The sequence below is a fragment of the Peromyscus maniculatus genome, chromosome 23 (assembly GCF_049852395.1).
Source record: "Peromyscus maniculatus bairdii isolate BWxNUB_F1_BW_parent chromosome 23, HU_Pman_BW_mat_3.1, whole genome shotgun sequence".
Taxonomy (NCBI): Eukaryota; Metazoa; Chordata; class Mammalia; order Rodentia; family Cricetidae; genus Peromyscus; species Peromyscus maniculatus.
In genome coordinates, this window is record NC_134874.1 from 21,012,242 (window position 1) to 21,134,362 (window position 122,121).

General features: G+C 50.0%; 2 protein-coding genes across 10 annotated transcripts; both read left to right on the forward strand.

Moving 5' to 3' along the window:
* Positions 1-6,934: 6,934 nt before the first annotated feature.
* On the forward strand, positions 6,935-85,700 carry Sfswap (splicing factor SWAP). Of its 9 annotated transcripts, none has more exons than XM_006971370.4 (19): positions 6,935-7,303; positions 9,686-9,855; positions 10,444-10,575; positions 15,983-16,068; positions 23,043-23,268; positions 25,163-25,275; positions 26,515-26,650; positions 51,964-52,204; positions 53,732-53,860; positions 54,425-54,521; positions 55,453-55,618; positions 61,936-62,166; positions 63,250-63,440; positions 68,978-69,243; positions 74,446-74,598; positions 75,572-75,697; positions 83,488-83,661; positions 84,717-84,789; positions 85,325-85,700. In XM_006971370.4, exons 1-19 carry the CDS (start codon positions 7,086-7,088, stop codon positions 85,388-85,390), a joined length of 2,994 nt encoding a protein of 997 aa, XP_006971432.1. In that variant the 5' UTR covers positions 6,935-7,085; the 3' UTR covers positions 85,391-85,700. The 9 variants fall into 9 exon arrangements, with proteins under 9 accessions (XP_006971432.1, XP_015858241.1, XP_006971433.1 ...); XM_016002755.3 differs by having other exon boundaries at positions 55,453-55,534; XM_076560200.1 differs by having other exon boundaries at positions 6,962-7,303; positions 9,686-9,808.
* Positions 85,701-98,016: 12,316 nt separating this feature from the next.
* Positions 98,017-118,954, forward strand: Mmp17 (matrix metallopeptidase 17). Its single transcript, XM_006971369.4, has 10 exons — positions 98,017-98,261; positions 107,834-107,966; positions 108,263-108,392; positions 108,743-109,026; positions 109,809-109,985; positions 111,700-111,799; positions 113,342-113,424; positions 113,517-113,669; positions 116,245-116,502; positions 117,057-118,954. The coding sequence occupies exons 1-10, from the start codon at positions 98,106-98,108 to the stop codon at positions 117,344-117,346; spliced, it is 1,764 nt and encodes a 587-aa protein (XP_006971431.2). The 5' UTR covers positions 98,017-98,105; the 3' UTR covers positions 117,347-118,954.
* Positions 118,955-122,121: the final 3,167 nt, after the last annotated feature.

The following is a 122,121-nucleotide window of genomic DNA, read 5'->3' on the forward strand; positions in this document are numbered from 1 at the left end:
TTCTTTTATGATCTGACATGAATTTAATTCTCTCTATGCTTCCACAGCACAAGCTAGATCCAGCTCTGGTACTGCAGCTAAGTTGGAAGGGGACCAAGGGACTCGTATAATCCCATCTGCAAAAACAGAAGATGCAGCCTTGTGCACAAATAGAGGAGCTCATCAGACAACTTGCTTCAGGTGAAAATGAGGTTTCTGGCTTTGCCCTATAAAAGGATTTCTAGTATGAAACAGGGCTGGAATTTATTAAGAAAAGGCTTTAGACTGGGCAGCAGTGGTGCATGCCTTTAATCCCAGCACTGGGCTACACACAGAAATCCTGTCTTGGAAAAAAAAAATTAAGCAGTCCTGGTCAAGGGGTTATCTTGACTATCACTGACCCTTCATTGTGTTGGCTTTGGTCTGTCCTGCAAGGCAGTTGTCAGGTAAAAGTTACTGGAACCGTGTGGAATCTCGGCTTAAATTTCCTTTCTCATCTGTAAACCTGTAATTCCTTTTTGAGAATTTCAGGGACAAGATAAGGAAGCTCTTTCACAATCAAAACACACCAGCTCCCTTTCAACCTATATAGAAAGAGGTGCCTTGACTGTTTTGATCTGTTTTTATCCTGTCAGCCAGCAATCCTGTCCAGTGGTCCTCAGAGACCACTCTATAGTCTCATTTATGGAAACAATAACAATCTCTTCAACAATTCTTTTTGTTTGTTTGGTTGGTTGGTTTTTTGTTTTTTGAGACAGGGTTTCTCTGTGTAGCTTTGCACCTTTCCTGGAACTCACTTGGTAGCCCAGGCTGGCCTCGACCTCACAGAGATCCACCTGGCTCTGCCTCCCGAGTGCTGGGATTAAAGGCGTGCACCACCACCGCCCAGCTCAACAATTCTTTGAACAATGAAACTTTAGAAGTCACTAAACCCATATACACAGCTATTGTGTAGACCATCAAGGGTACCTCTCTCGTGACAGATCCACATGATGATTTAGTTGTGTACTGTCTCTTTCGAATATATTCTAAAACATTTTTTCCTCACATCTGTGTGTGTGTGTGTGTGTGTGTGTGTGTGTGTGTGTGTGTGTTATGTATTTTAAGACAAGGTTTCTCTATGTAATAGCCTAGCTATCCTGAAACTCACTTTGTAGACCAGGCTGGCCTTGAACTCACAGAAATCCACCTGCCTCTGCCTCCCGAGTGCTGGGATTAAAGGCATGTGCTGCTACCACCCAGCTAGGACTGCTTAATTATGCATACCTCGCCCCTTCTACTTAAACCTAAACTTCACATCAGTGACCCAAAGATGGAGTGGGGTGGGGTGATAAGTATATCGATTGACAGCTTAATATTGTTGGACAGGCTCTAGAACCGCCTAGAAGACAAGCCTGGGAGAGACTATCTAGATTAGGCTAATGTAGGTGAGAAACCCCAGCTTAGCTGCAGGCAGCACCATCCCATGGGCCAGGGTCCCAGACTTCATAAAAAGGAGAAAGTGAGCTGAGTGTAGGTTTACATTTCTACCGGCTCCTGCCTCTCAGCTGCTTCTGAACCTGGAGAATAGCACTGGTGGTGAGGGGAAGGAGGACATGTAAGGCAGTTGTTAGGACCCGGAATTTTTGTTGTTGTTATTCTTCTTTCCTGGAGACTTAGAGCTCTCAGAAATAACAAAAAGGAGAAGGGAGGGGAGGGGGGAGAGGGAGAAGAAATCATTGTGAAGATTTGAGATACGCTCCTGTCTCTACCTCAGAAACCAAATCCCCCAGCCAGTGTGCTGCCACTGCATCTGGCACAATTCCATTCCATTCATCTCCAGACTAAGCTGTTAAAATGCCAAGCTAAGGAAGAGAAGCCTGGGGCACATTTCAACCAAGGCACTTTTGTTTTAAGGACAGGATGATGGATGTGTGCGGTGGCACAGACCTCTGATTCTAACACTCAGGAGGCTGAGGCGAGATCAAGGCCATTCTGGGCTACCTTGTAAGACCCTTGTCTCAACAAAACAGCAAAACAGGAAGTTAAGACTCAGCTGGCTCTGTTACAGCCCCAAGAACATATACCACAATGTTTCTCAACCTGTGGGTTACGACCCCCTTGGTAGGGGTATCAAATGACCCTTTCACAGGATCACCTAAGACCCTTGGAAAACACAGACATTTACATTACAATTCATAGCAGTAGCAAAGTTACAATTATGAAGTAGCAATGATTTTATGGTTGGGGTCACCCAAACATGAAGAACCGAGGAACCATATTAAAGGGTCACAGCATTAGGAAGGTTGAGAACCACTGACATAAAGCCAGGCATGACTCATGCTTGTAACTCAGCACTTGAGAGGAAGAGGCAGGAGGATCAGAAGTTCAAGGCCATCCTCCAACACGGGGAGAGTTCAAAGCAGGCCAGGGAAACACAAGACCATATAGTTGTAAAATGTGGCAACACCCGTCTTTTAGTCTGTTTCCCCAGCTTGACTCTAAGCCTTGTGAAAACAGACACAATGAGCTCAGGTTTCTGTGCTGAGCATGACCCACGGAGCTTTCTCAGCCGCACCAGGAGGACACAGGACCCAAACCATACCCTTATGCATAATCAAACTTCCTGGTTTTCTATAGGCCACATATTCTAAAAGCAGCAGCCTTAGCAAACTCCAGGGGTGTGGTTTAATCCAGGTGCCTCTAAAGTTGGTGTTAAACATAAATGAGGGGTTAGGGATACAGTTCGGTTTGCCAAGTACTTGTCTTATATGTATGATGCTCTGGGTTCCATCTCCAGGACCATATAAACCAGGTGTGGTGGTGGGCCTCCATAAACCCAACATTCAGGAGGTAGAGGCAGGAAGATCAGAAGTTCAAGGTAAGTAATCCTCGGCTACATAATGAGTTTGAAACCAACCTGGGCTACATAACAAGTTTGAAACCAACCTGGGCTACATAATGTTACTTCTCAACAGCCGAGGAGCCTTTTAACATATCAAAGCTGATGCTGGCTGCCAGGTTCTCCCAGTATCCCTCAGTCCGTACCTGTTCCAAAGTCCTCTTGGCTGGCATAGTGTAGGTAGAAGTTCCTGTCCCACAAACCACTCCCAAGTAACCCCACAGAAGCTTAATATTAGTTATAAATGCTCGGCCAGTAGCTCAGGCTTGTTACTAGCTAACTCTTACATTTAAATTAACCCACATTTTTATCTATGTTTTGCCACATGGCTTGGTACCTTTTCTCAGTGCAGCATGTCCATACTGCTTCTCTCTGAAACTGCTTGCTACGCCTCTGACTCCATCCTTCTTCCCAGCATTCTATTTGGCTCTCCTCCTAACCTTATCCTATCCAGCTATTGGCCAGTCTGCTTCCTTATTAAACCAATCACAGCAACATTTATCACACAGTGTAAAGGAATAAAGGAATATACCACAGCATATCCTGCCCCCTTGCCCTAAACTTCTCCAGCCCTTTTTTGGCCTTTTGGTCTCCTGGCTCTCCCTTCTCCTCAGTCTTCCAGTCATGTCTCCACTCTGGAGTCTCCCAGATGCCTCTGTCTCTGCCTGTGCTCTCGTTTATATATATATATATATCTCAACCCCTTAGGAGCAGCCATGTCCTCTTTTTATTTCTTTTTTTCATTCACATGAGACTCTGTCTCCAAAAGTTAAAAACAACAAGCAATGCTGGAGAGTTTGCCCACTGCCCCTGTAGTTCCTATGTGCATGTCCAAGTTTATGTACCACTGGACTGTTCCGTACAGAGACATTCTAACCTCCTTGGATCAAGACCAACCTATGATTCCCTACCTTCTTGGTAATTTTAGATACCAGAGGTCTCCTGTTGAATCCAGTCAGGTTCCCACAGGATGAAAACCAGGACAGTTTCGATTAAGACTTCTGTACCAGTTTGTACCCCCACCCCAGAAATTGTTCAAATAAACCCCACAAATTGTGGGACTTGGCCCAAAGGACTTGCCAGTGGTGGCCTCCAAAGCACAGAAAGACACAGAGGCCATAAGAGCTCAAGGTGAGGCACATTCACTGTGCACTGGCTATCAGTGTGACTGATCCCATTGAGGCAGAAAACACTCGTGCAACAAGTTACTTGAAAGCAATTTATTACTCACAAATAAGGCCAGAGGGACAGCAGAAGCCTAGATCTGTGAGTCAGTCAGCCAATGCTCAGATGGCAAGCTGCATGGGGCAAGAAGTAGCATCAACTACACCAACGTGTGGTCCCAAAAGGCAGCCTTCATGGTGTCACATACTTATAGGAATACATGATTATGGTGGTTTGAAAGAAAATGGCCCCCAAAGGGAGTGGCACGAGTAGGTGTGGCCTTGTTGGAGTAGGTGTGGTCTTGTAAGAGGAAGTGTGTCACTGTGGGGACGGGCTTTGAGTTCTCCTTATGCTCAAGCTACTCCCAGTATTACAGTTGACTCCCTGTTGTCTGCAAGATGTAGGACTCTCAGCTACTCCTCCAGCACCGTGTCTGCCTGCACACGGCCATGTCCCACCTTGATAATGGACTGAACCTCATAACTGTGATGGAGTCCACAATTAAATATCCTTTTTAGGAGTTCAGTGGTCATTGTGTCTCTTCACAGCAACAGAGACTCTAATTAAGACAGTGACCCATAGGGGGCTCAGGTCTCTGACTTACAGTGTTAAAGGGCATCTGGCTCCCAGGGAAGGCTTAGTTGGAGCTCAAATGGCACATTTATATGCATATGTGGTCCAAAGAACATCGGATGTTATTCTCAAGTGTCATCTACTTTTTTATAGGGCCTTTCACTGGCCTAGAACTTACCAGTTAACCAGGTTAGCTGGCTATGGAACCCAACAGACCAATCTATCTCTATAACCCTAGAGCCCCAGGATTATAAGCACCCACCCCTACACCCACCACTTTTTGCATGGGTTCTGGAAACCAAACTCAGGTGCTCGTGTCGTAAGGTAAGCACTTGCCAACTGAGGCGTCTTCCTACCCCAACCATTTCTGATACTGTGGCTCAGTTTCCCAAATGAGGCCGTGTAAGCTGCAGCCTTGGATGTTGTGTTCTGAGCACACAACATACCAACTGCACTTGGAGCAGGATCAAACTTTACAGCTCAGAACTGAGATTACTATACGGTAAAAATAGCATTTTTATACTATGTAAAAAGTTTTCAGGCTGGGCAGTGGTCTTGCACACCGTTAATCTCGCTACTTGGGAGTGAGAGACAGGCCAATCTCTGAGTTCAAGGCCAACCTGGTCTACAGAGCAAATTCCAGGATAGCCAGGGCCAACACAGAGAAACTCTGTTGGGGGGGAGGGAGTGGGTTATTAACTTTTTCATTAAAAAAATCATGAAACCAATTTTGGCTTGAGATTAAGACAAAATTTCCAATGGTCACTGAGACAGATACAAACATATGTCTGCCCTGTGTGCTCTGTATTTATGCAAGGCAACTTCCCATCACTGACGACTATCTCATTAATATGTTTTCTGGTGTCTGTACATGGCCGTGTGTATGTGTGTGTGTGTGTGTGTGCGCGCGCGCGCGCGCGCACGCTTGCTTATGCAAATAGACACGCATGCGGAGGTCAGAGGTCAACATCAAGTGTTTTCCTCAATCACTGTGCAGTTATTTATGTGTGTGGGTGGGTGGGTGGGGGTGCTCAGGAATGCTTCTCTCCTTCCATCATGTCGGTCCAAGGATCTAATTCATGCGGCCCATACACATACACACAAAATAAATAAATAAAAATGTAATAAAAAATTTTTTTTTTGAGACAGGGTTTCCCTGTGTAGTTTTGGTGCCTTTCCTGGAGCTCACTTGGTAGCCCAGGCTGGCCTCGAATTCACAGAGATCCGCTTGGCTCTGCCTCCCGAGTGCTGGGGTTAAAGGCGTGCGCCACCACTGTCCGGCATAATAACAATTTTTTAAATGTCAACCTGCGGAACTAAGCAAGACCCTATATCTCAAAAGGGAAAAGAAAAGGCAGGGGATATTGCTCAGTAATAAAGAGTGTTTTGCCTAGCAAGTGCTGAGGGCCTGGGTGCATGTTCAGAACTGAAAAGGGAACAAATGAAAATAGAAATACGGAGACCTCTTTCCTAAACAAGACCACTGGTGTTCCATCCCACCCAACTCTGATCTAGTAATCTAGGCCAGATATCAAAAAAACTAGAGCCCAGCAGAGCTCACTTCAGTAATACCAGCAACTTAGCTGTGCCAGGATTGCCAGAGTTCGAGACCACCCTGGGTCAGAGTGAGACCCTGTCGTTAAAAACAAACAGCCTGGGTGGCGGTGGCGCACGCCTTTAATCCCAGCACTCGGGAGGCAGAGCCAGGCGGATCTCTGTGAGTTCAAGGCCAGCCTGGTTTACCAAGTGAGCTCCAGGACAGGCTCCAAAACTACACAGAGAAACCCTGTCTCGAAAAACGAAAACCAAAAACCAAACAAACGAACCAACTCTGCTTCCCAGAAGGAAACGACCAGCCGCCCTGTCTCCGAGCTGGGGTTCCCTTCACCCACTGCAGCCCCCAAGCTCTGAAAACACGCCACCTCGAACATTTACGGCTCACAAGTCTTAGAAACCTTCTGAGTCAGACGGCCAGGACCTAGGCTTCCTAGTGATCTAAAGAACGGGGTGTCGGAAGTGAGCAAAACCCCGCTGGCCTCCACTAAGACAGCGGGGACGCGATCCCGACAAGCTTCCACTTAGCCCCCACACCTCACAGCCTCTCCAGCCGCAGCGGAAGTCGGCGCGCGGCCACAAACCGCACTTTCCCCACAACCTAGGTGGCCACCAAACAAAAAACAAGAAAGAAAACGTTTTGTAAAAACACAAATTTCCAACGCAATATACATTTGGACAACGGAAACTAAGGCCTGCCTTTTTGTTAGAGGTTCAGGTGGCCCGTAGCCGTGGCGAATCTACCGCGGTTGCCACCGGAAGCGCGGCCCTCCTGCCGGAAGTTGCGTCTCCTCCATTTTGTGGCCCGCTATGGCGGCTGTGTTGAAGTTGCGACGGGGATGCGGCGCCTTTGACTGAGGGGCTAGGCCAGGCGAGGCTTCTGGGACGTTGTGCGGCACAGCAGCAGACCGGCCCGGACGTCGGGGACGCTGTCATGTACGGTGCCGGCGGGGGCCGCGCCAAGCCAGAGAGGAAAGGAGGAGCGAAGGAGGAGGCCGGGCCCGGCGGCGCCGGCACTGGCAGCAACCGGGTGGAGCTTCTGGTTTTCGGCTATGCCTGCAAGTTGTTCCGCGACGATGAGCGGGCTTTGGCCCAGGAGCAGGGACAGCACCTCATCCCCTGGATGGGGGACCCCAAGATCCTCATCGACAGGTCGGTTCCTCCCCCCACCCGTCGACCCTCCCCTCCCTCGCCCGCTTGATTTCGCCTGATGTTGACTTGATGGCCAGGACCGAAAAGGGGGTTTTGCGGAGCCCGGGGACCCGGGGGGCCTCCCTGCCCCACGTTCCCCGGCGTCCGGGGGGAGGGGACGGTGAAACCGGTCCTAAGGCTCCGGCCGGAGCTGGCGCCGCGCCGTCGCCGGAGGGATCGACTCTGCTCCCGCAGCCCCTCGAGCCCCGGGCTGCCGCTAGCGACTCAGCGCGGTGGAAGCTGCCCGGGCCTCCCGCCCGCGCCGTGGGGCGGGTGCCGCTGTCCCTCCGCTCGCTGTCCCGCGGGAGGGAGCCCGGGAGTGCGCTTTTGTTCCTCCGAAACGCCGCACGCCGAGGCCGTGGGTAGAAGCTTCTTTTGGACCCCGTGAGTTAGCCTGAACCGTCTCTGGCCGGCTTGACTTTGGGCGTCCGACCATTTGACCTACCACGGTGGTTGGTGAAGTTGCCGTCTGTTGGAGGCCGGTCGACCCCGTGCGGACCTTGCTCTTAGGGGGGTAGCGTTCTTAGAGCTGGTTTCACTGTTTTCCTCAAGCTGAAGGGTGGAGCTGGGTTACCTTCGTGTTGTTTCTTTTCAAATCACACCCACTTGAGGGTGCCCTGAGTTGAGGGTCAAGGGGCGGGGACTGTGGATTTCTAACGGTGTTTGATTTGAAAAGGATGGCATTACATGATGTGGGTGGTTTGCTCCCCACCTCTCTTCTCATTTTCTTTTCGGTCCCCTTTTCCTTCCCTACCATCCTGGGTTTGGGTATTTGTCCTTCCATTGGGCAATATTGCTTCCGGGGCCAGGACTGAAAGGCTAACTGTGACCAACCATTAAGCTGTGGAGTGGTTTTCTCCAAGTGAAGGAAACCCATCGTTTGAGACAAGTAAAAACTGGATTCTGCAAGGACTTGGAACATGCATGACTGTAGGGATGACCTCTGAGCTGGCCAGAGCGGACACATTAATGACCAGTAGGCCCTTCCATTCCTTTACCTCTGTGTTTGGAGACAGATGTAGGAAAAAAGGACTCATGAAGGGAGTGTTGCAGATCAGCTGGGCTCTGGATCTGATGGTCCACTCTGCTGGAATGTGCTATGCCTGTGAACCTCGGTTGCTAGCGAGTGAAGTGGCCTGACCTGTCAGGCTTGCTTCCCGGGCACTCCTTGTGTCAAAGTTGGGCAAACGCTGAAGCCTCTGCTCCATATGCAGTTTCCATATCATTCTGTGCATGATTTGAGTTAGACCTCCCAAAACTGGTGGGGAGCAAACACCACACATGTATATGTGTAATATTTGAAAATAATACATCTGTAAGTTAAGGAGGTTTACATCAAAGTAAAACAAGTTTTGAAAATTAATAAAATGTAACCATCGGGGTTCCCAGGAATTTTTGGCCTTTTCCTGTGGTGCACTTTTTCCGTCCTCAATTTGGTCTCCATTACGAAAGTCACCGTTAATAAATGATGCAAACTTTGGTTTGTCACTCCACATTCACTTTTGCAACCTAAATTTGAGTCTTGAAACTCCGCTAACTCATGTATTGTCTGGCAGTTGTACATTGACAGCATCTCCATGGACTCTTATGTTCAAACCTAGCAGAAAGCACTCTTCTTAGTCTTTATTTGGTAAAGTACCCATGGGTCTTCAATGCTGTGGCTTGGTTCTGGGATTGAAAGGTTAAGGGACATCCTGACGCTGCGCCTTTTGGTGGTTTGGCCGTGTTTGCAGTGAACCTCCTTAAACTGCATGTATATGTCACTGTTCCTTTGTATGTGTGTCTCTCTACCACATAACCCAGCACTTCTTTCCTCAGCCAAGTGGCTAGGGGCGAGCCTAGCCAAGATTTTACCTCCAATGGACGCAAGTTTCTTTGGTGAAGATCTCTCCTGAGAGTTCGGGACTAGCAGGAAGAAGCGAGGAAATTTCGCCCGTTTGGTTCTGTCGGATAGGTATTTATGGACTCGGTCTGTGTGAATGTAAGCTGTAATATTTAACTGCTGAGAACAGATACTTTTTTGCAAGTGGCATTGAATGGTTGACCAAAGCATACATGGTAAGAACTGCTAGCAAGGGGGATTCGTTTTCTGCCCTAAAGCATTGTCTGCCTTTAGCTCTAAGTTCTGTTGTACTTGTAGAGAGGAGCTTAGACTTTGTTACAATTACTTCAGCTTAAAAGTAGGTGAGATATGACTAGTCACGTTAAATATAAATCTGAAGCTTTGCATTTGATTTAATATTTTTATTTCATTATTTTAATTGGTAAGTATGTGCATAGAGTGTCACACCAACCAGCATGGGTGTAGACTTCCATCCATTGACCAGTGTGTTCACATTACAGATACGACGGGCGTGGTCACCTGCATGACCTCTCTGCGTACGATGCTGAGTACGCCACATGGAACCGAGACTACCAGCTGTCTGAAGAGGAGGCACGGGTAGAGGCGCTGTGTGATGAAGAGAGGTATTTAGCCTTGCATACGGACTTGCTTGAGGAGGAGGCAAGGCAAGGTACTGCTCAAGAAAGACTTACTTCAGCCACACCCTTTTAAAATTTTAAGTATTTAAAAAGTTACTCCCATTCATTTTTTTATACTCACTCTTTCTGATATTATCTTGACAGTACCCAGTGGATTGGAAAAACAGGAGTCTTTGCGTTCTGAGAGGACCTCAGGATAGTTTATATGTAGAACCACAGAGAATTTTCCCAGCTTTTGAGGGCAGACTGGGATTTGAAAAAAACAAAAACAAAAAACAAAACTCTTTTAACTGTTCTTCTTTAACAGTATCGTATGAATTAAAATCGATGTTCTTGTCTTTGCCTTAATTATTTTTAATACAGTTCTTAATCCCAAAATTTCCTCAGCAGGAAGAAATTTTCCATAAAAGACGTGTATTCTGCTGTCTGTGGGTAAACACGTACTGGCAAAAGTACATAATAATAGATACCAAGTGTGCATTTGCAGAAAAATTTTCTCCTCAAAAAGAGATTGAAAAAAGTGTCTTGTATGCTTTACTGATAGCTGCACTCTAGAAGTGTCTGAAGTTTTGCTCAGTAAACGTCCATTTTTGTTAATAAAAGTCTCGTTTTTATTCAAGAGGAAGAATACAAAAGATTGAGCGAAGCGCTGGCTGAGGATGGGAACTACAGTGCCGTAGGCTTCACCTACGGCAGTGACTATTATGACCCATCGGAGCCCACGGAAGAGGAGGAACCTTCGAAACAGAGAGGTGAGGGGAAGGGAAGCCTGTCCTTGTGGGCACTGACCACAGTACTGCAGGGGCACTAATGAGGTGCCTCCTGCTGGAACAGAGCTGGAACCTAGCAGATGGATTGTGAGTGGCAGTGGAAAGACAGTGGTGACTTTGACTAGCTGCCTGCATTAGTTCCTCTTAGGGTGGGTCTCACTGAGTTCTTCATCCTGGGGTCCATGCTTCTGCAAGGAACACACACTCTTCCTGTGTCAGTCATTGTTCTATTGCTGTGAAGAGACACCATGACCAAAGGAAACTCTACGAAAGAAAGCATTTAATTGGGGGCTTGCTAACAGTTTCAGAGGCTTAGTCCATGCTCATTAGGGCAGAGAGCATGCAGGCGGGCCCTGGAGCAGTAGCTGAGAACTGCATTCTGATCCATAGGCAGAAAGTGAGAGACTCTGGGCTTGGCATGGGCTTTTGAGACCTCAAAGCCCACTCCTAGTGACACACTTCCTCCAGTAAGTCACACCACCTGATCCTTTTAAACCTCTCAAATAGCGCCAGTTCCTGGTGGCTAAGCATTCAAGTATATGAGTCTGTGGGGGCCATTCTTATTCAAACCACCACACTTTCATGGCTTCAGTATCCATTCTGGGGTACTGAAACGTCAGTTTTGCCTAGCAATCATTAGTGTCCATCTCTTTCCTATGAACCTCTGCATAGCACAGAAGTGTCCAGTGGAAAGACACCCGAGGGGCTTGTTACACTAAACAGAAAGGCCAGACTGTTAATATAACATTCAAGTTGGAAGCTAGTGCCCTCCCTAGGCAACTGTGTCACCTTTGAACATAAAAAACAGTTTTATCAAAAACTGTAAGCACTTGAAGTGTAAGCAGAGTCCTTGGTCACTTCTGTGAGCCCTGAGAGCACCATTGTCACATAGGACATACTAATTAGCTTTTGTCAGTAACAGTGATGTGAACTTCAGACATTAAAGATAGCTCACTGACAGTCAGGACGTTCTGTTTGAAGAAGAGGAAAACTGTTAACGTTGGAAAGCCGTTCAGATATTTAAAATAGGAAACTGGATCACATCCTGCAGAGACTTAATGTCAGAGCTAAATCTGTTGGTGAACGTGACGTGAGATCACAGCTGACTGTTCCAACAAGGTGCTGTCCACCCTTGTCCTGCAGCTGCACTAGCTCTACCCCATCCCACCCCACCCATCCACTGGGTGGTAGAGCAGAAGAGCAGGCAAACAGACGTGCCTACAGGCTTCCCTTCCTGATCCTTAGGGGCAAAACATTACCTGCACAGCTGCTATGTGGACTTGCTGAGACTTTGCAAGTGTAGCTGGGACCATGTTGGGAAAGGCAATTAAGGAACCACCTGCATACTGTGCTGTCTGTCCTCGAGAGTGTGTGTGTCCCACTTTTTTTTTCTTCAGGCAGGGTCTCACTGTGTGTTCCTGGCTGACCTGGTCTGCATCTCACTGTGTAGACCAGGCTGGCCTGAAAGTTGGTTTGAGTGCTTTTGCCTCCCAAGTGCTGGCTCCTACATTGGCTTTGGAACCTAACCTCCCTCAGAGGTTGTGATGTGCTGGAAACCTTACAGGTCTCAACTACAAACCCATTGACTTGTCTGGCCCACATTATTTCTGCTCAACTTTGATTCTTGGTGTTAACTGAAGAATTTTGAAATACAGAGAGGCTGTGTATTTTTCTCAAGAGCACAGCAACTGTGTTTAGAAAGCAGCACTGGATTCCTAACATCTTAGCCAGGCCCACAGGCCAGGTGCCAGGTGTTTGTAAAGGCAGTTTCATGAGAACACAGCCATGCTCCTGCCTCATCTGTCGAATGCTTGTGCTTCAGCAGAGTTGGAGTGGCAGGGGCAGAGCCTCTGGCCGCATCTGACCCCTCTGCACTGTTTGCTGATCCACTGGTCTGGGCTTGGGTCTGTTGCAGCTTAGTACTGAGCAGAGTGAAGAATTCCAGTGTGGCTTCATGGGCTTCCTCTCACCCTGCCTTCTCCTTGGTATTTCATGATGTTCTTTTCTTCATAAAATCATCTTCCTAGAACTTAACAATTTTCTTTTAGTTGTGGGGAATTGAACTGAGCAGGCACTGAACTAGTGAGCTACATCCCCAGCTCTTTTTACCCTCCACCCTTCCCATTTTGAGATGGTCTCACTAAGTTGCCCAGGCTGACCCTGAACTTGAACTTGTACTGTAATCCAGAATGACCTTGAACTCTTGATCCCCCTGCCTCAGTCTCCCTACTAGCTGGGAGTACAGGCTTTTACCACCAGGCCTAACTGATTTTTTTTTTTTTTTTAAGTAATAGAAACAGGGCTCATCTGAAACTTACAACCTGACATTTGTTTTAGCTTGTGCTAATTGGTAAACTACTATAAAGTTAGTAGGATTCTGTTTGGGACCTATACCACTGATGGCAGAATTCAGGGTCACATATTAAGATGCTTGGTTTTCTGAGCCAGAAACATGTCTGAACATTTTTTGACTTTCCAGATTAAGTCTTCTTCTTATTGCTGAGCGCTTTCAGCCTTCTAGCACAGGCATCTGAGAGCACAGATGCCTGTTTCTGCATCTGACTCCTCACCCCCTTCCACAGCACACTGGGCAGCCTGGGTTCTTCATCTTCAACTGTCACAGCTTTTCACCATTATACTGTGTTTAACATTGGGGGTGACTCTGGTTTTGTACCACAATGATTGGTCATTTTTTTGTCATTGTTTGGTTTTGTGCGGTTTGTTTGTTTGTTTCAATACAGGGTTTCTCTGTGTAGCCTTAGCTGTCCTGGATCTCGCTCTGTAGACCAGGCTGGCCTCTAACTCACAGAGATCCACCTGCCTCTGTTTCCCAAGTTCTGGGATTAAAGGCGTGTGCCACCACCACCAGCTAATGATTGGTTTTTATTTCATATTTTCAGTGTAGTTTTTCTGTAAATAAAGGCCTATAAAAGAGTAGAATCTATTTAGCCATCTGCTCCAAAAGCTCCTTTATTTAGAATGTCTGTGTTTATGGACACCTTACCACACAAAGAAGAGGCTACTCCAAATCACTTGTTTCATTTTTGGGTGATAGAGTAAAATGGTGTTTTCCCTCAAGCCCTTGGACTCATTCCAAGGAGATCTTGAGAAGCTAAGTTGCTCCTTGGTATTTGCCGTAGGAAAGCTCTACACACCAGTGTTTCTGATCCTTCCAGTCCCACTCTTGAGTGACTCCTGGAGGTGAGCACAGCAGCAGGGTTGGTGCTTCAGGAAGTCTAGGTAGCAGGATGTGTCTGCTCTCCTGCTCACCCCTGTTCTTAGTGGACAACAAGGAAGAACAGTGGGGCAGTGGTCAACATCTGCCTGGCAAGAGTGCATCGTCAGCTTGGATCTCACTGGAAGAAAACACTTGAGTGTTTGTTCTGCTGAGGAGCCGGGTTTAGAGCTGGAGCTTGCTGATGTCCAAGGGGCTGCACTGAGTGCAGTGGGGTCTCTCACCATGCAGCTCAGGCTTGGCTGGAACTTGCTGTCTAGGTAGCTCTAGTTGGCCTTAAACTTGTGACCCACCTGCGTTTTCTTCCTGTACTAGGATTACAGGTTTGTGCCACTACACACAATGAAGATGTGATGTTTGTTTCTTTCATTTCTTCTTTTCTGGACTAAAAGTCGTGTAGATGCTGAAATTCCTTAAAGTGTTGCTTTCTGAAGTTTTGTGCTGGTTTCTGTACATTTCACTATGTGCTTTAACCTGCTGAGCTACCTTACTGCCCCTTGCTGTGTACTTTCTAATTGGTAATCATGGGGCTGACAAGATGGCTCAACTAATATAAGTGCTTGCCACCAAGGCTGGCAATCTGAGCTCAAGCCCCAGACCCCATGTGGAAGAACTGACTCCCACAGGTTGTCCTCTAACCTCCATGCACATGCAATAGCATGCTCGGATGTGCACTCACACACAAAACAATGTAATTATAAAATGAATAAATTGGTAACAGTTCGGTTGGCTATTGAGGTGTGTTTGATATGTTAGAATTCAGAAAAGATGTAGTGTGTGGGACCTTGTCCAGTATATAGCAGACAAATGTTAAATGGACCACAATTAAAAAATAGAAATGGAAAAAAAATGCATCTGATTACATTTTTAAACAGGGTGGTTTGCTATGTGGAGACAGCTTGGTTGTTTTTTTTTTTTTTTTGGTTTTTCGAGACAGGGTTTCTCTGTGTAGCTTTGCGCCTTTCCTGGAGCTCACTTGGTAGCCCAGGCTGGCCTCGAACTCACAGAGATCCGCCTGGCTCTGCCTCCCGAGTGCTGGGATTAAAGGCGTGCGCCACCACCGCCCGGCCAGCTTGGTTGTTTTACAACTTGGTGATCATAACTAATTTTTCCAGACATTGATTATCTTGTGTTACTATCTGGGATCACAGAAACAGTTGGAGGATGCTTTTGAAGCCAGTTAATGCATCTGTACAAAAGGGTCTGGGAAGGGTAGATGTAGCTCAGTGGTAGAGAAAGCCCTGGGCCCCATTCCCACCCAGCATGGCAAGAAATTGCCCACTCGGCACGGGACAGACTAAGATACTAAGTCTATAGAATGTCAGGAGGGGAATAAGATTTTAAGAACATTGATCAGGGAGCTAAAGAAGTGGGCTGGTGGGTAAAAGCAGAAGTGGGCTGGTGGGTAAAAGCATTAGTTGCACATCTGAGAACCCATGTGAAAGCTGGGAAGCAATAGCAAGTATCTGTAATCCCAGCACTTCTATGGGAGGTGGAGTAGAATGAGAATCTCTGGAAGTTTGTAGGCCAGCTAGCTTGAACACTGCAAAAACAACCAAGAACCCTTATCTAATGATTGAAGGAAGAACTGATACCCAAGATTAGCCTTCAGTGTCCACATATGCAAGCTGTCAAGCCCATGCCCACATTCACACACACACACACACACACACACACACACACACACACACACACCATACATGTGTACATGTAGAGCTCCCCCCAAAAGTAAAAAAACAAAACAAAAGAACATTTATTAAGGGTCTGCTAAGCCTTAAGCTTTCTCTCTGGGGAAGGTGGCCTGTGAGTTAGCTCCCTTACACCAGGGAAGTGAGCTGTAATGCACTGAGGCAGACATGGAAAAAGATGTGAGAGAAGCCTATGCCCAGAATCCCAGGGTTCACAAGTACCCAGACTGGATTTCAGATTGCCAGTTACCCCAAAACAGGCTCCTGTTGCTGTAGCACCAGCAGCAGCACCTCTTTGGAATCCGTGAAAGGGGGTACTCGAGTGTAATGGGGAAGAGCGGGAACTGGAAGGGCTTGTGGGAGTGGTGGTGCAAAGGTGCAGAGGCGGGAAGACCGCGCTGTAGCGTTGCCTGCTGGCGGGGCGTCACCGTGCTGCAGTCCTTCATCGCCCTTTTTGTTTTCACAGAAAAAAGGGAGGCTGAGAACTTGGAAGAAAACGAAGAGCCTTTCATTGCCCCCTTAGGATTAAGTGTCCCGTCTGACGTGGAGCTGGTATGTGTGCTTCTTCACAAGCCTTCGCACTGTGGTCTGTTGCTGTTCTTGGTGGTGCGTGAGAGCACAGCAAAGCGCAGCCGCTGTTTAGGTGCTTTGTGCTGCAAGATCATTTGTGCGTTGTAGGAGAAAGAGCACAGCCCACTTACCTCTGAAGAAACATGGGTGCCTGCCGGTTGTGGTGGTGCACAACTGTCCTGGGGTTTGGGAGACTAAGGCAGCAGCATCTCAAGTTCCAAAGCAGTCTGAGCGCTCCAAACAGGGACCCTATCTCAGAAAACAGAAGGGGAAAGGGGGTGGCTGGAGAGATGGATGGCTCAGTAGTAGATTACTTTCTTTCCTTGCAGAGGACCCTGGTTCAGTTCCCAGCAAATGTGTCAGGTGGCTCACAAGCACCTGTACTCAGTTCCAGGGGATCGAATACCCTCTGCCCTCTGCAAGCTCCTACACACATGTGGTACACATAACCTCATACATATACACATATGTACATTTAAAGAACATAGACTTTAAAACAAGAAAAGAAAAGACAAGGGATGGAAAGAGTGAAGTAGAGCATCATGAAGGCTCAGTGCACCAGTGAGTTGTGTTGTCTGTGTGGAGTTCTGCGGAGATCTCTCTTCATCAGCCAAGTCAGGGCTGTGCTGACATGTTGCTGTCCGCATACAGATGTGAAAACAGTTGTGTGCAAGGCAGTCTTGCGTTCAGCAGTGCCTGGTTCTGGCTTTTTCTAGCATGAACTGTGGAGGACTTGCTCTTTGCCTGACATTCACTGGCCATTCTTGGGTCCATGTGATGTGTCCAGGCCAACCTTCCATGGATGAGGAAAACAGAGGTAGAGCTTTGTGAATACACCTGTCTGTCTCTTGAGGTGCTAGTTTGGTGTTTTGTCCAATAAGCCATCTTGTCAGGCCCTTTTAAAATTAGTTTTGAGACAAAGTCTCATGTAACTCATATTAGCTGAGATTGGCCTTGAACTTCCAATTCTTTCTACCTCCACCCCACCAAGTGCTGGGGTATCAGGCATGTGCCTCCAGCCCAGCTTCTCTTGCATGTTTGGAAAGAGTTCCCAAGGGTTTATGCTCAGGAACACTTGCTTTCTTTGACATTATTTTCACTCAGTGGCAATTGTCAGAGGTATTACGGTTCCAGGTTTTGTGCCTGGCATGTAGACACCATAACCCACCTCCAGTGACAGCACCTCTGACACCCTCTCCCCACTTGGCCACACTCAGTTCAGCATGGACTTGAGGTTCTTTCCTCTCCTGCACCACATGAGGGAATGTGGGGCCTGGCTCCTCCTTTGACATCTTTTACAAATCTGGGTAGAAATTTCTGTGTGATTACAATTATGCTTGCGTCCCTATTTCTATCTTTTGATTGCTTTGCTACAGTTAGAGATGAATATATTTACCTGAAGAGCTAATGTCCTAAGTATTACATTAATACATATTCTTATTTTTTGAAGATTCATTTTAAATTATGCATATTTGTGTGGGGGTTTGTGCACATGAATGAAGATGCCAATAAAGGCCAAAAGAAGCTGTGAGATCGTCTGGACAGTTGGCAGTTGGGAGTTGCTCAGTGTGGGCGGGTGCTAGGAACAGGTCCCTGGGAGAGCAGCAAGAGCTCTTACTGGATGAGCCATCTCTCCAGCCCCATATTCTTGTTTTGATATATACAGTTTCTGTACATTCCAAAGCAGACTATTCTGCATCAGAGGCCCATTGAAATTGAGTCTTAAAAACCATTTGCTGCATTACTTTATTTTATACTAAATACTTGAATTAAGATTAACTATGGATCCCATGCCCCACTTCCCCAATTTGGTTTTTTGTTTGTTTGTTTGTTTGGGGTTTTGTTTGTTTGGGGTTTTGTTTGTTTGTTTGTTTTTTTGTGTGTGTGTGGTTTTGGTTTTTTGAGAACATAGCCCTAGCTGTCCTGGAACTTACTGTGTAGACCAGGCTGTCCTGGAACTCACAGAAATCTGCCTGCCTCTACCTCCTGAGTGGGATAAAATGTGTATACCACCACATTTGACTGTTTAATTTTTTCATTATGTGTGTTGGGGGAGGGCTCATTGTACACATGTGTGCAGGTGCCTAGGGAGGCCAGAAGAAGATACCAGATTCCCCTGGAAATAGAATATAGGCAAGTGTGTGAGCCTGCCAGCAAAGATACTGGGATTCAAACTTGGGTCCTCTTCAAGAATGATACGTGCTCTTAACACTGAGCCATCTCTCCAGCCTTTGTACCCCATTTTTTTGAGATAGGTTCAATTTATATGTCCTAAGTTGACCTTGAATTTGTGATCTGTTTCTTCTATCTCCCAAGTGTGAGGTCTTTTGTGTGTTATGTACTCTTGCAAGTAGAGGCTGGAGGTCAGCCTTGGGTGTCATTTTTCAGGAGCCATCCACCATTTTTCTGAGACAGGGTATTTCACTGGGACCCAGGACTCACTGGGTGGGCTGTCTTCACTGGGTGAGATTGGATAGCCTCAAACCCTAGGGATTCTTCCTCCTGTCTCCCCAGCGCTGCTGTTGCAGGCACATGCCACCCTGCCCAGCTTTAGCCTGAGTGCTAGGAACTCAGGTCCTCATGCTTGTATGAGCTCTCCATCCACTCAGCCTTCTCCTCAGCCTTTTGTTTTTGACACAAAAAGGTTTTGTAGTTTTGTTTTTTTAATGTCTGTTGGGATAAAAATACAAAGGTACGTGTAATGAGGATGGCTTAGTTCCTCTTGTAAGATTTAACAGCTGTGTAGTCTCGACGTAAGCATCACTGTGCTGTTTGATAGTTACCTTGAACCCACAGACAGTTAAGGGAGCCTTGTTCTGTTGCCACAGTTCTCCAGTATCAAGGTTTGAGAGGTCCCTGAGTCCTTGGCTGAGTGTCTGGTTTGCTTCTCTCTCTCCCTCCCTCCCTCTCCCTCTCCCTCCCTCCCTCCCTCCCTCCCTCCCTCCCTCCCTCCCTCCCTCCCTCCCTCCCTCTCCCTCTCCCTCTCTCTCTCCCTCATTCCCTCCCTCATTCCCTCCCTCCCTCCCTCTCCCCCTCCCTCCCTCCCTCCCTCCCTCCCTCCCTCTCTCTCTCTCTCTCTCTCTCTCTCTCTCTCTCTCTCTCTCTCACACACACACACACACACACACACACACACACACACACTGTTAGTATCTCACTCTTCTCAGTTGTGGCTTTGGGCATTCTTGGGTAAATCATTAAACTGTCGAGTGTTGATGGCAGTGTACTGTGTAGATCATACAGCCTTTGTGGTGTTGATGGGGAAGAGAGGGGACAGTGTTGGCAGCAGCAGTTCGGTTGGTGACTAAGCAGGTGGTGGGTTGGTTACATGCGGGAGTGTTGCTGTGGCAGTTGAGGAGGGGATCCTGACCTGGGAGTTTGAGTTGGGGGTGGGGTAAGGAGGCAGGTGCTCTCAGAGCTCTTGGTTTACATTAGATGTTGGGTTCGAACCTAGTGAACACAAGGTCCCTGGGGCCACTGCCTGCTTCCTGCTGCATACCTGCCAGCCCCTGGTCCATGCCTGCTTCTAGACTCAAGCCCCTTGGATTTATGTTTTTGTTTTTTGTTTTTTCTAGTACCTTTATGGGTATGTCTCTTTGCTCCAAGGAAAGAAAAACAGAAAGACCCGTTTTTCCTCCCATTTTGTATTTATGCATCATGTGTCCCAACACTCACCTGTCCCTTTTCAAGTACCCATAACCCTTTGTCTCACCCTGAGTCCCACACATCAGCTAGCCGCCTGCTTTGGCCAGCTATGTTGCCCTGTGGAGCCCGGTAGCACGTAGGGTTTGTGCAGAGTCCTTTGTTCAGCCCATCTTCTCACCCTCTCCTCACTCCCAAGACATTAGAGATGGCAGACATGGGTGTCTGCGCTTAGCATGATGATTCCTGAGTGCGAATGTCAGCCAGGTACTCAGGGCCCCATGGGCTTGCCTGTGGCCGGCACTGCCTTTTACTGGGTTCTGCCACCCACCTCTGGGCAGGCCTAGGGGCTCAGAAGTTCTGCTGCTTAGCAGGCCTGTTAGAACGTGTTTCTGGAAGAGTACACTGGACAGTGGGAAGGAGAGGGGGCTTATTAGATGCTGTGTGCAGCATTTTAGTCTGTTATGGGACAGTAGCACTTCCTGTGGAAATGCTGTGTCAGGCCTGATCCAGGGCATCTCTGTGCTTGTTTGTGTTTCTCACTTGGAAATCCCAGGCACTGTGAAGTAGGAGAAACCCTGGGCTCTCAAGCTTGGGGCTCCTGAGTGTTGAGCAGCTTTGTTGTCCATTTATCTCTGTCCTCCACCTGAGGGGGCTGCTCTAGCACTGGGGCTTGTGTCTATGTGTGATTCTTCAGGTAAAGCCCTATGTCTCTCTTCCTTTGTGTCACACACAGGGTTCTGAAGCTTGCTTTGGGGGAGCTCTTCCCCACTCTTAATTGATGGGACAGTTTTTGCTGCACCCCCTCCCAGCTCCTCTGGGGTTTTGTTGTGTGTCTGTTGTGTGACTGTTGGTGCTTATTTGGACCTATGGGCAAAGTGAGTGTTTCTTTTCTTTCTCAGTGGTATGATTCACAAACCTCTCACTAGTTACTGCCCTCCTCCCGAACTCTTTCATGTTGCACTTGTGAATCTATCCAGAACTTCTCAGAGCTCTTTGGAAATCCATCCTTGTGGGCTTCCTGACCTGTGGCTGTCACCGTCCTACTTCTCAGTTCTCAGTCCGAGTTTAGGACCAAGATGACGGAGTTTCCAGGGAGACAGGCTCTCAACACAGGACTTAGATGTAGATGAGACTGAAGAACATTTTCCTTCTGCTGTGTAGGTTTTGTGACACGCATACTTAACATGTTTGTTAGTTTGAGGTTTTTGTTTGTTTGCAGATGGAGGGGGTGGATGTTTGTTTGTTTGGGGCTCGTGTGATTATTTAGTGCCAGAGTTCAAACTTGGCCTCGTGTGTGCTAAGCATGTGCTCTGCCATTGAGTTTTACCCCAGTCCTTATTAACTATTTTTGTTGTTGTTTTGGGTTTTTGTTTCTTGTGACAGGTTTGTTTGTTTGTTTATTTGTTTTTGAGATAAGGTTTACTATATGGTCTTGGCTAGTGTGGAATTCATAGAGACCCTGTCTCTGCTGAATGTCGCAATCAGAAGCATATACCACATGCCTAGCTTACTGAGCATATTTTAAAATAGCACTCCATGATGACCTAAAATGAAAGAGAATATAGTATCTGCATAGTAAAGATGCAGAGAATGCTGCCTTAGTTTCTGATACTGTGATAAAGTACCCTGACAGAAGCCACTTAAGTGAGAAAGGGTTTATTTTCACTCACAATCCTGACAGGCAAGTCCAGGTGGCAGGAGTTTGAAGCAGTTCATCACCATCCCTAATCAGGGACAGAGAGGGGTGAATGCATCCTGCTGCTCAGCTCCCCCTCTCCACTTACAGGGTCCAAGATCCCAGCCAAGGAATGGTGCCGCCCACAGTGGGCAGGTCTTCCCACCCCAGTAATGAAGATAATCCCTAGTAGGCATGCCCAGAGGCCCATCTCTCAGATGATACTAGATTCTGTCAAGTTGACAATTAGAATTAACCATTATAAATGGCTTTGTCCAAGAGAAAGAGTTTTTATTACCCTGGTAGCAGATCTTAAGGTATATTCATAAGATACTTCGGGGCTGTCTCAGCAGGTGAAGCATTTGCCATTGAGCCTGAGTTTTATTCCTGGGATCCATGTGGTAGAAGAGAACTGACTCCTGCAAATTGTCCTCTGACCTCCATAAGAACACACCCAAACACATACAGAAAATAAATAAAATTTATGTGACCATAGTAGTTGCTTTTAAGTCATTGAGGCCAACAAGTTGACCTCGTCCACTAAGAGCCTGAGTGGTGAAATCATGCCTGCCTTTATGGGTCATGCTGAAGTGATCCTTGATCCTTGGCATGTTTATAGAATGGACTGTTTTACAACTGAATCTTTGTGTTAAGCCAGAGCTGGTGAAACTCTGGATCAGGGCCCATGTCCCACTCAGATTTCCTTTAGCATGGAACCTGGTGTAAACATAGAACCAAACAACTTAAACTGTAAACATTGCTCTTTTTTCAATAAATGGTTTATTACAATTCACTTGTTTGTTGGGGCGTTGGGGCACCATGCACCACTGCATGTGTGTGGAGGTCAGAGGACAGCTTGCAGGAGTCAGTTCTTCCACTCTGTGGGTTCCAGGGAGTGAACTCAGGTCATCAGGCTTAGCCGCAGACACTTTTACCCACTAAGCCCACTCACTGGTTCTGACGTTTCTCCTTTTTAAAGTGAGGGGATAGTACTAATTAGAAACCAAACCTGAGAAATTAAACCACTTTCATTTTATAAAGGATGAAGTCCTGAAGTTACATAAGCATCTTGAATTGGGGGGTGGGGGGTTCGGCGGGGATTGAGACAGGGCTTCTCTGTGTAACAGTCCTGGCGGTCCTGGAACTCTAGCCTCAAACTCAAGCGATCACCTGCCTCTGCCTCCCCGAGTGCTGCGATTAAAGGTGTGGACCACCACACCAGGCTGCATCTTGAATTCTTAACCATCCATCCTTAGTGTGATAATTTCCAGTAGTTTTTCCATGTAGTTTTCTAATGTTAATCTCTTTGCTAACATTAAAGATATTGTACATTTGTTTATTTGCGAGTGTTGGTAGCACACATGTGCCACAGTACACACAAGTCAGAGGACAGCTCTCAGAAGTTAGCTCTCTCCTTCCACCGCATAGATCGGGAACTGAATTCAGGTTGTCAGGCATGGTGTCAAGCATACTCACCTTCTGAGCCACCTTCTGGCCTTACAGTGTCTCATTTCTTAAATTGGGATGGTAAAACCAGGCTGTTTCTTTTAATTAAATCATGTAACTTTTATGCTCACATGCGCACAAACACACATACACACTCACATACTCTGATCACATGACTGTTTTCCCCTAGCCACCAACAGCCAAAATGCATGCCATCATCGAACGCACAGCCAACTTCGTGTGCAAACAGGGAGCGCAGTTTGAGATAATGCTGAAGGCCAAGCAAGCACGAAACTCACAGTTCGACTTCCTGCGATTTGATCACTACCTCAACCCCTACTACAAATTCATCCAGAAAGCCATGAAGGAAGGACGGTACACGGTGCTGGCAGAAAACAAGAGTGAGGACAAGAAAAGTATGTAGATCTGGCCCGGCTTCTCGGGTGGGGAGGTGGTCCGGGAGTGCGAGGGTACCGTTCTCAGAGGAACGTGACTGAGGTCAGGCTTGAAGTCTTAGGTGCCTGTGAACTGCCGATGAGTCCTGCCGGCACACCGTTCTCAATCCTTAGTTCATGTTTTTCCAGAGGGTTCGAATACAGTTAATATCGATGCTGGCCAAGCGGTCATCTAGGCTGGAAATGTTTCCTCCCAGTTTGGAAGCTTAATGTCTGCAGAGGAGGCACTTCCACTCTCCCGTGCATGTGCTCGCATCACAGTGCATGGGGCAGGAAGTTAGCTCCCACACATTCACAAATTGAAGACACTGCCTTGGTCCTGGCTCACCTATTGGAAACTGTTTCTCCAGTGTCTCCACTCCAGATTCTTAGAAAGCCAGTCATCTCCTTTTTGAGTGACCCCCAGGGGCAAGTCTCCCTAGCCAGGTCTTCCCATCCCTCAGCCTTGCACCTCCAGGGAAGCACCCTGGCACAGAGCTGCACCTCCAGCCCCGCCCAGCTGTATAAGTCTTACCTGCTGGTTTGGGGTTTTTGTTATTTTTTATTTCTTTCCTGTTGGTGATGTTTTGCTTTCATGAATAAAGAAGGTTTTTGCCCTTTTTGAAAATAAACACCTATTACAGCACTCCAGTAAATGCCAAATGGAGGCTGTGAGGTGGATGAGGTGGCACTCTTTCCTACTTTCTTCTGAACAGCCTGTGCAACATAAGGAATATTCCCCATGGGCTTTGTGTGCTGCTAACCGAGAAGAGCCATGCAGGACTCTGCCCGTGTCTGCTCTCAAGTGTTTCTACACTCATTGTAATCATTTCCCTCTCTTTGTTCTCCTCTTCCTCTCCCCTCCCCTTCCTGTGTAGACCCCACTGCCTCAAACTCAGGTCTACCTGCCTCTAGCTCCCGTGAGCTGGGATTGAAAGCATGTGCGGCCATGTCCAGCCTGTGTCTATCTCCTTTAAAGTTCCCTTATTTATATTGTGTATATGAGCCCATTCAGGCCATGGTATGCTTTGTGGGGTTCAGAGAATGGCTTTCAGGAGTCAGTTCTCTGCTTGGACCATGTGGATTCTGGGGATCAAACTCACTGAAAAAAAAAAGAGTTTGTCTTTTTTTAACTTTAAGATTTATCTGTTTGTTTGCTTAAGATTTATTTTTTTATATGACTGGGCAGTGGTGGCACATACCTTTCATCCCAACACTTGGGAGGCAGAGGCAGGCAGATCTCTGAGTTGGTCTACAGAGTGAGTTCCAGGACAGCCAGGGCTACACAGAGAAATTCTGTCTCGGAAAACCAACAAAAAGGAAAAAGAGAGAGAGATTTTTTGTTTTATTTACATGTATGCGCTTGTGTCTTTGTGAGTCCATGCCATATCCGTTTGGGTACCTGTGGAGGCCAGTGTTTTGAGTCCACTAGAACTAATGTTACAGGCAGTTGTAAGCGCCCAGTCAGGTCCTCTGGAAGAACAGCAGATGCTCTTAACTGCTAAGCCATCTCTCTAGCCCCATGTTTAGTTTGGTTTTTGAAACTGTGTCTCAAGGAGCCCAGGCTATTCTTGAACTCTGATCCTTCTACTTCACTTCCCAAGTGCTGGGATTAATTGCAAGCATCTGTCACCATGCCCAGGAGACTCTTTAAATATGATTTTAATGAGCATATTTATAGAATATGGTGATAATTTAATGCATGTAAACAATTAAACTAAAAACCAAAACAAAAAATGTTTTGAGATACAATCTCATTATGTAGCCCAAGCTGGCCTGAGACTTGTAGCTGACCCCCTGCCTCTGCCTCTCGAGAGCTGGGATTACAGGTGTGTGCCATCATGCCTGATAGCCAACATCTTGAATTCAATTTCAGAGTTGGGGACGACCTCTGACAATGAAGACGAAGATGAGGAGGAGGATGGGAGTTACCTGCACCCGTCTCTCTTTGCTTCCAAGAAGAGCAGCCGCCTGGAAGAGCTGATGAAGGTCTCTATTTTCTCACTAGGCTGTGTGTTTACACTGTCACAAAATTGCTGCTCATTTACATTTGGAAACACGAAGCCTACCATTTCCTGTGGCACAGCTGTGTCTTGTTTTATCACTGAGGTGTCTGCATGTCTGTGTTCCATGTGGTGAAGAATCATTTGTTTTTCTATGTCCCCACATTGCAAGTCACACAAGCAAAAGATCGTTTTTTTTATAGGAATAGTGTTGGTGAAGACTTAGAAGCTGTTTTGTTGTGTAGATTGGAATTTAGGATTAGACTTTCTAGGCTTTTTAAAGGTCTGCTTGAAAAAGCCTTAGTTCCCCTCATAGACATGTCCTAACTATGTGCTTTTACCTCTGTTCACCTGGCCCTTCCCTCATCCTTATGAGGAGACCATCACTTGCACACTCTCCCTCTGCCGTTTGTGATGTAGAAGACAGAATTTATGAGGTTGAAGCGTGGTTCTCCACAGTCACAGTGTAGTTGATGTCTGGGAGGAGTGGCTCTTGATTAACGGGAGGTAAGAGCTGTTGATGAGAAATCAAGACCCAGTGAGGAAGGACAGAGTTTGAAGTTTCATGGGAGTTTGGATGTCTACACTTTGAGTAGCTGTCTGGTCTTGATGCTCCCTCGCCCTTTGCTTAGAAGTTGTATGGAGCAGAAGCCTGTTCCTCGGGTACTCTCAGCCAGCCAGCTGGAGCACCTGGCCCCAAGTGGACAAGACGTGTGTGTGTGTGTGTGTGTGTGTGTGTGTGTGTGTGTGTGTGTGTGTGTGTGTGTGTCCAGCCTAAAGAACAGTGGCTGTTGGCAAGGAAGTTGTGTTTGGGAGCGTGTGCTCATGGAAGGTGGCATGCTCAGGGGAAGGATGGAGGATGGTGGATTTCAGAGGCGCAGGGGCAGAATTATAGGAGCCATACTGGAACCAGTAGGGCAGCATTGAGCAAGCAGCTTCAGGGCAGTGAGCACACTCTTGTGCTCAGGTATGGTTCTGACGAGACTCTTGTGATCCTCGGACACATGCGTGCAGTTCTGCCTCCATGACCTCCCGGCTCTCGTGAGAGTTGTCAGGGTCTGACATGGTGGCTCTGCCTCTACAGTGGCGGCAGTCTCACTGTCTGGATGTGTGCTGGCTTTTCCTAAGGCATATCCACGAGACCGTGAGGTTGAATCTCAACAGGAAGTTTGTACACGGTTCAGAGCATAGAAAATGCTAAAGCCAGTATCTTCTCTGTCCTTAGCCCTTGAAGGTGGTGGACCCAGATCACCCCCTAGCAGCCCTTGTCCGTAAAGCACAGGCCGACAGCTCTGCTCCAGCCCCACCCACTGCAGATGGCACACCTGCACAGCCCTCCCAAGTGGAGTACACGACAGACTGTGAGTACCCAGAGTGTCCTGTTCTATATCAGCTTGCAGCCCTTCCCCACCTGCCATGCTCTCCCTCAGTGGTGTGGAGCTTTCACTCCAGACCTCCTTGTGGGCCAGGAGGGAGGTGCCTGGAGGCCATGTTTGCCTGGCCTGTGGCTCTGTATTCCTGAAAGGAAGAGCCAGGCAAGGGCAGAAAAGTAAGCACCCGCCAACCCTGCTTCCCAAAGCCACACTGACTCCTCCTTTAGCTCATGATTGGCTAGAGCGGTGGAGGCTGGGAAGTGACGCCTACAGTTCAAAACTGCTGCGCTGAACAATGCACAGACAGACCTATTAAGAATGGGAAGAACAGAGCCTGGGTAGACAGCACAGCATCGTCTGTCCTGGTGCCGTGAGAACTCCCTGGTTTCGGCATCAGATTAGGCACAGTTTTGTTGAGAAGAACCCCAAGCGGGGATGGGGAAATGTGGGGTTGCCTGTCATGATTGCTTAGCATGTACAGTTATCCCTCTGCCTCTTCAGGGGTTGGTTTACCCCCCAACAGATAGTAAAACTCCTGGCTTCTCTCATAACCTCTAGAATCCTGTCTGGAGAACTTGGAATACATTGTGAATAGTTGTTATGCTGTGTTGTTCAAGGGTCATGACAAGGAAAAATTTGTGCCTGTTCAGTACAGATGCAACTTTCCCCCTTTGTGTTCTGAATCAGCTGCTTGAACAGTGGTGTGGGACCTAAGAATATTGAGAGCTGGCTGTGATGCGCAGGGGATTGTGTTCTTCTGGACTCTTAGGACTGCTGCTCTCTTACCTTTCTAAGCACTTGAAGCTTACTAATTGAAGGGGAGCACTCTGGAGAATGATCCTGAGTGTCTGACCTTAGGTTCAGTGTCAGCTCTCGCTGCTGCTCTGAGGCTAAGCGTTGTGTGAGTGTTGTGTGAAAAGAGGAACCTTCAGCAAAGAAGGGTCAGCCTGTGCTGCGCCTGCTACCCTGCCGCAGACTCCATTCCTCGAATGGAGTGCAGTGCCTGGAGTGTGGGTCTTGCACTAAAGAGAGAGCTGCCATTTATCGAGGATGGACAGTCTTTACATGTGCCAGCTCTTCTGCACTTCTCTCCACACAGATGTGGCATTTTGATGTAATAAAGAGACAAGACTGTAAAATTCAGTTACTTGCCAGACACGTCTCCTATTTGGGAGGCAAAGGCAAGAAGATCTCAAGGTAAGCCTGGGCTACCATAGTGAGACCCTATCTTAAAAAAAAATCAATTTCTGAGTGAGCTTTGTGAGCATAACCCTAGAAAACCTAGGCTGGGACTTAGATCATTTCTTTAATGATCAGATTGAGTGACTTCAATCTTGAGTGCCCAGTCAGAGAGAGCTCATGTTACAGGGCTGCGTGTCACATCCCACAGGCAGCCATCCTGCAGCCTTCTGGAGATTTCTGCTAGCTCAGGCACACGCTTGGGAAGAGATCCATGTACATAGCCTGCCTGTTTCCCATGCCCTGTGTAACCCCAGAGAAAGCTCGTGAATGACCTAATCAGTGGCAACAGGAGGCTCTGCCAAGCAGTCTGGTTGCACTCCAGAGAGGGAACGGGGTGCTGCCAACCACACCCACCTCATCATGCCTATTTCCTGCTTTTCTGGTTTTTAAGTGTGTATGTGTGCATGCATGTTCCTGTATGTGTACCCTCGTTTGCAAGTGTATGTGGAGGATAGAGGCCTGTGTTCAGTGTCCTTGATTGCTCTCTGCTTATTTTTGTGTGTGCATAGGTGTGTGTGTGCGCGCGCGCGCGCGCTCGCATGCCCCCGAAAATGTTGGGTTGGATTTTCTCCACCTTACTTTTTTAAGACAGGATTACTCAGTGATTTAACTAGACTGGTTGGCCAGCGAGCCCCAGGGATCTGCCTGCGTTTACCTCCCAGGCACAAGCCGCAGCTCCAGCTTGTACATGGGTGCTAGGAGTCCAAAGTCAGATCGTCATGGCTGCAGAGCAAGCACTTTACTGACTGAGCCCCCATCCTGCCCATCCCCTGCATTCCTGTTCCAAGACTGTCTTGAATTTGCTTGAATCAGATGCATTGTCTATTCATGTTCCTGTATCTTTTTATAGCCTTAGAAGAGAGCAGTAGAGACTGGGGGTGAGGAAACTAATTCTGTCATCAAAGGGTGAACAGTTACACACAGAGGTCAGCAGTGGGGTACAGTGTGCGCAGACCCTGTGGGCCAGGCAGGATGGTAGAGCAAGCTGACTCATCATAGCTGCTTTGTGACTCATCATCCCCAGGCCAGTGGGAATAGTGGCCTGAGGCCAACTTTGACACTGTAGGTCGTCAAAGGACCATGCAGATTCAAGACAGGGCCCCGGGGCCTCAGTGTCCTTCTTGAGGCTCTGAGGAAATCTCAGGCTTGCTATATTCTATTTGAGGCCTAGTCCTGCTTACACTGCCCTTGACCAGAAAGGACATCAGGCCCCGATGAAGCCCCTGGACACAAGGAAGAATGGGTTGTTTATCTGAAGTTTGTAAGAACAAACAGATCTACATGGGGTTGATGGGTTTTAGATACATTTCTGTTATTAGCTATAAAGACCAGAGCCACCAACACAGCCTCCTGCCCAGGATCAAAAAGATCATTGGGCATAGCAGGTGAACTTGCAGTTTTACAGCAGAGCCAGGCCCGTGGCTAGAGCCTAGGATCTGTTTCTCAATGAAACTGCTCAGAAACCATCAGAGAAGTCCCAGCATCCTTGGCTGTGGGACTGCTGCAGTTAGGTACATCCTTGCTCTCTCCGGGGCTCCAGCTCTGCTGGGTACCTGCCTGAAACTCTCGCCTCCCCCTAAACTCTTTCCCTGTGAGTATCTGCACTAGCTTGTTGGTCTTGTCTTGTGATGCTGTAAGCTGCCAGAGTTGCTTGATTCCAAATCTCTGGTCCACTGCTGGTCATTCACAGCAGCCCTGGCTCTGCTCAATTAGGTAACACTTGGTTTGTAGCCAACCATTAGTACGGCACTTACAAATGCAGCCAAGCAGAGGAAAACCAATCACAACTGTTGGTTTTAGTCCTTTTGTGGTAAATTCATCCATATATAGCAATTAGGTTGCTTAAGTGTTAACAGGAAACTGCTGGGGTCCTGTGCAGAGTGTCACCAGCCTTTTTCCCTCTGTACTTTGCTTATTCTCAACACTTTTTCTTTTCTTTATTATTAGTGTGTGTGTATGATGGAGTGATGTGCATGTCACATACATGTGGAGTCACCTGTACCCTTCTGTGGGCTCTGGAGAGAGAACTCAGTTATCAAGATTACACAGTAAACACTTGACCACTGAGCCGCTTACTGGCCCTTATAGTATGTCTGCATCTTTCAAATGTGTTTTACTGTTAACCTTTCAAAGGTTTGATAATGATTGTAATGTTTAGAACATGGCCTACAGACAGTGGCCTGTGACCTAGCCCTGTGTGTATCAAGTCAGATCCAACAGATCTTCAGAGTTCCTTCTTTCCCACAGTAGCAGAGATGGGTGGGATGAACTTGCATATGTGTGACTGACTGCCATCATTCGTTAACCTTGCTCCTGCCCTCGGCAAGTGTCCACCAACCCTTAGAACTTAGCTGACAGGACAGGGGCAGGAGGCCCTGAGACTGTGGGGTCTTGGGCAGCAATGTCAGGACTCAGTGCAGAGTGAGTATGTCTGGTTTCTGTTGCACTTGATTCAAAGAATAAGTGATTGCTTGGTGTGATTCCTGCACAGGACCACAGGGACACGTTGAATTACTATTCTGCCCCATGGTTTAGTAAGATTGCTACCTTTGGTTCTTATAAAGAGAATGAATTTGCCTGGCTGATTAAGGATTGTTAATGAATATGAAATCGAAGTGAGAGGCAACTGTGGTCAAGGGGTGGGTGGGGATCATGACAATTGTCCAGGCTCATATGTGCTCTCCTTACTAAGCTGGTCCACTTGGTGTTTGCTGTACTGGTATTCCAGAGGATCTTGTACTGATGTGTTAACCAGCCATGGGTCTGTATGTGTAGATCCCCTTGTGGATAAAGGTCATGCCTGACCTGCTGGCACAGTGCCCTCTTGCTTTACTCCAGGGATACACAGGGCTCTCAGAAATGATTACTAGTAACTTTTAAAACGTTAAGATGGGGACTGGAGAGATGGTTCAGTGGTTAAGAACACATACTGCTCTTGCAGAGGACCTGAGTTCAGTTCCCAGCACCCATGTCAGGCAGCTTACAATGGCCTATAACTCCAACTCCAAGGAACCCAGCACCCTCCTCTGACCTCCTCAGTCACAAGCACATATAGAAACAGACAGACATACACACATAAGTAAAAGCAAGTCTTAAACCATAAACCCGATGGAATACACCATTAATCCTAGCCTCTGAGAGGCAGGCAGGTGGATCTCTGTGAATTAAAGCCTGCCTGATATACATAGGTCCAGACCAGCCAGGGCCGCAGAGTGAGACCCTGTCTGTGGGAGTTGCTCTACTTCTGCAGGCCTTGGTTTTTCCATTTGTACATTTAGAATGTTAATTTATTATGTTCCGAGTGAAACATTGAAGATAGTTATTTTCATAGCACTTCAAAATTCTACACTGTAATAATGGTCAAGTGAAACAGGGTGGTGTGTGGAGATGGTTTCTTCCTTTCTTTCTCTCCCTCTCTTTGTTACTTTTTCCTAGTAAAAAATTTCCCTAGTTATCTAAACAATAGTAAAGCCAAATATGAGGAATTTGAAAAGAAGTCTAGTATGGGGGAATATATCCTAACATAATAAACTGTTATTTTGCTTTTGGAGGCCCATGAAATAGTTGGTGCCATAAACAAAATACATAGTGAAGAGAGGTCTGAAGATGGTATGGTAGTTGTGGATCTGAAATCAGTCTCACCATCACCATGATGACCATCCCTGAGTGCTGGGCTTGGTCTTTATCCTTGTAACGTGTGTGTGTGTGTGTGTGTGTGTGTGTGTGTGTGTGTGTGTGTGTGTGTGTGTGTTGGGCATAGGCACATGCCACAGCACACATACGGCATGGCGGTGGGAGAAGCACTGTTGGTTCTCTCCTTCCACCTTCATGAGGCTTCTGGGATCAGACTCCAGTGGCCAAGCTTGCAGGGTGAGCAGGCGTCTCCCTGTCTCACTGGCCCACATTTTTATTTATTTATTTGTTTGTTTTATGTGCTCTTCTCCATCCTTGCAGCTCTGGGCCACAGCGGCTCCTTGGACTCCAGCAAAGCAGGTTGCCCCATTCCTCACTCTACCTCCATCCCTGTCCGGGTTTTTGTCCTGGGAAGCAGGGGCCAAGTGCTATGGTACCGCAGTGTAGGCTTTTATTTTGTTATTTTGAGGCCTCAGTAGTTTTTCCCTCTCCTGTAATTGCACAGGAGCTTTTGAAAGCACTTGGCTTTTTATCCAAATTTTCCAAAGCATTCAACTTGATGTTCACAGAAACAGCAATTCTCTTCTTATTCAAATTGTGTGTTGGCATAAAATTTAACCAAATACATAATTACAGTAAGTTTAACTAAAAAGAAATTGCTTAAGAGAAAAGCCAGTAAGAAGCAAAATCTCACCCTTCCAAAGAGGAGCCCACCCTGCCTGGTGTGTCAGGGCACGGGCTGCCTGGTCAGGTGGAACCGCAGCCGCTCAGGGAGCTCCTACAGTCCTGCACAGGGCGGCCAGCCCCAGCTGGCTCTGCAGAGGGACGCAGAGGAGCACCTGCGGGCCGGCACAGCCAGGAGTCCTTGAAGAGGGCCGCCGTCAAGAGCAGTGTCTGGGAAACAGAGCCAGCTAGAGTGTGCGGATGGCCAAGAGCTGACTTGTGAATTCGAGAGCCAGATGGGGGAGGTTCTTAGCTAAGGAGGGAGAGCCAGTAGTCACCACTCGATTACATCCGTGAATGGGGGTTTGAGTGTTTGTTTGTTTTGTTTTGTTTTTTATGAAACTAATGAGAAAATGGGGGAATATTTAATGTACAAGTAATTTTCACAGTTAGATGGGAAATAAGTGACATTTTGTTCGGAAATTGGTACAAATAACTCTGAGGTGAAAATGACTGTGCTTCGTTTTAGAGGTTCAGCTCAGCTGCTCCCCAGCCACTGAGTAAGGGCTTACCTAGGAAGACTCCACTGTGCATCAGGGCAAAGTTGGGTTGGAGGCCACTGAAATATTCTACTCACGGTCATGGGCACCTTAACGGAAAGGTCTGAATGAAAAAGCAGACCTCACTGAAGCAGAGAAGAGGAAACTGACTGTTCTCTCCATGGGCTTGTGGGTTGAGCAAGCAGGGTGAATGGCATTAAGTGTAAGAATCAAAGATGCACACCCCTTGGTCCAGTGTAGCCCCCTTAGTCTCCAAGGAAACCCATTCTGAGGAAGGAAGGCTTTAGTAGTGACCAAAGGCTCAGCTCATTTACCAGAGCATGACAGGAGCTGCATGGCTGTTTTGCTCCCCTGTCCGTCCCCCCGGCACTGGCTTGATGTGAGCCGAGTTGCCCGCACTGCTGTGGGGCCCAGAGTGTGTGGCTTCTGAGGAAGCAGAGATGCTGTGGAAGAAGCCCGCCTGAGGTGGAGGGGAGGATGTCTGTGTGGGTGTTGGAAGGTGCCCAGTGCCATTGGGACCTGGGAGAAGGATCCTGAGGTGGAGTGCTGGCTGCTTTACCTGCTCTTTCAGCTCGTTGTTTAAAGTGGTGTGGACCCTTGCCAGCAGACATGCAGGCTTTTGTTTTATTTTTTTGAGGCAGGGTGTCATGTAACCCAAGACTGCTTTAAATTCACTGTTATAGCCAAGGATGACCTTGAACTTCCACCTCCCTGCTTCCATCACCAGCTAGGATTGCAGGCACGCACCATCACGCTGGTTTAGGTGGTGCTGGGTCAAACCTAGGGCTCCATGCATGCTAGAAAAACCCTGTACCACTGAGCTGCATCCCCAGCCTTAGGAGTTGAGGTGTATATGGTGATTATTTAGGGTTCCACTACTGACCAGAGTGAGTTTACCACAGCTGTGACATGGGTGTACAGCCTCAACACTGCCTCCACAGCCAGCTGTGGTCTAGGCACACAGCCCGGTAGGCTCTGCTAGCAGCACTAGTGGGTGGCTCTGCTCACCTTGTGGGGTTTACCCAGCAACTCAGGAGACACCCAGGCTCCTTGAGACTCACTTTCCACCAGTTTTCCCGGATTGGGCAGCCTGTGAAAAAGAACATCTAATTTTTATTTTACACAATTTTTTCTAGAAGCTTTTTAAATGGAGGTGTATAAAATTAACAATTTCTTTTATTTCTTAGCTTGATAGTGAACCATTTTTCAAGCTCTATTCTATATTACTTTGCTACTTAGCAGTAAATCCTTATAGGAGAGTATAATAAGTAAATTATGCAGGAGGCATTAATGCTGAAATACTGTCCACTGTCAGAGCCAATAATGCTTTGTATAATGTTCTATAAAAGGTAAAGTATCCCTTGTGACTAAATTTTCTCCATGTACACACAGGATGCATCTGCCACGGCGTTCTTGTAATTGTAAGGTCAGAGGACAGTTGTGTGGAATCGCTTCATCAGGCCTTTGCACAAGCAGTTCTACCTACCAAGCTGTCTCCCTAGCCCTGTCCGAGTTTAAATTGTGTCACCACTGTAGTTTTAAACTTGTGTGTGTGCTCACATGTGCAGTGTGGCACCGACAGGAAGGTCGGAGGACAGCCTGTGGGAGTCAGTCCTGTCCATGCACCACTGTGAGTTCCAGGGATCAAATTCGCTTGTCAGACTTGGCAGCAAGCCTCTCTACCCACTCAGCCACCTCACTGGTCCCTATCCCAGTGGTTAACAGTTGGTCTGCTGCTGGCTGTGGCATTTTCTTTTTTAGGTAGTGTAATGTTAATCAAGGGAGGTAGAAAAGCAAGGAAAGCTCTGTGATTCTTGGCATTCCTGAGCATCCTTGATGAGGCTCAAGCCCAAGCAGCTACCTCAACAACAGAGGAGAGGGCTGAGCCAGCTGCACAGCAAAACCCGCAGCGTGGGTTATGGTGGGAAGGAGATTTTACTTGAGCTCAGTCGCAGACTCGGATTTCAGCTCAGTACTGAACTGTAGGTACAACTGGTCACCACTCAGGAAGCCAGCCCTGAAAGAACTCTCTAGTTCACTAGAGTAGAGAGCTAGAGCTCTCAGGATGTAGCTCAGAGCTGGAGGTGCTTGCATGGTAGGCACAGGTTCAGTCCCAACACCAGTAAGGACGGGAGGTAAGTTACATGTTTTTGTCTTAGAGGGAATGAGCCCCCATGAAATCATTTTCTTCCTGGGTTTTATAGCTCGGTGGTAAAGCACTTGCCTAGCATGCACTGAGGCCCTGGATTCATGTTCCTTTTACTCCTCCCTGATTGCTAGTTTTTGTTATAAGTATTGACTTCATGTTGTGAGATTTTATGAGTAATGTGTGTCTTCTGTCTGTAACTATAATTCCTGCTTGTTTAGCCTTAGTTCTGTGGCTGAGTGTTTCCCCTGCACACTAACTATCTCCAGTTAAATTCCATATTTGATTCATCTCTTGTTTTTTGGTTGTTGTTTTTTTTTTTTTTTTTTTTTTTTTTTTTTTAGTCTGGTAAGCTAGCTTTTTGCATGGGCTCTTCAGAAGTTCACAAATTCTTGCATAATTGAAAATCAAATGCCCACTGGTACCTGGTCATCAGCACCTGGTGGCTGCTGTCTGTACTCGGAGCACTCAGGAAGCAGAGGCAGGAAGTTCTTGTTTTTGAAGTCAGCCTGGTGTATGTAGAGAGCAAGACTGTTTTAGAAGAAAGAAAAAAGCCAGGCTTCAACCTTCATACAAAAGAAGATCATGTCTGGGTCTGGGTGTGAGGTTTTCAGATAATGGTTTCTGTCCCTCAGAACTTTGCGAACCAGAGCCCAGTGTAACCCTTACTTAATACCACAGAGAACCCTGGGCAGGCAGACGCCGGTGTTCTGGTTTTCATCTGCTGGGTCTGATGCTGTTCTCTTAAATTCTTTTATGATCGAAAGTGCTTGTTGCCTTTTAACGTACACAGCAGCAGCATAGCATCTACCGAGCCACACTCACCTACGACATAGTGGCTCAGCCCTGTTCTCAGGAGAAGGCTTCCCTACCCACTAGCTGTCTGTGTGCTGTTTCACCTGAGCTCCAGGGGAATGCCACTACCTTAATGTCAGTCTGCAGTTCCCATGTGTGCCTTCAGGGTTTGTCGACTTGGTTTGCTGGCTGGTGGTCTGGGCCTCCTTTTCCTGGGATTGACCTGTTCCCTGGCTGTGGCTCTGCCTCTGGTTGGTGTCAGGTGATTTTCTGTCTCTGTGGTCGAGTGTTGTGTGTTAGTGTCACAGTTGGTTCTGTGTTAGTGTTTCAGTTCTCCTTCTTAACTGGACAGTGGCACTGGGGCCAGAACTTCTTAGAGATCAGGAGTAAACATTTCCAGCTTCCAGGGTCCTGCATGTCTACCAAGCTGCTCACCTCTGTGACGGTCATATGAAGGTGGCCACAGGCCACAGACAAGATAACTGGGCAACAATAATATTTTTATATGAGCCAAGAGGTGGAGGTAGGAGGATCACAAGTTCTACATGAAACACTATCAAGGAAGCAATACAAAACCTCTGTGTAGCCACCAGGATTGGAGTGCCATATATTTTTCATCGTGTAAAACAACTATTTTGCTTGGTTTTTTTCCCTTTAATTGTTTAAAGATATAATTGCAATTTTGTCCTTGGGTCCTGTGGGGAAAAAAAACAGATGACAAGCCCATACTGACCTCTGTGTGACTGACAGTGTCCTGATTTTCTCTACTTACTGACTTTCTGTCAGTACGTTTTTGTTGCTGTGATAAAATATCCTGACAAAAAGCAACTTGGGAGAGAAAAGATTTGTTCAAATCACTGTTCCAGATCACAGTCCATCATAGCAAGGAAGGCATGGTGGCAGCTTAAAGCAGCTCATCACATCACATCCACAGTCCAGAACAGAGACAGACTCAGTTGTTGGCTTTCTGTCCAGGACCCCCTGCCTAGGGAATAAATCGTCTGAGAAAGCAGTTGAGGGAGATGTCAACTGAGGAAGATACCCACCTGGTGTTGACCTCTGATCTCCACATGCATGCGCTTGCTCACGCACGCACACAAATTCTAACTTAGTTCAGACAGACTTTTCTAGAGGAGAATCTAATCCTCCAAGAAAAGAAAGAACTTTTAAACATGTTGGATGCGATGGATGCATCTGATGGCTCTTCCCAGGTGTAACCTTCATGCACCACTACAGAAGTCATTCCAATTTTCCACCTTGTGTGATGTCAAAACAAGTCTTTTCTTGAAGGCACATTTTTTTTTTTTAATTTAATGTGTGTGTGCACGCCTGCATGTATGTGCATGCTCCAGAATTTGTTGTGAAGGGCAGAGGATTTTAGAAATGTATACACATCTACCTCCTTTAAGATGGAGTTGCTCATTAGCCTGGGGCTCACCAATGAGGCTAGACAGCCTGACCAGAGAGCCCCAGGGGTCCATCCTCCTATCACCACCTCCCTAGCTCTGGCCTTGTAAATATTCACCACCACATTGCATTTTTATATAGGTTCTGGGACTTGAACACGGGTCCTCATGCTTACTGTGAAAGCATTTCTCAACAGAGCCATCTCCCCAGGCATGGAGACATTTTATACGACACTGGGGTGTCTGGAAGCCTCAATGTGACAAGTAAACTAGTGTGGCATATGGTGTTCATTTTCTCAAACATATCATAATGCTTGCACCCTGTTAGCAGACCTTGGCAATCGTCTGCTGTGATGGGATGTCCTCCAGACAGTGTGGTGAGCCAGTGAAGAATTTGGTCTCTTACATACTTGCAGGGATGAGAAGGACAATGACATTTTTCCATTTAAAAACTGTGGGCAGTGCATTTTAAGGAGTTTTGAGACTGCTTGACTTTGTTTTTATCCTCTGCAATAGAAGATTTTGTATTAGAAAATGCTGACTGCTTTAGACTAGGAAGGGATCTGTTGGGAATTCCTGGCAGTCGGGTACCCAAGTTCAGAGAGAGCATTAAGCAAGGACTCTAGAGAACAGAGTTGGCTGCATGGAAAAGTGAAACTTGGGTTCTCAGCTCTGTTCTTCCCTGTTCCACCTCTGGGGACCTTGAAGGTTTTCAGTATCCACTGAGTGTGTGGACTTTCCTGACCTGAAAAGGAAGGACTGAGCAGTGACAGTGACTAGTTGGTGCCAGCATTTATGCTCAAGTCATTGTGACCTCCCCTGAGTATGCATCTTTAGTGTGAAGGAGACAGGGCCTTCTCCCAGGACCTGCTGCAGCATGCAGATAGCAACAGGCATCTGTTGATGATAGGGAGTTGCTCGTTGATGCTGAGATTACCGCGGTAATAATCATTCTGACACTGGCCTTAGAAAAACACATGCATGAGAACTGACAGTTTCTGGCAGCAAGCCAGGCTGCAGTGCTTTAGAGTGCTTCTCAACCTTCCTAGTGCTGCAGCCATTTAATACAGTTCCTCATGTTGTGGTGACACCCCACACCCATCCATAAAATTATTTCGTTGCTGCTTCATAGCTGTAATTTTGCTCCTGTTAGGAATCATAATGTAAATATCTGGTATGCAAGATATCTGATATGCGATCCCTGTGAAAGGGTCTTTGGACCCTCCAAGTGGTCACAACCCATGGATTGAGAACACTTGCTCCTTTAGAGCAAGCCTTCCCAGGCAGTCACCTGCAGGTTTGTCTGAGTTACGCTTTGGGATGGCCTCCTTATGGAACTGGCTACATTGTGGATAAAAAGGACTGAGTGTAGCTATGGTGCCGGGACTCATGTGCCATCTCACTCCTGTGAGATTGCCAGCTAGATTGTGCTGAGCAGCTGCAGGAGGTGAGTGAAGCATCCTGCTGGCTGGCTGGGAGTGTGTTTCCTGAGAAACTGCAGGACATGGTGATGTACACTGTTGACATATCTGTGGATGTGTTTCCACAGTTGAATGGATCATGAGGACTCTGATCTAACAGAAGTTAGTCATCCCCTTGATGGACTCGTAATATGACAGCATTATTGGGAGGGAATGAAAAGTAGAAGATAGAGCTTTGGAAGGCCGTGGGTTTGCCCTGGCTTTCTGTCGTCCTTTACTTCTGATTTGCTATAGTGTGGCCTGAGCATCTCTGAAACTATGAGCCAAGCTCCGTCATTCCTTCCGTACAGTCAGTATGTCTGGGACTTTGGTCACAGTGCTGCAGTGACTAATTCAGCACAGCATTGCAGAGTGGTAAGGACTAGAGCCACAAGGGTATCAGAGACACAGGATGTGTAGTGATTTGAAGATGTTTCATGACAGGGACACCAACCCCGAACCTAGTTAGAAGAGTGCCAGTCTCCTCACTAGGACATCTGGGCTGCTGGAAATAAGTTCCCTGCCAGCAGCTTCAGTTCTGTGGACACGGACATATGGAGCTGAGCGTCTCGGCACACACATGTGTCTGTATCCTAGCGGTCAAGAGACTAAGGTGGGGGGATGACAAGGTCCCAGGCAGCCTCTGCTACAGAAGGACCCTGGGTAGAAGGGGGAAATGGCCACTTGTTTTCATTTCTCACATCTACATCTTGTCTTCAGTTCTGCCTGTGGGTACACAGCCACACAACCTGTGCCTATCTTTACTACATTTTCGTTGATGTTGTGTATCTGTGTGTGCTGGCTGGTATGGGTGTGCCATAGCATGAAAATGGAAGTCCAAGGACAACTGGCAGGAATCCAGTTTCTCCTTCTACTGTGTAGGGCTTGGGGATCTAGGTTGGCAGCAGACACTTTTCCCACTAAGCCATCATTCTGACTCTCCAGTGTCTGTCTTTCTACAGAGCTTCCCTGACCCCCACTCTTGGTCTCACAGAGTGAGGTAACTTGTCTAAATACCCATGTGTCAGTTACCCACAGGAGTACGTTCTGAAGATTGCATTGTTAGGAAATTTTACTTCGTGATGATAATCTGGAATGTGCTTGCATGCGATTGCATTCTCATTTCCCCCTTGTTATATGGAGCCCTATACACTTCAGTTATTAAAACTCTGTTGTGTTAAGATCCTGCCTTTTCAGTGTACCATTCTTCTTGGGAAAACACTTGGTATTAGTTGTTTGTTCTGGCACTTGCACGAAATGTTTTATTGTTAGCTTTATGCGGAAAATGCATCAGTTTGTTTGGGGTGACAGAGGAGGTGTAACAGAAATCAATAAGAGCCACTAGCTGAGGGCAAAATAGATGGGTGGGGAGAGCCAAGTCAGGAGGGATTAGCAATCAAGCCAAGACTACTGGTGGTGCTTGCTAGCTAAAAAATTGACTAGGAATACACCGGAGGGTTGTGGGTCTGGGAAGATGAACTCTGGACACCGCTGAAATCTTGTCGTTAGCTGTTAGCAGTAGACTAGCGCACCAGCTTGCTTGCTTGCTTGCTTTTTTTTTTTTTTTTTTTTAATTTATTTATTGTGTACACAGTATTCTGCCTTCATGTGTCCCTGCAGGCCAGAAAAGGGCACCAGATCTCATTACAGGTGATTGTGAGCCACCGTGTGGTTGCTGGGAATTGAACTCAGGACCTCTGCTGCAAAAAGCAGTCGGTGCTCCTAACCATTGAGCCATCTCTCCAGCTCACCAGCTTTCTTAAACAGCAGTAGAAAACCTTCCCATTCCATTCTGCTGTTCTGTCTGTCGACAGTCATCCAGAGGCAGTCAAGTGCTGATTCAGAGGATCGCCAGAGTTGTTTCTGCTTTCAGAGTGGATTGATTTGTCCTGGGTAGAAATTCCCAAGTACAGCTGTGTTTGCCAGCCTGTTCCTCATCAATGCTGTGTCAACAGCCATTGCCCCATACATTTAATAGATGGCTTCTTTAGTTCTTCACATCTTGATAGGAGCAACAGCCTCACCACTGTTTCAAAAACCAAAGGTCCTGATCCCAAGGCTTCATCTTGAAAACTGTCCTGTTGTTCAGATGACTGACCCTGTCGGTTGCATGTACTGCTGAGTCTATGATGCCCAGCTGGGTGACACAAACCCATATTTAGCAAACCAGTGGAAGACAAAAGGTCACTGAGAGGGAACATGGAACCACATCTAGTGATACAGGCCTTATACCAGCTATTCAGGAGGCTGAGGAAATGTAAGACCAAGGCCCACCTGGGCTGCAGAGCAAATTCCAGGCCAGCCTGGGCAACTTACTGAGAATTGTTTGAAAATAATAAAGGAAGAAATGGGAGATGGACATCTCAGTGGTTAAGAGCACTTAGTCTGGCCGGGCGGTGGTGGTGCATATCTTTAATCCCAGCACTCAGGAGGCAGAGGCAGGCGGATCTCTGAGTTCAAGGCCAGGCTCCAAAGCTACACAGAAAAACCCTGTCTCGGAAACAAACAAAACAAAACAAAAAAAAGAGCACTTAGTCTGGAAGCATGAGGACCTGAGTCTAAATCCCCAGTACACACATAAAAGCCAGATGTGCCTGCATAGGCCAGTGACTACAGGATGGGGTTAGAGATTGGAGGATCCCAAGAGCTCACTGGCCTGCCAGCCTAGCCGAAATGGTAAGCTTTTAAATTTTGTAAGAGACCCTGTCTCAAAGCAATAAGGCAGAAACAACTGAGAATGATACCTACTGTCCTGCTCTGGCCTCCGATAACCACATTCTCACATGCATGCATCACACACAAACTACATGCAAAGATAGATAGATAGATAGATAGATAGATAGATAGATAGATAGATAGATAGATAGACAGACAGACAGACAGACAGAAAACAGACAGACAGACAGGTAGATAGATAGAAGATGGATGGATGGATGGATGGATGGATGGATGGATGGATGGATGGATGGATGGATGGATGGCTAGAGAAGTGGCTCGATGGCAGGGTACTTGCCTGGTACACACAAGACTCTTTGTTTAGTCACCTGTATTAGGGGAAAAGTGTCAGTAATAATGCATCCTCTTTGCTGTGAGCTCAAGAATGTGCTGAATAGGGTAGGATGTTCCTCATGTCTTTGATTATAATTAGTATATGCTCAGTTTTTGTTTTAATTGGAATAGGACATATCTATACTTTGAAAGTCAAGTGCACACTTGTTATGAAAGGTGTTTGCTCTCTGCCTCCCAGTGCCAGTCTGGGCTCCAGGACGACTTGTAGCATTGGTCTCTAGGGTTGGGTAGGGCTCTACACCCCCTTGCTGTGGCCATACCTCTGTTCCTCCTCATCCTGAAATTAGGTGCTCTGAGATCTTCCCCTGTGACAGACAGTCATCTGATTTCACTTACATATGCCCCTCAAGCTTCCTCATGCCCAGAGTTCTAACACTCCAACCCATGGTTTCGTGGTTGCTTTGCACCTCTAGAGGAACGGGACTGGTTGAAGGTGTGTGAGATAATGTATAATCTAAATAATCTGAAAGGATTCAGTAGAGTGACTTGCACAGGAGTGGCTGGGTAGTTCAGCAGTTGCTCTCAGCGTGCTAGAGAGAAAGAGAACTTGGTACTGCCGAATGCATGTGGCTGGATGCTTCAGCAATCAGTGTGGTGCTGAAGACCTGGAAGATTCCAGAGTTCCTAGTCTTCGGTATATATTGGAAGGCCAAAGAAGCTGGAGTCTGATATCAACAAAAGTGGCAATTGAAGCAACAGTAGTGTTAGATGGACTTACCAGCAAGAAGTGAAGGCAGGAGCTGGGGGGAGGGGGTGGTGTCAAGAAAGATGACTCATCAGTTATAAGCACTGGCTTCTCTTCCTGAGGACCCAGGTTCAGTTTTAAGGCACTTGTAAGTCCAGTCTCAGGAGATGTAGCATCTTCTGGCCTCTGAGGGCACCAGGCATTCTGGTGCACACACATACACGTAGGCAAATACCCATCTATATAAAAATAAATAAATCTTATAAAAGAGAAAGAAATGAAGGCAGACAGGCACACAACACTGTTCTGCCTCAGACATCTTTATCTATCTGGTCTACCCATTAGAAGATGTTGCCCACTTTTGGATGGTTCACCTCTCATTTAAATCTTCCTGGAAATGCACTCACAGGCCTCCCAGAGGCTTGTTTCTTATTTGATTCTGTCAAGTTGATTGCCATCAAGTTGACAAGATTAAGCATCACAACTCTACCCCTTGTCAACTTGACCCCCAGCATTTTATATTATGCTTAATTTCCAAATGATAATAACAAAGTCATAATTCAACCTGATGAGACGTAAGTGTACTATGTACAACTGAAAACATATCAGTTCTTCCCCCAGAGCAGATAACCAAGTCCCTTGAAGAAGGCTATCTTCAAGGTATATCCCATAACTTAAATATGATGCATAGATCAACAACACTTAAGTGCTGACATTTTCTTAATGTTATATGGTAAGAGACTAGAAAAAGAAAGAAAACACAAATATCTGCTTATTAATATATATGTGTAAATCCAAGAACATTTTAACAATGTAAGAAGCATGCATGACAGTTACATTCCTCATGTCTATGATTGGTCACTTGGCCATAGTGGTTTATATTTTTCTACTACCCAGTTCATATACTCAGCAGCCCCTGGATCTTTACCTGTGGGGGTGACCTGAAACTCCCTTTATAATACGAGAAAGCTTAGAATTTTCATCCTCCCTGCCTCAGCCTCCTAAAGGTTCATTTATCATCCTGCCTGGATCAGGTTGTTACAGTTTCTTACTTACTCAGAACATGGTCATACCAAGAAAGACCCTACTCTTCCGTTCCTCCATTGCAGTCCAGTTTCTCCATGATGTCTGGATTAATCTTTTCTAATAACACTGTAATTCCTTTCTTACTCTGTTGACTCAAAGCACATCAGGAGCCTGAGTAGCCAGGGGAAAGTCTTAGCTTCCAGTTTAATTGAATCCATGTAATGCTTCTTGTACCTCCTAACAGAAGCACTTCTCCTTCCTCTGGAACCAAGACATCTAGGCTACCAGAGCATAAGGTTGCAGCAACAGAAAGCAAAATGTTGCTCATGGGCCCCTAGGGGTAGTGGTGAGTGGTACCATGCCCATTTCTACCCCTTGATTCTTAGATCCATGAATCCTGGACACAGGAGAAACTACCATATTCTGAACACTCAATCAGAGCATATGCAGTCTTCGAAAGGACCCTACCACAGCCTTTCAGGCTACTGCCACCTAATTGGTCCTGTGTCTTTAAGAGGCCATTCCACCATTTTGTCAAACCAGCTGCTTTAGGGTGGCAAGACCAGTGGACTCCAAGAATGTGAACTCACTCACTGCCACACTTTGAGTATGAAATTAGTTCCTTGGCACTCAGCATCAGATGTATCTAGGTCAGCCTTGGCAAATGGGAGTCCATGTTGTTGATCCCATGCAGAATCTCCATCTTTGTTATGGTGACCACTTTGTTCGTGGGTTCATTAGGCAATGACAAGAATGGTCAGGGAAAGGAGTTGACTTCTGTCTACAGAACAGGCCATCCTACTTGCTTGTTGACCTCCTCTACTGATGTCACCATTCGACAAGCATTTACATAGGACACAAGTGTCTTCGCTTCATTTGAAGAGAGTATTTTCCTCTTCTCCAAATGTCTTTCTCATCAATTCTCCAGTCATGCTCCTTCCAAGTCCCCAGCTATTCATCCAAACCATTGGGTATGGCCTATAAGTCACTGTATAATTGCACATCTGTCCAAATAAAGTGTATATGGCCAGAAAGATGACTTATTGAGTTCAAGGTGCTTGCCACCAAGCCTGATAACCTGAGTTCAATCCCCAGGATCCACATAGTGGATGGAGAAAACTCTCTCTCACAGGTTGTCCTCGGACCTCAATGCACATCAGTAGCGTGAATGCATAGAAAGAAAGAAATTAATAAAAAAATTAAATAAGTGAGTAAAATAATATTAAAAATATACAACTCTATGTTTTGCCCCAAGTTGTACCTACCACAAAGATTTTCCTTTACTGTGTCTTTCATGGACTCTTGTCCCCCTCACAGAGCGTCCAATCACAGCATACCTCATGAGGCAGTGCTTGGGGACAAAGGCACTGTTGCAGGAATAGGAACCGTAGGCATTAGGGCAACTTCTTTGTGTAACTTTAGCCCTGCTTGGACTCAGTCATATAAACACCACTTTCAGTTGATGATGGACTGCTGCTTTGCATGTTCAACTTTATGGCTTGGTAGGTAATGCCTAGCCTGTGATGGTTCAAGCGATGTGGTAACTTGGCAGCCCATTGTCAAATACTCAGTTTCCACTAAGGCTCAGTAGCAGACTAAGAACTGACTCTCAAAGAAAATGGTTGTCTATAGGTGACAACAAGGCCTTGCTCCAAAATCCCGGAGGCCTCCACTGTGATTCACCTGTGGGGCCTTGCCAAAGACTCCAAACACCACCCTATCTACCACTGACACCTTAGGTACCGTCAGGTTGGCTGGATCCTACAGCCCAAGTGGCAGAGCAGCCTGGACTTGTTACAGGGATTTTTGTTGTTGTTTTGGTACCACATTCTGGTGCCACAGTCTGGCTTAGCATTTTCTTTTGACAAAAGAGTACAATGTGTGTGTCACAAAAGAGGATCCACTAGACGGGCACAGATAGGTCTGGGTAGTCTCATAATAGCTGTCTGCCCACTGAAGAGTCTGAGAACCAAATAGGTGCGCAGTCCACAAAGCGGCTGGAGTCCTTTGCAGTCCGAACTGAAACCTCAGAGAATCCTGGGGTCTTACTGGTCTTTTGCCCATGTGCAAGACCGAAGAACCTGGAGTCACATGATTCAGCAGTAACAAGAGAGTTGGGTGCACTCACTAGCAAGAAGCAAAGACAGGCAGCCATGCTTTTTCCTTTAGACCTCCCTCCTCTTCCTGTTTGGTGTGCTGCAGGAAGGTGCCACCTACTCTGAGGGAGGGTCCTCTCCCCATTTAGTCCTTCTTGGAAACACCCTTACAGGCCTACCAAGAAGATTAATCATTTTAGGTTCTGATAGTGCCATCTCCCAAGCCTCAGTGACTGCTGCTGAAGCCGAGGACAGCGAGTAGGTCCGTCAGCCAGTGTGCACTTGTGTGTTGGCTGTTGGTAGCCGTTTCCCAGTCTGCACCTGAGTCTGGGGCCAGCCCCAGGCTTTCCTGCACCTTCTCCATCGCTTGACTAGGTTAGCTCCTATAGCTGTCTCTTTGGGGTCCTTGTTTTGTTTGCTGGGGCCCATTCTCCAGGAACTTGCCACAAGAGACTACACAGGGAGGCATATTTCTTATTGTAATCCTTGGATATCTGAGAATGCCTTGGTTCTTGCCCTTACTGGATAGGTAGTGGGGTGGACCTCAAACTGTGGTGTAGATGTGTTTTTCTGTCCAGTTTTGGAGTGTTCTGTGGTACCACTTCCCATCCTTTGGCCTAGGCTGAGACTCCCTGTTCTCTCCTGTGCAGCTGGTACATTCACTGAACAGCGTGTCCGTGCCAGTGCTATGTCAGGAATGCCGGGACGGAGTCCTTGCATTTGGCACCGGCATTCTAGAGAACAAGACAGATGGTAAACAGTGAAGAGACAGCAGGCCCGCATCTGAAGTTCTGCTTTCCATGGGATCCAGTCTGAGGATATTCGGTGGAAAATTCCAGAAATAAGCAATTCCAGAGTTTTAAATTGTGCACTGTGATGAGTTGCATGATGAGATCTCACAGTGTCCCAGTCCTTCCCACCCAGACTTGAATCATCCAGTTTTGCCCAGCTGATCCAGGCTGTATATGCTGCCTTCCCGCTAGTCACTTAGGAACGGTCATCATCTGTTGTGTCAGGGAGTTCATGTTGAAATGACCCTTTTACATCATTGCGCCTAGGCCACCTAGTGCCCCACCTGTCACAAATGTGCTGCTTCGTCTTCTGTTATCCCAAGAAGGATGGATGTGCACAGCGCAGTGGGGTGTTGGGAGACTAACCCTCCTCCCTTAACTTCCGTTCCGTGTGTTACTGTAGTAGTTCGTTCCATTGTGGATTCTGGTGCCACTCTCTTCTGGGACTGATTTGCAGTTAAACTCCACAGGCATGCGTGTGTACTAATATACAGCCATTCAGGGCTCAGTGCTGTTTGCAGAGGCAGGTGTTCCCACAGTAGTGGGCATACAGCTGATTCCAGCTGAGAGTTGTAGGAAGCTCAGTCGGGGACTGACCAAAAAGATGGAGAGAAATCTGGGGTGAGCTGGGGTGGTTCTCACCAAGGCCCCAGAAGAGGGAAGAAGGAGCTCTTGGGGTGCCTCCTAGACAGAAGCTTGTCTGAACACTGGGCAGAGGTATTGCTATGAGATCCAGGAATCTGACTGGCATTTCCTCGACCAGAGCTGCAGGATGAAAAGGTATAGATGAAAGCCCAAGACAGTTCTGGACACAGTTGGATTAGAACATGTGTGAACTCTTGAGATCACAGTGCTGAGTGGACAGTTCTTAGACGATGCAGCCCAGGGCTGGAGACAGGAATTGTGCGATCGTCAGAGGAAGAGAAGGCAAAGCTGTTGACCGTAGAAAAGGCTGAGGCATGCCTGCCAGTACAGTAGGAAGTGGGAAGGAGGTGGAAGGGCATGGCATGAACGGCACAGCCCCGCCTCAGGGCAGAGTCAGAGTGGCCTGGCACCTGACCTCAGGGTGCATCACCAGGGACAACCAGAGGATAGGTCACTGCTGCTTCTCAGAAGCACTCAGCTGGTGACCTGTGAGCTTTTGAACACCTCCGTTAGTGTCCCGGGCATGTCTTAGGAAGGTCTCAGCAAAGTTCTGTGTGTGTGTGTGTTCTCCATACACACAGCTATACTCAGGCTGTCAGTAGGAGCAGAAGGGCTCTGGAAGATGATTGGACAGGGTGGGGAGAGTGGCTGCCTCACACGCGGGAAGCCCTAGCTTCTGTCTCCAGCACTGTGTAAGCCGAGTGTGGTGACACACACAGCTGTAACTCCAGCGCTGGGGAGGTGAAGACAGGATGATGAGGGTTGGGGCCATCCTCCACTATAGGGAAAGGTCAGGAACAGAGTAAAGATGACTAGGCAGACCCCACCAGCTTGCCTTGGGTGGTTGCGCACATAAGCTTGTGTGGGGCTGGAGAAGTGCTTCTGAGTAGGCCTCCATGTTAGCAGCTCACCTTTCCATGGTGCTGTCTAGATGGCTTGCTTGGGTACCTGCTGGAGTTTCTCTCTTGGTTCACTTGGTGTGGGGTTGTACAGTTCTCATGAAGTACATTTATTACATAATGTCACATCATATTTTCACTCACTTAAAAACCCAGTCCTGGTCAGGCATGGTGGTGTGTTCCTGTAGTCTTGTCTCCTCAGTAAACTGAGCCCAAGGCTTAGAGGCCTGCCTGGGAACAGAGCAAGATCCCATGTCAGGATGGGAAAACCAGCAGTAAGTACCCTTGGAGAGTTCAGTAGAAGGTGCGGAGGGCAGCAGAGACCTCTTGAGGCATGTCCTGGGGGTAGCAGCCTGGCACTGAATGAAGAGCACAGGGGCTCCCCGAGCCAGGCACCCGCTGGGCATGGCTCCACTGCCCAGATCTGTGGTGGAGGTGTCGCTTTCTATAGATTTTGTTGTTTTCTCGGGGTAGGTTTCATGTGTGTGAGTCTTGTGGTGTCTGGGGGAGAAGGGGGCAGAAGAGGGGTTATATCCCCTGAAACTGGAGTTATAGGTGGTTATGAGCTGACCAGTGTGGGCGTTGGGAACTGAACTTGGGCCCTCTGTAAGAGCAGTGTGCTCTTACCCACCGAGTCATCTCTCCAGCCCCTCTTCCTTGTAACAATGTCTTACTTAGCTTCGTAACTTGCTGTATTCTGTGTGTAACTTTTGAATAATGGTGTGAGTTGTCTTTGAATGGACAGTCCAGTAGTACTAAGTACGCTTACATTGTTACTTGACTGATCTGGTACTCTTTTCATCTTGCAAAATATGAAATCTTAAGTCATTAAGTGATTTTAAATGGAAACAAAGTTTTTGCAAAGATAATACAAACAGTACTTGATTGGTGGTAGTATTAAGTTTTTTGAAAGTCTCCCAGAAGGCTGTAAAGTAAGATTATAAAATGTCAAATAGTGTATTTGTAATTTACATTATAAAATCAGAAAGTCTGTGTGGTTGTGGGGCATTTTCTTTGTGTGTGTGTGTGTGTGTGTGTGTGTGTGTGTGTGTGTGTGTGTGTGTGTGTGTGTGTGTTCGTGTTCTTGGTGTGGTGTGGTGTTGGTACAAATAGCTGCATGAGAACCTGTGTCCTGGGGTCAGCTGGTGACAAGACCATAGGATGCTTGAGCTATAGACTCCGCTGCTTCAGAGTGTGTAGCCAAGGAGTCTGGGCCAGGACTGGGCTAGTGTGGGCTATGATCACTGGACAGTATTTCAGCTCTGGCTTAGCTGAGAACAGCACAGCTAAGCTCTGCTCACTGAGTGCATCAGGAGCTGCCAAGAGCTGATTTTGAACTGTGGCACTCCTGGGGCAGTAGCCGGCCCACAGTCTTAGCATTGCAAGGAATTACCACAGGTGGATGGGCTCCCACCTCCGCCTAAGCTGTGGAAGGACTTCCAAAAAGACTTACCAGAGAGTGAGGGCTTATGTGCTTTTGGGGTGGCAAGAGCTAAAAATCCATGGGGCTCAAGTGTGCAGGATGAGTTAATAGGCTTGAGACCATTGAGAAGCCTGGCTCTCCGGCCATTGTTGGGACCCGTGCATTGCCTTGGCGCCCCTGACAGGAAAGGGCAGATCCAGCCTCCCCCCTAATACCTTCCAGCCCTGACACTGCTGGGGTCTGGGAACAGCAGTCTGGAGAAGTGTATGCATGGCCGCAGCATCGGTCTTTGGACATGGGGTGCTTTATGCCCGCACACCACCACCTCTGAGTCCTTGTGAGGTCACCAAAGTGTTTTCTCTGAGGTGTGAATGAAAGTCCTGGGCAGGGTCACATGAAGCAGGAAGTCAGAGGGAGGCAGGTAGCAGCAGATGTCTCCTCTCCCTGGGTCTAGCCTCAGTCATCTCTGTTGTACCCACTCTAAGACCAGGGTTTTGCAGGTGCCCTCAGATCTGTTCACCAGACAGTCTGTTTTGGGCTTTGCTGTTGATTAACTTGTGAGTAGTGATATTCTGTCCAGTGTTATCAGGTGTTTGTAGGAGTGGGTCTCTGAGTTACTGGATTGGACATCTAAGCACAACATCATGTCTCTTGACCAAACAAATACTGAGTGCTCAGTGCTGGGAAACAGACTCCAGTGAGAAGATCTCTCTTCTACCACGAACGCCTCCCTGCCAACTGTGCCATCTGCAGAGATGGAGTGGGTGTTCCTGTGAGCAGAGGTGGAAAAGGCACCTGGCCACATGCCCCATGAAGATATTGGTTATACTGCTCCTGGAGTCTTACATGTAACACTGAGCTGGGATGGCACTGGATACTTCATGTGTGTGACATGCCTGATAAAAAGCGAGTCAACCACAACTGTGCCATCAGCATGGGAGGATTACACAGCTTCCCAGGCTGAGCTGAAAAGACATCTCCTCCCCTCTGGGACATTAGTACACCACTGTGATGTTTATCTCAGTAGCAGCCGTGTATGGCCGAATCCACAGTGTTTTACTATGCCACTGTGTTCAGATGAGCAAGTGGAAATCAGTAAGTTTCCCTCATTCTTATCCCCTAATGAAGAGGAAATTAGTTCCCTATGTAGCCATCATTGCTAAATGAAAACCCTGTTACTTCATTGAGCCTTCTGTGCTCGGTGCTGGTTTTGAACATTTTTCAAAAAGAAGATGAGTGGGCTCAAGAGTTGGCTCAGCCATTAAGAGTCCTTGCTGCTCTTGATGAGGACCTGGCTTCAATTCCCAGTACCCATATGTCAGCTCACAAACTCTATATCTCCAGTCCTGGGCATCTGACACCTCTTCTGACCTCTGCGGACACCAGGCATACACATACGTAGAGGCAAAACACTCAAACATATAGATAATTAACTAAATTAATCTATTAAAAAGTCTCAAGAAGATGGTACCTTTCAGGGCTGTGGTTAGCATAGTTAACTGCTGTGCTGGCCTTCGTACAGAAGGTGAGCAGGAAGCTGATAGCGATCGCTGTTGATTATAGGAAAGGCCGGAAGCAGCTACAGAGACATTGGACTTCTGAGCTGAATACAGTGGCTCCCTGCTGGGCATGTGGATGGTGCCATTTCTTTTTTTTTTTTTTTTTTTGGTTTTTCGAGACAGGGTTTCTCTGTGTAGCTTTGCGCCTTTCCTGGAACTCACTTGGTAGCCCAGGCTGGCCTCGAACTCATAGAGATCCGCCTGGCTCTGCCTCCCGAGTGCTGGGATTAAAGGCGTGCGCCACCACCGCCCGGCCTAAAATGATTTTCTTTTCTTTTAAGATTTATTTATTTATTATGCATACAATGTTCTACCTGCATGTGTCCCTGCAGGCCAGAAGAGGGCACCAGATCTCATTACAGATGGTTATGAGCCACCATGTGGTTGCTGGGAATTGAACTCAGGACCTCTGGAAGAACAGTCTGTGCTCTTAACGTCTGAGCCATCTCTCCAGCCCCCGGATGGTGCCATTTCTAAAGTGAACAGTAGAGTGAAAAAACAGATTCCCGAAAATGTAGTCAGTGTCCAAGCACAGGAGAGTTAGGAGTTCACTCACTGTGAGCACAGGTTACCCGGCCAGCCATGTGGGAAGGGGGCCATCCATCAGTTGTTATCCCTGCAAGAGGGCTTTTCACTCTGCAGTTAGAGAGGGCTTTCCCACCTGCCCTTCCTGCACAAAGGAAGAAGGTGGGCTTGTTTACGGGAAGTTTTCCTGTGCCTGTCTCCTGTGCACTTGTTCAGGGTGTGAGCCTATCAGAGATACAGAAGCAGTGTGGTCGGAGTGGGCAGAACTGACGCTGCCCTGGGCCAGGGTCTCTCAGAACCATTTGCTGTCCTGTTGCATTAGTGACTGTCACATTGCTGTGATCAAATACCTGTCAGGAACAACAGAAGGTGAGAGGTGTTTGTTTTACCTCACAGTGTCAAGGCTCTCATCCATTGTGGAATGTGGGAGCCTGAAGCAGAGGCTATCCACATTGTGCTTGTACAGGAAGCAGAGAGCCAGCCAGAGCTACATGAAACCCTGCTCCTAGTAACATTCTTCCGGCCAACCAGGCCCACCTCCTAAAGGTTCCACAGCCTCTCCAAATGACGCCATAAGCTGGGAGCAAGTGTCTAAAACACGAGCTGGGGAGGGACATTGTAGATTCAAGCTGTGACACCTGTCACTGGCCTCCTGCTCACAAAGCATGTTTCTTACAGCAACTGTGGCAGCCATGTACTACAGCTACTACATGCTGCCAGATGGCACCTACTGCCTGGCACCGCCCCCACCTGGGATCGATGTGGCCACCTACTACAGCACCCTTCCTGCTGGAGTGACTGTGTCCAGCTCACCTGGTGTGACTACCACTGTACCCCCACCTCCTGGGACCACACCTCCACCCCCCCCAACCACAGCTGAAACAAGCAGCGGGGTTACCTCCACAACCACCACCACAAGGTACGTGTACTGCCTCCTCAGCGTGAGGGTTGCCGCCGCACACCAGTCTTCTTGATCTGGGTTGCATACGTGTTTCTCCATAATTAGTATAGTTACTATTCATATATTATTACCATACACCTGGACTCAAAGCTTTTGGAAAGCTGAGGCAGAAGGATCAAAAGTTCAAGGCCGCCGCCTGGCAGGGTCAGGCTATCTCCGAGTTCAAGGCCATCCTGATCTATACAGTGAGGTCTACACCAACTGGAGATATACAATGAGTCCCTGTCTCAAAAAAAAAAAAAAAAAAAAAAAAAAAAAGAAAGTTCAAAACCAGCTAGATATTACATTACAGGTGTTTCCTGCCTGTAATTCTGGCTCTGGGGAGGTGGAAGTAGGAGGGTCAGGAATTCAAGGTCATCTTCAGCTATATAATGAGCTACAGGGCAAGACCTTATTTCTGTACCAAAAATGGTTCTTAAGCAGTGAAATCGAGCCATGCGTAAATGTGGCTCTTGGGCGGCATCCCAATCTGCTCCTTAGTTCTGGGCTGCTCTTGTGCAGTGTATTGACACTCAGCTGGGTAGTAGTAGGCAGAGTCCGAGTGAGGTGGACTGAACTTGTCCGGCTTGTAGGGTTTCATACCACTCCTTGAGATCACCACTCACACAGTTGGCATCTAGTGTAAAACCCAATGATGGCAGAAGGACAGGAGTGCCCAGCACCCCGCAGAGGGCCCTCTGTGTGTCTCAGGGCTAATAGAAAAACTGGACCAAAGCCCCTCCCTGTAATTCATGCTGCGACAGTTAAGTGTGGGCCAAGGGTTTCACTCAGAAGTAGACCACTAGCCTAGCGTGTGGGAGGAATTGGGGGTTGACATCTCGGGCCATATTGCTGAGAAAGTAAACACAGAGTGAAGGATGTAGAGCCATGCTGGCCAGCTGTTTTTAATGGTCGTTCCTTGTTTTGTCCTCAAGAAGTAGCTCCTAGTTAAAGGGAATGCTACTTAGGAGGAAGTATGGACATGTCTCTGGGACTTTGGACATCCCCACTGTCAGTTCTTTTTGGATAGGGTTAGCTGTGTAACCCAGGCTCCTCCAGTATTGGGCTCACAGGGGCCACACACAGCCTCCTGCATTGTCACTCTGACAGTGGTGCCCTGGACCCTGTTCGTGCTCAGGAACTGCCTCTATTAGGTTAGAATAAAGCCCCGCTTCTTGGCTGCAGACCAGCAGTTCTTTACCTGTGGGTCTCAACCCCTTTGGGGGTTGAATGACCCTTTCACAGGGGTCCCATATCAGATATTTACATTACAATTCATAACTAGCAAAGTAACAGTTACGAAGTAGCAAGGGAAATAATGTTATGGTTGGGAGTCACCACACATGAGGAACTGTATTCAAGGGTCACAGCATTAGGAAGACTGAGAACCACTGCTGTAGACCAAGTCTCCTTCTTACATGGCTGAGCCCGACAGGACCCTCCAACTGCCATTGCCAGGCTCAAGCCACGCTGAGGCCAGGGTTGCTCACCAGCTCTTCTCCACAGTGCGCTTGCTCCCGTGGCCATCATCCCCCCGCCCCCTGACATCCAGCCTGTGATCGACAAGCTGGCAGAGTACGTCGCCAGGAACGGCCTTAAATTTGAGACCAGTGTTCGAGCCAAGAACGATCAGAGGTGAGGTGAAGGGGTTTCATGTTGGGCTGGGCTGGGGTTCAGTGCCATTGTTTGCCTGGCGATCATGAATTTCTGAGCTCAAGCCCCCACATTGCAAAACAACTCAAACAATGGTAAGCATGTCAGATGTATGAGATTTGGGGGTTTCGCTGGCATTCTTTAACTCCTGTCACTGTCCTTTGTGCTCCCGTCTTCCCGGAGTGTCTTCAGATGGACATGGTTTTGTTCGTCCTGTTGAATCACTTAGAGCTGGAGAGGGTTTGTGTTGTTGTTTTGATTGTGCAGTAAAAATGTAGGTGCTTGAAAAGCTGGAATTCACCTCTTCAAGGCTCCTTATCCCTACCCCTGCAGTGTCCTTAAACATGGACCTCATTTTCACCTGTGCTGTGACCCTGGAGAGCAGCTTAGCCCTCTGCCAGATCGATTCACATGTTAATGGATAGAGCAGGGCTGGAGCTTTGTAGAATCTCTGGAGTTGTTGGGATGACCAGTGTCTAGATGTCCACGTGGGAAGGAAACCCTGAAGCCTGCGTGTGGTCATACTGAGTCCTTTTCCGTTCACAGGTTTGAGTTTCTCCAGCCCTGGCACCAGTACAACGCCTACTACGAGTTTAAGAAGCAGTTCTTCCTGCAGAAGGAAGGAGGAGGCAGTAGCACACAGGTATTCACTGAAGGTGGGGAGGCGTGAACCCAGCTCTGATGACAGGTGCAGACGGGACTTCCTGCTTATCCTCAAGTCTACACTCTGCCTAGCCTCTCCCTTCAGAGGGGAAGCTGTCACCGCTCACTCGTGCCTTGGTCACCACTTGTCCAGTGTGTTCCAAACAAAAGACACTTGCTTCAAGCATCAGAGGCTACTTTGGACAGTACTGGAGAGGGGAGTGGAGACATGGCCTCTTGTAGCTCAGGCTAGCCTTCAGTTCTTGAGCCCTCCCAAGCGCAGGACTCACAGATGTGCCATTGTGGCCAGTGTACTTTGACCACTGTGTAGTGCACCTCACGGAGCATATGCTGGAGCTGTCCAGCCCTCCAGGGGTAGAGCTGGGCCCTGGCTTCCCCAGCACACAGTCGCTCGCACAGGTCTCTCGCACTGGGAGTGCTTTGTCCTGACACTCTGGAGCTTATTCGGCGAACTGATTGCTGAAACTGAAGCTCCTCACTCATCCGTACTCTGTGGGGGAGTCTATTCTGAAGTATTCTCAGTAAGCCGGCTCCAAGGCAAAGGTAGTCCTCCAACTTTTCGTCTCTTGAGTTAGAAAAAGAAAGTGAGACTGGGGATGCAGTTGAGTGGCAGAGCACTTGCCTAACCTACCAGAGGCCCTGGGTCCAATCCCTGAAGCATGCACACACTTGAAAGCACCCAAGAAAACCTCAAGTCAGACTTTGAAATGTGGAAATGCTGTTGCAGGTGGCTTGGGAGATTGTTTTGATGTGTTTTTAGAATGACTCATGTAGCACAGGCTGGCCTCTCCCTGTTCGGTCAGGATGCGCTTTACCTCCTGGGTGCTGGGGTTATAGGCTTGTCCTGTGGACGGTACCGACACACCCCGTGATGGTCATGTGACGGTGCACAGTGATGTCTCTCTTTCCAGGTAGCATCAACAGCTGAAGAGGCTTCCACAGAAACCGCTGCTGAAGAGTCATGTGAAGCTGGAGAGGACGGCACTCCTGAGGGTATGGCAGAGACTGGGGGAAGAGGCAGCGGGAAGAAGGAGGCTGGGTCCAGCAAGAGCACCGTGGACGGGAAGCTGGTAAAAGGTGCGCTGTCCAGGTGAAGCCTAGGCCTCGTGGGCTTCCCACCTCAGGGACAGGACTAGGTTCCTCAACCATGAGGGCTCCTTGGGCTTGGCTTCTGGAGCTGCTGATTCGGGCATGCTCACCTTGTCCTGCTTCCAAGCATGATGTTTGGAACCCTGTAGATGCAAGATAGTCTAAGTATTTACCAGCTTTTAAAAGCCTGTTCTGAGCCATTTAGTGGACATGTTTATAAATTTTCAAATACTATTTCATCCTCACTCAGACCTTTGAAACTGTTCAGTTCTTTGTGGTCCTGGGGACTGCACCAACAGCTCACCTGAGCAAGTGCTCTCCGCTAGGTCAGCTCCAGCCCCTGTGCTAACTGTTGGGATGGAGCTTGTCTGCTTTGTCCAGGGGGCTCCCTTGAGCACCCTTGTCAGGCAGGGCTGCGCTCCCTCACTCATCTGCTCGCTCTCCTGGCCCTGGCCGGGACTAGACGATGGAGTCTAGCAGGACAGGCGTGTCTAAGTGGCTGGTGCGGTAGAGCAGACAGGAGAAAGGCTGCTTGAGGCTGCCTAGCAGAGCTCTGTGGCAGAATGTGGAGAAGCCGGCACTTCACCTGCTGGAAAAGGAGGTTGTGTTGGGTGCTGAGGGATAAGTGAGGTCCCTGCTTTGGTATGGTGGCAGGTGGCTCTAGGGATTCAGTCTGGAGAGGTGTACTGCCCAGCATCTGGGACTTCGCTTCCCCTGAGGCCTGTGGTGACTAGGGAATGCCTTATTTAGCATTGGCTCTTTGAGACTAAAGACAGAGGGACAGTTGGGGGCCTCGGGTGGCCCAGTGGCCAGTGCAAGAGTGGTATGGCAGCAGCAGAAGCACAAGCCTGCAGCTCCTGACTAGAAGAGTTGCAGCAGACACAGGCAGCAGTCTCCTGCCTCACTTGGAGCGGCCTTCCGGGTGGGGTGAGGGGATGGAGAGGATTCATAATAATCCGGTTATCGCCAGCAAAGCGCTGTTAGAAAGTCAGGTGACCGGCTACCTCCTGCTCTCGCTGAAATAAGCGGAGGCACCAGCAGAGCAGCAGCTTCTGCACTGGAAGCCGTTTGAGATGCTGTCCCATGCCGGAAGACAAGCAGGACAGTGACCCAGGACAGCCACTGCCAGCAAGGAGAAGGGGAGGCTGGGACAAGCTAGGGGACATCCACGAGGAGGCTGTCATCCAGGAAGCACCCTCTAGACTGGTCTTGTCTGGGGTGGCTGCAGAGCCACAGAGAAAGGGGCTCCAGGCCCAGCTGCTGCACCAGCCTGCCCACCCTGGTAGGAGAAGCCCCAGATGTGAGCCAGAACTACATAGTGGTTTTGACACACTCCTCCCACAGACCTGGAAGACAGGCCTGCTCCTCTGCAGGTCAGGACGGAAGAGCACAAGACAACAACTGAGCCTCTAGCCCTAAGTATCAGCAGCAGCTTAGGTCTTTATGTTCAAAAGAGTTGAGGATATTATACAACTTAGGCTGCTAATACTCTGCAGCTTCAGAAGACCGCTCTGAAATACTGCTAGGTTAAGCTTGATGAAGTCACCAGGGTCAGACTGACTAGAAGACAGCCTTGGAAGTTCTCAGAAATCTCAAAGGAAGGGACAGATGTGGAAGAAGTTCATCCAAGTATAAACAGCCAGACTTCTCTCTGAAGAGGAGAGAAAGCAGGTTGGTGCATCATTTCTCTGTACGTCTGAATGCCAGAACAGGAAGACCTGTAGGCATATCAGCACCCTGAAGTCCTGAGTCCACAGAAATAAGGACAGTGAGACCATCAAAGAATTATTATGGGTTAGGGCATAGCTCTGCAGTAGAGCACTTCCCTGGATTCTATTCTCTATACTGCTCGGGGTGAAAATGCAGGAAGATATTATTCCAAAAAAGACAATAGCATTACCTGTTTATGTTTTTAAACAAACAAAAAAATGAAATGAACACTGAACTCGAGAAAATAGGAAGTGAGTGGGGTGCAGTACAATATGGCCTGGGTATGTTCGGTCCTTGGCAATGGGTGGGGGGGGACACACGACACACAAAGAGCGGGACACAGGATGGAAGCCCAGCCAGTAGCACAGGCCTAGAACCCGGCACTACAGAAGCTGAGGCAGGATTTCAAATACAGGCTTCCTGACAGTGAGAACCTCTCAAAAACCTATAAAATGCTATAAGAAAAGCAGAGACCAGGGAATACAAATTAAAGGAGAAACTGAGAAAGTAGTTTTTTAAAAGACGAATAAAATATATTGTGTGTACTCAAGAGAAAAAGAATGCAGATATGAACACAAAGTTGTAAATCTTTTTTAAAATACACAAGGATAGCATGTTCATAGCCTTAAGTGGGAATGACTCAAGTCACTGAAAAATACCATTTCAAAAAAAAAAAAACACAGAAATTGCCAAAATTATTTCAAGAAAAGAAGAGAAAGAAAACTGACAGATTTTTAGTCTGGCAAAATTTAAAATATTGGTTAGTGAACAGCCTCTAGAACCAGGCAAGAGGCCAAAACAAATTAAAGGCTGGCTTAATTTACCCTCAGTCAGTAGAGCTTCTGCAGGGCTTATGGGAGACAGAATTAAGAGGCTCTCAGAGCTCAGCGATCTATAGACCTCAGCACTTAGAAGCATGATGTTAAAATATTAAAATGGAATCCAACTGTGCACCAAAGCAGTGACAGGAATGAATGAGCAGTGGTCTTGTTCCAGGGCCCTGGTGTGGCCTCTCCATCACCTGTCTGCAGGCAGACTTCCAGGGTCTTGTCTCAGTAGGCGCTGTTAAGGCATTGGTACTTCTGTAGCTTCAGTAGTTAATAGTAACTGAAGCTGGACGGGTAAGCTCCGCTTTGACTCTTCCTCCACCATGTGTGTCTCTGGGATCAAACTCAAGTTGTCGAGCCTTGCAGCAAGCTCCCTTCCCACTGAGCCATCTTGTAAGCCCCTTCACTTTTAAAGCGTTAATAGACTCAGGGATCTAACAGCGGTAATTCCAAAAGGTCAGTGTCTACATGCAGTCAGTGTAGGTCGTGCAGGCCCATGATCCCTGCACTGGAGGAGAAGGCAACAGGAGCATCTGGAGCTCAAGGCCAGCTTTGTGAACCTCCCTGAGACCCTGTAGAGAGGAAGAGGGAGGAGCAGGGAGAGAAGGAAAGTTGTTGTTAACACAGATCATCTTAGACTCAGAATTGAAGCCAGAAATCAGGCTTCCAGGTCTAGGGAGCAGAACCAGAATGAAGTGAAAAGGCAATGACAAGAAGTTGGAAGATAAAGGGTTAATGTGCTTACTATAGAAAGTGCTTTTCTGGGTCAGAAAATGGACTGAGGGCATTCTTCAGAAGAGAAAAACACATGGCTAGTGTGCCAGGTTTCTTCTAAACAAGATGCTGGGGCTGGAGAGCAAAGGCCCTGGCTTGGTTTCCCAGAACCTACAGAGTGGTTCCCAGCCATCCATGACTCCAGTCCTAGGGGATCCAGGCATGCACATGGTGCACATACATAAATGCAGGTAAAACGTTCGTGCATATAAATAAATCTAAAACAATTAAAATTGAAAAAATAGACTTTTTCAAATTAGTGTCGGGGTTGAGGAGACAGCCCTGTGGGTAAAAGTGCTTGCTGTACAAGGCTAAGGGCCTGAGGTCCCATCCCTAGCACCTCCTGTAAAGTCAGAGGTCTGTAACCCTAGTGTAGGTTGAGGAGGAGCAGAAACAAGCTTCCCGGAGCTCACTGGCCAGCCAGGCCAGCCATGGGGAGACACCAGTTTCAGTGAGAGCACTTGTGTCAAAAACAAGATGGAGGACAACAGAGGAAGACGTCACCTCTGCTTTCTACTCACACAGGTACATTCACTGCACACGTGTGTGCACATGAATGCACCACAAGAACAACATATAATAATTAGTAATAATAATAGTTACACTCATCCAGGCAAAGTGTCAGGCACCTGCATTCCCAGCTACTCAGGAGGTTGAGGCAGGGGAATCCTTTGGGCTCAGGAGTTCAAGACCAAACTAGGCAACATAGCTAAGAGCTCCTCTGGAAATACACATATATATGTTTACATATATACACATGCAGCCATTACCGAGAGGTGGAGCAGGAGCTATGAGGCCATGGATGTGCCTCAGGGAGGCACTGCTGGACCCATCCTTGAGGGTCAGATGTGTCAGAAGAAATAGATCCTGCAGGCAGCAGGCAAGGATGTCCATCTCCGCGTGAGCACAGTGCAGAAGGGCAGGTGTAGCTGGATCACAACCTGGAGAAAGAACTTAGGATCAGTGTTAATGCACACTGTGGTGTGCAAATTGTGTAATCAGAATGTTCCAGAAGAATTCCCGGGGCCTTTGGCTGGCCTGGTCAGGAGAAGCTTTCTGACCTTGGACTCTTGGTTCTCATCAGAGCCATGGGGCATGGGGCACTGATAATCCCATCATCAACACTTAGTGAGGCAGGACACCTAGACACACAGGTTAAGTGTTTCCTCTCTTTTTAAAATGTCCTTGACCCTCTGCTTATGAAAGAGACCATATTACTACAGGCAGTAAAGGATTTGTTTGTCCAACTTAGCCTTCTCTCCCTCTCTCTCTCTCTCTCTCTCTCTCTCTCTCTCTCTCTCTCTCTCTCTCTTGTTGTTTGTTTTGTTTTGTTTTTCGAGATACGGTTTCTCTGTGTGCAGCTCTGGCTGTCTTGGAATGCACTCTGTAGCCCAGGCTGGCCTCAAACTCAGAGATCTGCCTGCCTCTGCCTCCCAAGTGCTGGGATTAGAGTGCGCCACCACCACCTGGCGAACTTAAGTTTTCTTAAGGAACCTTAAGACATGTACAAACACAGCACATGGCACAGTAACCCATATCACCTCACCAAGTACTCACCGCCACCTTCAGCAGTCGGCCTTTGGACTGCATTGTTCTGCATCTCTGTTCCTGTCCTAGATTCCACTCAGAATCTGCTGCAGCAGATCATCATCATCACGGCATTAGCGTAGACATCTTGGTTGTGTTGTGAAAGATGAGGATTTGGGTTGGTATTTGATCAGCATGACCACATGAAGCAGCTCCAGAGTACACTGCCGCTTACCTGGTGTGGCATGGAAGTCTGTTCTCCTGGCTCGTGGGTATTAAATGGGGTGTGTGTCGCAGGTATAAATTCTCTTTAGCCCACACGGGGGTGTGGAACACAGGAGAAAGTCGAGGAGACCCTCAGCCCCGCACATGGCCGAGCGGCCTGCTCTGAGAAGCTTGGGGGTGGGGGCAGCGCAGTAATCACAGCCCTACTGGATCCTGTTTCCCACCGCCCACCTCACTCACTGGAGATGGCCCTTCAGTGTGGCTGTGTGATACCCGTTAGGAATGACGGCCATAGCGTCTGACTGCATCCGGCTGGCTGTTGTGAGTCACTCAGCATAGTGAGTGACAGGGAGGCTCAGTGTTGACGAGCAGATAGACGGAAGACTTTCTCCTTTAAGGCCTTTGCATGTCTCTTTAAGTGTCTAGGTGTTGGGGATGTGTCACCTAAATTTTTGTTACACATTGAAATGTTTGTAATAGGTGTAGACTGAAGTCTGGCAGGATGCTTGTCATGTTCACCGAATAAAGGAGTGAATTGTGTGTTTGTGGTGGTGGTGGTTGTTTTGGTTTGGATTTTGCTTGAAGACTAGGTTTTTGTTTGTTTATTTTTTTAAACGTAGTTGGAGATTTTCTAGGTACTTTCTTAAGTGGAGTCATGTCACATGCCTACTCATACCAATCCAGCTACATGCCAGAGTCTTATAAAAAATATTTTTGAAGAAAAATGGCAGGCTAGCAAGATGGCTCAGTGGGTAAAGGCACATGCCACCACTTCAGCCAGCCTGAGTTGAATGCCCACCGCCCATGTAGTAGGAGAGGACTGATTCCAGTTGTCTCTAACCTTGACGTGTGCACACTAAGTAAATAAGTAGATGTTTACCAGCTTACAGAAAGGAACGTGACAAGAAATTGACCGTTTAAGACGAAGGTGGCCACTCCATGTTCAGCAGGTGTGTCTCCTGTGACACCACCACTATGCTGCCCATGCTAAGCATGGCTCAGACACACACCCCAGTCAGATGCCTTGCCTGGAGCATGTGAACAGGACTCCTTTAACACTGCAGAAGCCCTGCTGTAGACCTCACACACAAACACATGCACACACACGCACACTCAGGCTGTGCCTTCACACAAATACCATCTGCCCGTCAGCCATCTCTCTTGTAAGTGGTAGTGCCTGTGACAACACGTTCTGCCTCCGGTGCCTAAAAATGTGTCGCACTTCTCACCTCTTCCCCACAGCTTCCTTTGCGCCAATAAGCTTTGCCATCAAGGCCAAAGAAAACGACCTCCTTCCTCTGGAAAAAAACCGAGTCAAGCTGGACGATGACAGTGAAGAGGACGAGGAAAGCAGGGAGTGCCAGGAAAGCACGAGCAGCGTGGCCAACCCCAGCCCAGCCACGGCCCCGCCCTGTGTGCCTGTGGAGGAGAAGAAGCCCCAGCTCACCCAGGAGGAGCTAGAAGCCAAGCAAGGTTTGTCGATAGCTTTTCAAGTTCTTGAAAGAAAGAAGACAAATGTTAAGATTTAGTGCTAAGCCAGAAATTCTAAGACTGTGAACCAAAGCCTGGAGCCATGCTGGAGCGCTCTGAAAGCCCTGTGTGTGGTGCTGTGTGGCACTGTGCACTCCTTAGCTTGATGCAGCGCCCTTGGCAATCTGTACTCAGAGCAGCTTAATGCGCTAAGCGCACGGCTCTAATGGAGACGCACTTTGTACTTGGACGACAGCCCCGGGGTGAGACACCAGGCCCGGACTCCCAGCTCCAGTTAATGCACCGAACTGGGAGAGGCCCTTTGTGGAAATGTCTCTCAGCAGAACCATCAACCCTTGAAGATGATGCCTGCCAGAGCTGATTTCTCAGCCCTGGCTCATCTTCATGGGTCACAGCATGGCCAATAGCATGTGGGGGACATGGGCTGGAGCTGGAACTCTGGTATAATGCTTAGCATTTTGGGGACATCTGCACCTCCAAAATAAGTCCTATTCCATAGTGAAGTGGTTACTTCCTAAATGCGTTTGTGCTTTTTCCTATTCTAACTGGTTTTCTTAGATTGCATTTTCTGGGTATGCATGAACAGACCATATAGCACTGAGTAAAGGATGCTCTTGGAGTCACTGTCTTCCAGAGGAGAGCATGTCCTAGGCCCACAGTTGCTCTCCCTCAGTGCACTTACAGTCACACTTGTGTGTTTGAGTTTGCACTCTGAGCTCAGCAGTTTGTCATGCCCTCTGAACTAAGACACTGCCCACAGGGCGTCATTCAGTGCATCGTTCACCCAGACACTTGGAGTGTTTGGGGCTCCTGTGTATGAGAGCCATTCTGCAGTTCCAGCCTCTACCCTCACGGGACCCCTTCAGCCTTGCTGCCTTTGAGAGTAAAGTGTGCATCTCCAAAAATGCCATACTAAGTTTATTTTCTCAAAATTTCACTCTGTCCCAAGTGTCTACCTGCTCTGAAGGTAGCCTTGAAATAGCAGTGTTGTAGGTCCAGAAGGTGCCTTTGAAAATTAGAAATAAAACACTGTTTGTTGCAGACTGCCTTTCTTGTTTTCTGTAGCTAAACAAAAACTGGAGGACCGTCTTGCCGCGGCTGCCCGGGAAAAGCTGGCCCAGGCATCCAAGGAATCCAAGGAGAAGCAGCTTCAGGCTGAACGGAAAAGGAAAGCGGCTCTGTTCTTACAAACCTTAAAAAACCCTCTTCCGGAAACCGAAGTCGGAAAACTTGAGGAGGGTGCTTTCAGTGTCGAGGTATGTAGAAGGAAGTCCTGATGGCGTGCTTGGCTTTGTAGTCCATGAAAGGAGGTTCTGGGCTGCTGTGGCCGTGGAACCCCAGCCTGAGTCAGATGCCAGCAGCCCAGCACCTGCCTCCAGCGTAGTCACAGGCTTTGCTGATGGCTTTGAGTCTGTGAAAAGAGATGCTGGGACAGTTACCTGTAAGAACATCAAAGGCAGTCTTCGGTCTCGGAACCCAGCTGTGGATCCTGACCAGGAAGCTCAGCTGGTGGCTGCCCTTGCAGGGCCTCCAGCTGTACGTGGTCAGACCGGTATGACTGGAGCAGGGCCTCGGTGGTCGCCACCACGTCGCTGAGCTCACCCGAGGGCAGAGATCTCAATGCCAGCACCTGTGTCTGCATCGTTGTAGTTAGGGGAAAAGTAGACTGCGGCCACCCTTGTCTTCTCTGGGTGTGCAGCTGTGTGGTAGAGCACCGATGTGTGGGAGGTCCTGGAGAGCCCAGGCAGCTCCTTCCTCAGTGGTGGCCTTGAACAGGATCATTACATGGGACCTTGGTCCTCTCGTGTGGAGGGATGGGAAGCAGTCCCTAGCACCGGGAACCCTCAGTAAACGCTGCTGCCAGCAGCACTCTGTCATTAGTGACAAGTCTGCTCGTGCCTGTCTAGGCCTGGTCAAGGAGCCCAGGCCAGATGTGTAGCCGCTAAGTGCTCTGCCCTGAGCTGCATCCCCAACCTGGGTCTTTTCGTCTAGATTCTTGAGAGCAGGTATCTTTCAAGATCCTTTTTTTTTTTTTTTTTTTTTTTTTTTTTTTTTTTTTTTGAGGGGGGATTAAAATATACTTCACGGTGTCTAGGAATTCATGGAGGAGTTCAAGAACATTTTAGAAATAGAAGTTTTCTAAATAAGAAAACTGGCAGTGCAGCCACTGTTCCGAGGCCTGAAGGGACGATACAGCTGGAGTGCAGTCCCCAGTCCGTCGTCAGAAAGTTGTCCCTCGGTGCTGCTTTTTTTTTCTTCCCTTTTTCTTTATTAAGAAATTTTCTTTTTAAATTTAGAAGATAATTGGAAAATCAGTCATTTCCTTAGGAAAAAATAAAACAATATGAATAGAAAAAAAAAAGAAAGAAATTTTCTACTCACTCTACATACCACCCACAGATCCCCCTCCTCCCTCCTCCCATCTCCCAGCCCTCCCTCCCAAGCCACCCCACATTCCCACATCCCCTAGATCAGGGTCTCCCTTGGGGAGTCAGCAGAGCCCGGCACACTGAGCCTAGGCAGGTCCAAGCCCCCTTGGTGCTTCTTAAGAGCAGTTAAAAATGGTCATTTAAAAATCTTTCTGGGGCTGGCTGGAGAGATGGATCAGCAGTTAAGAGCAATGATTGTTCTTCCAGAGGACTTGGGTGATTCCCAGCACCTACATGGTGACTCACAGCCATCCATAACTCCGGTTTCTGGAGCTCTGACACCCTCTTCTAGCCTCCACAGACACACACATGGTGCACACTTACAAGCGAAACACCTATACACATCTCGAAAAGTAAATCTGGAAAAAAAATTTTAGTGTTGGCTGGGCATGGTGGCTCACACCAGTAATCACACTTGGGAGGCCGAGGCAGGATAATGGCCCCCCTTTTTTTTTCTTCTTTTTCTTATCCTAAACTCTGACTTGGGGGTGGAGGTGCTTTAGAGGTTCTGATTTTGGTTCCCAGCACCTGTATCAGGAAACTCACAGCCTCCTGTAACTCCTCCAGAGGATCTGATCCCCTCTTCTGGACTCTGTAAGCAGTTGCACTCATATGCCATACTCACATACAGATACAAACATATGTACATGATTTAAAAATTAAAATAGTTAGGAAAGATATAATAACCTCTCAGGCATGCCCCTGGAATCCCCAAACTTGGCCTAGACTGAGACCTAGAAGATGGCCTAGACAGCATAGCGAGACCTTGCCTCCAGGTTTATGTCTCCAAATATCTCTTACGCTTGGCTTTGGTCTTGGTTTCTATTGCTGTGAAGAGACACCATGACCACGGCAACTCTTATAAAGGAAAACATTCAACTGGGGCTTGCTTATAGTTTCAGAGGTTTAGTCCATTGTCGTCATGGTAGGAAGCATGGCAGTGTGCAGTCAGACCTGGTGATGGAGAGGTAGCTGAGAGTTCTGCATCCAGATCGTCAGGCAGCAGGAAGAGAGAGTGCCACTGGGCTTGGCTTGGGTTTCTGAAGCCCCAAAAGCCCATCCCCAGTGACACACTTCCTCCAGCAAGGCCACACCCCTCAATAGAGTCCCTCCCTGTGAGCCTTTTGTGGGCCATCTTCATTCAGACTTCTACACTCGGCTCTTCTCATAATACAGAGCAAGCCCTTTGCTCCTGTTTGCTCTTGTTGGAAAAGGAAAGGGACCTGGAAGTCATCAGTTCTCTCTCCTCAGCCTCCCACGCCTGGCTCCTTCACCTTCGAACTTTAACTGTATTGACCCTTGTAAGTGCTGTTGGAGTCTACAGTGAGTGTGGTTAAAGACTGTTCTCCACCTCCTGGATGTCTAGACTGCTGCCTCTGTGTCCACCTTGCGTGTTTTTAGTGGTCCTCTACTCGGGCTAACCTCTGCCCTGTCCTTCCCAGAATGAACTTTTCAGGGACGTGGCAGAGCATAGCAACCCTACTAGGGCACTGTGACCCCATTTTCCAGAGCCCCACAGAGGTGGACTATCTTCTGGTCCCTGACACAAGGCCTGTTCCTGCCGAAATGTAGGAACAAAGTACACACAGCTGAGGGCAGCCATGAGGCGCTGTGGCCCAGCGCAGGGCAGCCATGAGGCGCTGTGGCCCAGCACAGGGCAGCCATGAGGCGCTGTGGCCCAGCTAAGGGCAGCCATGAGGCACTGTGGCCCAGTTGAGGGCAGCCATGAGGCGCTGTGGCCCAGCACAGGGCAGCCATGAGGCGCTGTTGCCCAGTGCAGGGCAGCCATGAGGCGCTGTTGCCCAGTGCAGGGCAGCCATGAGGCGCTGTGGCCCAGCGCAGGGCAGCCATGAGGCGCTGTGGCGTGGGGTGTGCAGGAAGGAATACAAGAACGTGAGTTCTGTAGCTATGGAAAGACATGGGCAGCAAGGAGAGAAACCTTAAACATGGGCCTGCATGGATAGGGATGTATGAAGTTTGACCGGATCTTTAGTTTCGCTATCATTTGTACAATGAACAAAGATACTCATTAAGACCCATCTGCAAACCTCTAATATAGCTCAGTTGCTGGATTGCTTGCCTGGAATGTGTAGGGTCTTAGGTTTTGTCTTTGATACGTTAGCACACCCTATGATTCTAGCCGCGGGAGGGGGGGCGGCATTGGTTCAGAAGTTCTGGGTCATCCTGAGTTATGGTTAAGTTCAAAGTCAGCCTGCACTACGTGAGACCTTATCTCAAAGTGGGGCTGAAGGTTAGACAAGACAGTAAGAGAAAGCTCAGTAGGTAGAGATGCTTGTTGCCAAGCCTGATAAGCATGAGTTTGATCCCTGGGACCCACGTGTGAAAAGAGAAAACTGACTCAGTAGTTGTCCTCTGACCTCCACACTCCTAAACACACAGAAAGACAGATAATATATAAATAAAGAAGTGTAATTTAAGAAATATGGAAAGCCTCTGGGGGAGTGGGGGGTGCTGCACACCTTTAATTCCAGCACTCAGGAGGCAGAGGCAAGTGAATCTCTGATTCAAGGCCAGGTTGGTCTGCAGTGTGAGTTCCAGGACAGCCTGGGCTACATAGAGAAACCTTTTCTACAAAAACAAAAAATACAAACTATGTAAAGCCATATCTGCAGATAGATAAAAACATGGTTGCAAGATTGCCTCTGTGTTCTGATATGGGCTGTTTGTCATCAGCCTGCTGGCAGCGCCACAGTGCTGAGCCAGCCTGTGTCTTCTCTCAGAGTGACTCCATTCTTGTCTGCCAGCCTTGGCTCTGTCTATAATCCATGAATATTTGACTCTGGAATGGTCTCCCTGGCTATCCACAGGAAGATTATCTCAGCAGAACTGCTTCAACAGAAAGGAAACATGAGGAGCAGATGGTGATAAGTATCTGATTGCTTTGAAACAAAAGCCTCATAATAAATTGACAGTTTATAAATGATAGTCCAACACAAAATGTTGTCACTATCAAAAAACTTCCTAAGAGTCAGGCGGTGGTGGCGCACGCCCTTGATCCCAGCACTCAGGAGGCAGAGGCAGGCGGATCTCTGTGAGTTCGAGGCCAGCCTGATCTACAGAATGAGTTCCAGGACAGTCAGAGCTACACAGAGAAATCCTGTCTTTAAAAAAACCAAAAACGGAAAGAAAAAAAAGGAAGGAAGGAAGGAGGGAGGGAGAGAGACAGATGAGAGATGGAGAGAGAAAGAAAGAGAAACTTCATGGAACAGACTGTCCTTGACTTTGCTGAGTAACTTGATGTGCACTCTACCCACAAATGTTGATACATTTTCCCAGTTAACCACATAGCTGTAGACAAGAGTTCTTCCAGGCTCTTTAAGGACGTGAGATCATTTCACAGGTGTACTACTACATCGTCAGAGCCTAACTCAGCCAGCTCCTCAGGATGGGCAGGTTTCCCCAGGGTAGCATTCCACCATGCACATGTACGTGGTCCTCTTCTACATGATGCTCTGCCCAGTACCATTTTACATATCCATGTGTGATTGTAAGTGACATAGAAAAGTATTACTGGATGGATATGGTGGAACTCACAGAAATTTGCCTTTAATCCCAGCACTTGGGCAGATCTCTGTGAGTTCCAGGCCAGCCAGGGATACATAGGTGAGACCCTGTCTAAAAAAAAGAAAGAGATTAATGGTGCACTAAATTTTTAAGCAGTCTGTATGGTAGCTAAGACTACTGCATCAGTGATGATAAGCCTGTCTATGGTTGAGCTAGTGGCCTAAGCAGCAGGGAGCTCAAGGAGAAGCTGAGAGCTCGCTCTCCTGTCTGACAACTGCAGGTAGCCATCTGGCCTCAGCTCAACCCCTGTAAATTCTGTAAGAATCAGTCGTGTGCAGGGATGCTAGTCAGCTGCCAGAGTGGACCCGAGTGATGCAGGAAGGCTGGGCCCTCCTCCCCACAGCTGCAGACTTACAAATGCACGTGCACACCACTGCTGTCCCCATCCCATTCCAGGGCTCCCAGACATCTGGTCACACAGATCATCCTCCTTGAGTTGTTCTGTAAGCCCTACTGCTAAATCCTCCAGGCACCAAATGAGAAATCTTCCATTTGTAGCATTCGATGACTACTTAAACTCTTCTTCTTGAAAGGCCAGAGGTTGGTTTGTCTTTTGAGACAGTGTCTCACTATAAACCAGGCTAGGCTAGAATTGATTTTGTAGCCCAAGCCGGCCTCCAACTCAGAGCACTTTTCCTCTGTCAGCCTCCCACGTGCTTTGATCCCAGGTGTGATCCTCCCCACCCAGCAGGGAGATTTTGTTTGGATAATCACTGCAGTGTCTACATTTTAAGTGTTGTCTTTCCTGTTGATATCCACACATTCACTTATGCTTCCAGGACACCAGTGTCATGCCCTGTCCTCTGCTGGTTGGAGGCAGAACTCTGCCCCTGTTAGAGGTGAAGCCTCCGGAAAGGCCTTCAAGCAGATGCAGAGAGCCACCAAGAGAAGAAGAACGAGAAAAGAAGAAGAAGAAGCACAAAAAACGGTCTCGAACGAGGTCCCGCTCCCCCAAGTACCACTCGTCTTCCAAGCCCAGGTCTAGATCCCACTCCAAAGCCAAGCACTCCCTGCCCAGTGCCTACCGGACAGTGCGGCGCTCGAGGTGGGTGTGCAGGCGCTTATGCCCTCCTGCTCCTGCTCTGCCCTACCTGCTGAGCCTCCTCCTGGCCCCCTGTAGAGCCAGCAGAAGGTTTAAAGTGAGCACAGTGTTCACTAGGCTGGTGAAACACACTGGTGTGTGTGTGTGTGTGTGTGTGTGTGAAGGTATAAAATGAGCACAGTGTTTACTAGGCTGGTGAATGCACTAGGGATGTGTGTGTGTGTCATCCTGCAAATCTAAAGGAAATCTTTCATTGTTTAGGCTTTTCAAAGCTTACCAGCCACTACAGGTTAAATGATTTGTTTATGCTTCTTATGTCTGCATAGCTTATTTATACTTCACTCTTCACTCAGGAGGTGGAAGCAGGAGGATCTCCAGTTCAAGGCCAGGCTAAGCTACACTAGGCTCCATTAGTACAGTTTGTTGCACAGCATGAGGACTTAGTCGGGCCTGGTAGTGCGGGCCTCTAATTCTAGCACAGGGAGGCAGATACAGGCTGGGGCTCATTGTCTCGCCAGCTTAGCCTAATCAGCAAAACCCAGGCCAGTGAGAGACTGTCTCATAAAATCAGGAGGCAGAGGCAGGTGGATCTCTCAGTTCAACGCCACCCTGGTCTATACAGCAAGTTCTAGGCTAACTAGGGCTAGTGAGACTAGTCTCAAAAATCAAAACACAAAAAACCCACAGTGAATGGCCACTAAGGAATAACACCTAGCCTTGCCCTACCGCCTCCACATACACACACACACACACACACACACACACACACACACACACACACACACACAAAAACAATTTGCCAGTGGTGGCACACACCTTTAATCCCAGCACTAGGAGGCAAAGGCAGAAGGATCTCTGAGTTTAAGCCTTGAGCTGGTCTACAGAGTGAGTTCCAGGACAGCCAGGGCTCCACTGAGAAATCCTGTCTTGGAAAACAAAACAAAGTTATCCTCTCCCTCCCACCAAAATTTTTGAAAAAGGAAAGTGTGAGTAGGTGTGGTAGCACATGCCTATGGTCCCAGTGCTTGGAAGATGGAGGCAGGGGGATCAAGGCATTCAAGATCATCTTCAGCTATAGAGCAGATTTGAGAACATTCGACCGCCTTGTTCTTGGGGATCGTTTGTCTAGTGGTTTACAGGTTATAAAGTGAGCCTGACACATGTATTGAGTTGTAGAAATTTGTAGGCTAGCATGCTGGGGTTCTTTTGTGTGAATGAACTTTCCTATGCTGATGGCGTCTGAGTGTGAAGTGGTCCAGCAGCCCTTCCCACTCAGTCTGTGTTGAGGTGTTCTGCACAGCATCTGCAAGGGAGTGTAAAGGAGGCAGCTGTGTGCATCTGTGTCTTCATCTCAGCCTGCTGCCTCTCCAACCACCCCACCAAAAAGCCCTCTTGATAAGGAGCCAGGTGTTGAAGAAGCAGTTTAGCATTTCTGGCAACAGAATTAGTAAACTTGAACTTCAGTGGTCCCAGAGCATACCCGTTAGTGTTAAAAGGTTTGAAAATGAAGCTCAGCAGTCACTAGTGTGAGAGATTCAGTACGCCTGTCCTATCTTTAGCGCTCATCCTGCCGTGGGCTTCCATGGTGTCCCCTGGACTCTGAGCCCTCACACACCCCGAATTCACTCCAGGTACACGTCTTTCTTCTGGGATGATGTCAGCACTATCCATAGACATTGGTGTCCTGTGTTCTTATATGTACTACGTACATTGGTCTCTCTGGATGCGTCCTAAAAAGCAGTGTGCTTTCTCTGTCTTTATCCACACCAAGCCCAGGGTTGACAAGTGTCTGACCTCCTGTCCTCATTGAGAGTGAACCTTTGGTTCTAATTCTCAGAAGTCCCAACACTTTTTACCATTACTGTGCACATGCAGAAAGCTTGCCATTTCGTGATTAAATGAACAGTTTTGCTGTCATGCTTTAGATTTTTATTTACTTTTTTTTTTAAGCTCCTAGGATTTGTGTTACAGATCCAAACAACACAGGCTGTAGCAATCCTTCAGCCTCATTCTGGCCAGTCGGTTCTCCCTAATTTCCTCTACTCTAGGGGAAGAACAGTTCCCTCATGACTCCCAGGCCTTGAGCCCGTCGAAGCAGGCACCCACACTAACCTCAGTGTGTGGTAGGGCAGACTGCCATGGCCCTCTTCCCTGTGCTCCGTCTGTCTAGCTTGTCCCCGGCTTGTAGTGCTGTTGACCTGGAGTGCTCACCTAACCCCTGCATTGTAAGTTCCTGGTGATAGTTAACCGTAGTCCTTACCTATAATGGACTAGCTTATTCTGTATGTTATCTTACCTTTGAAAATGTTTTTAAGTTTGCAGTAGACTTAGATTTGCATAGTTTATACAAGTACATTATTTATAACACTTTATATCTTCAGTGCCTACAGGTCCAAGGAGCAAAACCCTACTCCTTAGTGTAACTATCAGTTAAAAGACAAAGTGAAGCTGAAATTTGTCTGACCATTATTTCTTCTGATGGTAGGCCACCAGTTTTATCTTAATTTGACCTTCGGTGAAAATGTTTCACAATGTCAGCAGAGCTGGTTATTCTCAAAGCTCCCCAAACTTCCTCCTCAACGGCTGAGGTGGGATCAAAAAGATGATTTTGATTAATTTGGTTAAATAACTCACATAATTTTTGGCATTAGATAAGTCGGTCTTCGGTGTTTGATTTTACAGTTTAGATAAAATATCAAGACAAGGTCCAGCTTTGCTGCAGAATAAGCGAGTTGATACCGTGACCCACCTTCCAGCTACTGCCTGCCTCCACAACACCCCAAGAGCTAGAACATGGCCCCTGGAAGCTGCTGTCCTTGGCTGCACATGGACCTCACCCTCTGGCCTCCCTTTATCTTCTTGCTCTTGCTCCTGAACACAGAGGCTCTGGCTCTGTGGGGTAGACTTGTATTTCCCTAAGCTGAAAGCAAAACTGCTTGCCCAGGCCAGGCCCTGCCAGCACTGCCGCTCCCAGGATCAAAGCCATTTGAAAGCCGTGGTTATGGCAGGTGCAATAGCCATGCCTGTGAGCCCAGCACTCAGACTGAGGCAGAAGAAGGGAGGATGTCCAGGGACAGTATGGTCTTCATACTAAGACCATATCTTAAAGACAGAAACAAACAAATAAAATGCTGAGTTGTGGCTGAAATGGATGGCAAGCTCCGTGGGATGTGCTGTTAACTTTCCAACCACAGTGCAGAAAGTGCTGAGGATACTGTCATTATTTTTGTCTTGAACTATCTTCAGGTAGAGTAACCCATTGCCATGGTAACATCTACAATAGGACATACTAGACTTATTTTTCAGGCCTGGCACAGCCTAAGTGGTCATTTTTAAATGATGATTGCTAGCTCAAAGTAAAACACTGCAGTTGTTGGCGTTCTCCTGTGGTAGCATACTGAAACTGAAGTGCATTGTCTTCTCTATTCTAAGTGGTTCTGGTCCCATATAAAATGCAGGACAGTATGACGTTCCTTTACTGTTGAATGTGCTCCTAGGGCCGAGACCGCTTACTCAATATGTCCAAACTGTAGGTGACTTTGGATCTGCAAAGGCAAGTTCTTCTTAGCAAAAATCTTTAGTCTCATAACACCACCCAGTGCCTCAGAAAGCATAGTGGTGTGAGGAATCCGCATCAGCATTGACCAAAGTGTAAGACTTGTCTGCAGGTGTTGCTCCTGTTCTCAGTTTGCTCTGTCAGCTTCAGTCTTCCTGAGGTGAAGCAGCAGGCACGCAGTTGAGTCACGTGGGATGGTTTGGGTGGTACTGAGCTAACTTGTACCAGTGGCACCGGGAAGCTGCTTACTGTTACCTTCTGAAGTCAGATCCCCTTAGTGTCGAGGTGTTGAGCTGAGTGAACCCCTCTCGGCAGCCCGACGGTGTGGAGGATATGTGAGATAAAGACCTTTCTTTAAGGATAGCTCCATAAATCCCTTCAGCGGGGGACGAGTGCAGGCTGAGGAGACTTGTTTGTTCTTGCTAGTTTGATTTAGCATTCAGTAAGAAATCTGGCTGTGGTGGCACATGTCTTGAGTCCCAACACTCAGGAGGCAGAGACAGGTGGGTCTCCCAAGTTCAAGGCCAACCTGGTCTACAGAGCTAGTTCCAAGACAGCCAAGGCTGTTACACAGAGAAACCCTGTCTTGAAAAACAAAACAAAACAAAAAAGCAAGAAAGAACTTGTGTAGGCAAAATTGAGGTTCTATAAAATTGAGGTTCTATTAGTTTGAAATTGGTGAGTCTTTACAACCCATTTTTCTATGTAAACTATGTACTAAACCAGAAAAGGACATTTAATCCCCCAAGCCTGCTTCTTAAAGGAAGAAGGAGGTTGGTTGGGACTTTCTTTGTGGTAGCACTCCCCATACGGGGGTGGGACAGCAGTTTCATGTTGAGGTGACCTGTGACCAAGCTGGGTAAGGCTCAGGTGCCTGCACTTCACAGTGCCAAGCCTGTGAATGGAATGAACAGAAGGTGATGTGACCCCAGTCCAGTTCACCTTAGCACCAGTAGCCAGTTCCCACTGGGTTAGATCCAGAGCCTGGCCGCCGAGTCACCTGTTGATGCCCACAGCTGTGAGAAGCCCGGGAGCAGTGAGGAACAGACAGTGGCCTTCAGATGGTAGTTTGGAGTTTGATCGTTAAAGTCCTGCCTCCCAGAGTAAAGCATTGTGGCTGTTGAGGAAGGGATGTCTTTGTTGCACTATGCCTGCAGTTTTGAATTGAGACCGGTTTGTCTTCTTTAAGAAGGCCTATGGTGACATTGCACTACAGATTTACTTTTAAGCTGAGTTTCCTGGCTCTTGCACTGTCCTGGCATCAGTATTAAGAGCCTGGTTAACAAAATTAAAAGCATTAAGACTCACTTAATTAAAGTGAAGCCTAAAGAATTACTGGCTGTTATTTGCTGCCCTGTTCTGAGCAGGGCTTCCTTCCCAGAAGGTTTGAACTCTACTGGGAACAGCCATGTGCTCCGAAGAATTCATAATACTTTAGCCACTGCAAAACAGTATTGTACTTCAACGTTCTGAATCTGCGGGCATTAAAAACTAACTTCTTTTTCCTAATTGTTGAGTTTATTGTAGAATTCTATGCTAAGCATCCATAGGTGCTAAAGCTTTGAGTGAGCGGAGCTTTCTCACGGCTCTGGTAGCACCCAGCCCGGCACAGTTCATTCTGAATGTGAAGTATGTGCCTCCAACCGCAGGCCCTCGGCCTCCCCAGGGACCTTGAGTGTGGAGCCTTGTCCCAGCAGCTCGGCAGTGGCGGCAGCACAGCAGGAGAGTTCTCAGGCGGCCTCGGCCTCCAGCACCTTTGACTCCTGGAGCTCTTTTGAGGGGAAACCTGGTAAACCGGCAAGGTGTCTGACTGCCCCCACCTCTGTAGCCCAGGGAAGGTCTGGGGAGGCACACCACCTAGACCGGCCCTGCTCACGGGCTCATGGGGGCCAGGGTGTGACCAGAACTTGATTCCTGAGCAACTGTGTGTTGTTTTTATTGGGAGGGCGGAATTCATTGTGCTTAGAATGGTTCAATGAAGAACTTTTTCAAATGGTGGAATCAAACTGCTCTCTTTACATTGTTTTTGAGTGAGTTGTCATGGAAACAGAACAAAGAGAGGAGTTTGGGTTTGATAGGGATTTTTTTCCCCCTAAATTTCTGCTTATTGGAGATTTTCCTGAAATAGCAAATGGACAGGGAACTAAATTAAATGTCTCAAGCCTTCATTGAGGAACCCTCTATTAAGGACCCCTACACCCACAGAGGGGGAGAGCGGTCTGAGGGTCTCTCTTGCCGTATGTGGAGTATATCCTGGCATGAATCAAACCAAGATTAACAGATGGGTTTGTGTCCATGAAACCTCCCATCACCTTCAAGTAGTCAGTCTGTCATGAGGACGTCATGTTCTGAGCAGCTGCGGGGTTTGGGCTTCAGGCCAGTGGGCCTGCGGCGTGGGCCTGCTGCCTCCTGCCGTAGGCCTGAGATGGGTGACAGGAGGAATGGCAGGGTGCAGCCTGCAGGCCTTGGCCAGAGGCTCGGCGCCTTTCCCCGCCCGAGGGTAGGAGCAGCTGGAGTGAGCTGAAAGCTTCAGGCCGTGAGTGAGCACAAGGCAGGGCAGGGAGGAGCAAGCGCAGCCCCCTGGAGCCCTGCGCCTTGCAGCAGCGCAGGCGTGGGGGGGAGGTGCTCTGCCTCGGAGCTGGTGTCTGTAGGGCAGGGCCCACCTGAGCAGCTGGTATCTCAGACAGCGGCCTCTCTGGCCTCACGCTAGGGAGGGGCACACCACACAGAGCAGGCCTCGGCCACGAGCTAAAGTCCGCCTTGTTCTCTGTCTAGGTCACGCTCTCGGTCCCCAAGAAGGAGAGTGCACTCTCCTGAGAGACGGCGGGAGGACAGGAGTGTCCCCACTGCCTACCGGATGAGCAGCAGTCCTGGAGCCAGCAGGAAACGGACCCGGTCCAGGTAGGCCACCCTGTCCCACAGGGACAAAAACTATGTCTGAAGTCTTGGTGTCACCTATGTGGAACAGTTGTAGGTAACTTCAGTGGTAATGTCTCCTCTGGGAGCCCAGGTCACCTAGTAGTGGGTACTGTCTCTTGGGGCAGTGGGTCACGAGGAGCATGTGGGAATCCAGGGCACAGTTGTGTCCATGTCTTTGGAACCCTCACATGGCTCCTGCTCTGGACCCTGTTTTTTCCTTAACAGTAGCCCGGGGACCTTGCTATCTCCTCTGACCTGCCAGTCCCTCTGCAGGGACTGTTACCTGTCTGTAGGAAACAGAGGTCAATGCTGAGAATACGAACTCCTTGTCTCAGTGTCCTGCTGGGTCTCCAGTAATGGCCACTGGAGACTGGGTGGGATACAGTGTTGAGCAGGGCAGGGAGGCGGTCAGCCAACAAGGTTATAGAGCAGAGGTCCCAGCCACTAAGTTTGGGCCTGGCCCCTGGTAGCCAGGGATAGCCCTTGAACCCTGTAAGCCACAGCTTCCTGGCACTTCCACCTGGTGAAGCCCGAAGCTCCCCTGGCCTCCCCTGGCACGCTGGGGCCCTGGCACTTTGTCTGGCTCGTCTGTAACTTTGAAAAGCCTCTCTACACTCTGGTACCTGCTTCTGTTCCTGTGTTAATCACCTTCCTGTCTCGATAGCCCTGTTGCTTTGGGTCTGTGCTGGGGCAGTGAATTGTGGTAAGAGCACATGTTAGGGCCAAACCCGTTGCCTCATGACCAGGAAGCAAAAAGGAAGGGCTGGGCCATGTTGCCCTCTTAGGGGCATGTCCCCAGGGACCTGCTAGGTTTCCACTAGGTTCCTCCTCTTTATGGTCCTAGTCCTCCCTGAAGCACCACTCGGGGACCAGGTGTTTGGTGGATAAGCCTTTGGGAGACGTTGGAAATCTAGATAATAGCTGCCGTGGGTGTAGCACTCTATGGGAGCCATGTTCCCAGCATGGGTGCAGCCCTGGAGTACCCTCCTCTGGTTCTAACAGCCGGTGTCTCCTGGTGGATTTCTTTAATTCCCAAGTGGACAGGAGTCATCAGACCTCTCTCTGTCATGGGACAAAAGAGCCAGAAAGGCCAGAATGTTTAGGAGACAGACCCTGGATTACAGGTGAACAGTACACATCTGGGGCCCCAGCTGTTGCCCACAGTGCTAACCGTAGGACATGAGCAGTGGCCACAGAATCCCCCCTCTGGAGGTGGCCTAAGGCCTGTTAGCTAGCTGGTCATTGGGAAAAAGAGATCACTTTCTTTAACCTGAAACCAGCAGACAGGCTGGAAGGTGATGGGGGTTGGCAAAGGTTTCCAGTACAAGTTCGCATTTATAAATCACACCCGGCCTTTATCGTCCACCAGCTATTGCAGCATGTAGAATTCATTCCTTCAGCAAGTGCTCTAACATTTGAAAATGCATCCTCACCTTTGGTGTATGTAAAGGGCATGGTCTAAAATTAATTCTTACAGCACAGGATCTCTCTCAACAGAAGATTTCCTGCTTTGCCCTCAAATTAACCTTTGTGTTCAAAGGAGATGATGGGAGGTGGTGGTGGAGGGGCCAGTGTCTGCAGTGCGGGGGCAGCTATCCCCGTCTTAGGCCTCAGGACCTTCTGCTGGAGCACTGTCATCCCAGAAGACAGGGAGAGGCCTCGGCTGAGCACTGCTCCAGGAGCAGCCACTGACTGCACAGCTGCTAGCCACCGCGTTCTCCGCCGCAGACCTGGGGCTGCTCCACTTGCCATCCAGCACCTTCCGTCCCGTATCAGACTCTCCTCCACCCTCCCATCTCAGCACATGGCTGGGGTCTGCTTTAGTCCAGCAGCCTGCTACTCGGATGCGTCACCCAGATGGAGGGGCCTGCTGCTGCTCTCGTACAGCACAGTCTGAAGCAGTTTCCTCCAGACTGATTACCACCTGCTAATTAGGGTGGGTTTTTGTTAGTTTGTTTTATTTTTCAAATTTTCTCTGTGTAGCCCTGGAACTAGCTCTGTAGGCCAGGCTGGCCTTGAACTCACAGATACCCGCTTTCTCTGCCTCCCAAGTGCTGGGTAAAGGTGTGCACCACCCCACCCAGCCCACTCACTGGGAGTTTTAACGTGGTACTGAGAGCACCCACACACATTCGGTCAGCAGCTCACTTAGCTGCATGTCCTCTGGTGCTTCCCTCTGTCTCCGTCCACTGCCCTTCCCATGGGTGTTAGAGGCCAGACCAGCGCTGCAGAAAGAACACCAAGTACTCTAGAGATGCATCCTTAGTGATGCTACACCTGGTCCCTCAGCTAGAGTTGCCTCTGCCTCCCTGAACAAACAAGTCACCGTCTAGGGGACCCTGGGAAGGCATGTGAACGCTGTTCCGGCAGTCCTCTGCCATGTTAGTTGGTGATGGCAAGAATGGCTACTTTTTGGTCCTGTCTCCTCTTCTGTCATTAGCTGGTCCCTCCCTCCCTTGTTAGCACTGCTTTGGGCATTGTTGACTGTACATTTTCCTGTGACCTTATTCTGTCTGCTTGGGACAGACTCCCGGAGCCTCCAAGCCAGTTGTCACATTGTCCTGACTCTGGCTGTGCTGTTCCTTCAAACACTAGCCAGCTTCTCTGTACAAATGTCCAGGCTCCGCTGCCTGGCCTGCCCAGCTCTGGGGCCTACCCTTTCTCTCTGTTACTCTTCCTTTCCATTTCATTTTTATTATTTGTGCATATGAGTGTCTTTTATGCATGTATGTCTGTGTATCACGTGTGGTTGGTGCCTGTGGAGGCCAGGCTAGAAGAAAATTGTAGTTACAGACTACAGGTGTGAGCTGCCATGTGGGTGCTGCGAACGGAATCCAGGTCCTCTGGAAGAGCAGCAAGTGCTCTTAACCACTGACCCATCTCTCCAGCCCACCCCACTTCCTTTTAGTGAAGGTTTGGAAACCAGGATCTAAGCCTGCTGCACATTGTTAGTGAGATCCGGTAGGCAGGGCATGGCAGTGCACACCTGTGGCCGGCCCTTCAGCACTCAGGTGGAGAAAGAAGAGTCAAGAGTTCAAGGTTATCCCCAGCTACATTAGTTCTTGAGACCCTGTCTCAAAAACAACGCAACAAAATCGGCAAAGCATGAAAGCAAACAGCAGCATCAACACACAGCATGTGTGTGCATGGTGAATCGTGTTTCAGTAGAGGGCACAAGAGGGCACCGTAGTCACCAGGAGGTCCTGCTTACTCTGTGCACTAAGGAAGGAGTCAGCAGGAACGGCTTCTTGCCATTGTGTTCCTGTGCGGAGCATGGCATCTGGCCGAGCATCTGAAGTTAATGACTGAAGGTTCTCACCGTGTGTGAAGTGGTACTCATTCAAGGTGAACTTGGAAAATGAGAAGATGTACGTTACAGTCCCCTCAACAACCAGGAAAAACATAGCTTGGGGGGGGGGGGCTGGCAAGATGGCTCAGTGGGTAGAGGTTCCTGCTGCCAAGCTGACATCCTGGGTTTATCTCTGAAACCCACATGGTGGAAAACAGAACTGACACCCACAGTCTGTCCTCTGACCTCCACATGTGAGCCTTGGCACACATGCACACAAGTGTGTGCACGCACACACAAAACAAGTAAATATAAATTTTTTAATGTTTATATGAGATGAAGCCCAGGGGTCACTGGCAGACACCTCTAATTCCAGCACCCAGGAGGCAAAGGCAGCCTCGTCTCCATAGTTCCAGGATAGCCAGAGCTACATAATGAGACCCTGGCTCAAAAAAAAAAAAAAAAAAAAAAAAAAAAAAAAAAAATTGTAAGTAAATGAACAAAAGCCGAGAGGCTATAAAACATTTAAAAACCCTTCATTCAAAAAAATAGAAGCTCAGGAAGAAAAAAGAAAAAAAAAATGAGGCCAAGAGAAGGTGGATGGGTAAAAATTTGTGTGAAAAATTACCCTAAATGTAAGCGTGTCAGACAGATCTTAGACCTGTTTATAAAGTTTATAAAGTGGTTTGGGGGGACTTGGAGGCTTGGGCAGTGCTGGGGATGAACCCAAAGCTTCTTGAATGGCTAAACAAAGCACTCTACCTACCATGGAGCTGTACTCCCCCACCCTAAAAGAGACACTTTAGGGCCGGGGCTGTCTCTCCAAGGCAGGTATTTTATCATCAGGATGTGATGTTCAAAATGTGTGCAAAATGGAACACTTCAGTCCTCGGAACAGAAACAGCAGAATAAAGTGCAGCAGACAGACAGACAGCAGAGACACAGACACGGCCGGCGGCCCAAAGGCACACCTGCTTTTAAAATTGGCGCTCAACCCTGACCAGGACAGTCGTGCTCTGTGTCATAGTGTTATCCCTTACCACAGTACAGTGTGCCGCAGACCTGTATCAGTATGGGAGGCCCCAGGAAGTTTGTGGCACGCTTGCATGCCCCCTTGCTGAGAGAAGTCGTCACTGGAAGAGTCCTACCTGGAAGTGGGTGATGTGAAAGTGTGGCCTTTCTCCTGTGCAGGGTACCAGCTAGGAAGGAAGGCTCTCTCCGTAATGTTCGCAGTATACTACAGAAGAGCAGATGTGTCGAAACAGGGTCCGGGTTATCTTAACAGTCTGGGGAAGAACAAATCAGAGGCAGTGCAGAAGCAAGGAAGTGATCAAAGTGAGACGAGGGAGACCTTTGCAAATAAAAACAGCAGCCTAAGGAAGGAGATTGTGGAAACGGTCAAAGAATTGGCCATTCTATGGTCAAATTAATCAGGCAGGAAAGGCCTGCAGACCTATAATGGATAATAAGGGAATTCTGACTCTGAGAGACGGACGGAGTCCCAGACTGACACAGGAGAAGGACATCATTTGATCTGTTCCTTGTCTATTGGGAAAATCCAGTTTAGGAATTGGAATTTACAGTCTTAGGACCTGGCTTCCAGCTCCAGACCAGTTTTCCCTGTGAATCTAGAATGCAAGAATGATGAGGTAACCACTCAGGGACCTTCTCAGCAGGGAGAGGCAGCCACTTCCCACTCACCTCCAAGACCACAGGACTAATCCCTAGGCCAGAAAGGATTCTGCACATTCGTGTTCACAGACCGGTACCCTGAGAAACATGAGCTGTTTTATCAACCCTCTAGCAAACTGGACTGCCCACACCTGCTCTCCTCTGCAGTCTCTAGATCCAGCCCAACCCCAGCACACTTTGGGCAGCTGGCAGACAAACTGAAACAATGGCAGTCGAGAAGAAAGGTGGAGGAGTTTGACCTGGAGATACCCAGATCCTGGTAGACGCCGCAGTCAAGCTTTGCGGTAAAGCACTGAGCTCATGCAGCATCCTTAAAGCCACACTGTGGCCTGACCTGTGGTTAGACCGCAGCACTGAGGCAGTCAGCAGGAGCATCTCTAGCGGAACCTGCTTAGCCCACTGGACCCTGGGATGAGAAAGGAGAACCTGCAGATGTTAGTTCTATTTCGATCAGCTGTCGAAATATAAGAGCCAGAACCAGAAAACAGAATGTGTGCCTGAGACTCCTTAAGATGTTCAAAAAACAAGACAAAAAAAACCCTACTGTGTTGAGGAGACAGCCCTGTCAGTAAAGTACCTGCCACACAAACAGGAGAACCTGAGTTCCATCCCCTGGCGCCACACAGAAAAACAGACGTGTGGTACGTGCTTGTAATACAGGGGAAAACAGGCAGGCAGGCCTTGAACTCAGCAGGCAGAGTTATACACAGTAAAAGACCCTCTCCAAAAAACCAAATGGATAGCAACTGAAGAAAAACGTCTGAGGTTGTCTTCCCACATGTGCGTACATACACACCCTCAAGAACACAAAAGAAGACCCTACCAATGGGAGGAAAGTGTAATGGTGTCATTAAAGTCAAAAGCCTGCTTCCAGGGCCAGTTGCAAAACCAAGTGCTTGTTCTCCCAGTGAAAAAGACACCCACAGTGCCTGTCTCTGAAGTCCATGTGAACAGCGGAGGCCCTGACTTCACAGACAACCACGTTAGCAGGGTCCGCTCAGAAGGATGCTGAGCATTGGTCGGCAGGAGTAAGGAGCCACAGCAGGTTTCTGCTGCCTGCTCCCTGGCCTCACTTAGTGTGGGCGGGCGAGGGTGCTCACCAGCCAGTCCTCCCAGCTGCAGGCCGGAGGCTGCCTCCTGGAAACAGCTTAGTTTCTCACAAGGTTACAGTGCACCTGCCGGACTTCACAGCCGCTTTTCTCCCCAGAGTGCACTGCAGATGTTTGGCCACAGAAGCCAGGAGGTGTGAGGTTAGCAAGTGCACACAGGACAGTGCCACTGTTAGTGTAAGAGCATGTGGGACACGCCCACGTTCACAGGTGACGTAGAAGCACAGTGGTGTGGGGGTTGGTTCCTCCAGAGCTGAGTGTGGGGGGTGGCATAGACTGAAGTACACCAAAGGAATGTTCCAGAACAACAGCCGCAGTGTTGCTTTGGTCACTCAGCAACAGCACAGAGGACCCAGTTGCAAAGTGCACCTCAGCAAGTTCAGAAGTGAGCAAACTGCTTTGCTCCAGCAAAAGCTTGACTTCTTATGTGAGGTCAAACTGTTAAGATTAGATCAGGGCTTCTGAGATGGCTCAGCACGGAAAGAGCTTTACTATGCAAGCCTGGCAGCCTGGGTTTGACCACCAGGACTTAGGAAAAGGTGGAAGAAGAGAACCATCTACAGAGTCATCCTCTGGCCTCCATACCTAGGCCTCCCTGGAGGGCGGAGGGCTGGGTCAGGTTGGGAAGGGCCTTTGTGTCTCTGTGAAAACCAGATGCCTTAGAGCTGGGTCCCTGGTGCCTGCAAAAGAGAAGTGGGCGACAGTGACTTACCGGGGTCCCATAAAATGGACACACGCAGAAAGAGAGCTGAGCAGGGAGGCTGCCTGGTGGTGTCCTGCAGCCCAGGAGGGAGGGAAAGCTCTAGGAGTCAACGATAGATCTGCAGGGAGTAGATCTAAGAAAAGATACTGCATGTACCAAGTCTCCGTGTGTGTGTGTGTGTGTGTGTGTGTGTGTGTGTGTGTGTGTGTGTGTGTATGCGTGCCTGCCTACATCTGTACATGGGAGAAAGAGTGAGGCAATGCCAGAACCTTCAGAAGGAGTGAGACAGGGGCTGGTGGCCTTGGCAGCCCTGTCCTGTGGTAGGAACAGGGTACTGGTCAGAGCTGAGCTCACTGTGTGCAGCAGACACATGCAGAGCAGGCCCAGGCTGCCTTCTCCTGAGTTATCATCAGATGAAGCGGGTATGTGCAGGATTTGGCTGATAATTTCCTATCTTTTGGCATGAATGAGAAAGCAGTATAGACTTTCCTACAGGGTGCCGTTGGTAGTTATCTTGGTATTTTCAATGCAAATAGATTGTTCATTGTACAGTAAATGCCAGACATTTCCCCAGGACTAAGCTTCTCCTATGGAGAGGCTGGCTTCTGGATGGTTCTTTTAAAGCTCAGTACCCTGTGGATATACAGACTCTGTTGGCTGAAGGATTACAGCTGTCTAAGGCACGTACATGAGCTGGAAATATACTCAGTGGTAAAGTGCTTGCCTAGCATGCATGACACCCTAGATTCAGTTTGCCAGTACTATACACACCAGTCTTGGTGGTGCATCCTGTAATCCCAGAACTTGGGAGGTAGAGAAAGGTCATCCTGAGCTACAGAGCAAGTTCAAAGCCAGCCTGTACTATATGTCTCAAAAAGAACAAAAAAGCCCACGTGTGTGAAAGGGCCCTTGAAACAGACAAGTGCAGACTGCCCTCTTGTCATGCTGCATGTGCCTGACAAGAGCATTTCCCTTTCAGAAGTCCCCACGAGAAGAAGAAGAAGCGGCGATCACATTCTCGCACCAAGGCCAAGGCCCGGTCCCAGTCAACATCCCCGAGCAAGCAGGCAGCACAGCGTCCCTCAGCCCACTCAGTCCACTCGGCCAGCATCTCTCCTGTGGAGAGCCGAGGTTCTTCCCAGGAGCGTTCCAGGTAACCATGACCTCTGGGCGGCTCTCAGTGGGGAAAAAACAAGGCGGGGCAAGTGAGGCCTAAGCAGAACCCCCCACCATTGTTTCTCTGGGAATAGGGGACCACAAGTGACCTGAAGTAGGTGACCTCAGACAGGAATGTGTGGGAGCACCTCCTCCAAATCCATGCCTTCCCGGGCATTCAGATACCTTCCATGGGTAAAAGAGCTCCTGAGGCACCCTGCAGAACGTAGTGGGTCTTGGTGACAGGCGCTCTCAGGAGGCTATCCCTGCTGGAAGTGCATCTAACAAATAATCAGGCTTTGAAGTCTGGGGAATCATGAGTCCAGGGCTGGCCAGGAGGGGACAAAGTCTGCATTCTTGATAGGAGCTTTTGTAAGCATGAACAGGGCGTACTCAGTTCAGACAGGTCCATGGCCACGCCATGAGGAACACAGCTCACTTAAGAGCTCCACACCTTGAGGATGCCATCCGGAGTGAGTATAGGAAGCCCATCACTAGGACATGGCAGTGTCCACATCTGCAGAAGCTTTCTATGGGAACCAAGAATCACTTGGGCTGTAGTTCTGATCCTCCTGGCCTTCCTGATAGGTACCTCCTTCATAGGGCTCCTCTTCCCAAGCGTTGCATAATGTTAAAGTGTGAGTTCAGTGCACTTTATGAAACGGGTATAAAATACACGTTCCTGGGATGGCAGGATGGCTCGCTGCATAAAGTACGTATAGCACAAGCATGGGGACCCGCAGTTGATCCTGCATTCATGTGAAGGGCGGGTCACAGCAGCATGCACCTGCAGTTCCAGCAGGCTGAGGTGCAGATGGGGGAGGATCCAGCACTGTCCAATCCATGAACAACAGATTCAGTGAGAAACCCTGCCTCAGAAAAGAGTGGAGAGCAATAGAGGAAGACGCCCAACATCAGCCTCTGCCCCACACGCACACACAACGTATTCCTAAGCTTGTGGATATTTTCAAGTTAGGTCTGGAGTGTAGGGTGTGGGAACTAGCCTTCAGATTCGTGAGTGTGTCTGAACCTCTGCTCTTTCCTCTGCATTAGGGGGGTTTCTCAGGAAAAAGATGGCCAGATCTCCTCAGCAATCGTCTCCTCTGTGCAGAGCAAAATAACTCAGGTAAGATGGGAGTGCTCCTCTCCTCTCCACCTTTTTCAGAGTGCTCCTCTCTTCTTCATCTTTTACAGTGGGGCCCCAGTTTTGTTTTCTTTGTTCCAATTTCCCTTCTGCCCCTTGTTTCTCCAGTACTGACCCAGGTCAGAACCTTGGGCTGGTCACCTGTTGACTCGGGTTTGAGCCTTGCCACAACCAAGCAAAGCACTAAGTCAGAGCCCATGAGGCAGGGAAGGGGGAGGAATCACTTCCTGGGGAGCCTCATCTTCCACAGGAAGTTCATGTCCTCCAGGGGTTGCCATGCTATGGAACCCGAGTCTTCCACAGGTGACTGACACATCCTGGGCCCTACGTGTACCCGAGAGCCCCCTGGGGTCCCAGCTATGAGAGGTTTGTGACAAGGTAAAGGGTTCCTGTGCTCCCTGTCCAGCATGGATCGGGTCGACAGCGAGGCTGCTGGAAGCTGCCTCCTGTCCTCACCATGTCTCCTTCCCAGTCTGGTTAGCAGGAGACTGAGATGTCCCTCTGTGTCTCCCCACAGGATCTCATGGCCAAAGTAAGAGCAATGCTCGCAGCTTCAAAAAACCTGCAAACCAGCGCATCCTGAGATGGCAGCCACGGAGCCCGCCCCAAGCAGAGCATCGTGCGCGCCTGTGACCACAGGTGCTGGGCTTCGGCTCAGAGCAGCCACAGCCCAGGCAGAAGCTGAGCTGCAGGCTCTGTGCTGACGACGCACGCCGCCAGCTCCTCCAGCCCGACTCCCTGAGTCAGTCGGTGGCTTTTGTAAATTTTTGGTGACATTTTCAGTTTCAGATTTTTGACCAGCACTCTCTTACCTGTATATTTGTAAATATATCATGTTTCTGTGAAAATGTATTATCAAATAAAACGGGAAGAAACACCTTTTCTAGCTAGCAGCTGGGGGCGGCTTCTGCTTTTGATGTTTCTGCCACTTAATGTGTGTCAGCATGTGTCAGAGGGAAGGGGGACTTCCTCCAGTGGTGGCTTCTCTCCTGCTGGGGAAGGGGTGCTCTGAGATAAACCCCTCTGTCCCCTGCGGGCCTCTGCCAGCACAGTCAGTCAGAGGTCGTCCTGACATTCTGGCTCTCAGCTGCCCCATGAAGATGCAGGTTTGTGCATCTCTCCCCTCAGGAGGCCTTTGCTCTCAAAGTACTCACATGCAAAGCACTCAGGGTCCCGACACCGGAAACGAAGACCTGCTGGCTGGCGTAGGCTGAGGCCAGAGCCCTGCTTCCTTCCTAACACCTGAATATCCCTGGGACTATTCTGTGTGGGTCGGACTATCCTCACAGATCCTGCCGTGTGCCTGACCAGAAATGGGATCCTTCCCTCCTTACTGTAGCTTGAGTTTTCCTGCCTTGCCCACAGTTAGGACAAATCTCTGTCACCAGCCATTCCACAGCCGCTCAGACCCAACCAAGTAAACACAGAGACTTACACTGCTTACAAACTGTATGGCCGTGGCAGGCTTCTTGCTAACTGTTCTTATAGCTTAAATTAATCCATTTCCATAAATCTATACCTTGCCACGTGGCTGGTGGCTTACCGGCATCTTCACATGCTGCTGGTCATGGCGGCGTCTGGCAGTGTCTCCCCACCTCAGCCTTCCGCTTCCCAGAATTCTCCTCTCTCCTTGTCCCACCTACTTCCTGCCTGGCCACTGGCCAATCAGTGTTTTATTTATTGACCAATCAGAGCAATTTGACATACAGACCGTCCCACAGCACTTCCCCTTTCTTTTTTTTAAAAGGAAGGTTTTAACTTTTACATATCTCCAAAGTCAGCTTGGTATATTTGGGAATTTGGGCGTAGCTTCTCTTACTACTTCCTGCTGGAGGGGGCGCTGTATCTTATGGGGACACCAAGAAAATTTTAGGATCATGGAGTAGTCCGTGAGACCGTATCGTCTGAGCCAGTTGCCTTGAAACAATTCTGGATGTTGGATCATCTGGGCCATGGTGTCATCGGAGACCTTTCAGGTGGTCTTGGCTGGTCAAACCTGATGTATCTTAATCTGGAACAAATCCACAGCCTCTGGCTTTCTGTGGAAACAAAAGCAGAGCCTCCTTTCCAAAGCAACATATCCTTACATCCAAATTTTGAAGTTAAGGTACCTTTAAAACACACATTTTGGCATAACTCAACAGCTTTTGCAATCAAATGTTTCTCTTCAGTTACGAATATCAAAGAGAACATAATCCAGAGTCTCTGTGTGGTAGCCATCTTTATGTGGCTTATGTTTTATATTACCTTGAGCCTATTGCTTTAAGCTGCAGCCTTCTAAGCCTGAAACGGCGCTGTGGCTGCTGGCTCCGCCCACTTCAGCTTCCCAACATGGCGGTGGTACGTTTTCCGCCAGCTCTGGGAGCCATCGTGGGTCTGTGCTTTTATCCAAGCAGCGTGTAGCCCAGAAACCTCTTTTTGTTTTGTACTAGTAAAGGCTAAATCCACCACGCAACTTAATGTGCCACTTGCAGAGGCCTCATTCCCGCCATACTGCAGACCAAGCTCTCACGCTAGGAACCCGCCAGTAGCTCAAACCGGCAGCTGCTGCTCATTTGAGAGAGACAATTAGGAAGCTGTTTTTAGCTCCGTTTTAGAATCTTTTCTCAGGTTTTAGGTGGAAACTCTTGCCCTCTCGTTGGGCGCCATTTGTAGCTTGAGTTTTCCTGCCTTGCCCACAGTTAGGACAAATCTCTGTCACCAGCCATTCCACAGCCGCTCAGACCCAACCAAGTAAACACAGAGACTTACACTGCTTACAAACTGTATGGCCGTGGCAGGCTTCTTGCTAACTGTTCTTATAGCTTAAATTAATCCATTTCCATAAATCTATACCTTGCCACGTGGCTGGTGGCTTACCGGCATCTTCACATGCTGCTGGTCATGGCGGCGTCTGGCAGTGTCTCCCCACCTCAGCCTTCCGCTTCCCAGAATTCTCCTCTCTCCTTGTCCCACCTACTTCCTGCCTGGCCACTGGCCAATCAGTGTTTTATTTATTGACCAATCAGAGCAATTTGACATACAGACCGTCCCACAGCACCTTACAGTGGTCCTGGCACTTCTGTCAGGACACTCACAGCCCCCAGAGCTGGTGGTGTGGGCAGGGAAGGTGATGGGAGTTGGTGGCCCTAGAAAGTGGGTGTCCGTGAGACATGGCCCCCAAGATGTCCTGCAAGCGCTGCTGCTGAGCAGGCAAGACCGCCACCTGCCTCCGAGGCACCTGCTGGGCTCCTCCATTCCATACCTGTGCCAGGTATGCCTTGTCCTCCCCGGGCTGGTGGCCATCTCTGTGCATCCCTGGGTTAGATGAGGTTATACCAGTGCCCGGACCCCTGTCTCTCCCCCCCCCCCCATGGCATCAACTACAAATAGTGACTTTTATAAACATACGTGCTGAAGACGTCCTCAGAGGGCTTTGTGACACTGAGCATGCCTGATCTGAGTCTCTGGTTCCCTCGGGGCCACTCCTCCCTGGCCACAGCACAAACTTCACCTGCCTGTCTGCCTGCCGGAACCACAGAGTCCTGGGTAAGTCTGGAGAGTGAACGTGCTGGCCGAGTGTGCCAGTCACTGGCACCTGGTGACTCTAGACCCTTACAGTAAGTCAGATGGATGCAAGGGGCTTGTTAGTTGTGCTTTGTTTGTTTGTTTGTTTGTTTGTTTGTTTGTTTGTTTGTTTGTTGGGAGTGGACAGGGTCTCACTATGTAGACAAGCTGGCCTTGAACTTTTGAACTTTTTAAAGGATTTTATATATGTGTGTAGAATTGTTCTTTATATTTAGTTACTTACTGTGTGTTTGGCCTCAAACTCACTACGTAGTCAAAGATGACTTTGAACTCCTGATCCTCCTGCCCCCCACATCCCAAGCTGCCAGGTGTTGACCACCTTGCCAGGCTGAAAAGAGGCGTGGGGCTAGAGAGATGGTCCGGTAGTTAAGAGCACCGGTAATTCTGAAAGACCCAGGCTTGATTCCCAGCACCCACCTGGCAGCTCCCAGCTGTCTCTAATTCCAGTCTTAGGTCTTCTGGCCTCCACAGGCACCAGGCACACACATGGTACATATACATATACTTACACATATACGCAGACCAAACACTTTACGCACAAAAAGTGAAAGTGATTTCTATGATTTTAGTTTGGTTTGGTTTTGGTTTTGGTTTTTCGAGACAGGGTTTCTCTGTGTAGCTTTTGCGCCTTTCCTGGATCTCGCTCTGTAGCCCAGGGTTTCTCTGTGTAGCTTTTGCGCCTTTCCTGGATCTCGCTCTGTAGCCCAGGCTGGCCTCGAACTCACAGAGATCCGCCTGGCTCTGCCTCCCGAGTGCTGGGATTAAAGGCGTGCGCCACCACCGCCCAGCCGATTTCTACCTTTTAAACAACTAAAGTATTGGTGTCGCTCTCACTCACATGCACTGCTTGCTGACTGTTCACTGCTGGGCCATGCTCTGCAGTCTGCGTTGGTGTCAGGGTGGCGTCTGGGTGAGCAGGGCTGCTGCTCAGTGCCAGTCTGTGGTAGTCCGTGTCTTGTGCCTTGGTGTTCAAGTGCAGTCCCCTTCCACTGCTGGGTCACTTTCCACTGCAAAAGTCCTGGGTTTGTGAATCAGGATTAACATGTCAGCAGGGAAGGTGTCATCTGGGAGTCCATGTCAAAAGGAATGTGAATCTATCTCTAATGTACCTGTTCTGTCATTGGAGGGCACCGCACCCGTGGGTGGTGATGACTAGTGCTCTTCTTTTGAAATTCTGTGTGGGATTCTGTCAGCTCATAACTGAATGAGGAACTTCACAATATCTTTGTTTTGAGATATCCAAGAACCCTAGGGTGATGCCTAGGTTCAAGCGCGCTCGGCACTAAGGACCATGTGGGTTGTGTTTGTAGAGCTTGAGCCCAGTGGCCTCCTCTATAAACAGACTTCAAGCTAGGCAAAGCCCCTTGAGGACAAAGCTGTCCCCTGCCCACACCCCTCCTTTCTGTCCTTGTCTGTAATGATCAGATCCAGGCTCTCGTGGCTGTAGGCTCCTGACTATCCATGGTGAAGCCACCTCCCACCCCCCAAGAGAGTATACATATTGGTGGCCCTGCCAGACCCTGACAGCCAGTGATACCCGCCCTTCCAACTGATCAGGATTCAAGTTCAGGGGACAGCTTTCCATGGGCGTAACCAGCACCACCATGTGTCCAGTGGGAATTTTCAACCTCAGAGGAAACGAGGTGCTGTTACCCAAGAAAATGCAAGGAGGCTAGGTACGGGCACCCAGGGCTCACTACCCCAGAATAGGAGGTGCAGGGTCAAAGGGCCTGTCTCTCCGGCTCCCAACCCCCACACCCCCGTATTCACTGAGGTTTCAGTCATCTTAGACTGCAAAAGGTCTACTGAAGGACAGCTTGCACCATTTCACTTCAGCAATATGAAAAGTTGCTTTAATTACAGGCTCATACGCTGTTCAGCGGGGGCAGTTTAGGGAAACATGAACATCAGAAAGCAGAAGATCTGAGAAAGCATTCGGAGGGCTCCCCACTCACCCACATCTCACACAGCCTGTGTCCTGCCCAGGACAGATCACATGGTGCTGAGGCCCTCACCAACCTAGAAATGACCCCAGGTTCCTTCCCTTGTGTGTACCCCGCGGTCTTCCTAATTCAAAAATACATGCAAAACCAGAAACAAATGGAATAGCTGCTGCGCTGTAGGCCACAGAACCCCTGGAGCCGTCCTCAGCTTCTGAGGATGCCTCCATTGTCTGCATGCAAATCTCCAGCGCCAAGAACACAACACCTGGCAGCCAAGGGCTCCGTATGTATATCTAGAGGAGGCTCACTGTACTGGCCTTGGCCTCTGCTCAGTTTTAACACCACCAGCCAGGCACATCCTTCTACAGAGATGCCTTAGGGGAGAGATGAAAAACAGCAGCCTCGGATTTGTACACGCCTCGGAGAACCCCAAGAGGCCAGTGGGAGGCCAGTGTCCAGTAAAGTCCATTGGCCATCAAAGCATTCAAGAGGGATGCAGAGCAATGGGCAGGTCTCAGGAGTGAAGGGGTGGGGGTGGGGGGGCACAAGTGACATGGGGCAGAGGTGAGGGAGGGAGAAAGTGGTGGGGGTGAGGGGTAATAGAACACCAGCTCTGAGCCCTCAGCAACATTAGCATCCAGTGCCCAGACTAGCCGCTGTGTCCATCTCCTAACGATGGGACTCCTTGAAGAACTGGCTAGCACCAGGGCTGGGCAGGTAGGGCATGGTGGAAGCCGGGCTCAGAAGTGCTTGGAGTGATTGACATCTCCGGTGGGTGGGGCTTACCAGAAGAGCCAACTGAAGAGCCCTCAGGACCAGAGCAACACAATTAACACCGCATTAGATTCCAGCGTGAGTCAATATCCGTGAATCCATGCTGGTGCCCATAAAAGACAGCCAAGTAAATGGGAAAGAGACAAATGGGGAGCACTCATCCTTCACGTGGACACCTACTGTCCTCAGGTCAGCTCACAGCCAGAGGGCAGATGGCCCTCAAACCCAGTCGCATATCACTTAACAGCGGTGTGGGCTCAGCCATTCGTCATCATATGAACATCACGGAGCATGTTTAAGACAGCTACAGCATCACTAAGCAGCAGACTCGTGGGACCACTTGGGATCTGCTCCCGCACCCTCCCCCAGGCAGTGCCCTACCCCACCCCACCCCCGACCCACCCAGGGAGTATGCTGCAACTGCTTCCTGAAGCATAGACCCAGATGAATAACATCACACAGCACAGACACAAACAGCCTGACCAGGGGATCAAGACCACCACCCTCCACGGTAAGTCACAAGACAGGGTTTCTCTGTGTGTCCCTGGCTGTCCTGGAACTCACTCTATAGACCAGGCTGGCCTCGAACTCAGAGATCCACCTGCCTCTGTCTCCCAAATGCCAGGATTAAAGGGGTGTGCCGCCACCGCCACCGCCACCCTGCTACGTCACAGATTCTCGCCTAATGGAATATAGATTCTGCTGTGATTCTTTTTCTGCAAACTCAGACAGAAAAGCACGGAGTTGGTGGTGAGAACAATAGGAGCCAAGTCCCAGACAGTACCAGACTGTACCAGACAAATCCCCCAAAGTAAGTCTTGAGCTGCCAAGAGGAGGCAGTCACTAAACGTCATGTCCTGCCTGGATGAAATCTTTGGACAGGTGACATTAGGGGAAACTTGGTTGCCGGAACCATTTGTTAACAAAAAAGATTTGTTAAATCTTTTAATTTTCTTTGAGGCAAGGTCTCACATAGTTCAGGCTGATCTAAAATTTGCTATGTGGCTGAGCCTGGCCTTGAACTCCTGATTCACCTGCTTTTCTTCCCCAAGTGCTGGGATTACAGGCATATACCACTATTGGTTAAATCTGATAGAAGGGCCTTCAAGTGCCCATGAGCAGTGGCAGTGTAAGTGGCTGTGGTACAAGTTGGTGAAAAAGCCTGGAACACACTATTCTGTCTCCACAATATCTCTATGACTCTAAATACTCTAAATTTAGAATCTTATTGTAAAAAGCACATGAACACAAACTGCACATTCCAAGGCTGTCGAGCAGGAAGGCCAGTGCTCTGTCTCGATGAGACGAGAGCACAGCCCCACACCTATCACCTACGTCATGGGCGTTCCGGAGTCCCCTGACCTAGGCTTCATGAGTGCAATGGGAAGGCTGGGGTCCTAGCTAGTCTGAGACACGTGGTCTCAGTTCCATGCCTAGTAGACATCGTTCTGCCTCAGGGCTCCCATGATTGGGCTTCAAAGCTGATTTCCAGAATGTCTTCTGATTAATCTTTGGTTATTTCCTCTACAACAGGTAGCTGTAGCTGGGGCGGGCAGAGGGAGGGGATGGAACACTTGCAAAGGCAATATTTATACGTTGACTTTAATAAAGGCGAGAGGGCAAAGACACTTCCTTTCTCGTTATTGTTTGGAATGAATAGGTCTAGAATAACATGTTAAGAGATGTACAGATGTGATGGCTACAGTTTTGGGTGGAGAGGCCAGGTACCTGGGTGGTAGGGAAGGAAGGCAAGGCATTAGATTTAGCCAATGGGTCGGAAGGCCGGCAGCTTGCTTCTTACCAGGGGTGTCCAGGAAGCCTGTGAGAGATCAAGCTGAGGCCAGTGTTGGGACAGTGGGGACACACAGCAGCCAGGAGGATGGAGGAGGCAGAATGGGCCCCAGGACCAGAAACAAGGGGAGAACTTGCAGGGTGCCCAAGGGTATGAGAAGCTGCCAAGGGGATAACCAAGGAAATGAAGGGGCATAGTATGAACAGAAAGAGCAGACACAACCCACGTGTGCATCCGCAGCCATGTGGGTAAGCAGGATATGGTCCATGTAGACAGTGGAAAATTATTCAGCCTTTTGTTTTGCTTTGCTTTGTTTTTGTTTCTTTTTTTTTAATTAATTTATTTATTATGTATACAGTGTTCTGCCTACATATATGCTTGCAGGTCAGAAGAGAGCCCCTGTTTTTGTTTCTTGAGACAGCATTTTTCTGTGTGGCCCTGGCTGTCCTGGAACTTGCTCTGTAGATCAGGCTACCCTCAAACTCAGAGTTCCACCTGCCTCTGCCTCCAATGTGCTGGGATTAAAGGTGTGCGCCACCACCTGACTTATTCAGCCTTTAAAAAAAAGAAAAGAAAAGAAAAGAAAAGAGGAGGGTTGGAGAGATGGCTCAGAGGTTAAGAGCACTGGCAGCTCTTCCCGAGGTCCTGAGTTCAATTCCCAGCAACCACATGGTGGCTCACAACTACCTGTAATTTGATCTGGTGCCCTCTTCTGGTGTGTAGGCAGAAAACTGTATACATAATAAGTAAATAAATCTTTAAAAAAAAAAAGAGGAACCTTGACACTTGTCACAGTGTGGCTGGACCTTGACATACTCAGTGAGACAAGCCAGCCACAGAAGGACAAATCCTGCAGCATCTCAGCAACATGAGAACCCCGGAGCCAGCAAGTCCACAGAGACAGGATGGCTCATGCCAGAAGCTGAGGAGTCGATTTTAAATCACTCAGGTGTTAAAAACCTTAGTTGGGAGACTGGAGAGATGGCTCAGTGGTTAAGAGCAGTTGCTCTTGCAGAGAACCTGGCTTTGATTCCCAGCACCCACAGGGTGACTCACAGCTATCCATAATTCTAATTCCAGGGGATTCAATGCCCTCTTCTGACCTCTTCAGGCACCAGGAACACACATGATATGCAGACAAAACACACATACACATAAAATATTTTTTTAAAACCTTAGTTGGATGAGGGAATGGAGGAGTTTATGGCTGGGACTGATGCTGGGCCTCAGTAGGTTGACAGCATGGTCCAGGTTCAGTTCCCAGCACCCACACGGTAGCTCACAGCCACACGTAACTCCAGAACTAAGGAGTCAGACGCCCTCTTGTGGCCTGCTCAGAGATCTGCATGCTGCTCCTGGTTCACATAATTTCATGCAGGATCTCACACATACACACATAAAATAAATAAATATAAATCTTTTTTTTAAAAAGTGTCAGGCATGGTAGCACACGCCTTTAATCCCAGCCTTCAGAGGCAGGGACAGGAAGATCTCTGTGAGTTCAAGGTCAGCCTGGTCTACAAAATCGAGTTCCAGGAAAGACAGCTGTTACATAGAGAAACCCTGTCTCAAGGAAAAAAAAAAAAAAAAAAATGTTGGGCCAGCGAGATAGCTCGGCAAGTGAAGGGACTTTCACACAAGCCTGACAACCCGAGTTTAATTCCCCAGAACTCACACTTTGGAAGGAGAGAACTGACTCCCACAAGTTGTCTGCTTATTTACATACGTGTGGGGCCCCAAAGAGTAGCCAGGGCAGAATGCCAGGAAGCAAGACAGGGAGAAGGGGAGGGGATGGAAAACAGAGGCTGCAGAAAGGCCAGAGAGAATTCCGGGCTTCTATAAAGCCTCCAGCACCAAGGATTCCCAACACACAGGGCCTGAGTTCTGCAAAGTCAGTCACCAGGAAGCTGAAGTCTCAACCCCTTATTCATGAACTCCAGCCCTTGGAAACAGTGCCCGCTAATCACTGCCGCTGGAAACTGGTTACATCAGCTGCCAAGTGTCAAGACCGCTAGTGGTGAAAACCCAGAGCGATTAGCCTCCAAGCTGAGAAACTTGAGTCTCTGGCATCTAAAGCCTGGAGCAATAGGCCTCCCGGCTCTCTGAAGCCGTAAGCCTCTGGGTCTGCCAGTCAAGAGCCTTGGCCTCGGGAACTCCAGGGCTCAGATCTGCCCGCACTGGGGCAGACTATCATGATTTCTGTCAAGGCAGAGGAGTGGCCAGCTGGGTGCTAACAATGGCATCACCAGGCTCCCACCTACATGTGCTGAGATGGGCAGAAAGGAACACTGGCTCCAGTGGGGTCCACTTGAAGGTAGAGGCTGCCTGCTGAACCCATCCCCACCGTACCCAGAGCAGGACCTGGCGTTACCAAACTCCTGAGCCCGATCGATACCTCTGCCCTCTGGGGCTGACGCCTCCGTGAGCCAGGCAGTGAACAGAGGAGGCCCAGACAGATGGCAGAGGGGGAGAGCTGCTGGGAGTGTGAATGAGGCAGCGTTAAGTGAGCGGGTGCCAGGGGCAAGGGATGCTTTTTAGAGATGAAGCAAGAATCATTTGCAGAGATCTGAGGCATAGAATCATAAGGCGAGACCATCCACACAGAGAGCAGGTGCAAAGGTCCTTTCAAGCAAAAATGCATCTGGAGAAGATTGGGGGGTGGTGGCACACACTTTTAATCCCAGCACTTGGGAGGCAGAGGCAGGCGGATCTCTGTGAGTTCGAGGCTAGCCTGGTCTCCAAAGCGAGGTTCCAGGAAAGGTGCAAAGCTACACAGAGAAACCCTGTCTCAAAAAAATAAATAAATAAATAAAAAAGGCATGTGCCACCACCGCCCAGCTTTTAATACACTTTCAAAACTGTAGGCCAGGTTGGCCTGGAGTTTACCATCCTCCTGCCTCTGCCTCCCCAAGGCCTGGGATTTCAAACCTCTGCTACCATGCCCTGCCTCCCCGGCTTTTATCAAAACACTTGACAGTGGATTGAGGTCCCCTGGACAATCCCCGGGGAGCTCATCTCAAGGTCTTTAACTCAATTATACCTGCAAAGACCACCCTATCCAAGGCATGCATGGGAGTGCACGCCCGAAATCCCAACATTCAGGAGGCTGAGGCAGGACAGAGTCCTAAACAAAAAAAGATTCCTGTCCAACTAAGAACATGTCAAGTGGACGTTCGCCATACTGTAGGAGCCTTGGAAGAAACTCCCAGAGGGAGATAGGCAAAGGCACCAGATGGAGTTGGCAGAGTCCAGGACAGAGTCTGAAGCCAAGAGCCTCTAGAGCTACCCACCATGCCTGAAGCCATTTTCCCATTTGAGCTGCATTCTCTGAGGTTCATTCCCACACGGGGACATTGCGTGCATGCACGGGAGGGCCAGAGACCTCCATACAGACAGAAGAGGAGGTTCGGAGCTTTGAAGCCGATCTCTCAAAGAGTAACTACAAATGTTGTGTTCCCTCTTTTCTATTCTACCAGGTGAGCACAAAGCTTCTCGAGAGAGAGACCGAGTTTTCTTCTAATGCCATGTGATGTTAATGTCATGTGTTAATATTGTAAACTCGAAGGGCTCCAGAATCACCTTGGAAACAAGTCTCGCAGCACACCTGCGAGAGATTACCTAGATTAGGTTAGCCTCTGGGCTTGCCTTTAAGGGATTATCTCGATTAGGTTAATTGAGGTAGGAAGACCCATTTGTAACTGTGGGCAGCACTGTTCCACGGGCTGAGAGGGAGTGGGATGGAGTCTGTCTGTTCCCCATAGCTAAGCACCCCAAGATGTTACTGTCTTGTTGCTGGATGTCTGGGTGCTCTCTCTGGGCCACCAGCCCTCCAGGGCTTTCCCACATCAAGGTCCTAAACCCTAACACACACACACACACACACACACACACACACACACACACACACACACACAGACGCACACCACTCGAGCGCAAGTGTTTGTGCTGGAAAAGATGACCCATCTCCAGCTGTCACTACACAGTGCTGAAGTTAAGCACAGAATCTAAACCTCGCCCCAAACCACCCAGATCCTGAGAGCAACAGGGACTGCATAGGCCACAGCTGGGACTTGGGGGCGGGAGCTTTCCCTGGAATGCAGGGGGCCACTCTCCCCTTCAGGGGCATCACCTGAGCCTCAGTTTCCCTGTGCAAACAACAAACTGTAATCCTACCACCACCAGTTAAGAGAGACCGGTGAGAGAGAGGCTGGGGATCCAGGCGCACCTCAAGGTGATGAGAAACTGAACTGGGGGTGGAGTTGGGGATTGAACTCTGTCCCTAACCCAGCCAGTTTCCAATCTGTCACTCTGCACATTGTCACTTGCTTAGGGGTTATTTTCTCTGGACCTCAGTTTCTTTGTGTACAAATTGAGAACTCTGGTTTCCATCTATTAAGAAAAAAAATTTTTTTATGTAAAGTGCTGAGCGGGTGCCAGATCCCAGCTAATGGGAGCTATTCATAGCTTCCCATTCCGTCGCGGCTCAGGGAGACCTGAGAGCCGGTCCAGCCCTCCGGAAGCCTGTGGTTCACTCCCCGCACCTCAAAACACAAACTCGCCTTTCTCACACCTGAGACAGACACCCAGCAGCAGAAGCCAAGTGCTTCCCCGCGAACTAGGGAAAGAAGGTGCTCTGTGCTTAGTGCTCCATGCAGGACTCAGGTGTGCTCTCGGCCTCAGCCCCTCCCATCCTACGCCCCCGCTCCCTCCTACGCTCGCTCGAATCACACTAACCCTTTCCCCGCCACCCCATCTCCGTTCCCTCCGCATCGGGGTGCTCACTCCTACTCGCCCCAGGACTCTGTGGCCCGCGAGCTCCCCCATGCGCCCATCATGTGCGCTGCGGCGATCTCCAGGTCCTGAGTGACCTGGAACTGGACCGGGAGCTCTAGCAGGAGACCAGGGGGCGCTTCCAGAGGACAGCCGGGGATATAGAACACTCGCACCCCAGTTCCCCCACTCCCCCACCTAGAGCGGAGCTCCAGCCCTCCGAGAGGGCAAACCTTCAGTGCGGATTATCCGGTCCCGCCCGCGCGGGGGCCCCTTTAAGGGAGTGGGCGGGGTGGTGCCTTATTAGCATACATTAGCATGGCCCTGCCCCGGAGGCGGGCGGGCGCGCGGCTCAGTCCCGCGGAGCGGAGCGGGCGCGGAGCCGAGTGAGGCGCGGAGCCGGCTGCGGGCGGGCGCGGGGGGACCCTCGCCACCCCGCCTCGGAGAGCGGGATGGGACGCCGCCCGCGGGGACCCGGATCCCCCCGGGGTCCTGGCCCTCCAAGCCCCGGGCCCAGGCTGCCGCCGCTGCTGCTTCTGTTCGCCCTGGCGGCCCACGGGGGCTGCGCAGCGCCCGCGCCCCGCGCAGAGGACCTCAGCCTCGGGGTGGTGAGTGTGCGACGCGGGCATGGGACTCCCGGAGCCGTGTCCCCCGGGCGCTCACGGGGTGCAGGGGAGAAGGGAGACTCTCCTTGGTTCCTCTAGGAGAGGTGCGCGAATCCCGGGCGCGGCGGATCCCTTTCCAAGGCAGGGAAACTGAGGCTGGGACTCGGGCTGAGCGGGGCGCGCACGCTTGCAGGTGGAGGAGGACCCCGGTCCCTTTCCCGTTCCGTGCGATCTTGCGCCGCAAACGCGGGCGCCCGGGGGAGGTGTTCGCCCAGCTGGAGCCGGGTCCCTGGTTCAAAGCAGCTCCACAGAGACCTCTGGCGGGGCGACAGTCGTCACAGCCGCCCGGAGCGGTGCGCCCCGCGAGCTTCGCGGCGGGAGTGGGAGGTCAGGGGCGCGCACCCCAAGCCGGGGACGCGCATGTGGGCGCCCGGAAAGCCTGGGGTTCCCGAGTTTGCTCCGCTGACGATGTTGGGAGAACCGCCAGCACGGCGTGCGTGGAGCGACCCCCCTCTCCATCCTCCTCCACGGGAGCGGTCGGCCTTGTCCCGCTGGTGCGGGTGGCAACCTCTGTCGCGTCAAGCCCGCGGCTGTCCCCCAGCCCGCCAACTCCCAAGACCGCTTGCTACCTTAAGCCCCGAGCTTAACGGGGCACCCTTGCTGGCGAGTCCGGGTGCCGGCTTCTTTGCACCCCTCGTCTGCCCTCCTGACCGAAGTCGGGTGGAAACCCGCAGGAGACCCGGAAGGTTTCGATCAGACTTTATGGCTCCGCAGGCCCGTGAAGCCTCTGCAAAGGCGCGCGCGCTGGATAAAGCCCGCTTTCGAGGAGGAGGAGGAGGAGGCCCCGGCCTGGGCGCCCTTGATCCTCTGAGATCCAGAGACCCAGCCAGGGGCGGCTTCCTGCCCAGCACAAGCCAGCAAATATCCTAATGGGGTCCTGGCAGAGTCCCCTCTCCATGGGTGCTTGGCAATGGGGACTCCTAAACCCTTAGGTCTAGGCAAGGAGCCGTGGAGATGTCATGCTGGAGGAGCGGGTGGGAGCAGCCCCCTGTTTGGCAAGACTTGCCCCTGGATCTGAGTGAGAGGCTGACTCCACCCCCCCACCCCCCCAGGCATCTGGGGTGGCAGCGGCCCCATGCTTTCTCTGCCTACTTGCAGACAGACGCCTGAGGGTCCCCTAGGGGTGGCTTCCCCCCCCCCCCCAGTGGCCTCTAAAACAGGGGTCCCTCGCACTCCTGTTCCTGGGTTTTCATAGCAGGCTGTCCCGCTGTCCCGAGCAGTCGGACGTCTAGTCCCAGTTCTAGAGGGGTGGCAGAGCCCAGACCCCTCCTTGTTCCAGTTCTCAGGGTGCCTCATAAGGGACTAGTTAAGGGAGAGAGGACACCGAGGTGGAGTTGGGGGAGATGGAGCCCCTGGCCAGCCAAGTTCTCGATCGGGCCCAGTGCACTTAGGAAGTTTTGCAGCAGCCAGACCTCAGAGGTTGGGGTGCAGCTGGCTCCTCCCTCTGGCACCTGTGGGCCTCATCCTACTTTTCCCCTCCCCTATTGAGTTCCCGAGCACCCCGGGGTCACCGGCCCACCCAACACCCCGAAAGGTCTCCCTGATCAGGGTGCGTGACTGCAGCCTTGTCCGAGGCAGCAGCACCCTGTCGTCCAGTTCTGGGTAAAGCGGGAGGGTGCAGCAGGCAGCCCCCCCCTGCCCAGGACAATACCCTCCCGGGTGTGGGAACCCGGTCCTTCGCCTGCTGCTTCTGTGGTGGTGGGGGGCGCCCTCTGGTGGCTCTTTAGGAGATGGCACCTGAGAGCTTGGGGAGCAGGGGCACCGAGCTGCAAAAGATGGGCGGGCTTTGGGTGGGAGCTTTCTGATGCCCCTCAGACCGCCCTCTGCGGGCTGTTGAACGTATTCAAGTCTGGATGCCTCTGAGGAGAAGGGCGCCTTTGTGTTTGTGATCAGCCGCTGCCAGACAGCTCTGCACCCACGGCTGGGCCGGGAGGGGCCCACGCCTGTGAATAAAGCCGAGAAGAGGCCCCAGGCCCCCTGGAAGGACACCGGGGATGTGCCTCCTCCCGGCCTAGTGGGCCTTGTCTTGTTATTCCGCTTCTTGAATGGTTAATGCCCCACAGCAAAGTGTGCAACCCCAGGGAAGGTTCTGGAGAGTGGCGGCGTCCTGACGGCCCTTTCAGTCTCCAGCTGGGTAGCCATGGGGAAGTGGGCAATTTTCACACAGCCAGATCAGGCCCCAGTTCTCACACCCTGCGGTTTTCACTCACCACGTGCCTTGGAGAATGTTGCAGCCACTGCCCGGCTCTGCAGGTTCTCACCCTCACGTCGCCCCCTCCACCCATATTTCATTCACAAATGTCGTAGCGCTCAGCCAGGCCTGGCACCATGGTGGATGCTGTGTGACCGTGTGTCTCGAGGTATCTGGTGGCCCATGGCTGCTTAGGGGTCTGCTTGAGAGCCCCCTTCATGCTGGCAGCTAGGCAAAGGATCCCGGGAAGTTTCTACTCCGGTTTTTCCTCCCGCGGCAGTCTCTCCTGTTGCTGGCACCACACAGCAGGGCAGGTTGAGATTTTCATCGCCAATATGCCCACACCTGAAGGCTGGTGTGCTGGGACTGAGGGTGGCCATGGATAAGGAAAGACCTTGGGGGGCAGGGCCCATGGTGACAGGTGGAAGCAAGGGCATGGAGTGCAGGGTTTGCCTGTGTGTTCCCTTCTTGGAGCCTAAACCTCCCCCTGTCCTGACCTTAGCTCTCACAGGTACCTGCAATCTTTCTGGGCCCAGGAAGGAGTTATATCCTTATGCTCTGGGAACTATAGCTCTTCACTGTGGACCCAAACCCAGGTGGCCAGGCAAGGGTTAAACATAGGCAATGCCAGACCTGCTGTTACAGGCATTCTCCTGAGGCAGGAGAATGGTAGGTATTAAGGCCAGCATGGACTATAGAGTGAGACTCTGTCTCAAAGTACAAAGCTCAAGATGTTAGCTTGGTCGCTTGCCTCGCATCCACAGAGCACTGGCTTCCAGCCCCAGCACCACCAAATAAACCAGGCATGTTGGCACACACCTGGGAAACAAAGGGGAAAGGATACGGTGTTTAAGGTCATCCTTGGCTACGTAGCAAGTTCAAGGCCAGCCTGAGCAACCTCAGAATGTCAAAACCAAAACAAAAAAAAAGGGCCCATGCTGGGCATGTTGATGTGCGCGCCTTTAATCGTATACTCTTAGCACTCAGGAGGCAGAGGCAGATCTTAGAGTTCAAGGCCAGCCTGGTCTACATAGGGAGTTCCAGGCCATCCAGGGCTGCCTGGTGAGACACTGTCTCAAGAAAATAAGAGGATGAAGCTGGGTGTCCGTCTTGTACAGTCATTACTTTTCTGTTTCCGTGAGAAGTCCCCATGACCAAGGCCACTTAGAAATGGAAGTATTTAATAGGGCACAGTTCCAGAGGGGTAGAGTTCATGACGGCAGGGGTGAGGCCGTGCTTGTAGGAAGAGCTGAGAGCTCGCATCTCTTCAGGTAGCAAAGAGCACACTAGGAATGGCAGTTCTCTTGAAACCTCAAGCCAGGCCTCCAGTGACACACCTCCTAATTCGCCCCACACGTTTCCACCAACTGGGGACCAAGTGTTCACATACATGAGCTTGGGGGAGGGGGTCAATTTCATCCAAGCCACACTCATTTGCCTAGCATGTGAAGGGCCCTGGGCACGCATGCACGCATGCATGCATACACACACACACACACACACACACACACACACACACACACACACGGAAACAAATCCTAATGTCCACTACTTGGTGCTTTGTTTCTGTTTGAGACAGGGTCTATGTAGCCCAGGCTGGCCTGGAACTCACAGAAATCTGCTTGCCTCTGCCTCCCAAATGCTGGGATCAACGTTGTGCGCCACCACACCTGGCCACTCTGTGGATATCTAATGTAGAGACCTTTTCCCTGGATCTGGGCTGGGTCCCAAGCTGCTGCTCACCTGCTCTGGGACCCAACAGATCATAGGGCCTCAGTTTTCTCTCTTGTCAGATGGGCCCATAGGGACAGGCTGTACTTCCAGGGAAGCTGAAACACTTCATAAGGCTTATGGGGCATTCTCCAGTGAGGACCCTGCTGGGGACTTCCCAGGGTGTGTCGGCTACCTGTGGTGGTAAATGCACTGTAAACATTAAGCTTCCGGTAACACTCGGCCTTGGATCTCCGTACAGGCCAGGGCCAGCACATGAAGGATCAGACATACATGCTGGGCACCCAGCTCACAGCAAAGGTGGGATAGTCATGTGGTGGGCATATAGCCCAGCACCCCCTCTGAGCTCCAAGTCCCACTCTGTCCCTGTCCCCGGACCCGTCACCCCTCGATGTCCATCTCCCTCCTAGGTGCTAGTGCTTAGCCAAAGCCTTCACGCCTGCTCTTCCCACGATGAATCCTCTCCCCAGGGCTCCTCACCTGGACAACCCCGTGTCTACCCAGAACAACTTCCCCGAGTGTCCTTCAGATCGTCCCCTCTGCCCCACCCCTCCCTTCCCTTGCAGTGGTTACAGGATAAACCCAGAAGCCAGACCACTCCAGCCACAGCTCTGCACTCATGTGCTGTGTGACTAGGGCCGGTGCCCTGACCTCTCTGTGCTTCTCTTTCCTTATTTGTAAAATGGGGTCACAGTGGAGCCCACTCCATCCTGTCAACTTACGTGACTTACAGAGTGCCCATTGTGCTCAAAGGAAATTGCAGAAGAAAAAAAAACAGTGCCTACCATCTCCCCACATCCTGGGAGCTGTGTGGAGCTTTGCAAGTATTTGCAAGCGTTCAGTGGCCCCTAGCTCAGGATCACTGGAACAGCCGCCATCAGGATGAAGGCGAGTTGAGGCAATATGGGCATGGTCTCCGTTCATCATCCCCTCCATACTGTTCGCTTCTGTCCAGATCTGCCCTGGTCTACTTAGCACCCTTCACAGCCAGCCCCTTGGCACAGTCAGGAAGACCCGGGCATGGGATCCCTCCAGCTACCTGTTGGGATCTGTCTTTATAAAAGGGCCATGCAGGGGCTGGAGAGAAGTTCACTCAAGTAAAATGCTTGCCATGCAAGCGGGAAGACCAGAGTTCACCCACAGACATATACACATACACATACACACACACACACACACACACACACACACACACACACACACACACACACACAAATATATATGAAGCTTGGCTTGGAGGAACATACTTGGTTTTTTTGTTTGGTTGACTGATTGGTTGATTGATTATCAAGACAGGGTTTCTCTGTGTAGACCTGGAACTCACTCTTTAGACCAGGCTGGCCTCGAACTCAAAGACCCACCTACTTCTGGCCCCCTAAGTGCTGGGATTAAAGGCATGCGCCACCACTGCCTGCCTGTGGAACATACTCGTAATCCTGGCACTGGGGAGGCAGAAACAGGAGATTCTTGGAGATGCTGGCCAGACAGTCTTGCCTCTTTGGTGGTGCTTCAGGCCAGTGGGAGGACGCTGTTGCACAGGACAGTGCTCCTCAAGGGTAACACTCAAACTTGACCTCTGACTTCCACACGCACACATACTCATTAATAAATGAGTCATGTATCCCATGTGGTGTGAAACCGTGTGCAGCTTCCTCAGCTCCTCTGGGATCTCAGTTTCCTCTCCAGTTGGAGGGGGGGGAGGTGTCCCACTGGTATCGCCCTTACAAGGGCCTGAGGGGTCTTATATGGAAGGAAAATGTAATCTCGAGAGGTGAGTGGCCAAAGGTGGTGCTGCCTGTGGATTACAGCACCTACCATTATCATATGTAATATAAATGAGATATATCATTATCATAGATCAGGAGCTGGCCCTGCTCCTGACACTCATTGGAAGGACAAGAGTCTGGATTTGGCTTCTGGGCCTCGGTTTCCCTGCCTGTGAGATGGGGCTGGCCGCTTCCGTTTGTCTCCCGCTGGTGGGTCCAGTTACAAAGGGGTGAGGGGTGATCGGCAGCTTCATAATAGTCCAGGTGCCAGGCAAGCCTTGCAGGCTCCTGGGGCCACCGTGGCAGCTGACCAAGGCTGTGGGGCAGAGCTGCCCAGGTCCCGTGGTGACGGGTGGGTAAGTCAGCAACCGGGGTTGGGGTAGCGTCTGGACGCTCTATAAATTTGCCAAAATCATCGGAAGGATTGTAACGCTGTATATATTATGCCTCGTTAAAGCTGTACAAGATACACATTGTGTCAAACGGTGATAAACGGGAAAGGGGAGGGGGCCCGCGCTAACGGACTGCCTGTTTACATCTGTGCAGGAATCCCTGACTGCCCAGCCAGCCTGCAGTAATGGTCCAGTTCCCGGACTGGGCTGGGAGGAAGGGGGTGTCTGCCCTTGGGGGTGGGACTCCCCTTCTCCTGGCCCCACCCACCCCCCTCCCCAGTGGCCTTCTGGAAGGTTCACCCTGAGCCTCACAGCACCCGCCTGCTGCAGCCTCCGTTGCCCTGGAGACAGCGGTCTGTCTCCGTGGCGACAGTGGAAGGAGGACCAGGCAGGCGAACAGGAAGCTGGTGGCCCAGGACAGGGTGTGTGGTCCCGGCTCTATAGGTATTAGGGGACAGGGGAGAGGAAGCCCGGAAGTCTTGTCTCTGGCCACCCTGCGGCAGACATCGAGGTGGGGAGGAGCTTGTACACCTGCAGGGGTCAGAGCAGGTCAGGTGGGGTGATGAGGGCTGCCTGGGGGTTCGCTAGCTTGCAAGGTGCCAGTCAAGGCTGCCTCCCCTGCAGAAATCTGGTCCTCTAAGGTGGCTTTTGTCGGCCGAGGCAGCCTCCAAGTCCCCTAGGCTAACTGCCATCTCAGTGGCCCGTTATCCTTATTTGACATTTATCAGCCACTAGTCCCAGTCAATAAAGTGAAGCTCTTGAGTGTTTGGGGTTCACCCACCTGGGGGTGGAGGAGCTGGCTGCCTAAGGATTCCACCCACCCATGCATACTCTGCTGACGTATGGATTTGGTCAGCTGGCTGCCTCTTGTGGGTGTCCACCTAAGTAAGGCCAGCGCTGACAGTCATCCATCTCCCCAAGAAAAAGCCCACTGTAGTCAGCTCTGGACTCGGATGGATACGGGGAGGGGGCTACCAGCATGCTGAGGCTTGAGCGCTCTCTTGGTGGGGGCAGGGCGTCGAGATTGCCAATGCAATGCTGCCAACCCCAATTATGTCCTGCTCTAGACAGGCAACAACTACCACCCCAGCTCAGGGGTCAGGGATGACCCCCGCAGAGGACCTCAAAACCCCCGTTCCCCATTCATGTGCACACTCTGGAAAGGGACCCATTGTCCCTGAAGTGTTCCATGTACGGGCTGAGAAAGCTCCAGGGGACTTCCTGCAGGACAGAGAGGCAACCACGGGGCCCTGTGTCTGAGCTATGAAAACTCTGTGGTGTGTGTGTGTGTGTGTGTTTGTGTGTGTGTGTGTGTTCGCATTCTGACACTTGAAAACAACTAAAATGTTATAATAGGTTTTGAGAGGAGAGGTCAAAACAAGGTTTCACCAAGCTGGCCTCAAAAAAACCCCAAATGGGGCAGTAGACAGATCTGGGCCTGCACCAGGGGCATGACTCTCACGTCCCAGGATGCTTTGGGGATGTTGCCCTGTCCTTGAAGGTCCTGCTGTTCAGCCTTTGAAGTGGGTCTCTGGCATCCCCATACACACTAACAGGTTACAGGGATGTCTGGGGTGGGATGGATTTTGAAACGGAGAAACCCCAGCAAGGATACGTGTTATCCAGAGAGGAGACCGGGCAGGCACACTGCCGATGTATGCAAATTACACCATCCAACCTGGACCTCTTAGCCTGGGTAGCTTGCCCCTGCTTGAGGCCCCAAGGAGTCCTGGGAGATGAAACCCAGTTCCAGCTACATCCACCGGGCTCCCGAGCAAACAGCCATCAGCAGCGGGAACTAGTCCAAGAGATGAACCTGGGTGGCATCCTCAGGACCTGGAGGGCCAGGGAAGGACATGAATGGGATGATATTGTTTTTTAAGTGTCCATCAAAACAGAAGTAGGTTACTGGGCATGATGGCACACAACCTCAATGCCTGCCAGCACTGGGGAGGCAAAGAAAGGTGTGTCTCTGTGAGTTCAGAGCCATCCTGGTCTACATAACAAATTCCAGGGCCACAAGATGAAACACTATCTCAAAAGGGGGCGGACAAGCTGCTGGAGTGATGGCTCAGTGGTTAAGAGCACTTGTTCCTGTTGCAGAGGACCTGGGTTCAATTCCCAGTACCCACGTGGGGGTTTGCAACCACCCATAGCTCCAGTCCTGGGGATCTGATGCCATCTTCTGACTTCTGTGGGCAACATGCATGCGTGTGGCTACATGTATACATGCAGGCGAAACACTCTCACACAAAATGAAATATACAATTCAAATTTAGAATAAATTCTCCAAAAAAAAAAAAAAGAGTCATATTATCCCAATTAGGCTCCCAGCACCCACATTGGGCAGCTCACAACTGCCTGGTGACTCCAGCTTCAAGGGGATCTAGTGGTTCTGGTATCCGAGGTCACCCGAATATACATACAGACACACAAGCACATAGTTTAACTTTTTTGTTGTCTTTTTTTGGTCAGGGTCTCTCTATGTCGCCCTGGCTGTCCTGGAACTCTGTGTAAACCAGGCTAGTCTCAGACTTTCAGAGATTTGTCTGCCTCTGCCTTCCAAGAGCTAGAATTAAAGGTGTGTACTGCCACAACTGGATAATTAAACATAAAAAAAGAAAAAAAAATAGGTAAGGAGAGTGCTTGCCTAGAATACACAAAGCCCTGGGCTCAATCCTTAGCACCACACAAAATAGGCATGGTAGTACCAGCCTGTAATCCTAGCCCTTGGGCAGTGGAAGCAGGAGGATCAGAAGTTCAAGGTCATCTTTGGCTGCAAGGTGAGTCTGAAGCCAGACTGAACTACATGAGACCCTGTCGCAAAAGAGAGGTGTAGCTGGCTGTGGTGGCAGGTGCATTTAACCCCAGCACTTGGAAGGCAGAAGCAGGCCGATCTCTGGGAGTTTGAGACCAACCTGATCTATATAGCCAGCCAAGACTATACAGTAAGACCCTGTTTCAAAATTGTGTGTGTGTGTGTGTGTGTGTGTGTGTGTGTGTGTGTGTGTGTGTGTGTTGATGAGACGGAAGGAAACTAGTCTGCATGCAGGTTTGGACACCTTGTTTGGGTCCTTCTTGAAAAGGAGGGTGGTTTTGGCTCAGAGCATCCTGCCCTCTAGGACCTCTGAGTCAGCTGGAGCCAGCCAGGTGCATGCCTCAGGCTGGGTCATTGTCACAATTGACATGTGGACTGCAGCACCATCTAGTGGTTGCTGGCGGACATTGGTCCCGCACATGCACACCCCCATCTCCGGCTTTACGTTTATTCACTGCTTATAGCTCGGTTTAAGGGCAAGGAATGGGAGGGTAGGGGAGCGCTAAGAGGTGACCAGGGCTCAAGAGGCATTTCCCCTGCAGCAGTCCTGAGCTTGGCCATGTCCTCCTCAGGTGGGCTCTAACCTAACAACCTCTCACTCCGTTCTGTGTCTCCAGGAGTGGCTGAGCAGGTTTGGCTACCTGCCTCCTGCAGACCCAGCAACCGGACAGCTGCAGACCCAGGAGGAACTATCTAAGGCTATTACCGCCATGCAGCAGTTTGGAGGCCTGGAGACCACTGGCATCCTCGGTCAGTTTTCCGGGCGGGGGGTGGGGGGGGAATCTAGGAGACTCCTTGGTTCCATCAGGGCTGTGCCAGCTTGGCCATACCCATCCTGGCTACTCAGGGCCCCGCAATTAGCCACTGAGGACTCAGACTGGCCAGAGCCATGAATTTGAATGTTGCCTTAACCTGGTGGGGGGTAGGTGGGGCTTGAGCATACCTGGCCTGGAGGCCATTGGCCCTGAGGCGCGGGGGGTGGGGGGGGGGGTCTTCTCTGGGGAGGTGGAAACAGGTCTACCTGCTGATCTGTGTCTACCTTGCAGATGAGGCTACTCTGGCCTTGATGAAGACCCCTCGCTGCTCCCTTCCGGACCTGCCCCCTGGGGCCCAAGCAAGAAGGAAGCGACAGACTCCACCACCAACCAAATGGAGCAAGAGGAACCTCTCTTGGAGGTTCGTGGCCAGGGTGGGGGCTCCCCAGGATAGTGTCTCTCTGTCCTTCTGCCATCCCTGGGGCCAGACCAGCTCAGAGAGGATCCCACGAGGGTGTAGACTGTGGATAGAGGGTGGAGTGAGCACTGAGATTTGACCCGCCCATGTCATAACCCCCCACCCACCCCACCCCCACCCCCGCAAAGCTGGCATTTGCACATTACCCCTGAACTCATCTGCATTCAGCTCCTGGGGACTAGAAAAAAGGCAGACAATAAGGGAACACTCCTGCCAAGGAGGGGGGCAACATGTCACCCCAGAGGGAGGTCCAGGAAGGCCTCAGGGACAGCTGGCCTCCACTCTGACCCTAGGGTCCGGACGTTCCCACGGGACTCACCCCTGGGCCGGGATACTGTGCGTGCGCTCATGTACTACGCCCTCAAAGTCTGGAGTGACATCACACCCTTGAACTTCCACGAGGTAGCGGGCAACGCCGCTGACATCCAGATCGACTTCTCCAAGGCCGACCACAATGACGGCTACCCCTTTGATGGCCCCGGTGGCACAGTGGCCCATGCATTCTTCCCCGGTGACCACCACACGGCAGGGGACACCCACTTTGATGATGACGAGGCATGGACCTTCCGTTCCTCAGGTGTGTCGGGGGACCTGGGCCTGGGCAGCCCCTGTGGGCCCTACAGACCCCACAATAACACCCTGAACCTATGAAAGACAGGTACAGCTGTGGCCCCCAGAATGAGTCCAAGCATAGGCTTAAACAGTTCAGTCCTTCTGCACTCCTTAAGATAGCCACTAACTGAAACCTGTTGGGCCATTCTTGTGATACTGATCCACCGAGTGTCTGCAGTCAGCTTGGCAAACCAGCTAGTCCCCTGCCCAGCGCCCAGGAACCCAGGCCTCTCATGTAGGGTCTGGCGGTTGACAACTACTGTAGTTGAACCTGGCAAATCCTGCCAATCCTGGGATGTCTCCACTCTGGTCTGGCACTCAAAGGGCTGACTTCCATCCCATGAAAGTGTAAGAGACCCCTAAGAAACCTCTTCCAGCCACACAGGGCCTCCATCGGAGCCCAGCATGGTCTCAGCAGACCTGCAGCACTCATGTGGCTAGTTGGGGCCCCGAACACAGCCAGGATGCAGGCACCCTCTGAGCATCGGCTCTCTATTCCAGCCCCATCATTAGCGAGGGGGTCCTGTCCTGTCCTGCTCATGAAGCTTCTGTGTTTTTATTTATTTATTTTTTTGTTGTTGTTGCTGTTTTTCAAGACAGCGTTTCTCTGTGTAGCTTTGTGCCTGTCCTGGAACTCACTCTGTAGCCCAGGCTGGCCTTGAACTCACAGAGATCCGCCTGGCTCTGCCTCCCGAGTGCTGGGATTAAAGGCGCGCGCCACCACCGCCCGGCTTTCTGTGTCTTTAGATGCCCATGGGATGGACCTCTTTGCAGTGGCTGTCCATGAGTTCGGCCACGCCATCGGTCTGAGCCACGTTGCTGCCCCCAGTTCCATCATGCAGCCGTACTACCAGGGCCCCGTGGGTGACCCGCTACGCTATGGGCTTCCCTACGAGGACAGGGTGCGTGTCTGGCAGTTATACGGTGAGTGTCCTCGAAGCCCAGTGTGGACCACATGGAGGGTGGGGCTAGGAACAGATGCCCCAGGTGGGTGTAAGCTCTGCTCATGGCTGTGCCCTCTTAGTCTAGAGGGCACCTGATGTCTGCTGGGAACAGAACAGTGGAGAGAGGAGAAGAGCCCAGGGCGTGGGACACAGGCCTCTGTCTTCTAGGCTGATCCTCCTGGTGCTTAGAGCTTAGATGTGGTGATTTCACATCTGTCCTTCAAAGGTTTGAAGAGTCTTGGCAGCAAGCAGTAAAGGTGGACCCAGGCCTACAAAGCACTGGGCGTATGCTAAATTAGCCATCGAATCATATGACTCTAAAGGAGAAACAGTAGTCCTGGAGTGGACCCGGGTCAGGCAGCTTGTCCTGGATAGCTCATAAGAATGAAAGAATAGCCAGGTGGTGGTGGCGCACGCCTTTAATCCCAGCACTCAGGAGGCAGAGGCAGGTAGATCTCCATGAGTTCGAAGCCAGCCTGGGCTACAGAGTAAGTTCCAGGAAAGGTGCAATGCTACACAGAGAAACCATGTCGGGGGGAAAAAATGAAAGAATAACCCTACAGGATCAAGAAGCACCAGTTTGCCCAGGATAGCCCGTAAGAGTATGAAGATATCCCCGTAGGACCAAAAGTCAGGCACTTTGTCCAGAATAGCCCACAGGACCAAGAGGCAGGTAGCTTGCCAGGTTGGATCCATGAGCGTGAGAGGCAGGCTGCCTGCCTTGCGTAGCCCCCCAGGAGTATAAACAGCCAAACTAGGAACAGAATCTGGTCCAGGACCACTCCCAGGACATATCCGGAAATAGAGGTGGCTGTGGTTTTATTTTTTCAGAATTTCCTTTTCATGTGTGTGCCTGGATACATACATACATACATACATACATACATACATACATATGTGGACCACATGCACACGGGTGCCCACAGAGGTCATAAGAAAGCAATAGATCCTCTGGAACTAGAGTTACAGGCAGTTTGTGAGTCCCTGTGTGGATGCTGGGAACCAAACCCAGGTCCTTTGCAAGAGCAGTCAGTGCTCTTAACGACTGAGCCATCTCTCCAGCCCGAGTGCAATTTCTAATGCAGTAAAATCCCCCATCTCCAAGGGTACACACGTGTTTGCCACAGCCACAGAGTTGTACAGGGACCACCCAACTGAGGTTCACAATTCTCACTACCCTGAACTATAACCCCCAAGGGGCTGTCTCTGAGGACTGCCCAGGGCGAGACACTTTGGAGGAAGGGGAGCCGTACAGAGTGAGGCCTTCTGGGGGTTGTACATGCCTTCCCCAAGTACGGCGTCTTCAAGCTTTCTCCCTCACAGGAGTCAGGCCCGGTTCCTTTCCATGGCTGAATGAGTCCAGCATTGAGCACTGGGTCACTTCCCAGTCAGGCTCTTGTGACCAGCGCTGTGGACATTGGTGCAGAATTCTTATGGATCACCTGGCTTCCGTCTTTCGGGGCTGTCCACCCGGGAGTGTGGTTGTGAGGGGGATGCTCACGCACTTGACAAGCCCTGGGGGCATAGCATAATTCACAGGCAAGCTGCAGTGGTCTGCCCCACCTGGACACCCTTCAACTGAATGAGTGAAGCCGGGGTCCTCCAGCCTCACAGCCCACACTCCATGCCCCGGGCCCCGGATAGGCTGGCATGACTGAGGTCCCGGGTTGAACACAGTCTCTCTGTCTCCACAGGTGTGCGGGAGTCCGTGTCCCCTACGGCACAGCTGGATACTCCAGAGCCCGAGGAACCACCCCTCCTGCCGGAGCCCCCCAACAATCGATCTAGCACCCCGTAAGCCATGTCCCTTGTCACTGAACCTCGGCCAGCCTGTCCTAGTCCAATGCTGTCTCTTCCAAGCACGCAGTACTCAGTATAGCCCAGGATCCTGAGGAAGGCATTGCTGTATGTGCTGGCTGGGCCTGGGGGATACTTTCTTCTCTTAAACATCCCAGTAAGAAATAGAAAGAGGAAAGGATCCATTACCCCACGGAGCTACAGCGAATCTCAAATATTTCCTCTCCTATAGCCTGGTTTGCGAAGCCCAGGACCTTGGGGACTAAGAGATCTTGCAGACAGCTGGCTTGTTTTTGTGTCAGTCTCTGCAGAGCTGACTGAGAGCTGAGTTTATCCAGACAGTTCCCAGGGCTTGGGCTCTCAGTACCACAGTGGGTACTTAATAAAGGGACTGTGGTGAGAGTTACCACAGCGCACAACCTTCGGTTACTCAGCCTGCCCCTTCTGTTCCCTGACCCCCACCCCCACCCCCACCCCCGACCCCCTTGCTGTGCCCACGTACATCTGGGCTTCTGGATTTTGTCTTTGTGGTGGATGGTTCTTCTCCTGGCTTAGCTGTATACTGCGAACTGCTGTTGCAATCAAAATACTGCTCGGGCTCGTTCTGGGTTTTTGTTTTGTTTTGTGGGTGGGGACAAGGTCTTTGTCTGTAGCCCAGCTCAACCCATGGAGCTGTACGTGCTGAGACCCTTATCTCCCTGGGAAGCTGAGAAGCTGTTCTTCTTTTCCATCTATTTTCAAGATTTTTAAAAATTATGTTTCTGTGTATGGATATGTGCATGGTCCTAGAGTGCCTACAGAGGCCAGAGTCATTGGATCCCCCTGGAACTGGAGTTACAGGCAGTTCTGAGCTATCTGACGTGAGTGCTAGGAACTGACCTGGGTCTTAACCACTGAGCTGTTTCTCCAGCTCCTAATTAGAGACAAGGTCTTACTGTGGAGCTGCATCAGCCAATTGGAGAGTCTCCTCTCCTCCAGCAGTCTTATATAACTTTAGGAAGGGGCCTGTGAATCTTGTAAGTTTCAAGACCTTCCTGAGACTTATGAGTTGTGTTTCCCTCCTAAATTGTTAGGACTATCCCTCCTGGGAATGTTTTTCATTCCTAGGCAATTGGAACCCAACACCTAAGTTGACCAGAAAATGGTGATCCTCTTGCCTCTGCCTCCTGAGTACAGAATTGTAGGCTGTGGTGTGTCCACAAACCTGACTCTAGCTCATATTTTTTTTTTTTTGTCATCATTATTGGTTTGTTTTGGGGTGCTATAGTTGTCTGGTGTTTTAGGTTTGGGGGAGTTGGCTTTGGTGTTTTGAACCAGTCTTAGAGCCTAGGCTAGCCTCAGACTCACGATGTAGCTTAGAGCCTTATTGGGCCCCCATTCTAACCGACCTTTCTTGCCTGGTGAGCTCTGCCATGTGGACACTGGGGTGTTGTGGGTCCATCCAGGAGGCCCACCCCCATGATCCTGGCAGGAGTAGCTCGCCCAGCTGCTTGGGTCGGGTGCTCTCCCTCTCAGCCTGTCTGGCATCCTGCCTTGCAGGTCCCAGAAGGACGTGCCGCACAGGTGCACTGCACATTTCGATGCGGTGGCCCAGATCCGAGGCGAAGCGTTCTTCTTCAAAGGTAACTAACCCTGGGGCCCGGTGGAACGTTAAGACAGATCCCCATAGCCACACCAGGCTCCAGCAGCCCCCTTCCCTTTCATCATCACCCAGGCAAGTACTTCTGGCGACTGACCCGGGACCGACACTTGGTGTCCCTGCAGCCCGCTCAAATGCATCGCTTCTGGCGGGGCCTGCCGCTGCACCTGGACAGCGTGGACGCCGTGTATGAGCGTACCAGCGACCACAAGATTGTCTTCTTCAAAGGTGAGTGAACTTCTCCCCATGGGCCATGGCTTGCCCTGGCCTCCCTCTGTGCCATCTGACCTGCCTCAACCTCCCCTGTACCCTGCTGACCTTGGCTGTAACCTTGCGCCTCCAGCCTGGTTGGACGGTTTGCTCTACCAGTCTGAAAGAGCAGCGGTACTCTTTGGATGTATATTGAGGCCTACTGCCGGCGCATCCTGTAGGGGGCGCTGCAGATACTCACAGTAAGCAAAAAAGAAAATCTCTGCCCCGAGGCGGTGGAGAGCTAAGGTTGGGGGTGTGGTGGGGGTGTGAAAAGCTCCTATACAGAGGAGGGAGTTTATTCAGAGAAGCATTCCAGGTGATGGGAGAGAACAGACCATGGCAGGCAAAGTCTATCTAGGGACCTGCCATTGAGCAGAAACCCCAGGAACAGGGTCCAGGCCAGGTTTGCAGCCAGTTTGAAGACCCCCAAGGCAGAAACAGCCCCTCAGAGTGCAGAGAACTAGGAGAGTGGCTGCTGGGGCCTCAGAGAGGCTATGGAGTGCAAGAGAATATGAAGCCATAGTCCCTAGCAGCAGCCTCTGTCTAGGCTACCCTACCGTGTCCCTAACTCTGAAGAAAGGCTCCTAGCCTTCACTGCTGGCCTTAGATGGGGTGTGTCTCCTACGTCCACATCTATCCCATAAGAAGAGAAATGAGACCCAGGCCAGGAAGGTAGCACATTCCTATCATCTCAGCACTCAGGAAACTGAGGCAGGAGGATTGCTGCAAATTCCAAGCCAGCCTGGGTTACACACTGAGACTGTCTCCCAAAAATCAGGTGGCTGGGGGGACCATGGATATCATTTCACTGGTTAAATACTTGTTTAATGTGCACAAAGTGTGCCCCAGCATTGCATGTACTGGGTGTATTAATCCCAACACTTGGAGAGTTAGAGGCAGGAGGATTTTAAATTCAAGGTCATCCTTAGCCATGTAGCAAGTTGGAGGCCAGCCTAAGTCATGAAGGAGGAAGCTAGAGAGGGGAGGTGAGCATGTATGAAGTGTGAGCCTCCTGGGCCCATGTGCAGGGAGGAATGAAATTCTTCCTATCTTAACTATGGGACAGAAACCTGGGATGAGGGTGGGCACACGGCCCGCCCTCAGCTCAGAAAGTGCCACCATCCTTAACTAGGTCACCCGCCCATCTCAGGTCCCTATGAGGACACTGAGGCTCTGGCCTCATGTATTAGTCATATGATTCAGTGCCGTGGCATTCCGTCCATCACGCCAGAGAAGGAATGGCGGCTGGAGGATGAGACAGTTGGTCACGTGGTACCCCTTAGTCAGGGAAGATGGATGCTGGCGCTCAGCTCACTTTCTCCTGTTTATTTGGTATGAAATCCCAGCCCCTGAGGCCTGGAACGTGGGTCTTTCGACCTCAACTCAACCTAAAATATCTCTCACCGGCCTGCCCAGAGGCTTGATGCTATGTGCTGTCCAGTTGACAATGTTAATCATTGTGCCTTTTCTTTTTCCCTGGACAGGGTCTCGCTGTGTAGCTCTGGCTGGCCTAGAACTCACTATATCCTCAGAGTGGTCAGGTTTTTTCCCTCTGGGACTTTCTCAGTTGCTTCTAAGCACTGGCCCCCGGGCCAATGAGGCCACAGTGACGGTACCTTCATCTAGTCCATAGACACCCTCTCCTGCATCACCAGGGTCCCAGCCAGGATCTCCCTTGCATGGTGGTGTCTTTGGTCTCCAATCTAGAACATTCCCTCGGGCCTTCACGGTATCTACCATCCCAGGTTTCACCCCTCGTGTGTCTGTGTTTCCCATGGATCAGGTGTCCGACCCATCCCGTTGGGTGGTCTGGACATACCATCTCCCCACCCCACCCTGTAGTTACCAGGAAGCCCTGGAAACGGCCCAGAGTCACCTGAGCATCTTGCCCTGGGTTCACCACACACACGAGTACCCCTGGATGGAGCCTCTCTGGTCCCAAGCCAGCACATTTATCTTTGTTCCAATGGTTCTTCCGTGTCTTGGTTCATAAAGTCTCACTTGCATATTGCATATTGCATCTCACTTGCAATAAAGCCTGAGACTGAATGCCCTGCCATAAGATGTCCATACCTGGCTTGGGGATGTGGCTCAGTTGCTGAGGCACCTGCTTAGTATGTATGAAGGCCTGGGTTCAATCCCTAGGGCTCCCTAAACAAGGCATGGTGGTACATACCTTTAATCCTAGCATTCAGGTAACGGAGGCAAGAGGACCAGAGGTTAAAGGTTATCCCTTGGGCTACACAGTGAGTTTGAGATCAGCCCAGGCCATAGGTCTCAAAAAGGGGGAGGGGATGTTCTGACCCCCTCACACATAATAGTCACGGAGCAGGGTTCCATGTCTCTGAGTGACTGCCAGAATAGGACCCGAGTCTCAGACCCACAGCAAGCATATAGTAGGTGCTCAGTAAATTCAGACAGGGCTCCTCCTCGACTTGTTGACATGCAGTAACTACATTGTACTGCCACCTGGGTGAAGATGGGGGGGACCCCGGGAAAAGCCGAGACCGGAGCCTTTGCCGCAGCCCACGGCTCTTTCTCTCGCCACCAGGAGACAGATACTGGGTGTTTAAGGACAACAACGTAGAGGAAGGGTACCCGCGACCCGTCTCCGACTTCAGCCTGCCGCCTGGTGGCATCGATGCCGTCTTCTCCTGGGCCCACAATGACAGGACTTATTTCTTTAAGGACCAGCTGTACTGGCGCTACGATGACCACACACGGCGCATGGACCCGGGCTACCCTGCCCAGGGCCCCCTGTGGAGGGGTGTCCCCAGCGTGCTGGATGACGCCATGCGCTGGTCTGATGGTGAGCGCCGGGCCGGGCACGGGACAGTGCTGTCCGGCATGTTTCCTGGACTGTAGATAAGGGATTGTGATGGGGCGCGGGGGGCGGGGTTTCCTGCACCACCGTATACCCCACACTTAGCCTGTCTGTGAGCTCTGAGTAGTCCAGGACCTCTCCTCTCTCCTCCCTTCTGCCACCCACCCTGCACTCCTGCTTTTCACCCCCCAAACACACAGGACTTCCAGCCCTTGTACATGCTCCTCAGAGTACCTCCACCCCACTTGTGGCCTCCCCACCCCCACCCCAATACCCAAAGAGATGCACAGAGAACCAATGCTGGGTCAACTCCAGCAAGGAAGAGTGGAGGTTGACGGTCCACTCCTGTGTCCCAGAGCCTCCTTCAGCTGCCCAAGTCAGGCTCATGCTTCTGACAGGCATGGCCCAGACCTATCTGTCCAAAATGTCCCACCCACCCCCCCTCCCCCACTTCCAGCTCTGTACTCAGTCACGCTGTTCTATGCAGAGCCTCCCCATGGTTGAGACACCAGCTCAGCCACCTTCCTCTCCCTCTACAGGTGCATCCTATTTCTTCCGAGGCCAGGAGTACTGGAAGGTGCTGGATGGCGAGCTGGAGGCGGCCCCTGGGTACCCACAGTCCACAGCCCGGGACTGGCTGGTATGTGGCGAGCCGCTGGCGGATGCGGAGGATGTCGGGCCCGGACCCCAGGGCCGCAGCGGGGCCCAGGACAGCCTGGCTGTATGCTCCTGCACTTCAGAGGCACCCAAGTTTACACTGTCGTCTCGACTGCTGGTGCCACCGCTGCTGTGGGGCCTGTGGACCTCAGTCTCCGCCAGGGCCTCCTGAGGGCAGTGCTGGCCTTTGCGGATGGATCAAGGCGCCGAGGAGGGCAGGGACACACTGGCCAGTAGTCAGCAGGACTTGTGTTCTTCCTTCCTTTCACCAAACCCCGGGGGTGCTGTGACCCTCTGCTGGAGTGGCTTCCTACTGGGACGGGATTGTCCCGCCAAAGGCATCCACGCGCCCTTCCCACCCGGAGCAGCCATAGGCCGTCCTCCGTCCTCTTCTGCACACCACGCTGCTTCATCGCACCTTACTGGGCTGCTCAAGCCTGGCCGTCACAATTCGGGGGGGATGCCTTGTCTGCACCTGTGGGCCGGTGGGGACAGCCGGAGGGTCCTCAGAGTGTCCCTGTTTCACAAGTGAGAGAGTCGATGGCCCAATGGGGCACATGGCGGGGGAGGGGTACCTACCCAGCAGTCCGATGCCACTGCCATTTGCAGCAGCTAGCGCCGCCGTATCTGCTGGTACAGAGGACCAGTCACACTCAGGATCTACCCCACAGGTATCCAGATGCTGGCCAGGGGCCTTGCTCTAACAGTCAGGAGCACTCGCCTCTCCTCAACTCGGACGAGCTATTCGGAAGTGGAGGCTGAGTCCTGTTATCTCTCTGTGGCCAGGAGAGAATTGTGGGTCTCCCCGGGGTGCTGTGGCCTGGGGGGTGTACCTATAGAGACATCTCTCATCTGTCAGTGCCCTTGCTTCAGCAAGATGCCCCATACGGTTCTAGGCTGACACCTTGCAGCTTAGACTCAAAGCTGTCCCCTCCCCAGCTGTGGAGGGGCTTCTAACACCTGGAATAAAAGTGGGGGTTCAGTTAAGGGGTGGTTGAATTATCCCAGGCCCTGAGTAGGGAAATGGTAATATTTGGCATGTAGAGCACAGGGTGATTTTGAAGGGGCAGCTGCAGGGATACTCAGCATGGCCCGGTCAATAGTAGCATCTTTCGGGGCCAGGATGATGTCACCTTCTGGCCCACCCTAGACTTGGAGGAGCTATGGAAGAATTGCTGCTCTGAGTGACAGACCTTCATGGTCCAGAGAGAGCCTCTGAGCTAGGACCAAGGAGTGATCAGCTACCGGGAGCTGAAGGTTCTGGGACGGGATGGGCCTGAGGGATAGAAAATACCCTAGGGCAGAGCTACCCATGTAGGCTTGGATATATAGTAGGCAGCTTCTGTCACTGGACATATATGATCACACACCCCTCCCCGACTGGTCCCATCTCAGGTAAGAAAGGCTTCTGCACACCCCAGGTCACACTTCACATACATGGCGCTGGTGCTGCTCCCTCCCCGCCCAGGTTCGAGCGTTTGTCAGGATGAGCGAGCAGCCCGGGCCAGCACCCACCCGTCAAGCTACACAGGACAGAGTAGGGGTCTGAGGCATCATGGGGGCCGCCCCCACTCTGCCCTATATCAAAGCACGTTCCTATGATGTCCCATATTGTCCACCAGCCTGCAGGACACAGCTGTCCTGTCCAGTCGCAAGGAGAGCCCTGAGAGTCTTTGGTCATAGCACCCAAAAGCCTGGCCTGCAGGCTGGAGCTGTCTAGATGCTGGTGTCTCACTCATTTTAAAAACCCAAACTCTTAATAAAATTTTTCTACACTGGACAGGTGACAGCTCAGTGGTGGAGCACTTGGCTAGCTTGTGGGCTTGATCTCCAATACAAAAAAGCAACTTGTGTATACCTCTGGTCTTGAGCGAAACCATCAGTGGACACAGAGTTCTCTGAACCGCCCCTGCCTGCTCCCTCCACAGCTGTAGCCAGGGGTCTGGAGGGGGAGGGGCAACGCTCCGGCTCCTGTGCGGCGTGCTGCAGCTGGACCCCTGTGCTTTATGATTTGATGCACACCCCTATACAGAGGCTGGGGGGAGAAAATAAGAGCATCTCCTCCACCCCCAGGTTGTTGGATGTGATGCCGCCTCTAGGCTCGCACTGTTCTTACAGAACATGACGACTCCTGAGGGCCATCAAACTTTGAGACTCCCTCGCTGTTTCCATGGGTCCCAGTCACACCCTCTCCGGGCAAGGAGCCAACCCAGTTTCCCACTCAGTTGACGCCCAATCAGGTACTGCTACCCGGTACCTGACCCTACATGTCCCGGTCAACCTGCCTGAGCTTCCTAAGGCCACATCCAGCTCTTGTCCCGCAGTAACATTCGGCATGAAACCACATGGCATCCTCTTCTAGACAAATCGCTGTTAAACAAAACAAAACCACACGTTTCACCTGTAATTCTGATTTGTGTGGTCTGTGAGTCCCGGGCTGAACTGACCCTCTGCACTCAAGTGGATGGCCAGCCTGTGACCACGTGACCCTGGAAGGTCTGAGGGCTCTTACCACCCAGTGAGGGCCCAGTACCCAACAAGGGTAGTCATGGGCTTTGAGCCTTCTTCGGTTTGATGAGCAAACGTCAGCTCTGTGCATGGGAAGAAGGTCAAGGCACCCCCGTGTGACTTCAAGGGCCAGCTCACAGCCAATCCAACTCCCATTTTACAACCAGACAAGGTGTAAACAACTTTATCTGTCCTGGCTGTTCCCTGTTGCTCCTGCTTGGGAGCCCAGGCAGGGCCACCTCAGTGATGCGCCCACTCATGGCCAAGGGGAGGCACTGTGAGCCCTTCAATACACCACCCTGGGCTGGCAAGATGGCCCAGTGTGTAAAGATGTCTGCCACCAAGGCTGAGGACTTGAGTTCAGGACCCACATGGTGGAAGGAGAGAACAAACTCCCCCCATGCTGACCTGGGACCTTCATCTGTGCCCCATAGTGCACATGGCCTGCACCCACACATGACGACATGTAATTTTTTTTTTCAAAATGTACCATCTTGCAGGTCACAGTAGTGCATGCTCAGTACTTAGAAACAGAGGCAGGTGGGTTCCGGGCCAGCATTGTCTACATAGTTCCAGGCCTGCTGGGGTCTACATAGTAAGATCCTGTCTTTTTTTTTTTTTTTTTAACAGCACCACCCTGGGGTCATGTTTGTTTCACTAAACACTCCCAGCATTACCACCTTGGGTTAGTATACCAACCTGAATTTGGGAGGGCACAATTTAAATTTAGTAAATTAAATTAATTAAATTAAATTTCCTTAAAATACCAGAAGGTCTAGGCGGTGGTGGCGCACGCCTTTAATCCCAGCACTCAGGAGGCAGAGCCAGGCGGATCTCTGTGAGTTCGAGGCCAGCCTGGGCTACCAAGTGAGTTCCAGGAAAGGTGCAAAGCTACACAGAGAAACCCTGTCTCGAAAAAAAAAAAAAAAATACCGGAAGGTGGGCCATGGTGCCAAGCAAATAAATCATGGGTAAGACCAGAGCCATACTGCCTGGGTCACCCTCCAAAACAGCCACAGTTACAGCTTACACACTTAGACACTGTCCAGTCACACTCACCAGAATCCTGGAACAACCCTGACGAGAAAAAAGGCAGCTACTTCCTATTCCAGATGAGAGAACCAAGGTTAGGAAGTTTGTAAGACTGGGTGTACTATGGATAACGGGCGGAAGCCTGACCTGCAGCCCAGGGCCACACTGACACTCTCTCCCTGCTGCCCAGGCCCCAGGCAGGTGAGATCTTGCGAAGAAAAAAACAACACCATGCTGGGCTCCCGAGGCCACGTCTGTACCAAATTGCAGGCTTTCTGAGGGACAGGCAGGGAAGTGCTTGCCCTTGGGCCTGGGTGAAATTGTTTCAAGATCATCCGAGTTGACCAAGTTCATCAGACTCATAGTGCTTCTTTCCAAGGCTGGCGAGGGCTGTCTGGAGCAGTCGTGACTGGAGCTCAGGTGTTTGCACAGTGGGCCCAGTAGCCAGGAACAGCTGGTTGCCATTAGGGCAGTGTGGTGACTGCCCATTAGGGACCTCTGCTAAACACCCGGACAGGGCTTGTTAGTGTCTATTGTGAGAATTTTTTCCCCAAGGGACGCTAAGTTACAACTACCCACACTCCTTTTAAGGTCCCAACGACAAACCTAAGTTTGTTTCCTTCAAAGATCCTCCCTTGGGAACCAATAAGTCTATTGGGCTTATTTATAGAACATGGGTGAGGGGTTGTGGGTAGGAGTATGAGTGACCCCAAAACAGCTCTTCTGGAAGGTCCATGCCCAATATGGATTTAACCCCCAGCTCCTAGTCTTCGCTAGCCTATGTACCCTAGCCCTTCCCTGAGACACAGAAGCTACATGAAATTAGGGCAGAACTGTATACAAATAGATAGGAAGAATGGCTGGATACTCCAGCAGGGCTCCAATGACCCTCTCCACCCACTCTGTTTAGGAGGACATGTTAACAGTCCACACAGCCAGCTGTGATGGTCTTTTGCAAGCAGACCCAGCTGGTCTTAAGACAGGGGTTCTGTTCAGAGGAGAGCACTGTACAGTGCCTGCTCTGATAGTTTGTTGGATTGAGGGTTCATGTCCTCTCTCTCTCTCTCTCTCTCTCTCTCTCTCTCTCTCTCTCTCTCTCTCTCTCTCTCTCCTCTCCTCTGAAAAAAAAATGCCCCTAAACTGGGCAAGGAGATTGCTGTGGGATGACAGAGCCTGGAGAGAGAACACGTTTCCCTTCTGTCCAATACTGACCAAGAAGACTTGAAACAACTTTTGCTAAATCCTTTTTAGAACGATTAAAGACAGCTACTAAAAAGATTTCCTTTGTCACCCAGATATTAGATATTAGAAAAAAGTTACAAAGGCTAAAAGAAGAATTAAAGGTATAAGTAGGTCCCAGTTGCCAGAGGTAGCTCAAAAGACATTTAATAGAGAACTGATTGAGAG

Excerpts from the sequence above, each read along its gene's own strand:
- Sfswap (XM_006971370.4), top strand. The coding sequence starts at position 7,086 with ATGTACGGTGCCGGCGGGGGCCGCGCCAAGCCAGAGAGGAAAGGAGGA. Across the intron at positions 9,856-10,443 it reads TGAGGAGGAGGCAAGGCAAG|AGGAAGAATACAAAAGATTG; the intron begins GTACTGCTCAAG and ends TTTTTATTCAAG. Across the intron at positions 16,069-23,042 it reads TCCCGTCTGACGTGGAGCTG|CCACCAACAGCCAAAATGCA; the intron begins GTATGTGTGCTT and ends GTTTTCCCCTAG.
- Mmp17 (XM_006971369.4), top strand. The coding sequence starts at position 98,106 with ATGGGACGCCGCCCGCGGGGACCCGGATCCCCCCGGGGTCCTGGCCCT. Across the intron at positions 108,393-108,742 it reads AAGAGGAACCTCTCTTGGAG|GGTCCGGACGTTCCCACGGG; the intron begins GTTCGTGGCCAG and ends CTCTGACCCTAG. Across the intron at positions 113,670-116,244 it reads CAAGATTGTCTTCTTCAAAG|GAGACAGATACTGGGTGTTT; the intron begins GTGAGTGAACTT and ends TCTCGCCACCAG.